This window comes from Enhydra lutris, unplaced genomic scaffold (assembly GCF_002288905.1).
Source record: "Enhydra lutris kenyoni isolate GAN:26980312 unplaced genomic scaffold, ASM228890v2 scaffoldscaffold6, whole genome shotgun sequence".
Classification (NCBI taxonomy): Eukaryota; Metazoa; Chordata; class Mammalia; order Carnivora; family Mustelidae; genus Enhydra; species Enhydra lutris.
Genome location: NW_019154090.1, coordinates 10,414,219 through 10,555,242, shown reverse-complemented (window position 1 = coordinate 10,555,242; position 141,024 = coordinate 10,414,219). Strand labels below are relative to the sequence as shown.

General features: G+C 48.1%; 4 protein-coding genes across 13 annotated transcripts in view; 2 read left to right on the top strand and 2 right to left on the bottom strand.

Annotated features, from left to right (window-relative positions):
• Positions 1–54,015, top strand: part of LOC111141370 (breast carcinoma amplified sequence 4) — a 55,506-nt gene extending 1,491 nt beyond the window's left edge. The window contains exons 2-6 of one of the 3 annotated variants that reach the window (XM_022493861.1): positions 13,390–13,461; positions 23,014–23,115; positions 27,826–27,960; positions 34,548–34,617; positions 53,621–53,711. In XM_022493861.1, coding sequence (XP_022349569.1) covers positions 13,390–13,461; positions 23,014–23,115; positions 27,826–27,960; positions 34,548–34,617; positions 53,621–53,646 — 405 coding nt within the window. In that variant the 3' untranslated portion in view covers positions 53,647–53,711. Of the gene's footprint in view, positions 1–13,389; positions 13,462–23,013; positions 23,116–27,825; positions 27,961–34,547; positions 34,618–48,138; positions 50,696–53,620 lie in introns of those variants that run through there. The other 2 variants (XM_022493860.1, XM_022493859.1) reach the window with 2 other exon arrangements.
• Positions 54,016–64,629: 10,614 nt separating this feature from the next.
• Positions 64,630–95,725, bottom strand: LOC111141921 (activity dependent neuroprotector homeobox). Of its 6 annotated transcripts, XM_022494773.1 has the most exons (7): positions 95,661–95,725; positions 93,452–93,625; positions 92,033–92,104; positions 78,327–78,425; positions 72,926–73,038; positions 71,053–71,145; positions 65,700–68,810 (listed from the first exon to the last, which is right to left on the bottom strand). In XM_022494773.1, exons 5-7 carry the CDS (start codon positions 73,031–73,033, stop codon positions 65,700–65,702), a joined length of 3,312 nt encoding a protein of 1,103 aa, XP_022350481.1. In that variant the 5' UTR covers positions 73,034–73,038; positions 78,327–78,425; positions 92,033–92,104; positions 93,452–93,625; positions 95,661–95,725. The 6 variants fall into 6 exon arrangements, with proteins under 6 accessions (XP_022350479.1, XP_022350481.1, XP_022350480.1 ...); XM_022494772.1 differs by lacking the exon at positions 78,327–78,425; XM_022494774.1 differs by lacking the exon at positions 92,033–92,104.
• Positions 95,726–97,554: 1,829 nt separating this feature from the next.
• Positions 97,555–117,035, bottom strand: LOC111141695 (dolichyl-phosphate mannosyltransferase subunit 1, catalytic). 3 transcript variants are annotated; one of them, XM_022494458.1, is made up of 10 exons: positions 116,870–117,030; positions 113,928–114,027; positions 109,128–109,161; positions 107,508–107,584; positions 107,397–107,422; positions 105,030–105,125; positions 102,496–102,564; positions 100,568–100,682; positions 99,470–99,677; positions 97,555–99,308 (listed from the first exon to the last, which is right to left on the bottom strand). In XM_022494458.1, exons 1-9 carry the CDS (start codon positions 117,028–117,030, stop codon positions 99,573–99,575), a joined length of 783 nt encoding a protein of 260 aa, XP_022350166.1. In that variant the 3' UTR covers positions 97,555–99,308; positions 99,470–99,572. The 3 variants fall into 3 exon arrangements, with proteins under 3 accessions (XP_022350166.1, XP_022350167.1, XP_022350165.1); XM_022494459.1 differs by lacking the exon at positions 102,496–102,564; XM_022494457.1 differs by lacking the exon at positions 97,555–99,308 and having other exon boundaries at positions 99,330–99,677; positions 116,870–117,035.
• A 172-nt stretch (positions 117,036–117,207) lies between these two features.
• On the top strand, positions 117,208–119,658 carry LOC111141597 (molybdenum cofactor synthesis 3). Its single transcript, XM_022494265.1, has one exon. It carries the CDS (start codon positions 117,353–117,355, stop codon positions 118,727–118,729), a length of 1,377 nt encoding a protein of 458 aa, XP_022349973.1. The 5' UTR covers positions 117,208–117,352; the 3' UTR covers positions 118,730–119,658.
• Positions 119,659–141,024: the final 21,366 nt, after the last annotated feature.

The following is a 141,024-nucleotide window of genomic DNA, read 5'->3' as shown; positions in this document are numbered from 1 at the left end:
ACATGTAATCAATGTAAAACAATATTTTTTTAATGTAAAACAATTTTAATGAGATTTTTATTTTTTTTATGTGCTAGGTTTTCAAAATCGGGCTTTTTATTTTATTTATTTATTTTTAAAAGATTTTATTTATTTATTTATTTGACAGCGAGAGATCATAAGTAAGCAGAGAGGCAGGCATAGAGAGAGAGGAGGAAGCAGGCTCCCCACTGAGCAGAGAACCCAATGTGGGGCTCGATCCCAGGACCCTGAGATCATGACCTGAGCTGAAGGCTGAGGCTTTAACCCACTGAGCCACCCAGGCGCCCCTTTTTTTTCGTTTTTAGGAGAGGGGGAGAGAGAGAGAGGTGGGGGGTGGGGAAGGGCAGAGGGCCAGGGAGAGAGAATCTTAAGCAGAATCCTCTCCCAGCCTGGAGCCGGTCCTGGGGTTCGATTTCATGATCCCAAGATCATGACCTGAGGCGAAATCAAGAGTTGGACCCTTAACCAACTGAGCCACCCAGGCGCTTCCAAATCAGGCTTTCCTACTGAACTTACAACATATCTCCATTTGGACCAGCCATATTCTAAGTGTTTAATAGTTATATGAGGCTGGTGGCTTCCGTGTTGGAGAGCGCAGGTGCCATCATTCTTTGGCTTCCTAGTATCCCACAATGAAGTAATAATTACTCCCGTTTCCTGGGCACGTACTATGTGCTAGCTGTGTGCTATGCCCTGTTCCCACCGACCCAGTGGCCAGGAGGTTTTTGGGTGGCTTGTATGGCTGAGAAAACAGAGGCCCTCGCAGAATCAGCACCGCCCACTGGAGGGGCCGTAATTTATGACCTCTGCCCCCAGGGACGGGCTTTTGGGGGTGTCTACAGTTTTTTACTGGTTTAAGGAACGTGAGCGTGTTTCTCGCTCCTTCTCTGCCTTGCTCTCAGCAGAGACATGTCATTGTGCCCAGCGGCTAAACCTCAGCTTCATTTTGTCTCTATTAGGGACGGCCGTCAAGACAAACTGCATGTGTTGACTTCATTTTCTCACTCAGGGCTCTCTTTAACTCAGACGCGGGCTGGCTCACCCTCGTTTGTGAGGGAGGTAATGAAGAGCCCCGCTCCCTGCAGCTCCGTGCGGCAATAAACCCACTTAGAGCGCTGGCTGAAGTTTATTTACCAGAAGCAGCAGAAACCGCGGGAGCAGAGTCACTCATAACCTCTACTTAAAGCTTAATTCATTAGCGGGTCCCCGTGCTGAGGCTGTTTGCAGATGGGTCAGTGAGCTGGAAAAGGGAGATCTGAGTTAGTTGGGAACAGGCCTGGACAGCTGGGCCCTTCTCCTGGGGCCACTTTTGGCTTTTAAATGGGTCCCAGACCAGCCAGCTCCAGTCCTAGGGGTGTCCTGGGGTTCCTAGTGAAGTGGGCCCTGCTGTGTTCAACACCTTGAACCTCTGGTCTGTGCCAGGAGCTGGGGACAGCAGTGAAACACGCAGGGGCCCTGCTCTCAGGACACCATCGGGCCACAGACATGTCATGCACCAAAGCTCTAGATGGGGACAGCGGCCCCGGGAGCAAACACATGGTGGTGTGATAGAGGGTATCTGTGTGAGTCAGCAAGACAGGGGGCGGGCAAAGTCTCTCCAGGGAAGCGGAGACCTGAGTGGTACCCACTGAGGAATGTGCAAGAAAGAAGCAGCCCAGGGACCTGACTTTGTTGGGGTGCAATCAGGGAAGGCTGCCTTGAGGCGGCAGCATTTTAGACTGAGGCCTAAAGTGTGAATGAGAGCTGGCCAGGCTACGAGGAGAAAAATCACCCAGGCAGAGGGAACAAAACCTGCAAAGGCCTTGGGGTGGAAGGAAGCAGGATGCCCTTTGGGATGGGAGAGCAGCCGGTGGAAGGGGCAGCCGTGGGAGATGTGGTCAGCGAGGAGGGCAGAAGCGCGGCTGCAGCGTGGCTGGCTGACATTGATGGGCAGGTGAGTATTTTACTGTTTTTGGTGCCTCTGGGGTATTCTGTTCAACCAGTTTTTTGTGTGTTTTACTTTCTCTCTTTTTCTGGTTTGAACTTCCTCTTTTGTGGGGCAGTTTCAGGCTGGTCTCGAGAAGCTGCTTCAAGATGGCAGAGAGAGAGAGATGTTTGCTTCTTGGGCGCGCTCTGATTTGCAAGGACAGGTCGTTCAGGGTCCTCCCGAATAGCGGAGCGTCGGTACCCACGCACAGGTGAATCCTTGGCCAGGCTCTTTCGGAGTTGTCTTTGGTTCCTCTGCTGAGACACAGGACAGGCTTGTGAGGTTCATGGCCTGGGTGGGAGGACATCAGGCCAGCACTTTCTGAGGCCCAGGGTCTCTGCTTGAGTGAGCAGAGGATGAAGGCGGAGAAAACACTTGGTTCTGTTAACCACATGTGGACTAGAGTGGGGGTTGAAAACTCCTAGCCCCAGTGCTGAGTCCCGCAGTCTGATGTGACTGGATCTGTCAACATAGGGCTTCTTAAATGGAGCACTCTTGTGAAAAACTCCGAGTTTCTGGTTTATTTAAAATATTAGGCAGTCTGTTGTTGTGTTTTGTTTTGTTCTGAAGGAAGCTCTATGCCCAGAATGGGGCTTGAACTCACAACCCCGAGATGAAGAGTCACACGCTCCACCAGCCGAGCCAGCCCGGAGCCTCTCGGTCGGTGGAGCAGGTGACCCTTGATCTCAGGGTCAGGAGTTCAAGCCCCACATGGAGCATAAAGCCTACTTACAAAAATGAAGTAAAATAAAACATTAGCTGTTCTGGTAGGTCTGGGTCCCTGTTTGCCACAGTCCCCACTCCTCCCTGCTGTCTTCCCCATACTGAAGCTTCCCGTAGCATTAGTTACCATTTACCCTTGAGCTTGAACTTTTGATTTTTCTGTCATCACATAGGGAGAAAGTGGAATGACTTTTCCAAACCATGTGTTTGGACTAAACTAGGAAAACCTAAACTAGCCAAAGATGCCCCGGAGTTTCATGAAAAAAAAAAAAAAAATCAAAGAGAGTATGTCCAACCTGCAAACACCATGTGCTTGTGCCCCTCCCCCGGTCATGTGTCCTTGTGACCTGCTGGTCCTCTTTTGGCGTTCAGCTGAGGGATGTTCAGATGCCCCGTCTCAAAGTGCAGTTCCGTGTTCCTTTATTCCTCAGATCTTTATGGTGAGCCCTGTGTGTGCCAGGCTCTGTGCTGGACGGGGGACCAGGGAGAGGCCCGCAAGGCCAAGGGGGTGTCTGGCCTGAAGAACTGGCACTGCGGAGAGGGAGATGAGCGCACTGGTCACGATTGAGCAGAATAACTAAATGGTGCCCAGTGCCGTGAAGGGGACAGCAGAGGGACGATGACGGACATGCAGGGAGGGTTGGAAGGAACCATCTGGCAAAGCTCCAGCAGCACGTGCATGGCCCGAGGGGCAAACATGAGGCACGGGGTGTGGGGGGACCTCGGCAGCCAAGGGCGAGAGTGGGTGGGGTGAGACTAGGGCATAGGGCCATGGGGAGGAATCTGGATTCGATCCTAGGGTGCTGGCCGTGAGCAGGGGTGCACTGGCCATCAGCTGGGGAAAGCCGTGATCAGGTTCCTGGCCTCACGGCTGCAGGTTCTCAAATGTGTTGCAGGGGCTGGAGCGGGAGCAGGAGGACCACAGATGTGGCTGTCTGAGGGGAAGTGGCCTGAGCTGGCCATGTTCCCTGAATCAGAAACTTTAGGATGTGAGGTGCCAAGGTGGGTGCTTGAAGGGGGCAGCCTCTCTCAGAAGGAAGTTCCTGTCTTTCTGCCCCGTGGAAGGAGCCATACCTGGGTCTGAACAACCTCTTCTTATAGGACGTCCCCACTTTGTGGGAGGGTCAGGCTGGCTGACCGTCAGGACCTACTGAGGAGCTTTAAAACAGAGAGGTTCCGAAAGATCGGGAAGGACTTCAGTGCCTGGCAGCCGGGCCAGTTAACAGCAATGCGTCTGCACAGTGGACAGTTGACGGCTGCAGGGGGAGTCAGCTCTGGGTGGCCGTTCATGGTGGCCTGCGGCGCCCAGCTCCAGGGCAGAAAGGCAAGGGGCACGGAGATGTGTGTGGTGTATACAGCAACTTACACGGCAGAAAACCCCACACCTATTTTATGCACGTATAAATAGAAGATAAAGGGGAAGCCGTCTCCAGGGGTGGGGCGGGGCATAGCCAAGGTCAAGAGCACTGATGTAGGGCATGGTACCCAAACTTTGCTGAAGGTTGGAGTCATCTGGGGATTTTCAAAAAAAATCTTTTTGGGGGGGTGCCTGAGTGGCTCAGAGGTTGGGCCTCTGCCTTCAGCTCAGGTCATGATCTTAGGGTCCTAGGATCGAGCCCCGCATCGGGCTCTCTGCTCAGCGGGGAGCCTGCTTCTCCCTCTCTCTGTCTGCCTCTCTGCCTACTGTGATCTCTCTCTCTGTCAAATAAATAAATAAAATCTTAAAAAAAAATCTTTTGGGGCCTGCTGTGTGTACCACCCCCAACACCCCCACCCCAGCCCCGGGTAGTCTGATTTCACTGGTGTGGGTGCCACATGGACACTGGCCTTCTGAAAGCTCTCCATTCTGATGGGGGTGCTGGGAAATCAGTGTGGTTGCTGATCGTGGGGGCCCCCTGTGAACAAGGCCCAGGGCTGGGCTGGTGAACTCTCCCGTGGGGATTCTGATGGCCAGCCTGCCTGTCTCATACAGAGGTTGCGGGGGTTGGATGAGCAAATCTGCAGGAAACACGTAGCGTGGGGCCTGGCCTGTGGTTAGCAGGCTGGGAACATCCGCGGCCATGGTTCATTCCCTCATTCTGCAGGTGTGTCTCGAGCACACCCCTTGCTGGGTGCTGGAAGGGAGAATGCGTGAGACACACTTCTGTCCTTAGGGACAGAGCAGGTGTGGGGGTTGATGCACAGTAATTGTTCGGGACAGTGTCGGGCAGTGGGGATTCCGGCCCTTTTAGGCCCTTCGTTGGTGCTGAAGATACGAGTTTTCACTCACCACAGCCTCATGGAGACCTAGAAACCCGGTGTTCACCGTGCCCTGCGCGCACGAGGCCGGCTGCAGGTTCCAGCTCTCGGTTTGCAAAACCCAGTTGCTAAGCCCACGTCCGCGTGAGCCACCAGTTCGCCTAAAGCGGCCTTGGGTTCTGAATTAATTCCTTGCTGCAAGTGTGATGGAAATGTGGCCTGGGGGTTCTTTTATTTTTTATTTTCTTTTATTTTTTTTAAAAGATTTTTTATGTATGTATTTGACAGAGAGGGACACCGCGAGAGAGGGGACACAAGCAGGGGGAGTGGGAGAGGGGGAAGCAGGCTCTCCACTGAGCAGAGAGATGAATACGTGGCTCAATCCCAGGACCCCGGGATCATGACCTGATCCGAAGGGAGACACTCAATGACTGAGCCACCCAGGCGCTGCCCTGGGGGTTCTTTTAAAGTAAACTGGGGTTGGTTTTGCTCTTAAGGTAAGTTTTGTTTTAGGGGCACCTGGGTGGCTCAATTGGTTAAGCCTCTGCCTTCAGCTCAGATCATGATCCCAGGGTCCTGGGATCGAGCCCTGCGTCGGGCTCCCAGCTCAGTGGAGAGCCTGCTTCTCCCTTTGCCTCCTGCTTCTAGAGCTTGTGCGCGCTCTCTCTCTCACAAATAAATAAATACAATCTTTAAAAAAAAAAAAAGTAAAAAGTTTTGTTTCAGAAAATAAGTATATGCACTTGTCACAAAATTCCAAGGCCCCAGTGGCCGGCCAAGGAGTGGTGAGGAAGCTTCCTCCCACCCAGGTCCCCAACCCCTTGCTGCCCAAGCAGAGGCCACCACTCTTCCTGATCGTGTCCCCTTCCCGCAGGCGTGACAGGTCCTTCCCCATCCCCACCTGTAGCCTTCCATTGGCGGATCCCGCTTCCTCCACTCAGTTTGTCTTGGAGATGTTCCCGATGAGCACATACAGGGCTGCCCGATTAGTTTTCGCTGCTCAGCAGAATTACATCCTCTGGACTGCGGGTCCGACAGCCATTTTTCTCTGCTGATGGACACTTCGGTTACGCGGCCTCTTTACTCCCACAAAGCCTGTTGCAGGAGGAGCTCTGCACACACACCATTGCATTTGTGCAAGTATGTCTGTCAGATAAATACCTAGCAGGGGATTTCCTGGGCCCAAGGCTACCTGTGTTTTAAATTTTGGTTGCTGTTGCCAAATAAACCCTTTTCGAAACCAGGGTGAAGGCAAGCAGAGTGGAGTGGCTCAAACCTCAAAGTCAAGGGTCCCTTGAGGCCTGGATGGGCACTCTTGTTTGCCCCATTTTGGGGCCGGAGAGGAAGGAGTTCCCGTGTCCCCTCTTTGGGAAGTGGGTTTCTCTGAGCATGTCAGGTCCTTCCTGGGTCCGGCTCCCAGGGGCTTTCGACCATCCCTCCGGCCCTTCCGTCCTGCGCACAGAGACGAGGCTGCTGTTTCTGCCTTCTGTCAGGCTGGTGGAAAAGTGAACACCAACGTTAAAAAGACTTGACTTTGCTGTCCTCTGAAGGGACCACCACAGCTGCTTCGGGAGAAGAGGTGACAGTCCTGCTGGCGTGCCCAGGGTGAGGGCAGGCCCCCACGGTCCTCGGGTCGCTTCCTTTCTACCCAGGTCGTGTCCTTGGGAACCCCTGGCCCTGCCTGGATGGAGGAAGCCCCAGGGCAGGGGCAGGCAGCGGGTGTGGCGTCAGAAAAAGCTGAAAAACCCTCCCTGGACCGCGATGTGGCTGTAGGTGGGTGTCCTCTGGCTGGCACCGTGATTTGATTTGAAAAAGGCTAAGTGGTTGCCAAATTCTATAAAGGGGGAGTTTTCTTTCTTTCTTTCTTTTTTTTAAGATTTTATTTATTTATTTGACAGAGACAGAGATCACAAGTAGTCAGAGAAGCAGGCAGAGAGAGAGGGGGAAGCAGGCTCCCTGCTGAGCAGAGAGCCCAATGTGGGGCTCGATCCCAGGACTCTGAGATCATGACCTGAGCTGAAGGCAGAGGCTTTAACCCACTGAGCCACCCAGGTGCCCCAAGGGGGAGTTTTCTCATAAAAAATCCAATGTCTGGCTTCTCTGAAAGTGTTACCCTGTTCCTGGCCTGGCTGGATGGACCTTGTGGTTGCCTAGGAGGATTCTCGAACATGTGTGCGTGTGTGTGTGTGTGTGTGTGTGTGTGTGTGTAAATGGCGTTATTGCAATGTAATATATACACTACACAATGGAAGTGTACAATTTAATGGCTTTTTGTTTATTCACAGAGTTGTGCAACGATCAACCTGAATCAATTTTAGAACATTATCATTACCCCTGGAATTAACCCTGTACCCCTCGCTCCTGCTCCCCAGTCCTCCTCGTTGGACTGCTTTCTGTCTCTATAGATTTGTCTGTTCTGGACAATTTATATATGCTTACGTTTTATTTATTTATTTTTAAAGATTTATTTATTTGAGAGAGAGAGAACGCGCGCGCGCAGTAGCCGGGGGAGGGGCAGAGAGAGAGAGAGAAGCAGACTCCCCACTGAGCACAAAGCCCCATGCAGTGCAGAGCTCAATCCTACAACCCTGAGATCACGACCTGAGCTGAAACCAAGAGTCAGTTGCTCAACCAACTGAGCCACCCAGGTGCCCTATATATCCTTGTGTTTTAAAGACACTGGTCTGTGATCGAGCCCCGCATCGGGCTCTCTGCTCAGCGGGGGGACTGCTTCCCACCCCCACGCCCCCGCTTGCCTCTCTGCCTACTTGTGATTTCTCTCTCTGTCAAATAAATAAATAAAATCTTAAAAAAACAAAAACAAAAACAAAAACAAAAACACGGGCCCGTGGTTCAAAGGCCACATTCAGCCAGCAGACAGGTTTGTTTGGCTGTCATACTGTGTTTTAAGTTGGGGGTTTTGAATTCTCATACCTGGAAAGTTTGCATACATTCCTGGGTTGCTGTCTGCCTTGAACAAAACAAGTTTGGCGCCTCACCCCCTGGTTCATTCTGCTCGGGTCAAGTAGCAGCTGCCCTCTTTAGAGGGGGACGGGCTCTCCTGTGAGCCCCAGTCCCCACCCCTCCCTATTGTCTCTCTACCTGGAAACCAAGTATTAGCTGCCATTCATTATCCTGCATGTGCTGCTGTGTTTCCTAGAGAAAAGCAGAAGGTCTCTTCAAAAAGTGAAAAACTGAAAAGAAGCAGTGTGCAGAAAGCATACTCCCTGTATTCCTTTCCTACCTGGCTTTTGTGTCCGTGGCGTTCGAATGCAGAGACCCTGGTAGGTCCCAGTCACACCTGTCTTTTGTATGGGTTTGGCAACTTGCCAAGAGTAACCCAGAGAAATTACTTCATTGATCCTTCTTGGCTTCCATCTCAAGACGGAGTCTGAGGATTGTTTTCCCCCAACTTTCAAATGGGAAACCAAGGCACACAGATGTCAGAGTGTAGTTAAGCCCACACAGCCCAACACGCAGGGGTGGGACTGGAGAGCGGTCTGGGCTGCTATCCTCAGGCTGTAGCCCTGTTTCTCGCTCCTTCCCTTGCTCATTTTTCTTTCCTTCCCCGCTCCCTCCTTCTCTCCTTTCCTGCAACAGGTGTTCTCTGGGCACAGCATTGGTTTCCAATCGCCGGGTACCAAACTACCCCAAGTCTTTGTGGCTGAAAACAACCACCATATAATGGCACGTGGTTTTGCAGGTCTGTGGGGCTCCCCTGAGCAGTTCTGCTCCCAGATAACGGGAACAGCAGGTGCAAAGGCCCTGGGGTAAGGATGTGGTTGGTGTAGTTGATGGGGAGTGAGCTGTGGGCACAGAGGTTGGAGAACAGATGGAGGGTCCAGATGGTGTAGGGCTGGCAAGGCGTCTCTTTGGTGATTGCTGAGAGAGGTCTTGGACAGGGGAGGACTTTCTTTTTTTCTAATTAAGATACAATTCATGGAACAAAACATTTACCATTTTAAAGTATACAATTCTGTGGTTATGAGTATATTCACTATTTATGCAAACATCACCATGACCTTGTTCCAGTGCATTTCCATCCCCCGAGAAAGGAAGACCATGGCCATTAGCAGTCCATCCCTCGTTCTCCCGCTGCCTGTTAACCTCCAGCCAGCGATCTGCTTTCTGTCTCTGTGCATTTGCCTCTTCTGAACCTTGCCCCTCAAAGGAATCATGTGATGCGTGGCCTTTTGTGTCAGGAGGCTTTTGCTCAGCCTCACGTGGAGAATTACCCATGCTCTAACACGTAGCAGGTCGACATTCCTCTTGATTGCCACGTAATATTTCTTTTCTTTTTTTTCTTAAGATTTTATTTATTTATTTGACAGAGAGCGCGAACACAAGCAGAGGGAGAGGGAGAAGCAGGCTCTCCGCTGAGCAGGGAGCCTGATGCAGGCCTCGATCCCAGGACCCTGGGATCGTGACCCGAGCGGAAGGCAGACGCTTTGCCAAATGAGCAGCTACCCAGATGCCCGCCACATAGTGTTTCCATAGTGTGGACACGGCATACTTTGTTTGTTTGTTCATCACTTGGTGAACCTGAGTTAGTTCCACTTTTCGACTCTCATGGATAACGCACACCGTTCCTGTAAGAACAGTGTGTTTTGGGGCGCCTGGGGGGCTCAGTGGGTTAAGCCTCTGCCTTCAGCTTAGGTCATGATCTCAGGGTCCTGGGATGGAGCCCCGCATTGGGCTCTCTGCTTAGCAGGGAGTCTGCTTCCCCTTCTCTCTTCCTACTTGTGATCTCTGTCAACAAACAAACAAAAACAGCGTGTTTCCCACTCCCTGGGCTCTGTGGCTGGGTCATAGGTTAACTCTGCGTTTCACCTTCCGAAAGAGTGCCGGCCTGGTTTCCGCAGCAGTGGCGCTGGGTCCCAGCCCTCGCCCCCACCCTGCCAGCAGTGCACAAGTGTTCCGGTGGCTCCCGACGCTCGGTGGTGATTGTCATCGTCCAGTTTCGCAGCCGTAGCCACAGCGGTGGCCGGAGATGGTGGGGTGGGAGAGTTCCAGCTGACAAGGGCTGTGATTGTGACGGGGTCTTTCAGAGGAGTAGACGGTCGCAGGGGCCAGCGAGCGAGGACTGTGCCCGGTGCCCGGGGGGCGGCGAGGGGGGCGGACGGAAGCCGTGGGCTTCAGGCTACGTTCCGAAGGCGGCACAGAGAGGATTTGCAAACACTCCGGGTGGGGCGGCCTGAGAAGGACAAGTGCACAGAGGCTGCCCCATCGCCTGAGCAATGGACAATGGAGTTTCCACTTGTTGAGCTGCAGAAGCCCACGGTGGAGGGCCTGCTGGTGGGCTGTTTGGTGCCTGTCACTTGTGGGCAGGGACCAGTCGCATTTCGGTGTCCTGGCATCCCCGGCTGGGAAGCTTGGATTGGCACTTTGGGAGATTGATGTAAGAAAGTAGATGCCGTGATTCATGTGTGTTAGAAATACCCCCACCGTCCCTGCTGGCTGAGCCCCAAATGTCACGCTAGTCGAGCCATTTGCTTTCTTCCCCTCAGAGTGCGACAGTTTATGCCCAGGGAGTTGCATGGGAGGGTGAGGGCATTCATTTTGCTGATGGGCTGGTGAACAAGGCATGTGGACTGCAGCCGGCAGGACTCTCATTTCTGAGGCCACTTAGGGGATTATCTCGAGAGAAAATTGTCCTATGAATGATTTGTGGGCATGGCGGGTTGGCTAATCCCAAGCTCCTTCCTGTTGGTTGGGAATGTCTCCGGCCTGTTCCTCCTCAGCTGGCCAGTCAGAAAATGCCTTCTGGGCTCTCTCCTGCTTTGGGGCCCTGCCCCAGGAGGTGGGGGGAGTGGTGGGGGACAGAGACCGTAGCTGACAGGCAGCCATAAAGGGGACACTTTTGCCAGTCTCCAAAGAGCCTCTGGTAGTGACAGACCTCAGCTCTGCACTCGGAGTGCTCAGGGTCAAATCTGGCTTCAGACTTTATTAGCTGTGTGACCTTGAGTGAGTGACTTAAGCTCTCCGGTCATCTGTTTCCCAGTCCATAAACAGGGGGAAGGTCTAGCCCCTGCTGTACAGAGTTCTTGTGAGAATCAAGGGAAAGAATCCACATACAGCGCTTAGCCGTTGTTTTTTATTGTCTAGTGAGAGAGATACGTAAAGTGGCCACCTAATAGCACCTACCGTGTGCATTATGTGAGGGTAACCTCCTAACAACCCTGCCCGACGGGTGTGGCGGTTGCTGTCACAGGGGAGCCCACCAAAAGGCAGAAGTCAAACCCTTGAATTCAGGTCCCACGGTTGGCCCAAGAGAAGATGGGATTTGAACCCGGGGTGGACTGACCTCCTCTCAGAACACACCCGGGTAGGGTGAGATGTGCTGCCTCTGAGGAAAAAGCTTCGGGCCCCGCTGGGGAAGGAGGAGGCCCATCCAGCTGGGGCGGGGGCGTCCACGTCCCTCTGCTGGTGTTGCCTTCCTCAGCGGGTCTGGGGTCTGGGGCGTCTGCACCTGCACTCTGGAGGGAGCCTCCCCCGCCCGTCTGTGCCCTTCTCCCGTCTCATCCCTCCCTCTGCCAGCAGAAGGAAGCGCCCAACCTTCCTGTCTCCCATGTCTATGGCCTCTTGCCTCCTTCTTCCCTCCTTAGCACAATAAGAGCTTTTTTTCCTATGATTTTACTTTTTGGGGGATGGAGAGAACTTCCTTTTGCCTCTCAGTCCTCCCTCCGCTGTGGTCCCCTTCCCTGTCGAGCCTCCCCCATGCAGGCACAGAAATAGTCCCAGCTGTGAGACGAAGGTGCCAGAGTTTAAAATTGCAACTTGGTACTATTTTTACTCCAGCCGGAAAGATGTTGTGTGTTTTTTTTTTTTTTTTTTTGCACAGCCATTTATTTTGTTGTGGTAGCGACGGCTCCTGCCACAAGCAGCGGGCCCTGGTGGGGCGTCAGCCTCTCTGCCAGGACGAGTGGGCAATGAGGGGAGCCTTCAGGTGTCAGGGTGCTGGGACCAGGCCTGCCCAGAAGTGTCTGGGGTCGCCTTTCTGGAGCAGAAGGGTCTGGCCCAGTGAGCCGAGCAGGTGGCTTACGTTCTCGGCGCACTTTCTTCCCAAAGGCCTCGTCGTTACAGAAACAAAACAAAACCAAAAAACTGGTATTTTAGAAGTCGTGAACATGGTACATACTTGAGGAGGGATAAAAAAGGTTCAGGCTGATTTTTGCACAAGTGATTTGAACGGGGTGTAGACTGGAAGACCCTTCCACAGTCATGTTCAGATTGGCCCATGCTTGGCAGGACATGAACCCGTGCTGCCATTTAAAAATTGGGACATTTGGGGTGCCTGGGTGGCTCAGTCATTAAGCATCTGCCTTCGACTCAGGTCATGATCCCAGGGTCCTGGGGTCGAGCCCCGCATTGGGTTCTCTGCTCAGCAGGGAGCCTTCTTCCCCCCCCAACCCCCCACCCTTCCTGCCTCTGTGCCTACTTGTGATCTCTCTCTCTCTCTGTCAAGTAAATAAATAAAATCTTTTTTAAAAAATGGGACAATTTCCATAACATTAGGATTCCTGGCTTCTCTTGAAAAACACAGCCCCGAGTCTGTGTTTACTGATGGCTGCTGGCTGTTCTAGATTTGGGCAAGCACTTTTCAGATCACTGCAAAGCCCCGGAGGCCTGCTTTACTCCTTGATGTCACTCATGATGTAATTCCCCAGCCCCGGTACCTCAAGGTTTAGACCCTTCGGATAACATAAAGCACTCGAGGCTCCCTTGTCAGACCCTGTTCCCCAATTCCTACTCCCCAGGGCCAAGGACGAGCCATTAACAGGTTGCCAAATAAAGTAGGGGACGCCCAGTTCAATTTGAATTTCAGATTGAATGATCGTTTAGTGGAAGTTCATTTCCTAATTATTAGCAGTTTGGTCTGTATGGTTCCAGGCCTTTCTGGTAAACCACGTGTGTCCTTCGTGCGTTGTTACGAGGATGGGTTTCTATTTCCATCTCTTCTGCATCTTTTGTGAGCTCTCCATAGTATTTGTTAGGGGGCGTTTCTCACAGTGTGTAAGACCTTTGAGGCTGTGGACTCAAGCCCAGTGGGAATCCTGGGCCCCCCACCTGTTACCTGTGTGACCTTGAACAGGCTTCCCTCACCCCTGAGGCTCAGTTTCCTCATCTGAACAATGAGATGATGCAGGTAGCTTTGTCCTGCTTCCTGCTAGTTTTCACTCAGCTCCTTCCTTGTGACATCTGCACGGAGTGGATGGCCGGTGGTGGCTTTAACCAGGCCTCTGTCCAGGGGCGTCAAGATTGCCGCCAGCTTATCACGATTTTAAATGAGGCTAGGAGAGATTTTGAAAAGGGAAGGGAGGTCTGAAGGGAACTGGGCAGATAATCCTAAGATTTAGTTTGCTTTAAAAAAAAAAAAAAGTGAAGGGCGTTTGTCTCCCTGGAAACCACTTGCTAATCTCCAGAATATTGTCTCTTTTCAGGCGAAGGAGGTGGAGGAGACCATCGAGGGGATGCTCCTCAGGCTGGAAGAGTTCTGCAGCCTGACTGACATGGTGAGTGCCTGCCTGAGAGGCGTGGATTTAGGCCCAGGCCAGACTCCAGGCCCTTCCTGGGGTTTTCTGGGGAAGCCATTTTGGTGGTGATTTAGCAACCAGAAGGAATGGGGCAGCAGCCAGCGGTGAGAGGAAAGCCACACACACACTCTCTCACACTCTCTCGCTCTCTCTCAACACCAAGGCTTCCTGAGGCGGCCATCTTGATAACGCCCATCCCCCCCAGATGGCTCTTATTCCACCGAGGAGCCTGGAGTGGGCCACCAGGTGGCACTCTCGGGCACCGATGCAGGGAGCCGTTCAGCGGGGATGCTAAGACTATATTTAACTTTCCTCGGCTCTGCTGGTCCGCCAGGCAAACATGGAGACAGCCAGGAAATGGCTTCAGGCCTGCAGGGCCTAGAGGACCCTCCAGCCCAGGCTGTAGCCCGAGGCAGGGGTGGACATCAGGTTCCTTCCCGAATCCTCTTGCTCTCTTCGCATTTGCCTCCTACTCTGTTCTGTTGGATCAAATCCCCTTGGCTGGTGGAGAAGATGGAAGATGGTGCCTTAGGCCCAGAAGACAAGGTCTCCACTCCAAATTCTGTAAAAATCTCTAGATCCTTGTGTCCCCAGGATGGTAGCCAGCCAGGTGTGGGGCCCTGAGGAGCAATGATAGAATTTTCTAGAAACTTTCAGCACCCTGGGTTGAAGGCTTCTGCCCAATGGCCCAAAGGGCAGAGTTCCATATTGTGGTGAGGCCCTGCCTGTCCCCAGAGCAGAGGAAGCCCGGCTGGACCCAGTGGGGTAGATTTGTGCCCCCGTGAAGCAGGTGTCTGGGGAAGTGTTTGTGAGAGCCCAAGGGTGTAACAGTAACAGCAGCCTCGGACGTACTTGGTGCCGGGCATGATGCGAAGCATTTTTCCGTGTCACCCCATTTCTCCTCGAAGCAGAGTGAGACGATGGGCGCCGTGTCATCCCCATTCATTCAACAGACCTACCTCATGCCGCCCTCTGGGGACACAGCTGTGAACAAGACAGAAACATCCCCAAGAGGACCTGTATGTGTTTCTCTCTTGAGAACCAATTTCCTAGTTTGGGTGTGGGTCCAGGTGGGAGCCTGGTAGTGAGACAGACTTTATTGATTGATTTATTTAGATTTTATTTATTTATTAGGGAGAGAAAGAGAGAGAGCACACGGGCAGGGGGAGAAGCAGGGGGAGAGGGAGAAGCAGACTTCCTGCTGGGCAGGGAGCCTGACCTGGGACTTGATCCCAGGACCCTGAGATCACGACCTGAGCCAAAGGCAGGTCCCACTGACCCAGTGAGTCACCCAGGCGCCCTGAGACAGACTTTAAACAGCCCGGACAGTCCTTCCTTCATCACCAGCCATTGGACACCTTCCCTGACTGGGCTCCTTGGTGAACCTGAGATTAAAGAAAGATTCAGCTCTGTCTCCCATCCCCCCTGCTGCAGGAGTCCCCCGTGTGACCAGGGCTGTCACCTAGAGTTGAGGCACCAGCCTGAAGCTGTGTTCAAGGTACAAAGGGAGACTGCAGAGGTTTTGAAGAGGGAGAAGAGGGTCTAGAAGGAACTGGGCATATGATCCTATGACTTAATTTGCTTTTAAAAAAAAAAGAAGAAGAAGAAGTAGAAGAGCAGAGGCGTTAAATTCTGCCTGGAAAATTGGGAAAGCTTTGTCGAACAGGTGGTGATTAATTTGGGGCTTGAAGAAGGAACAGAAAGAATTCAGCCGCTGGGGAGGGCGAATATCCAGGCAGAGGCACTGACCCGTGGGTATGGTGTGCTGGCACAGTGTGGACCATGGGGACCCACAGGCAGGGGGTGGATCTGGAAGATGGGTGGACTGGTGACCTAGGGACACTTTGTTCTCTAGTTCAGCCATCCTGCCCCTTGAAAGGAGACCCACTCCCTGCCTGAGGGGAGAGCTTGGAGCAGGAGTCAACCTGGATGGGCAGAGGTGCTCGGCCACCCTGCCTTAGAAACTGTCACGGCTTCCTGGTGTGGCAGGGGGGAGCCTGTGTGTGTGTCACCTGGAGGCAAAGGTGTCAGGCAGCGCTGACAAGGCCCACCCCTAACCAGAAGCCTGGAGATACATTTATACAAAGATTTTAAGACTGAGATCACACACGACCCATGGACCCAGTCCCACCTGCAGATATGTTGGATGTTTCTGGAAGGAAAAGAAAAAGGAATTTGCTGCTGACATTTATAGAATGTCATGCAAAAAAATCAGGATTTCTGGCTTCTTTTGGAAGAGCAAAGATCTGGCTCCCTTGGGGTGTGCTTGGTCCCACCTGCCCAGCATCAGCAAGGGTGGCTTAGTGTCCTCCCCACTGTGGACAGCATGTGAGCTCTCCAGCTGGTCACCGTCCACGGTTCCTATGGCGGCTCCCCGACTCCATGGCCACCTGCCAGGTACATCCGTCACGTGCTTGTGCGTTTTATGGCAGAGTATGTTTCTCTGTACTTTGGGCCCTACTGAAAGCCAAAAAATGAAACCAGACCAAGAGGGTCCCGTGTTTCAAGAAAGGGAAGAGAGTGGGTTTCCCATGGGAGGGAAGACCATTTCATGAGTTTATATGTAAACAAGTGTGCCTGCATTAAGAGAACATGTCAGGTATGATGCTTTTTTTGGCCTCTGCCGCAATGCTCAGTGCTGACGCCATTTCGATTATGGAAATCCTCCTGCCCCAACGGGTGAGGCTCAGTTTACCTCGAGTGTCTGTCCACATGGCACAGAGAAAGGCGTCCAGCTCTCAGCCTTGGCTTGGGACCTCCTTCTCTCTTTTGATCCAAGCTAGGAATAAGTGGGGACCTCGGGGGAGCAGGTGATGTCACAACACGGACACTGTCCCCTGGGTCCCTGCGTTGGCCTTTGGAAACACTGATCACATTAGAAATCTGAGAGACGCCAGGCTCCCTGCACAGTCCAGAGAGAAGCAGCTCTGTTTCCGATCAAATCAGGCTCTTAGAAGCAAGAGTCTGGCTTCCTGTCGGACGCATTAGCTCCACGGTCAGCCTGTCCCTGACCACTCTGTGTGGCTGGAATTCATGGCCCTGCGCCTGCCACCTCTTTAGACCTTAGATATAATGCTAGTCACTGCCACTTTGAGCTCTGACTCTTCCTGCTCTGGGGCCTTAGGCGTAGCATGTCCCCTCTTGGTGCCTTTCTTTTCCCTTCTGTAAAATGGACATAATGGTCCATAATGCATCACACTACCCCAAAACTTAGAGGTGTCAATCAACAACCAATGTATTATGCGGGCCAGGGCAGGGCACAGAGGGGACGGTTCATCCAAGCCACATGCCACCTGCTGGGGCAGGGATTTCCAAGGTGGCTCCTTCTCTTGCTTGTGACGTCTGGGCTAGGAATGCTGGGTGGCTGGGGACAGGCTGGTGTCACTTGTCCCCGTGCAGCCTCTCCTCGGGGCTAGCTCGGGCTCCTGCAGCGGGGCATCCCGCCTCCCGCAGCAAGCGTTCCGACAGATGGGAAGTAGAATCTGCCAGTTCTCTGGAGGGCTCGGGATGGAAATTGACACAGTCTCACTTTTGTCCTGTTTTACTGGTCGAAACCGTCAGGTAGCACACCCAGATCCAGGGGAGAGGTCCCAGACCCCTGTGTCCGTGGAAGGAATGGAAAGAATTTGTAGCCCTCTTTAATCTGCAAATCATGTCCTTCTCCTAAGAGTTACGGCGCGGACTCGATGAGGCGGGGATGTGCCCGTTACAACAACAAAGACCGACAGTACCAAGTGTGGGCGAGCGCGGAGCCCAGAGACACCCGCTCACGCGTCGGTGGAAGCGCAAAACGGCCTGGCCCCTTGGGAAACAGTCTGGCAGATTCTTACCAAGTCACACGTGCGCTGACCCTACGTCGGTCCCAGCAGCTGCAGCGCGAGGTGCTTACCCGAGAGATGAAAATGAGAGTCTGCAAAGACCCGCACACGAGTGTTCCGAGCCGCCTTGTTCATGATGCCCCAAACCAGAAACAACCTTTTTTCTTTTTTTTTAAGATTTCATTTATTTATTTGACACAGAGAGATCACAAGTAGGCAGAGAGGCAGGCAGAGAGAGAGGAGGAAGCAGGCTCCCTGCTGAGCAGAGAGCCCAATGTGGGGCTCGATCCCAGGACCCTGAGGTCATGACCTGAGCCAAAGGCAGAGGCTTAACCCACTGAGCCACCCAGGTGACACTGGAAGCAACCTTAATGCAGAAGAGTGAAGTGGCCCGAATGCCGTGGGTGCCTCTCCTGAACGTGAAGCAGGGGAAGGAGTCAGACACGGAACACCTGGTGTCAGAAGCTGGGTCGTGGTTCGCCCCAGGAGGGCGGTCGTGACTGCAACCTCTCCCGTGACGGGACGTCCGACACGTTGGCCGGGGTGGGGCCGGCACAGATGTGGACACACGTACTCGTTCACCCCGCCGTCTGCTTGAGGCCCGGGCCCTTCGCTGGCCGTCATTTCCTATGTTCAGTTAAAAATAACTGCTTAGCCAGGTGCCAGGTCTGTAAGAGGTGACCCACGTGTGGTGGCTCCCAAGGTCACCGTCGTCATCACCAGAGCAGCAGAAGGTCGTGACACCCAGGAGGATGTGTACGGCCTTCAGCTCAGTGCCCTCTGGAGCTTGGGCCCCTTGTCTGGGCCCTCCCTCCCTGGCAGGGAGCTGGCTCTTGCTTTGCTCACGTGGATGGAGAAAATTCCTTGTTGGCCTTGGGCCAGTACTTCCATTTGGCATTGGTGGGAGTTCTTGGGTCAAGTGCACTTGGCTGTCCTTCCTGGAGACCCTGAATCATCCTGGACAGCCGTCTTTGCTCAGTGAGAACCCCCGTGTCCGCTGGCCAGCTCCGGGGAGGTGGGAGAACAGGCTGGAGAAGGGTCGCTGGGTGCTCAGGCCGGTCAGCCTGGCCAGGGGTTCATCCTGGCAGAGGCTCAACCCACATTGGCTCTTCGCTGACCTCTCTTTGCTCAGATGCGTGTGACATGAGTGTGTGAAGTGGGCGTGAGGACAGAAACGTCTTGCTTTCCTTTGACTCCCCTATAAGAAGAGAACACACGGGGTGGCCACAGACACCGGGGAGACTCTAGGGAGTGGTGGGGACGGATAACCAAAGGAGACAGCTGTCACCCAGCTCCAGGTGATTGCTGTCACATGGGACATGGACCCAGGATGGCCAGGTCCTCTGCTTTTGGCGCCTGGTGTGGGTGCACTTTGGTTTTTTCAGACGTGACGTGGGCTGTCTCCACAAGGCCCTGCAGAACATGCGTGTGGACCTCTGATGTCACCGATAGCCTCAGACCAAGCAGGATAGGAACCTGCCATCTCCTGCATGGTAGCCTGTGACCTTGGGCCGGCTCATTTTGTCTTCCTGTCTTTGCTTTGTCCTCAGCCAGGAAAGGTTGAAGATAAAATCGGTTCTGAGTCACAGGACCCGTTCTCAGCATGTGGTGAAGGTTTGTGGAGCGCTGGCGTGGTGCCCCTCCAACCCTTATTTTCACCTTCCAGTTCCCAGCTCACAGGGGAGCCACAAGAAATGTTTGGGGGCCGTTCAGACCCTGAGGATTACTCTCTATTTTCCCCCACACACATGCAGCCTGCCATCCGGGCGGGTGTAGCTGGCTCCCCATTGCCCACGAGTCCCGTGAACAGGTGTCTTCAGAGAGGGGCCTTCTTGGCTGGCCCAGACCCTCTCTTCCCTGGCTTCCTTCAGAGCTGGCGGAGGGGAGGGATGAGCTCCGTGAATCTCCTCTCTGCACCATCCCTTCTCTCCGGTGGGTGGGTCACTAGGACCAGACCTCCTGATTTTCTTTGTTCTCACCCTACTCGTTTCTCTAGAAAGTAGCAGAAAGAAAAGATTTGCGTTTGGTCCACCATGTTCTGACCCTGCCGTGAGTTATCTGCTCTTTGTTGCATCATTGAACCTTGGTGATTTCTCCAGTTTAGCCTTGTTGGGGGGGGCAGGGGGGAAATGGGTATGTCTCTAGAGATTTGGTCTTGGGGGAAGAAAAGGAGCATAGTGAGGACTTCCCCCCAACCAGGGTAAAAAATGCAGGTGCCCGTGGGAGCCAGGCAGGATCTGGACCCGAGTGAAGGGGTTTGGGGGTGAGGCATTAGGGAGGGATGGTGACTGTGTCCCAGAGAGCTCGTGCCCCACCTCTGGGGGGAGCAGCCCCTGCTCAGCCCACCCCTCCGTGCCTGGGAGACGTAGGCCCAGTGTTGCCACGGGGCAGACTTTTAAGACACCTTGTAAAACCGTGCTTAATCACTGGAGCATTTTAAAGCCATGTTTATATGTTTTGTTTTGCAATAGTTTTAGATTTATAGGAAGCGTGCAAGGATGGTACAGAGGGTTCCCACACACCGGCTCCCCCTGCCTCTCCCCGTCCACCCCCCCACCCCGCCCCAGGGCTAGCAACTCGCATGGCCATAGCTCCTTTGCTGGAACTGAGAAACCAGCAGGGGCGTCTTGATTTTCCTTTTGCAGGCTCCCCACAAATGCCCTCTTTCTTGTCCAGGATCCCACATTGCTTTCAGTCGTCCCCTCCACGTGGTCTCCTCCTCCGTGACTTTTCTGTCTTTCCCGGCATCTCATGACCTTGACCATTTTGCGGAGCTCTGGTCAGATATTTCGTAGAAGACCCTTAGCTTGGCTTTGTCTATTATTTTACCAGTGGTTGGACAGGGGTGGCAGGTTTCTGGAGAGAATCCGCTGAGCTAAGGGGCCTTCTTGTGGCATCATGAGGGGCACATGGCCCCCGTGGTCCCCTTCCTGTAGCTTGTGTCCCATCGTTTCTTCCTGACAGACTCGCATGGTTTCATCTTGTCCTTCGGGTTCTAATCCCATATGGCCTTACATTTTCTGTTCTCCTGATAATTCCAGCTTCTGTCATTTGGTCTTTCTGGTTGGCTCCTGTGATCCTTTGTTGACAAGCCCCGTCCTTTATCTTTGCAGACGCTCCCTTACAGAGCGCCTGGCTGGCCCTGGTTGCCTGTGGACCACTGGCGACTCTGGAGCTCAGGGTCATGAGTTTGAGTCTCACTCTGGGTGTAGCCATAACCTAAGGAAAAAAAAGTTTAAAAACAAACAACGATCGGGTGCCTGGGTGGCTCAGTGGGTTAAGCCGCTGCCTTCGGCTCAGGTCATGATCTCAGGGTCCTGGGATCGAGTCCCGCATCGGGCTCTCTGCTTGGCAGGGAGCCTGCTTCCCTCTCTCTCTCTCTCTCTCTCTCTCTCTCTGCCTGCCTCTCCGTCTACTTGTGATCTCTCTGTCAAATAAATAAATAAAAACAAACAAACAAACAAACAACGATCACATACATTCTGGCACTAGAAGATTCTCCAGGGGCTTGTCTTGCCTACCCCAGCTCTAGAATCCGCCATTTCTCCTAAGAACCTCTCTTGACTCTTAAAGTCAGAAATTAAGTCAAATTAAAAAAACTCAGACAATTTGCGAGCCGTACAAGGTGCATGTGTGGGCCCCACCCAGTCAGAGATGGTCTCGTTTAACCTCCAGAGCATTCTTTCAAGAGAAGTACTTGTATGGTCCCCATCTCATAGACTAGGAAACCAAGGCACAGGGAGGTAAGGGCTGAGACAGGCCAGGTGGCATGACGCTGGATGCCTGTCTGTGCCCTTGTGGGGCCAGAGCGTGGGACAGGGGTGTACCCAGGACAGTGACTTGGAGCCAGGTGCCCAGGGAGATGGCAGCTCTGTGAGGTCCCCCCCAGAGGAGGGGAGCCAGGAGGGGAGAGTTTGGTTTTGGACACTCAGGGGATGGGGTCGCTTCTGAGACCCAGGGAATGGGGTGGGGAGCGTCATCCCGCAGGGCGACAGGAGCAGAATTCTAGGAGGACCACAAGAAGCTTCATACATTTAGGCAGGAAAAGGAGGGAAAAAAACAGTTTTCCAATTATTTCTGAAATTTCAGAATTAATTTCTGAAATTCATTTCTGAAATTAAAAAAAAAATGTACTGAGTTATCGCTGTGTTTGTTATTTCCTGCTGGGTAACACACTGTCCCAAAACTCTCGGTCCTCACTACCTGGCAGCGCCGGGTGCTCAGGAGTCCAAGCAGCCGCGCCGGGTGGTCCGTGGGGTCCTGCTCACGCGGGCTCCTGGCAAGGTGTCGGTTCACCCGGGGCAGGACCGCGGGTAGCAGCAACAGCGGTTGCGTGGCCTCCATTCTGCACAGGCAGGTGGCTGGAGGCTGCCCTCTGTCCCCAGCCACGCAGCCTCTCTGCCATGGCAATTGGCTGGCAATGGAGAGGCCAGGTGAGAAAGAAGATGGGGGAGAGAGGGAGCACACATGAGCAAGAGAGAGAGAGAGAAGGCCAGCAAGCTGGAGGGACAATCTTCTGGAACCTTGTCTCCAGAGTGACCTCTCTCCTTTTGGCTGAGTCCTCTCTGTTAGAGGTCAGTCTCCAGGGCTGATTCCTGGTCCAGGGGAGGGGACCCCACAGGAGGCAGTAGTCACTGGGGACCATGTCGGGCGCTGCCTGCACGAGCCGCACCAGGCACTCCTGCCAGTCGTTGGCTCCTCACCGCACGCCAAGGAAGCAAGGACCACCGCGACTGCTTCCCCGTCCAGAGAAGCAAAGCAGGGCTCAGAGGGGTGCGGTGACTTGCCACGGTTGCACAGCTCACGGTGGGTAGACCTGAACTCACACACCCGGCTTAGCCCTGCGTCCAGCTCCTAGCGTCCCCACCGGTGTTCTCCGATGGTCCCCGCCACACCCTGACTCCAGCGCGGCTTTGGAACTTGCCTGAAAACACATTCCCAGCTGACCCCAGACGGGGAGGGGCCCAGGAATCTGCACCGGATGGGTCTCCCTCGGGGGATCCCTGATGCTCCCTGGCATCCCAGAGTGAGCTTCGCCGCCTCCCTGCTCCGAAAGGAGATGCTAACGTGGAGACGGTCTCTCTCTCTCTCTCTCTCTCTCTCTCTCACGCCAAGGGGTTAGGCTTGGTCCTTTGGCTCTTGAAGAAAATCGAGGCCTAGGTGTCCGATTTCGGAGATCAAGGGAAACGTGGCTTTGTAAAGGTCATAGGCATCTTTGGAGCCCTTCCAAGCAGAAGCAACATGAGATGCGGTGTGTGGGGGACGCTCGGCGTGGCGTGGACAGACACGGCACCCTTGGATCCACGAGAGCTGCGCTTTCCATTCGCGTTGTTCACGGACGTCAGTAATCGCGATCGACTTAGTACGGTTAATTTCAGTGCAGTGACAACTCTCAACTTGGGTTCCGAGGAGAGACTCGGCTTCTCTCCATTGGCTCCGGCTGAGTGGTTCAGAAAACGGGGCCCTTCCGTCGGGCACTGGTATCGTCAGGTGTTTGTGGGGGAACCAACTGGTGGTTCAGTAAGTAACAGCTGGGTAGGTCTGGGGCCTGAGAGGCGGTGGGCTTGGCCCCCACCTGGGACTCTGGGCTGTTCCTGGGCCCATCCCCGTGCAGGACGTCGCCAGGTCTCGGTAGACCCCGGCGGGCCGAGCGGCGGGCAGGAGCCTGGGGTACCCGGGCAGGGGGCCTGATGACCTGTCTTGTTTCTTGTAGATCAGGAGTGACACTTCACAGATCTTGGAGGAAAACATCCCGCTCCTTCAGGCCAAAGTGACAGAAATGCGTGGCATCTATGCCAAAGTGAACCAGCTAGAGGTGGGTCCGGGACCATGAGCTTTCTTTGTGAGATCCGTGGGCTCATTCTGGGTCTTTTGTCCTGTCTTCTGAAACGCTGATCTGGCCTCGAGAATGTCAGGCGTTGAGACCCAGTGCAGGGGCTTGGTGGCAAAAGAGGGTCTGCATTTACATGTTATTTTAAAAAATACGACAAATACAAATTTATATAAAGTACCCCACTTAAAAATCAGGGTACTTTAAAAAAAAAAATCTGACTTTTAAGCTGCTTTTGTAAAGTCAAAGCTTGGATAGCACTTAGCCCACATTTCTTTAAATACTTTAAATACTTTAATTTCGAGGTTTATTTCTTGAGGTATAAATACATAAAGTCTACACATCGTAAGTGTATGGCTCAGTGAATTTTACACACATAAACTCCCCTATGAGGATGACCCACATTGAGAAGCAGAACGTTTCCAAGCTGTGGGCTGTGTTTTTGTGGAGCCAATGGCAGCCGCCCCTCAGGTGGGGCCCGTGTCCCGCAGCTGACCGCAGTCCCCACCATGCCCTGTTGCCTCACTGCTGACTGACCTCACCTGCATTCCTTTTTGTGAAAGCCCCAGGCTAAGCCTCAGGGTATCTCCTTTTTCTCCTTGCTGCATTACAAAGTCGGCTCCCTCCCTGTCCCATCTCCCAGAGGATGAGCATAAACTCCAAGAGGGAAGCCACTTTCCTGGTGTCCTCCCACTGATGCCTTGAAGCTGAGACTTTCGTTGGCATCTGCTGGAGCCCAAGCTCTCCATCATCCTGGGCCGCTCCGCCTGGGGTCCTGGATCCTTACACAGGAAAGAACCCGGGAGGCTGGGAGGAGCTTGCCACTTAATCGTGGTCGCCTGGACAGAGGGGATGGGAGCACCCCCCGAGCCATGGAGGAAAGGAACATGGCAGTCCACCCTGGGGTTAGCAGAGAGTTAAACTTCTTGTCAGCAGAGGATGAGGCCGGAATATAATTAAAACTTTGCCCTTGGAATAGCTGATTCATTTGAATTTTATTCCACACATTTGACAGAGGAAAGAAAATGTGAAGATTTGAAGCCCTCCCTGGTTCTCTCCTCCTCAGGCTGGCCCAGTTCTTCCCGTGGCAGTCAGTCCACTAATACTGAGGACCTAGTGTGTGCCACTGAGGGGCTCTCCCAGTGAGACAGACAGGTGCCGTCCTTGGCCCTGCTCCAGCAGGAGAGACCCAACCTCAAAGCACTGCTGTAACAGTAACAGATAACCACAAACCTAAGGGCTTAACACAACACGGATTTGTAGCTTACGATCTTCCTGAGGCTGGAAACCCAAAATGGGTCTTACAGGCTAACACTGGGCTGTCAGCAGGGCCGGTTCCTTTTGGAGGCTCCGGGGAGCCTCCGTGTCCCGGCCTCGTCCACCACCCAGAGGCAGCCTGCTTTCCTCCGCCCACAGCCTCTGCCTCTCCTTCCGCCCCACACGTAGCTCCTTCCAGACTCACTTTTACTCGGCCCCTCCTGGTTCCCTCTGACAAGGACCCTGTGACGACGTGGGGCCTACCCAGACAAGCCAGTATCGCCTCCGCATTTCAGGATCTTTCATCCCTTCCGCGAAGTCCCTCTTGCCCTGTAAGGTGATCCAGTCATAAGTTCAGGGGATGAGGATGTGGACCTCACTGGGGGGACATTCAGGTGCTCAGTGAGGACCACTGCTGTTCTGCTGGTTGTTGGCACCGGCCAAGAGCAGAGGGTCTGGGACGGCTGCTCGCCACTCTGCCCAGTTGGCCACGGACCCCCGGCTGTCTGGGGGGTGGGGCGGGGGTCAGGGCCTTCCAGGGAGCTCAGGACCAGCGCTCAGATCAGTGCCACCTACCAGGAGGGACTTGGGGACCACAGGGTGACCCCTCAGGCAGGCACTGGGGCCTTTCTCAGGTTTAGTATTAAAAACGAGTCCATATAGGGCACCTGCTGCGAATCAGGAACCCCGAGTGCTTTCCTGGGGAGAAGGCACTCTATCGGCCAGCAGCCCCAGGAGCCAAGCCCTGTTATTGGTCCTATTTGGGAGAGGAAGCAGGGGAGGCACAGAGAGGGGAGGTGGTTTGCCCACGGTCACACAGCTGGGAGGTGGTAGAATTAGGGGTAGCAGACATCTCCCGACTGCTCCCCTGTGCCCAGTGTTGGCTCTCCCGGCTGGCCAGTGCCCTGGTCTGAAGCCGGGGCCTTTTGTCAGAAGTATTTACGCCCACCAGCACTTACCAGTATGTTCAGAAACAGGGGGAGTTTCCTCTTTCCTCCCTTCTTCCCTCCTTTCTGATAATGAAAGTCGCACGTATTCATCCTAGAAAAGACGAGGTAGGTGTCCCCCCTACTCCCAAGGTGCAGCCCCCAGACCGATGTCATGAAGGGGTTGCCCTCCTGCTGCCCCTGCCCCGCCTGTGCTGGAGCCTCCCTGAGTCGGGCCTCTCCCTGGCCGGCGGGTCCTTCAGCCTCAGGAACATGCATTCCTCGGTGTCCCCTCACGCTCCCCACCACATTGGCGTCACCACGGGGAGGACAGGGAGGACAGACACCACAGGACTCTGTGCTGGGTTTCACAAGCTGATGCCTCTTGGCTGGGGGGCAGCTCCCAGGCCCCGGGACCCCTTGTCTCCCGTCCCCCCGAGATCTCATGAGGCTCATTGGACCTTTCAGCTGGCCCCACCAGCAGCCTGGGGTGGCAGCTGTGCCACACCGTTTTTTTGCTCGGGACGCCCTCGTTTGCACATGCTCCCCTCCGCGTCCCCACCATCCAGCGGAGCCCCTGCAGGCTGACCGGCCTCCAGGGTTGGCCTCGTAAACAGCATGGACTCCACACCTGACCTTTCAGGACCCACATGCTAGAGGCAGAGGGGTTATGAATCAGCAGACAGGAAGTTTGGAAGGGCTCAAGAGGGCTAAGAAGACAGGGACATTGGGGGTCTCCAGAGTGCCGGGGGCTGTTGTAGATGAGGCAGTGAGGGCAGGCCTCTCTGTGGAGGGGACGGTCAGGCCAGGGCCTGAGAGAGGGGCCGTGTTCACCCCACCAAGGACAGAAAGCAGGGCCCAGCCTGGAGAGAGCATGTGGAAGGGCCCTGTGGCGAGTGGGGCCTGCATTTTCAGGGAACCCAAGGGAGGCCTGTGTGCCTGCTGTGCAGGAGGAGGAGAGGGCAGGGCTGGGGATGGGGGGCTCCTTGTAGGCCTTGGGGGCCATGAGCTTCCTTCTTCTGAAGGGAGGCTCCGTCATAGGGCCCAGCCCTGAGGTGTCCTCCTCCTTCTCCCTGGTGAGAGAAACTCTTCCAGTCTACTGTGGTTTAAGGGAGGCCCACAGAGGTGAGGCTCTTCTGACGCAGCTCTGGAGTTGCTACCTTCGGTGGCCTTAGCCATGTATGCACACAACACACAAACACATCCACACACGTGAATACACGCACACGCAAACACAGGCACACACACGAACACATATACACACACATGAACACACACACACGTGAACACAGACACACACGTGTGCTCAGTGTAGAGAAAGACATGCAGAGAGACCAAAAAAAAGGAGGCAGATGAGTGGGTTGAATTTTTCTGGGCCTGTACAGTATTATTTTTTTTGAATTGTGAATTTATTACTAGCGTGGATTAAAACGGGAGACTTCTCATAAAATCAACATTTTTTTTTCAAAGCGAACCCGGACATTTGTTTTTTTTCTTTTTTCTTTTTTTTTTTTTTAAAGATTTTATTTATTTATTTAACAGACAGATTTCACAAGTAGGCAGAGAGGCAGGCAGAGAGAGAGGGGGAAACAGGTTCCCTGCTGAGCAGAGAGCCTGATGCGGGGCTCGATCCCAGGAACCTGGGATCATGACCGGAGCCGAAGGCAGAGGCCTTAACCACTGAGCCACCCAGGCACCCCAAAACCAGACATTTCTCGAGCTCAGTGTTGCTGATCACCTAACTGCTTAGCAAGGTTGTTATTGTTCATAGTCAGGACGGCAATATCAGCACCGTCTCAGGGATAAGGAAATTGAGGCTTGTAGAAATTAAGTAAATTGCCAGAAGGCATGCAATTAATAAGTGGCGGAACCTGGATTCTAATCCACAAAGTCTGACCCCAGACTTCTCTCCCTCCCTCTCCATCTCTCTCTCTCTTTTTTGCAACTGGAAATTTTGTGTCAGAGGCCCTGCGTGGAGTGGCCCCCGTGGGCCTGGACCCAGCTTTCTGGGCCGTCCTGGCCTCCCCTCCGCCCTCCTTCACCTGCTAGTCTCCTGCCTGCCCCGTGTGGCCTCTGAGTGTGAGATTCTGAAAGCCATCAACTATGAAAGTGAGCATTTTGGAAATTTCTAAAACTCATTTCTAATACAGAAGGCTTTGCGGTCTGGGGAGGTGCCCCGAGTCCCCTCTCGGCCACTTGTTGGCCAGGCAACCCGACCTCTCTGAGCCTCAGTGTCCCTCTGCTATGAAACAGAGGCTGAAACTAGGGTCCCCATGGGGAGAAGGTGAGAGGACATAACAGAGGTGGCCGGGCCTCCTGCGGAGCTGTTACTGCTACATTCAGGGTGTCTGAGGATGTCCCCTGCCGAGCGGGCCCTGGGTGACCTCCTCAGGAGCCCGCAGGCCACCGTGAGGGAGGGCCTGGCCTCTCCACAGGCTGGGACCGTGTGGCTGGGACTGTGCCCCAGTCCGTGGCAACAGGGGCATCTCGGGCTCTCCCTTCTCTCCGCCAGGCCTTCGTCAAGATGGTTGGGCACCACGTCTCCTTCCTGGAGGCCCACGTGCTTCGGGCCGAGCGGGACCATGGGGCCTTCTCGCAGGTTCTGCGGAGATGGCTGGGCTCCGCCGGGCTTCCCTCCTTCGGGAGCGTGAGTATCTCCCCACCGCCTGCCTCCTCCCCGGCCCCAGAGTGGGGAGAGGGGCTCAGGAAGTGAGAGTTCAAAGGGCACATCTCACTTCCACAGACAGGAAACGGGCGTCTGGAAGGCTGGCTGAGGGTGCTCTGACCCAGGGCCCGCGGCGGGTGGTGGTTGGGCAGCTGGAGTGTCTCTGTCCCTCCCTTGAGTAACTCTTCTTGCCCTGAGGTTTGAGCTTCAGTGCTGTGACCACTCGCTTATTCATCCAACCATTGAGCGCCTGCTGTATACTGAGCACTGTGGTCCTTCTGGGATTACTGCAGTGAGCAAGGACAACACCTGCCCTCCTGTCCTGTCTTTATACCCCTAAGGACAGGCTCAGGGTGACATTCAGAACTCAGGATGGGTCCTTCTCCTGAAGACACAAGTTAGCCTCCAGCAGACCAGAGGGGCCGAGGTGGTAGAGGGCTGGGGATGTGGAGGGCTGGGGACATGGGGTGCTGGGGGATGGAGGGCCAGCCTGCTCGTGGCCCTTTGTACCTTGCAGAGGTCTCTTCCCTCCACATCTCTGCTTCCTTGGGATCCTCCCTACAACCCCAAAGAAATTATCGTTTTATCCCTTTTACCAATGGGAAGACTGAGGCCAGACTGATTCTGCAGTGGAGATCTTCAGTGTTTAAGACACACCTGTCTTTGCCACTTGTTATCTGCTGGCCTCCCAGTCCAGGGGACACTGGGCAGTGTCTGGAGATATTTTGGTTGTGAGCTGGATGTGGCGTAGGGGGGGCTGCTGGCATCTACTGGGTAAAAACCAGGGGCGATGGGGCACCTCGGTGGCTGAGTCTGTTAAGTGTCTGCCTTCGGCTCAGGTCATGATCCCAGTGTCTTGGGATCGAGCCCTGCATCAGGCTCCCTGCTCAGCAGGGAGCCTGCTTCTCCCTGTATACACGCTCTCATTCTCTCTCAAATAAGTAAGTAAATCTTTTTTAGAAAAGAAAGAACCCAGGGGTGCCGTTAAACACTCTGCACCATCCAGGAAGACCCCCCATGTCAGAGGCTTCTCTAGCTGTGCACCTGAGTAGTGCCAAGTCTGAGAAACCCCGCCCAAAGCCACCTCCGGTCATTGTCACCATGGTTCCTGTCAGGTCTCTTCCAAGTGCTCCGTCTGCTGGTTTCTGGGGCACCTCTTCTCAGACCAGTCTCTGGAGGAAGGACCTTTATCATCACCCCCTGCTTTACAGATGGGGAGACTGAGGTTCTGGGAGGGGAAGGGACTTGTGGGAGGCCACACAGCCCGGTGTGACAAGGCAGGATTGGACCCTGGTTGACCTGTCTCTGGGGCCTTGCCCTTCACAGCTCAGCCAGCTGCCCTGTCCTGCCCCTCAGCAGGGTCTCTCACTGTTCCTGGGGTCTACCTGGGGGGTCCCCTCTCCGCTCCTCTGACCCTCTGCCTGCCCGCACATCTCCACTTTGTTGACCGTGTTCCAGGCACTGCTCTAGGCATTTCGTGGGTGTGGATTCATTTACCTTTCCCAGCTGTCACATGCACTGGCCGTGACCGTGATTCCGACCGGATAGGAGGTGCAGTGGAAGTCCGGAAGGTTTCAGCAGCTACGCTCTCGCAGCCCACCAACAGCGTTTAGCTGGTGTACTCCGTTCTCTTTGGCCAGGCCATGTTATTTCAATGGTGTGAATTGGGATACCTGATTGGGCTTCCCTGTCTAGTCCCTGCGGGGACCCCATTGCTCCATTTGTCTTACACCTGCCTGAGGCATGTGCTGCTCACTTGCCTGCCTCCGGGTGAGTCACTCGCCCAAGGCCAGTAACAGCCAGACAGTGGCCTCGCCAGAGCTCATGGTCTTGAAACTCCTATTAATCCTTTAGAGCCTAAGTTAACACCACATCCTCTGAGAAGCCCTTGGGGATTGCCCCACCTCCAGACAAAGGCTACCTTCTGTCATCCAACAATGATGAAGTCCGGAGCTGCTTCTCTGTCCCCCTCTCCCTTGAGCTGTGGTGACTGTTCCTTGGTAAACAGGAACCCACCCAGTCACGCAGTGCTCTGCCCACCGATGTTCAGAAGTACATCGGGGGAAAATCAGAGGACTGCCCATGGCCTCCAGCAAGACTTCTAACAGTGGGTTCTGTTGGGCCCTTGGTCTTTGCACTTCCCAGTCTTTTGCTGTGATCTGCTGTTATCCCCATGTGGTTGGCACTAGTGTCCCCATTTAGATGTGGAGACTAAGGCTGAGATAGAGAGTCATATATCTGAACTCAGTGCTGGGGTTGGAACTCAGGCCCGCAGGCCTCTGAAACTGGGGTTCCCCTGCCCACTCCTGCAGCAGGATCCCACGTGGGTATGGCTGGGCATGCTGGGACCTGCGCCCTCTCATGTCTACCAGCCAGCGGGAGGGGGGCCCCCAGGCTTACCTGCGGTGACTTGTTCCAGGAAGTGCATTCCAGCCAGGGGTGGTGAGTCATTCAGCAATCCAGCGGGTTCAGCTTGGCCCCAGGAGGGCTTTGTCTGGGGCAGGTGGTGCCCATTGTTGTGTGCACTTGAGTGTGTGCAGACCCAAGGATGTCCAGGGCTGCACCTGCACTGAGGGTGTGAGCCGGAGGAGCCCTTCTGGCACAGTGGTCGTCACAGCTCGTGTTGGGACCCTGACTCTGCAGGCACCAGATGTCCCCCCCCCCCCCGGGAGGTAGGTCTGTCACTGTCCCTATTTTACGGAGGAGGAAACTGAGGCAGAAAGACTCAAATAGCTTGTCCACCTAGAAAGTCGGGAAGCCAGGATACAGATCCGTGAGTGCAGCCTGGGCTTTAGGCAGGTAACCTGCTCCACTCAGCCCTGCACTCTCGCTATGCCCGGTTCTGGATGTGGGACCGCCGTCTGGGAGATGGGGGCTCTCACAGAGTACGGGGTGGGTTCCCCCGAAGCCAGGATTCCACACTGGGCTCAAGCCGCTTCCTCTCAGTGAGTCCACACAGGCCTTCCTCCCCTGCACAGTGGGAAGCCGCCCCTCACAGCCCCAGATTCCATCTCCTGCCCTCATTCACCCTCTTTAGACTCCCTCCAAGGGTCCCCAAGGGTCCCTGAGGGCCCCGTGGAGTGAAGGATGAGACAGGGGCTCTCGGTCTCCCTTGGCCCTGTGGGAGTGCTGGCAAGGGGTCCCGTCCATCTAAGATGAGCTATAGCACTCCCTAAAATCCCACCAACCATCACTGCCCCCTGTGACCCTTCTGGAGTCAGGGGAGAGGTGGGGACACTCTCATGGGGCCCAGGATGGAGGGCTCTCAGCCTTCACCTCTAGAGCTGGGCAGGGGCCTTTCAGGGTATGTTTTCCCTATTCCTGCTAGTCCATGAGCTGGAGCAGAAGCTCCTCGGAAGGCAGGGGCGGGGGGAGCGCACACAGAGAGAAAACTAGTCCTTGTTTTTATTAACTTGGCCAGCCTGCCCTCCCTCCTTTCTACCCTCCTCCCCTCCCTCCTTCCTCACTTTGCAGATGTAGCTGGGGGCCCAGGGAGGGTGCAGGGTAGCTGGGCCAGGGTCTCCCTGAACCCCAGGAACAGGGCCGGGAAGTGGTCCCTCCACCCCCGAGCCCAGCTCCAGGGACCCAGAACAGGATGCTGGCTGTGGCCTGGGCTGGCCTGAGGACAGCACCTCATCGCCAGCACGCCTGAAACCCAGGCCTTTTACCTCTGACCTGAGCCACCCAAGAAGCAGGCCATCTGTCCTCAGGCTGAGATGAGGGCAGGGCTGGCACCCCAGGCCACCCCCGGCCCAAGAACGTGCGTGGTTCATGGTAGGATTTCACTGCCGACACACGTGTGTGTGCTTATGGGACGATGGTCTAGCTTCATGCTGTGCTGCGTTTCCCATTACACTTTTACACTGATTCTTATAACGTTCCAAGATTTTTACCTTATAGCCTTTGGCTAAGCATGACACTTCTCTCTTGTGGTAGCCAGGCCCCGTCTCCGGTGAATCATAGCTGCGTGTCCATGGGCAGGTCCCTCGGCCTCCGGGAGCCTCAGACCGCTCAGCTGCTGGCTCCCTGACCAGAGCACGACCAGGGACGTTCAGCCTGCCAGGGACCTGGCTTGGTGTTTGATGCAAGGGGACGAGGGCCTCCACCCAGGCAGTGGGAACAGAAGGGAAGAGAAAGACTCCAGAACTCTCCGAAGGATGGTTCTGAGTCTGAGCATCAGTAGACCCGAAAAGCCAGCTATGCCTGGACATGAATGGAGTGACCCAGGACAGAGTGTCCAATTGTTCAGCAGGACGTGGGTATCATGGTGATGGAGACACAGAGCCAGGCCAGTGGCGGCACGCGCTGTCCTCAGCTGGTCAGTGCCCCAGAAGGTGGGGGTGTGGGGTTGCTGCTTTTATCCCCATTGCACAGGCGGGCGAACTAAGGCACAGAGAGGTTCAGTAATTTACCCAAAGTTACACAGCTGGGCATCTGGATATGAACCCACTTTCTTAACTCTGTCCTGCCTTGTCTTGGGAGAGAACTGTGATCTCTTCCCTCAGAGAGCCTGGTCTCATGGGAAAGAATACAGGCGGTGACCAAATCCTAAGAAAATTCAGTATATAGTCATTTCGAAAGGGGGCCCTGGCTTGCTCTGAGGGAGCCAAGGATGGCCTCCGAGGAAGGGCCACGTTCGCTAGGACCCGAATGATGAGGAAGTCTGGGTGAAGTTGGGAGAAAAGGGCCCTGGATGGGGAGGGCACGTGGGGCGGGTGGGGCAACGGCAGGAAGTGCTGTGTGGCTTGGCCGAGGGAACAAAGGGGACAGTTAGGGGCCATGAGATCACAGCTAGGTTAGGCAGTGTCTCAGGCCACATGGAGGTGTTTTATACTATTTTGAGGGCAATAGGGAGCCATGGACGGGTTCATAGCAGGCGAGGGACATGGTAAGACTGTTTCCCTTGGAGAACCACCAGGCTCCTTTCCCCTTAGCTTGGGCTGGCGTCCAGGGTCGGCCGTGTTGTGTTGAGACCTGAACAGTGTCATGTGAGAACCGAGTGGGGCGAGTGGTACCGTCTGAACTCCCAGGTTCAGTTGGTAGGAGCGAGAGTCCTCAGCCTAGAATCATCGCATGCTGTGCCCTGAGCTCGCCAAAGTCCTCGCTTCCCTGGGCATCAGGGACCCTGTCCAGTCGAAAGTAAGAACAGAGGCTCTAGGTGGGGGACCCAGGTCTCCCGGACGAGTGTCTGGTTCCAGGGACCCCACCTGAGCAGACGCTGTCAACCCAGGTCAACGCAGAGGGCCCCTCGCTCCTGGAGATCTTTCTAGATGTGTGCGGGACTGGAAGTGTGAGAAGGAGCTGGAGCCACGGGGGCCTCGGAAGGGCCTCGGAAGGGCCTCGGAAGGGCCTCGGAAGGGCGTGGGAGACAATATCGGGTGTCCCCGGGGCCCAGGTCCTGCACGGCCCCGTGGCCATCCCCGGCATCCTGTGGACCACACCAGGCCTCCCCCTCTGTGCCGGTGCCTGGAGGCTCAGAGCAGCCCCGCTAATTTGTTTTTCGTTGAGCCAAAACATCTTGTTCAGGACGTGTCATTTTGATTCATTTTCTGGTGGATCAGAGTGATGCTTTCCAAGGAAATCTCTTTGGCTAATAGCAAAACCAGTCGGGGCCAAGTCATGACACCCACACAGAACCAGGCTGCCCAGGGATGGGGGGGGGGCTGCAGCCCGGCCTGGCCCCTTCCTCAGCCGACCGATACCCAGGGGCAGCCCAGCTGTGTGTGGGAGCATGTCCACCGCCCTGACAGGGCAAGGAGTAGTGAGTGGGACCCGCAGGGGACTGCAGAGCCCACACCCCACCTAAAGGGGGACGGAGTGTCTGGCTGCTCAACTCTATTCTCCCTGGGATGACCCAGTTTTCCTGTTTTGGAGAGAAAGCTAGACCTCGAAAGTCTTCTAAGAACCTAATTTTTTTAAAAAAAAGATTTTATTTATTTATTTGACAGAGAGAGAGAGATCATGAGGGGGGGGGGGGGAAGCAGGCTCCCTGCTGAGCAGAGAGCCGGATGAGGATGAGGATGTGGGGCTCGATCCCAGGACCCTGAGATCATGACCTGAGCCGAAGGCAGAGGCTTAACCCACTGAGCCACCCAGGAACCCTGAACCTTCTGATGTCTAAAGTCAGTAGCAAATGTTTCTAAATGGTAAGCACAGTGGGGAAAACCTATGGCGCCTGTGTCTAGCATCCTCCCCGGCTCTTGATGTCAGGCTGATGGCTCGTACCTCCTTAGAGGCTTTTGGAGACAGGGAGAGCCAAGAGGCGTCTTCTCGCCTTCTCTGCGCCGGCACCACCAGGCGACCACCAGCCTGCAGTTTCCATGAGCATCTACTACAGCCCCAACTATTAGAGCTCTAGTGAGCACATACACAAAGGGCCTTCTGCGCCCTGAGTCCGCTTCCCACAACCAGCCCAGAGTGAGCTGTTGTTATCCCTGTTCATGGGGAAGGAACCTGAGGTTCAGAGGGGTCTATATGCTCACCCACGGTCACAGAGCATCAGTGGCAAAGCCAGGATTTGATCCAACTTTGACCATGTTCCGTGCATCTGTCCCCTTTCTCTTTCTAAGGCCCTGGACCCCCGCCTCAGTAGCCACGGTGGTGCACGCAAGATCCTTAGATCCGATCGGCCCTACCGAAGTACGCTCTTTGCCCAGCTTGGGGTGTGTGTGTGTGTGTGTGTGTGTGTGTGTGTGTGTGTGTAACTGGAATGAATTGCCAGCATTTAAAAACCACATTTCACAGAAGCATCTGTACTTGTCTTCTGTTGACAAAGCAGAGGTCTGGGCTCCTGAGCAGCATCCCTGCTGAGCCACCATCTGGCCCAAGCCACCCCTGCTGGGTACCTGCCCCAGGGCCTTTGAGTTTCCTACCCCAGTGGAGCACATAGTAGGTGTTCAGTAAATATTAATCAGCAGATGCTCTTCAGGCTTCCGAGGCCCTTGATGGCCTCCCTGCTGATTTCCTGGGAGGCGGTCGGCAGGCTGTGCTGAGCTGGGTTGAGTGTCTGGGCCTGCCTCTCTCCCCTGCAGCTTGGGGCCGCCTCTTGGGTTTTCCTGGAGGTAATGGAGGCTGTGGGCGGAGCAGCCCTGCCTAGGCTGGCCTGTAGGAGTCAGCAGTGCCAGGCTCGGTGTCTCCTCCCCTCCAGCTCGCTTGCTCTGTGCACCCCCAGCTCCCTCCCGACCCAGTCCAGCAGAGTGGGGGGGGGGAGGGAGGGAGGCTCTGGCTGGCCAGGGCGCCTCCCCCTCCCTTTGCCCAATCCCCCTGGAGGGGTGACTCCCGGAAGGAGGCACGGCTTGGCTGGGGCTTTATCTGGCGGTGGAGGCTGAGCCAGACACCAACACAAAGAAGGCAGAGGAGCCTCCAAGGCTCCTTCTCCGGGGCCCTGAGCTGGCCTCTTCTTCTCCTTCTGTCCCGTCATCCCTTGCGGTGGAAATGCAACACGAGCAGATGGCAAATATTAACGCAACAATGGAGGGCTGAGTGGCGCTTGGTCCCCAGCCCCCCTACCCACCAGCCCCCCACGCTCCCCACCACACTGGCCCTCCGTGAGCTACATACTCACACGTTCATGGATCTGCTTGACTCCGGATGTGTGGTGGCATGTGTGCTGGGGAGGGACAGAGGGCTCCCGGCAGGCTGGTTTGCAAACCAGATTTTTTTTTTAAAGCATTACATTCTTGTTGAGGTTTTGAGGATGACTGAGAAGAAAGTTCCTTTCAATGAGAAGGGGTTTCTATCTCATGGGGGTCCCTTCATTGAAGCCCATGTGGGAGCTTTCCAACTTCTCCCTGGGGGGTGGCGTACGGCGGCGCGCCCTCTCCAGCACCGCCACCATCAGCCTCGGTGCCCACCCCCAGCATCTCTGTGACCGCAGCATCCCTGGGGCTGGTAGACACCCTGCCCTTTGCACATGCTGTTCCCCTGCCTCAAATACCCTCCCTGGTGATGCTGATTCATTGCTCAAGGCCAAGTTGAATGTTACCACACCTGGGAAGCTGCCCTTGCCCCCGCCACCCCAGGCAGCATTCCTCTGGGCTCCCTGTTTCCTGTCCATCCCCTGGTGTCCTAGCGGGGTGTCATCTGTGTCTTCCCCTGTCATTCCCCCAGACTGAGAGTTTCTCAAGGGGAGGGACTGTCTTGTCTTTGACTTAGTGGTAAGCAGCCAGAAGGGCCAGTGGGAGCCAGTACCCTACCTGCCCTGGCTGGGTTCCCCCCACGCCCACCTGTCACTCAGGTACTCTTACCGTGTCCGCTGTACGGATGAGGAGACAGACTCGGGAGTTAGAATGCTGGACTTCGTTCCTTTGACTCTAGAGCCCTATGTTCTTCACGCTCCGGGGGTTGAAATTCAGACACTGGGGTCCGGTGGCCCTAAGTGTGGCACTGGGTGCCGGGCAGGGACTGCCGACGGGACAGGCAGGTGCCCTCAACACCAGCCCGGAGCTACTGCTCGGAGGACCCTGAACTTGGCCTTCTTTTAAAAAGGAGAGGTTGGGAATGCAGATTTTTATGTGCAATCAGTTGATTTGGAAAACAAATCTGAGGCTCAGAGAAATCTCAGGGAACCTATTGGCCCCCAGGCCTCCTACAGAGCCTGCCCAGGTGTGGGGTCAATGCCTGTTGGCTGAGGGAGTGGGAGTGTCCCCCTCAAGGTCATCCTTCCTAGATCCCCCTCTCCCTGTTTCTGGTTATAAGGCACTGCCCCCCGCCCCTCCCCAAGTGTAGACCAAACTCCTGTGGTCCTCAGAGGCAGGTAGTTGAAAGCATGGGTTCAGACCAGGGTTCCATAACCTTGAAACTACTGTCATTTGGGGCCAGATCGTTCTCTGCTGCGGGGCTGTCCTGTGGGTCGTATGATTTTAGCAGCGTCCCTGGTCTCTGCCCACCAGATGCCCCCATTTATGACCATCATAAAAGTCCAGAAATTGCAAAAGTCCCTGGAGGCAAAATTGCCCTGGGTTAGGAACCTTCTGCTGGCCCCGATGAAGGACAGTTCTCAGAGCCAGACAGTGGTATGTGGGACTCATCATCGTCCTCTCTTTGCTTTCTTGTGTTTCCTGTAAATACAGAAAACTTCCAAGGTAATTTTTAAAAATATTATCATTATTATTTAACATTATTAATATTAAATAATATTTAATGCTATTTATTTATTAAATAATATATTTATATAATGTAAATATATTTATTATATAAAATTATATCTTATATAAAGTATATAATATAATATAAAATTTATTTATTAAGTAATATATATTTAATAAATATAATAATATTAATATTATTTAATGTTTTTTATTATTTTTAAAAATAAAATTTAAGAAATATTTATTTATTTATTTATTGGAGATAGAGCGAGAGAGAGCACAGATGAACTGGGGGAAGGGCAGAGGCAGAGGGAGAAGCAGACTCCCCGCTGAGCAGGGAGCCCAGTTCCCGGGACCCTGGGATCGTGACCTGAGCCGAAGGCACTTAACTGACTGAGCCACCCCAGCACCCCCTAAAATAGGAGTTTAAAAACATGAAAGCGTGGGTTCTAGAGCCCAACAAGTTGCTCATCAGCTCTGTGGCCTTGGAACAGGGTCTCACTTTTCCCTTCTATGAAATGGGGGAGCAGTGCTCAAACCTCCTGGAATCGGGGTGAGGGTTTCAGCGTGCAGGAATCCCTCTTCACTCAGCAAGCTTTTATCGGGCCCTTGCTCTGGCGGGAGCACTGTTTGGGTGATGAGGCTCATAACTCACTAGGGGAGGAGCCAGGGAGGACCCCCGCAGGACAGGTGCTGTGCTGGGTGCTCCCTACTGAACTTGGGCCTCAGTTCCTGCTTGCTGTAGAGAGGTGGGCGGCCATCCCTGGTGCATTTTATAGAAGAGCAACTAAGGCAGGGAGAGGTAGAGCTGCTCACCCAGAATCAGGCAGAGGTAGAGGGAAGAGAAGCAGCCAGATGCCCCCGGCCCTCCTGCCCTAGAGCACCTTTGGGCTTGCACACTGCCTCCGGGAATGGGGATCCATGTGTGCGGCCCTCAGCTGCCCTGTGAGTTTGTGCTGCTGGGGTCCATTTTGTAGAAACTTCCTTTTGAGCGACTGGTGGTTCCACAGCCCCCTCTTCCCCGGGCCGGACACCCCCACTCATGCCAGGACCGCAGCTCACCTGGCCGAGGTGGCAGTTCAGAGGGGGACAGGCACCAGGGGCATCTGGGGTCCCCCTCTGAGTCCCCACCACTTTGAACACACCGGTGGCCATACTGGCCACACGTGGAGAGGTCAACCCCTCTCAGGCTCAGTGTGCCTCTGGATCCCCATCTCTGAAGCGTTCATCTGCCTGTCTCTGCCTCTTTCCATGTGTCTCTGGGCTTCTCTCTGTCTCCTTGTGTCACACGCACCACACAAAGCTTCACCTCCCCTCCCTCCCTCTCACCTCATCCTCCCCTCAGGGGTCTCACAAGGACCCCTCCCTCCTCAGATGGAAAGAGGGGTGGAGTGGAGGGACCCTAGGGCTGAGTCTGATTCTGCATCCACTGAGTGGGTTGTGCCGTAGACACCACCACCCCCTCAGAGCCCCGACATCCTTGGGGACATAGGTGTACCGGGAGAGGGAGTCCCATGGTGACGCATGCTACAGGGAGCCCTAGTGAGTACAGCTGTGACTTGAGTGCCCACGGATGATGGAATGACGAGACTGGGTCCCCGCCTAGGCTCAAGTTCTCCCCAGAAAGTGAAGCTTCCCGGGCAGGGGCTCTTAGCAGATAGAGCTGAAGAGGGCTGCCTGCCCCCGACCCGTGCATGTGACAGAGAAGGAGCGAGCGGGCAGAAGAGTGGCTGCCACGGAGAGGGAGGACTGGCTTGGCGCTGGGTTGCGCGGTGCCCCCAGGCAAGGCCGGGCTGGCAGAGGGCGGGCAGCCGCCACAGGCCGTCCTGGTTCCGAGGGAACGTGATGTGTGCAGGCCGGCCCTTGGTTAGCGCAGAAACGTGTGTGATGCTCGCAGCTGGGGTTGGGGCTTCTGGAGGAAGTGTGATCCCTCTGATGCCCAGGGAGCCTGGGAAGCTCTTGAACTTGCCTGTGTTCACGGTCAGCTTTCTTCTGGGAAAATAAACCACGTCTCATTAAGCAGTAAATTTGTCCAGTGCCTGTTCCAGCTGATACCATCACACCTTCACCTCCTTGCTGCTAGACCTAAAGTCAAGGCCAAAGTTCCCGTTACTTGGAGAGTCCTAATGATTAACCTAGAACCTCAGTCAGAAGGGGGTAATGCTGGCTTTAGATGTAGTGAGGAGCTGGAGCAGGGAGGGCTGTTTCCAGGCCTGGATGTTGCTGAACGCTGGTAGGGAGGTGCCCCCTGGGGCCTGGGTTGGGGGTCTCAGCACTCACCCTCTCTCCCCCTCCTGTGATTCTTCTCTGGCTTGTACCTGGCTCCAGAGGCCTCAGGCGATTCCCCAGGAGTGGGTTGGGGGGAGTGGCCAGGAGCGACTCAGATAGCATCAGTCATTGGTTTGAGAGAAATGGGAGGCCACGGCCAGGGGCTGCTCTTGGGGCTGGCTGCCAGCGTGTCCGTGCCGGTGTGGCCTCCGGTAACTTGTCAGTGACCAGCAGGCGTTTATTGAGTATCTACTGTGAGCCAGCTGCCGGGATTGATAAATGAGCCCTGCCTTTCAGTGGCCGGGAGAGGCCCCCACGCTTATTAATTTTTGAGGCCCCTTTTTATTAAAAATCAGAGCAATACCAGCATGGGTTCCCACAACTGTGATTTAGTTTAAATGTTCATGTTTTGAAACTGAATGCATTTAATACCAAAAATGCAATGTTATGAAATTGTCCGCTTGGGCTCTTTCTAAGCTACTGACGGTATTTAAAAAGAATATGAATTCTGGGGCCATAGTAATAATGACATTAGTTGGGAACCGTTGGGCACTTACTGCTTTCTGAGCACTTCACGGTTATGTGGGCATAACACCCTGTGAAGGAGACACCATTATTAACCCTGTTACCAGGTGAGAAAACTGAGGCACAGACTGGGTAACTTGGCCAAGATCACACAGCTAGGCAGGGGGACCACTGCTGTCCGAGGGATGTGGGAGTGGGGCAGTTTCCCGTGCTGGATGGAGGGACCGGCTCTCTGCGCTGGTAGGTCCATGGGGGGGCTTTGGAGACCACTTCAGAGCAAATCCAAGGCCCTCTGTGACCCCTGCCCCCCATCCCCGCCTTCACGCACATCCTTGCTCCCCAAGCAGTGAGCCACTTGGGAGGAACTGGGCACATGGTAGACTTGACCCCTCAGTCTTGACCCCTGTATCCCCAGGAGGCCCCAGAAAGTGAGCTCAGCCTCCACCTAAACCCAGTTTCTGGTTTTCTTGAAAGAGTGTTGGGATATGTGCTGGGGGGTGGACACATGGTATTCTCTGTCCCCTGGGTTTTTGCTCTGGAGCTGGCTCTGCCCATCCCCGCTCTGTGCTGAGGCACACACAGGCCTCTCCACTACCTCCCCCACCTCCCCACCCTGCATTCCCCTGTTAGACGTCCTGGGCTGCTCCAGGCCCCCAGCCCCTGGGCCAGACTTAACTCCTTTGATGCCAGATCTCCACGGACCTCCCCTTGGTTCTTCTGTTCATTCACACATTCCTTTCCTCGTTCAGCAAATACTTAGTCACCCACCTGTACGGGCTTTTGGTCTTTCGGATCCTCAGGACCCAAGGAGGACAGAGAATATTCCTGCCCTCCAGCAGCTGACCCCCTAGGGCCCCAGGGGACAGAGAAGATCAAGAAGCAGTAGGTAGGGAGTGGGCCAAGGGTAAGAGGTGGTCAGGGAAGGCCTCCCTGAGAGGGTGACTCGAGCAGGGGTTGCCCTGGAGGAGGTAGGAAAGGGGGTGTGCCGGTGTCTCGGGCAGCTGCAGGAGCAGTGAGATCTGAGAAGGCAGCCCTCGGGAGCCAGAGACAAAGGTGGAGGGCTCAGAGAGATCAGACCTGGGCCCAGGGCTGTGACTCAGCTCTAGAGGGTTCCAGATGGCTGGCCTGTGGGCCAGAGTGGAAGCTGGGAGGTCTGAGCCTCTGGGATGGTCCAGGAGAGATGCGGATGGTCTGGACCAGGGTGGAGCAGGGTGGGGTTGAGGAAACAGGGTCCATTCTTCCTGTGTGTGTGTGTGGTTGGGCGGGGGGCGCGGTGTGTAATTGTAGATTAAATTGTAAATTGTAGATTCACAGGTAGTTAAGAAATAATACAGAGAAATCCTTTATGCACTTGGCCCATTTCTCCCCAGTGGTAACATTTTGCAAAACTGTAGTAAAGTCTTCTGGCCAGGTCTTAACATTGAAACAGTCGGTTCTCTACAGTTGTATCGGTTCTGTACGTTTTTACATTATTATTTGGGTTCCTGTCTCTGCCTCTACGGTCAGGCTGGGGAATATCTCCAACATTACAGGGGTCTCCCGCCGTCCTTTCATGACAACCTTCACCTCTGCTCCGTCCCTGGCAACCACAGATCTGCCCTCCGTTTCTCAAATTTTGTGATTTCAAAAACGTCCTATAAACGGAATCCTGCACCGGGGAACCTTCCAGGACTGGCTTCTCTCACTCAGCATCATTCCCCGGAGATTCGTCCAAGTTGCCGTGTGGTTTGAGAGTCTGTGTGGCTGTGTGTGCTGGTGGAGACCCGGTTGGAGATGCGAGTGTGGGGTTCAGGCCTAGAGGTGTCCCGCTGTGGAGCCGTGGCCTTGACCCCGAGGCTGAATGAGGTCACCCAGAGAGGCAGAGGGGCTCCAGGCTGAGGACTGAGAGTGAACTGATTCAGCCTCGAAATGTACCAGGCACAGGGATGTGGCCAGCCCTGAACAGACAGATGGACAGACCGATAAAGTCCCTCAGGGCTGGGTGGCAGGGGCCGGCGTGAGAGAGGGCGTGTGCTTAGGAACTCTCCCTTACCCCACTTTGTCCCCTCGCCACCAGAATGCTGGGCCCCATGGGCTGGGCTCTTTGGCTCAGAGTTTTATTTATTTATTTATTTATTTTTTAAAAGATGTTATTTATTTATTTGACAGAGATCACAAGTAGGCAGAGAGGCAGGCAGAGAGAGAGGAGGAAGCAGGCTCCCTGCTGAGCAGAGAGCCCCATGCGGGGCGATCCCAGGACTCTGAGATCATGACCCGAGCCGAAGGCAGAGGCTTAACCCACTGAGCCACCCAGGCGCCCCTGGCTCAGAGTTTTAGACCAGAGTTTCCACGAGTCCTGAACCACATGGGAAAACAGCAAAGCGTTGCCTCTAAGCTGAGACGGAGTCCCTTCCACAACGACTGACATCTCACGGCCTCTGTCCTCCGGGAATATTATTTCTTTGACAAAGGGATGGGGCTGCGGGGTGGTTGGTGAGTGTTTGCTCGTGGTCTCTGGAGCAGCGACCTGGCTGGGGTTTGGAGAGACCCTGAACGCACTCCTGTCACCATCTTCTCCCCTCCAGGTCCTTGTCCCCAACCTTCCCCCATCACCCTCTTCCTGGTGTGCCTCCCTCTTCTCCCGGGCCCGTCCTTCCCTTTCCTCTTCCGTCTTACTTCCTTGCGTCCCCCCCCCCCCCCCTTTCCTCACTTTCCCTCCTGCTCTTGCCCTCCATCGATTTCTGCTTTTTCTCAGGCTCCCCTATCTTGTTTCCACACCTTCTCTCTCTCTCAGGTGTGTCTTTGTCCCCCTCTGGCTGTCCCTCTCTTTGTCTGAGCCTCCTTCCCCGTCTCCAGTTACCTCCTGCTCTCCCCATCTCGAACCCTTTTTCTTTCTTTCTCTCACTTTCAAATGTTATTTTCCAGGCCTTAAAAATCATCCCTTGTCACTTTCAGGGGGCCCAGTGGATAAAATGTCTTAATCAGACCAGGAAAGCACAGGGGCTGGGGGAGGGGTGGTGGGACGGTCCAGTGCAAGCTCCTGGAAAAGGGCTTCCTGAGGTGAGTGCTGGGGCCGCGGGAATAGCAACATTGCTGTGGCGGCCGCAGCCCAGGCTGCCTGCTTGGAGGAGGCAGGCCCAGCCGAGGTTTGTAGCCCAGACTAAAACTCTGAGAGCCCCTGGGTCTGAAGGAAGGGTGGCTTGAGAGGAGGGTTGCAAGGCTGCCCGGGTGCGTGGGACAGGGGACAGTGGACAGTCTGGGCGGTGGCAGTAAGGCAGGCTCCTTTGGCTGGCAGGAGGTGGCTGCCCAGTCCTCGGGGAAGAGTCTTTCTCCCCGCTGGGCAGGGGCATGGGGCAGGCATGGAGACGGCTTCCTGACACCTGCTGCTTCGGGTGGATGCCTCCGTTCTTGCCCTAATGGCTTGATTATTTGATGGAGAACAGCTGCCCCCGTTAGGGACCCTGACCCAATGGTTGCTCCTGTCTGTTTGCTTTCTGCTTCCCGGAGCTGTTGGTGCTATTTTCAACATTTGTTTATGGACCCAACCACCTTTGAGGCCGGCCAACAAAACCTCCAAGGAGTCTATTGGTGACCAGCATCAGAGTGAGAGCTGTGCGGCTCCCTCACGACAGTGGCCAGCTGGGGCCTCGGCCAGATGTTGACCGAGGCCGTGGATGCTCGTCGGGAGCTGGGCCACTGCTGGCTGGCATCCAGGCATGACTGGGCCTCCGGTGGGGAGGCGAGAACCTGACAAGGCGGCTGCAGGACTGAGCAGACCCCTGGGAGGGGGCGGCTGGTCTGATGCTCTGGGCTGGGAAGGAAACTTCTTTCCTTGCTCCCTGCCAAGAGTGGGTCAGTCCTGGCTCCGCCCAAATCCAGCCGCCGCTGTCCCCGCCCCCTTCAAATTCACCACTGCTCCTGCTGCCACCCTCTGCCCCCCTCTCCCCAGCCAAGGGTGCTGGCTCCAGGCTCCCCATGGAGCCATCCGTGAGTGACCCTTCTGAGGTGTGAACACCCACCTGGGAGACCAGAGATCCTGGGACTGGCTGCAGGACTTTGTTAAAGCTTTTTCAGAATTTCCAGGCAGGGACAACAGAGCATTCAACAGAGTATGACTGCACGGGCAGGGGGAGGTGGGGGGATGACCCAGCCACGAGGCTGTCCCCGTGTGTCTGTCACCTGCAGACGTCACACCCTGAGTGAGGTCCCGAGCCAGCTGAGTCTCACTTCCCACACCTGCGCAGTGGGATTTAGAGTTTGAGCCTCTGCATGGGGTCGTCGTGAGCCGTGATTTCAAGTCGCAGAAGGTGTAGTGGCTTTTACTGTTCCTGGTGACACTGGGGTCATTATTTAACAGCTCTTCTCTGGGTTGTTGGCTCCGTGTTTTGCAGATGCTGCCATGGACACGCCTTATTTATTTATTTTTAAATGACCTTTCTGTATCGGATGATTTTAGACCTGCAGAAAGCTCGTAAAGACAATACAGAGTTCCCATTGGCCCCTTAATCACTTTCCTTCACTGTCCTCTCACGGCGTGAAGGTGGCGGTGGCGACACCAACACACCGACGGGGGTCCCTTACTGTTCACGAAAATTCTGGCCTGGCTTGGATTTCACCAGAATTTTCGTAGATGACCGTTCTCCGTCCCAGGCTCCCATCCAGACCAGGGCGCTGTGTTGCGTGTGTTTTATCTTTGGCACGACCTGGTGTCTCCAGCAGCGGGGCACAGACCTGGCAGGGCAGGGAGGCCAGCCTCAGGCCACCTGGTGACTCCAGAACAGGGCCCCTTCAGGTGTCCCTCTCTGCCGATGTCACCATTGGTCTCAGGCTTCTGAGCCCTGACTTGGCAAGAGGCCAGCCCTTCCTGCTCCTCTGTCTTGGGTTTGGGGCACATTCTAATTCATTCGCTTCTCGCCGGCTCTGTGGCTCTGAGGACTAGCACGGGTCCCATCCCTGTGGAGCTCAGCACAGTGGGGAGACTGAGGAAAGAGGCAGACAGGATATGCTCCTTCGTGGTGCAGTGGGGGAAGAAAGGTGACCGGTGAAGTTGAGGGTCCCTTAGGATGGTCGGAAGGAAGACACCAAGCATGAGAAGACCCTTTGTCACTCAAGGTGACAGCCTTGAGCGGGGAGTAGCAGGTGTAAGGGTCCAAGTCAGGAAAGACCCCGGGGAAGTCCGGGAAGGGATTTCCAGGCTGGAGGGTTATGAGTGCTGGGAGGGGGCAGACCGAGTTTACGGTCAGCCAGGATCACAAGGTTCTGGGGTGGCAAACACCATCTCTCAGGGCCAGGCCAGTGGCTGAGGTGGGAGCGCGTGTCCCCTTTGAAAGGGTGTGACCAGAGCTCAGTACCAGCTCATCATCACCACTCCGTGCCCCAGAGCTCTGGAGTTTTTAAAAGAGAAGCTGGAGACTCATCTTTTCTAGAGAAGTGGCATTTCATTCAAAAACAGGAGAACACCAATGACCAAACAGAAGCAACAATACGGGTGCAGACACTCCGCCCAGTGGAGGCAAAGCGGGACACTGCTCTGGTCTGGGTTTGGCCAGATGAGCGCCCACCGGTGACCTCACTGGCAGGGCCTGATGGTGACAATGGAGACTCGCATTTTCTTCTAAGCCCTGTACTTACCAGAGGATCAGATCTGTTTCTTAGGACCGTCCCTCGGGCTGCCAGGTGGAGAGTGGGTTAAGGGCAAGGGGAGCATCTTGGAGGTGGCCCCGATGAGGTAACAGCGGTGATGGCGAGAGGGATCCGGGAAGAGTTAGCAGAAGGGATGGAGGACAGGTGGGATGCGGGTGTCCAGCCCAGTTATGTGACAGTGAGTCACATAACCCAGGAGCCTTAGTCTGCTCATCTGTAGATGTGCGGATTCGGGCCTCCGGAACGTGGCAGGTGCTCAGTAACACACACGCAGGGTTGCCTGGTACCCAGCTCAGTGGGTTAAGCCTCTGCCTTCAGCTCAGTTCATGATCTCAGGGTCCTGGGATCAAATCGCACATCGGGCTCCCAGCTTAGCGGGGAACCTGCTTCTCCCTCCCCCTCTCCCCCTCTCTCCCTGCTCATGCTCTCTCTGTCTCTCTCACCCTTTTTCTCAAATAAAATCTTTAAAAATAAATAAAAGAATATTTTAAAAGGCATACATAGAAGTATGTGGCGGTCAGACAATTCTGCTAGTGGCCATGGGATGAGAAGCAAGGCCCAGGGCCCTTGGTGACAATGAAAGCACCAGCCAGCAGGGGAGCCAGGACCCCCCAGAAGAGGGGCCCTGATGGAGGAGGGGCCAGGCTTGCAGCAGCAGAGCCCAGGTCCAGGATGGAGGGATCAGACTCCGGGTTGGGAGCTGGGGCCCCCAGGAAGGTCTAAGTCTGGAAGAGGCCGTGACATGGCCCCGCCCTCCTGGCCGTCCCGTCTTCCCTCCCAGACCGCCTGTGACTTTGCATGTAGCAGCCATATCTTGGCAGGACTTCCAGGGGCTCCTCCTCTGCTAGTTTCCATGTTAACGCTTTTCCTCCAGCTAAAAGCAGAATCCTTGGGGAGCCTCGAACCTTCTAGAGCTGCTGCCCAGGGTCAGCATCGCCTATAGCGAGACGGCACCAGCTTGTCCCTGCTGCTGGGGTCCTTCAGGGCAGGGACTGCCCGCTGTGGGAGCCCCCAGCCCTGTTCCTCTGTCACCAGAGCCTCAGCAGCCTCCCCCTGCCACTGGCTGCTCTGGTCACTGGGCTGGCGGAGGTTGGGGCCGGGGGCCCAGCTGGGTGGGAGCGTTCGGAGGGGAAGGGGCGTGGCGAGGCTGGCCGGTGCAGCCCTTCGGGCAGGATTGGACACACAGGGGCTGCTTACAGAGAAGTGGGAGGAGCTTTGCTCACAGCTGTCAGAGCCTTCTGGAAGACCTGGGGCCCTGAAGCAGACACAGAACATTGCAGGCAGAATTGCCGGGCGTGGCCTGAGGTGCAGAAGGCCTTGGCCAGGATGGAACAGGGAGGCTGGGACTGAGGGGAAGGTCCTGTGGGCCGGCTGTGGCAGGGGCCAGGTCCAAAGCTCAGGAGAGCCCACTGGGAATCCTAGCTCAGCCTTTCACCAGCTGGGTGACCCTGGGCATGTGACCTCCCCTCCCCTCTCCAAGCCTGCTTTGTCCCGCACAAAATAGGCCCCGTCTCAGTGCCTGCCTCCCGGGCTCTGGTGAGCAGTGGGGGAGCCAGGAAGGGCAGCAGCCGCTGGGCTTGGCAGTAGCCCCAGGCTGGCGGTTCCCAGCCCGTGGGGCCCAGGGCAAGGGGCGGGAAGCAAGGCCTTCTCCATCCAGCTCCTCGACAGCCCCGTGTCTGGGCAATGGGACATGCGCCTGGAGCCCCTGCCAGCTCCGATGCCCACGAGGCTCTGCAGGACCTGCAGACGAGCGAGTCCGGCCGGGCGGGGACGGCGGCGAGCCCAGCAGCACATGCCCTGTCTCGAGGGGCCAGCTGCCTGAACCCCACAGGAACACAGACCCAGCGTGGCCCGATCGCTCCTTGCAGGAGAAATAGGAACTCAGTATTTATTTGAAACATCCCAGTTCTTCCATGTTGGCATCTTACTTGTGTTTAAATTTGCATGAGCCAAACCAGTCATGTCTGCGGGCCAGATGCTAACCAAAGGCCACCAGTTCGCGATCTCTGAGTCGGCTGAAAAGTGGGGGGGAGGGGGGTGTCTGGGGCTGCCGATGTCCCTATGGTTGGAAAGCAGGTGATGAAGGGACATGCTGAGCCCTGCACTGAGAGTGCACCCCCAGCCCCACTCAGCCCCGGGGCTTTCTGCGTCCAGGCTCAGGCTGGGGCTGGGTGGCCCCTGGGTTCCAGTCCAGCTCTGCCAGTTCCCACCTGGCTGAGCTTGGGCAAGTACCTCTCTCACCCTCAGTTTCCTCTTCTGCAAAATGGAATTAAGGATACTTGCCTCTCTTTGCTGCTGTGAGAGCAGACGGGCTGTGAACCTTCGGGGCCCATCCTGGGCTGGGTGCTGAGAATGTGCTCGGTACTTGGTCACGGCCGTTGTGGAGAGGCTGGGGTCCAGTCTGTGTGGATAGAGCCGTTTCTTCCATCTGTTGCTCCCCCGCCCCCAGCTATGTTTTTGAAATTTGAGAATTAGGGGCAGGTGTGATAATAACAGAGTTCCTGTACCCCTCACCTGGTTTCCCTCCTTGTTACGATGGTATTTACTGCGGTGCCTTGTCCCAGCCTGGGGACCAGCCCCGATGGATTGCTAATGACTAAACTCCACAGTTTATTCGGATTCTGCTAGTTTTCCCTGATGTCCTTCTCTGTTCCAGGATGGTATCCAAGCTACCAACCGCGTTCTGTTTAGTTCATGCCTCCTTAGCCGCCTCTGGTCTAGGACAGCTTCTCAGACTCCCCTGGATTTGGATGACCTTTACAGCTTTGAGGAATATCAGTTAGGTATTTTATACAGTACCCCTCGATTAGGGCTGATCTGTTGTTTTTCTCATGGTTGGATCGGGGCTACGGGTTTTGGGAGGAAGACCACAGAGGTGAAGTGCCTTCGTCCCACCCAGGGCACAGGCTGCCAACAAGATTGTCACTGATGCTGTTGACCTTGACCACCTGGCTCGGGCAGTGTTCGCCAGGTCCCTCCTGAGCAGTTCCTTTTCCTTTTCATAGTCTGCTATTTGGAAGCCATGCCAAGTGTAGCCCCATCAAGGGGAGGGACAGCTAAGCTCCAGTGAGGTTCAAAGGGCAGAGAAAACCCTACCTTGAAGAGGGCTGGGAGGGTCACAGACACTGCGTGGGGCATGGCAGGTGTAGTGGGGCATGGGAGGTGGGGCATACCTGGGGCATGGCAGGTGTAGTGACTGTAGCCAGGGGAGCCTCTCCCAAGCCCCGAAGAGCTGGGAGTGCCTGGTGACGTAGGGGAGGACTGTGGGCCTCTGGGCACCCGAGCTCCCCTGCACAAGGTCAGCCTGGGGCCTCTGTCCACCAGGGGCTAACCAGGCTCTGGGGCTGACCCCGTGGACCTCAGAAGCCAGGCTACACGTGGTGCTAATGCGTGGCCTGCTGCTTCTGGCAGGGAGGATGCTGGGTGAGGAAGGACAGGCTAGAGCCAGAGTGATGGCCAAGGGCAGCCAACCAAAGAGCACCCAGGCCCAGGACAGTCAGCGCAGTGGGCCTGGCCCGGAATCCTCCGGTGTGGGTCAGGTGACCTGTCACCCAGTGCCCATGGTGTGGGAGATATGGGGAAAGAATTTTGTCCTGACCTCTTTAGGAAGACAGATTCCGTTTGGGGGTAGACCGTGGCTGGTGGTCCCCATCTGGCCTGCCACTGTTCAGGAAAGTCTTCCTGGCGCCCGGCCGAGCTGCCGGTTTGCACATTTCTCTGCGGCTGCTGTGGGGCTTCAAGGGCAGAGTTGAGTCGTTGCGACAGAGACCTGCGGCTTGCAAAGCCTGACATGTTTACCGTCTGGCCCTCCACAGAGCAAGTTTGCAGACCCCGGCCTGAGCAGAAAGCGGACCAGGATTCGGGATGTGCAGTTAGGGCATCCCAAAACAGAGACACGAGGCGGGCCGGGACTTCCAAGGAGGGGGTGGGGATTTCTGGAAACAAGTGGGCAGGTGGCAAGGGCGAGCTAGGACCCTGAGGTGGGCGAGCTTCGCTTTAGGAGACAGTGATCCGCGCAAGACAAGGCGGCAGTCTGGTGTTCATGAGAAATCTCCTGATTGGTTACATGTTTGCAATTATTCACTTTTTAGACATCATGAAGCCCACCAAGCACATCTGTCTGGCGTGTGGGCTGCAGGTTTGAGAACTCGGGTGTCCAGGGTGGGAGAGAGGACGTGTGGATGGATGTGGGTAGATGGGAGAGAGCAGCCCGGCCTAATAAGCCAGTAGGTGAGCTCTGGGCTGGGGGCAGAGGGGACTGTGAGGGGAGAGTCCGAGAGGGGGCGGGGCAGAGTCCGAGACCTGCAGGGTCAGATGGCCCCATCTCCCAACCAGTCCCAGGCCGATGGAACATTCCTGCCAGCAGGCTGGGAGCTGGGGAGCAGTAGGACACTCCTCCTTGCTTCCCTGGCAGCCCCCCTCCCCCGCCCTGGGAATCTGTAGAAGGGGAGGTGGGAGGTGGAGATCTCTGAAGTGCCCTCTGAGAGTCCCAAGGGTTTGGATTTGCTGCTCTGTCTCCCAAGACTTGGGCCCTGTGTGGGGATGGGCAGAGGCTGGGCTTCGAGCTGGACAGGCCTGGTGGACCCCACGCCGTGGTCCCCTGGCTCCTGCCACTTCTGAGACACAGGGAAGACCCCTGTTTGGCAGGCTGCCAGGAGATTCGGGGAGAAAACGGGCGCGGAGGACTGGGTTTCCATGGCACCCTGACGTGCCGTGATTGGGGCCTGGCCTCCAGGATGCGGTCTGTTCCTCCTGACAGCAGCCGGAGCATCTGGCTCCTTTCAGCCTCGCACACCAGCCCTTACCTGCGGGTTCAAGCTGCTGGTTGGCAAGTACTCATTGGCTTTGCTGTGGGTTTATTGCTTTAGGACGCCCTGGGCCAAGTGACAGTGACACAGGTTAACGTGGCCAAAGCAAACAAGAGAAGTCCATGGCTCATGGACAGGAGACAGCCCAGGGTAACTCCCGCCTCAGGAGATAATGGATTCCACTGCTCAGATGATACTGTTAGGACTTTATCTCACTCCGTCCCCAGCTCTGCGTCCCTGTGTTGGCTTCAATCCTATGCAGGCCCTGCATTGTGGTGGCAGAGGTGGCCTTCAGGTTCATGGCCCATTACCCCCCCCCACCCCTGCCTGGAGCCTGGGGGCAGCATCCTTGTCTCAGTAGTGAGAGCCCCAAGACTGATTCCCATTGGCCCAGCTCGGGTCACAGGCTCAGCCCCGGACCAGTCACAGCTTGGGTGGGTCAGGCTTTCCCCGCCCCCACCCCCACCCTCCCCCACCCCCGGGGGCCCCACTTAAGCCATAGGGGGTGAGGAGGGAGGCGGGGGTCCAGCACAGGCCCAGGTGATCTTGCAAGAAGATCAGGAGGTTGATCCCAGGGGGGAGTGCAGGCTGGACGGGCCCCACACCCACTCTCCAAGTGCAGCATCTGTACCCTGGAGGCCCCGTCTGGAGCCCCCTGGCTCATCAGAGGTCGCCCCTGCCTGGCTGACTTCAGGCTCAGTTCTCCAGCCAGCCATGAGTCACAGCCCACATTTCCCCACATGCTCTAAGATGTTGGTGGGGGTTTGGTCCAGGGCCACTAGGAGGCTCTTAGGATGACTTCTCTTTAGTTCTGTTATAATTATATTGATTTTCTCCCTTTTTTGGAAGTCTCTCTCCTTGAGGGAGGAGGCAGAAGCCCCGCCCCTGAGAGGGGTGTTTTATCCATTCAGAGAGACCCCCTTTTGAATGGTGGCACTATTTCAAAAAGAACAGGGAGTCAGGATGAGGCCACACTGGCCCCTCATGGGCCCCCTTCCCTTTCCTGGGACCCGAGGGTTGGGAGAAGGGACCTAGCTTTCAGAATCACAAAATGTTCTTTGACCTCCCTCCGTGTGTCAGGATCAGGGAGCTGGTCTTTGTGCTGTCATTATTCACTTGAAAGTTGCATTTTCTAGATTACTACAATGACCAGTTTTCAGGAGAAATGGGGTGAAGAGATCCTAAGCCCATGGGCTACCCACAGATTACATCCCTGAGGCTGGGCGATCAACGTTGTGGCTCACTTCTCAGTCGTGCCCTGGTCATGGAGCTACTGCAGGCCTTGCATCCCATCCAGTGGTGGCAGGGGCAGCCCAGGAAGGTGCTAGAAAGAGGGGGCAGGTGGGAGGCCTGGGCCTTAAGTGCCTCCAAGTAGGCTGAACCAAGAATGGCTGATACAGGGTTGACGGATGGAATGTTCTGTTGCCCTTCGTGAGGCTGGCCCTTAGCCAAGGAGATTGGCTCATCCTGGTTTTCCAGCTGTGGGATGGCGACACAGGGAGGTACGTGGTCAGACACCTGAGCATGTTCTGTCTTACTTGAAATAGTTTGATGGTTTCCTTCTGTGCAGGGAAGTTCTAGGGCTTTGAGCTCAGACATGAGCATCTGTCCACCCTTGCCCTAAACTTGGCTGCTCCCCTTTAGGCGATCCTGGCCACAGCCTCCTTCCTGCTCCCGTCTCTCCCCACAGTTCTCTTTCTAAAACACCTAATTCCACACCCATACTCCCCATTAGTGACTTCAGTGGCTCCCTGGTCCCTAGGGATGAAGTTCTTAGCACGGCTTCCGAGAGCCCATGTGATCTGGCCCTGGTTTTAGAGCTTCCTCTCCGCACAGTGACCTGGCCCCACTCCAGACTGAGCCGCTGGAGTCCCCAAGTGCCCTTCCCTCCCTGCCACGCACTGTGGCACGCCATCCCTCAGTCTGGAAGCCCCCTGCTTGCTCAAGCCCCCAGAAACCTCCCTGCCCCCTCCCCTGGGGGAGGAGGGCTTCTTCCAGTTTCCACAGGTCTCTGCGCCTCCCCACCATTAGCCCTCGCATGGCCGTGTTGTTCCGTTGGTTCCTTCCCTCCCCGCCAGCGAGCCTGGGATGGCCGGGGCTGCTGTCTTGTGCGCAGATGGGCCCTGGCTGCTGTGGACCCTCAGGACCTTGGGGGTGGAGTGGGCGGACACTTGGAGGTCACGGGTCAGGCACCGCCCCCCCCCCCCCAGCCTTGGTTTCCCTGCCTCCACGATGGGGATGACGGTCAGGGCGTCGCTGGGGGAACAGGTGTGCGGGGAGGCCCAGGATGCTCGCGGCGCGGTGCTGGGCACGTGGAGGTGTTGGGCTTTGGGGGAGCTGATGCTGGCCATGGCCCACCCCAGCCCGGGCACCTGCAGGTGGTCTCAGCTGGAGGGGGCAGGAAGCAGGACAGTCAAGGGAGAGGAGTCGGGGAACAGGGGGAAACGGGGAGGGCCGTGAGAGGGATGCCCAGTGGAGACGCGCAAAAGAACCTCGTCACACCTGCCCATCTCCCAGCAGGGCCGGGTCTCCCTCCTCCAGGGGGGCCGCCATTGTCATGGGGATCAGCTCTGGCTCTGCATGAGAACCGTCTGGGGACTTTGAAATACCCCCATGGCAGGCCATACCCCCGAAAAGTGTCCTCAGATGTGAGGTGGGGCCCCGAGGCGTTTCCTTGCTCTACCAGGGGGGTCACAGCGCAGCCACAATCGAGAAGCCCTGTTTGACGTGGTCCTCTGTGAAGCCGGTTTCTCCCCCAGAAAGGGTCTCAGCAGCCCGAACAAGGGGAGGGCTGCTTGATGGAAAAGCTCTGCCTCCAGCCTTCTCAACAAAGACCCACACCAGATATAAGTGAGCACTTCTTAAAATGGTTTGATTTTTTTTTTTAAAAGTAACACATTGAGATGGCACCAGCTCGAGGCGGCGCAGATGGGGACCTGCTTAGCACCCCCCCAGTTGCTCAGCAGCAGGCCCTGGGCCCAGTTCTGGGGCGCCCTGCAGAGCTCACGTGGGTGTGCACGCACACACACACACACACACGCACGCACACACCTGCCTTCTCGGTCACTATCAGAACGGCACGTCCCCAAGCTGGCAGTGCTCCGCCCTGGACGGGGACCTGCATTGGTGGCCCGACACTGGTGGCCGGATGCCCTGGGCGGGTTGAGGGGGCCTTGGCTCTCCCAGACAGTGCTACCAAATGACTGTGGCCTCCTCGTCACAGGGGCCACACTGCCCGTGGGCTGAGTTCATTCCGATGACTGGAAATCTTGGGTCACAGAGAAAGGGAATTCCAGAGGCTTACGGGGCACCTCGTTTCTGTCGTTCCAGAAGCCACTGGCAGCCCCGGCCTTTGAGTTGCCCGCGCTCTACCGCACGGAGGACTACTTCCCCCCGGCCACCGGCCCTGCTGCACTGCGGACCCCCCACCCCCGGCGCCGGCGTGTGTGAGCCTCTGAAGCCGGGGGCCTGTCTCATGCTGTCCCTTCATGCTGTGATCCCCTCCCCTGCTGCACGTGGAACCACGGGATTCAGAGACCCAGATTCGGAGACCCATCTGGGGCCCGTGTGTCCGGGTCCGAGCAGCCACCGTGGCTCTAGGCCCCTGGTGGCTGCTCGCTGCCACCAGACGCACAGCTTCAGGGTCACCTGCAGTGGCTCATCTGTCTGCGATCCCCGGTGCCCGCTGGCCTGTGAATCATCTCAATAAAGATGTCAAGCGGTCATGTGTGGTCTGGGTGCAAATGTTTTCTCACTGGGAGCTCCTGCCACCGAGGCCAGGAGTCTGCCTTTACGTTCCCAGCGAGAACGGGGAGATCCTTAGGATTTCCAGGGGTCTTCAAAGGTGCGTTGGCCTTAATTTCGTTTCAGGCAGATGAATTTCCTGCTCTTGTCCCGGAATTCCAGATTTCTCACCTTGGGGATGAAGAATTCCGGTTTGTGTGTGTGTGTTTGTTTTTGGAATTCCTCAAAGAGCCAAGAGTATACACACACACATAGCCAAGCTGCAGACCTGCGTTCAAGTTTCAGGGAAATTTCACATAATGAACCGAGAGAGAGAGAGCAATAGAAAAACAAGGAATAAAGCTGGATCATGACAAGTTTAGGACAGTTTTGGTGGCTCCGTAGGTCAAGCATCCAACTCTTGGTTTCAGCTCAGGCCGTGGTCTCATGGGTCTGGGATTGAGCCCCACATCGGGCTTCTTGCTCAGCGGGAGGCCTGCTTGGGATCTCTCTCCCTCTGCCCCTCCCCTTGCTCTCACATTCTGTCTCTCTTTTTCCCTAAAATAAATAAATCTTAAAAAAAAAATGTGGGTGCCTTGTTTCAAAAAAGCCATCATTTTCCTGTAGAGATTATTTTTTTAGTAAAAAACTTGTGTATGTTATTTTTTTAAATGTTTTTTAAGATTACTCATTTATTTGAGAAAGAATGAGAAAGAGAAAGTATGAGGAGAGGGAGGGGCAGAGGGAGAAGCAGGCTCCCCGCTGAGCTGGGAGCCCAATGTGGGTTTTGATCCCAGGACCCTGAGATCATGACCCGAGCCGAAGGCAGACGCTTAACAGACTGAGCCTTCCAGGCGCCCCTTGTATATATTAAGTGACTGAGGTATAGTTTCCTCTAGGCGGAAGGTTCAAGGAATTCTCACAAACCGCACCCCGGTCCACCAGCTGATGTCGGTGATGTACTTTGTGTGATGGGCGGATGGGTGGACGGGGCCCACGTGGTGTGGTCTGTGTGTCTGGCTTCCCTGTGGCTGACACCCTGCCTGTCGCTACGTGTTCATCCCTGTGGCTGTGCTGTACTGATCGGGACTGTTTTTAATGAAGGAAGCCCGGGTGTTTCCTGGGCCCTAGTGCGTCCACTCGAGGAGAGCCGGGATCCGAGGGAAAGTTAATTTTTCAGACAAGCGGTGAGGACACCAGTTTCCGGAAGGCCAAGTATATGTGGCTTGCTGGTGACGCCCAGGCCCTTCTCCTTTCAGGGCCTGAAGCAGGGGCCAGGGAGAGGTAAAAGGGAACGTCATGTGACCAAGCCACAGCATTGTGAGTGTCCTAAAATAGAGACCCACAGGACTGTGGCTTAGAGCTTCTAGGCTCTGAGGTCAGCCTGCCTGGGTGGTACCATCATCTCCTGCTCACCTCAGCTGTGTGGCCCTGGGCTAGTTGCTTACCCTCTCTGAGCCCTGCTCCCTCCTCAGTGGGAATACGGCAAGCAAGGGCACATGCGCCCTGGGCGGTGTTTGTGCGGATGGCATGGGGGGACTGGTGTGAGCACTGGTCTCAGGGATGGCAACAGGCACTACAGTGAACGGTGTTGCTATGGCGATCAGCCTGGCCAGGGAAGGGCCAACTTTTGTGCTGCTGCTCAGTTGATAGGTGGCATCCGGCAGTGTCAACAGCAAGTGACTTAGGGCCCGCCTTTAAATTATGGAGTAAGAACAGGTGGAAGTGTACACTAGCCCTCTCTGTGTTTCACTGTTCTTGGATCCTTTCAGGGACACCCGCTTTCCCCCAGGGCAGCGAGGACAGGAGTGGTTGCACGAGAACATCTGTGGGAAGCTGACTCATGAGCGAGGACTGGTCATTCCAAGTTTGCTGGGAGTCCTGATGCCAAACGGTGACCTTTGAGGGACATTTGGGGACACCTGGGGGGGGAAGGCCAGGACACAGAGCCTGCCAAATGTGACCTTTGAGGGACATTTGGGGACACCTTGGTGGGAAGGGAAGGCGAGGACACGGAGCCTGCCAGCAATTCTGACCCCAGTCCTTTGCTGGTGTTCTGGAGTCACTGTCCTTGTGCTAGGCGAGCTATGTCCTGTCAGGTAGAGGAAAGCCTTGACCACTAGCTCGGGTGCAGCCTAGGAAAAGGTTCTTTTATGGGACGCCAGTAGAAAGGAGAAGGCAAATTTTCAGAAGAACCAGGCTCTTCTTTATTCAACCGCCTCCCTGCTTTGCAGTGGATGTGAACTTCATGTCTGTCAAAGCAAGAGGTTTCAAGAAGGTGGCCCACGCGTTGGCAGAAATGTGTGGTTTACCCTGAACTGTTTAAAAATGTTTTCGTGTTGAGACAACTGGGTAACCATCTGGAAAAAATAAAGCGAGTTCCATACCTCACTCTGTACACCAGGAACATTTCCAAAATTCCAAATGGATTAAGGACGAGTTAGATGTATAAAATGAATTCATGTAAGAAGGCAGAAACATTGGAGAATCATTCAACATCCAGAAGCTTTAAAGATACATTTGATTATATCAAAAAAAGTTAAATCCTCTGAATGGCAAAAACAAACCAAAAACTAAAAAAAAAAAAAAAAAAAAAAAAATCCAAACAAATAAGAAACCCTAAGCAAATTCAAAAGACGAATGACCAAAAAGACAAGTAACAAATTGGGAAAAATCTATGTGCAGCTCATTTTACAAAGGGAAAATCTCCTTAATATATAAACAGCTTCTACAAATAAATAAGAGACAAGGTAGAAAAATGGGAAAGAATATGAACAGGCATCTCACAGAAAAGAAAACGTAAAAGGCATTTTAAAATATGAAAAAATACTCAATCTCTACCAGTAAGTATGAAATAATATTGAAATTCCTCCATTTTCAGTATGTGAGGCCGGCAAACGTGAAACGTCTTGATGACACCGTCAGTGAAATTTTGAAGAAATGAGTGTTCTCATGCATTGCTAGTGAGATACGCTCATGAGGGCCGTGGGCATCACCGATCCAAATGAGAAATGTTTATGCCCTTGGACCTGTTATTCTACCTCTAGGGATTTCGCCTCCTAATAGACACACACGAGAGAAATGATAAACCCAAACAGTGATTGTCCATGTGTTGAAATAACCCAGGACTGGAAGGCACCTAAGTGTCCATCAGTAGAGGGACTGGTTCCGTCCTAGTACGTCCACGTGCACAGATGGATGGAATCCTATGAAGCTGTAAAAATGAGTTAGGAGTTCCTTATGAGCTGGTTTGGAAATGTCACCAACACACGAAAGCCAACGTGCAGAGAAGTTGCACACGATATGCTACCGTCCGCGTGAGAAAGGCGCTGACGTTCCCTTGAAGGGTGCACAGAAATCTGAGAACAGTGAGTCCCTCGTCTTGAGAGAGAAGTAGACTTTTCATGTTTCCATTTTTTTCTTATCCTTTTTGTTATTTTGGTGTTTACCTCTTCAAAAAAATTTAACCAAAATCAGTTGCCAGCAATTAAAAATGAGGACAGTTGACAGAAAGAGCTGGATTTCCCGCATGTCTTTGAAAACTGGAATATAAGGCACTACTAGGCTCACATCGTTGTCAGAATTGATGAACCAAAGCCGAGTCGCTTCAGACGGCCATGCTGTTCCAGGTTTCTCTGGTATCCCAACTGTTCCGCTAATTTATTTGATCTGCCTGGCCCCTGTGGGCATCTGCATTTGAGAGCCTTAGAACCGGAGGCCCTTTGACACGGAGAATTTAATGCAAGGATACGGAGTATGTGAAGAAATGCAGCCGGGGGGAAGTGACAGCTGCCATTGTGACAGCATTATGTGTAGTTAGCCACTGGCCCACCAGCAAGCATCTTGGTGCCCCGATTCTGATTTTCCTGGGGACAAGGGGGTGCGGTCTTACTGCAGAATGTGTGCGTTCCATGGCCCTCCTTTTGGAAGTGACTGAAACTGAGGCAGATGAAGACCTAAGAAAACTAGAGACCAATATCCCTCACGAATACAGATGCAAAAGTTCTCATCAAAATATTGGCAGGGGCGCCTGGGTGGCTCAGTGGGTTAAGCCTCTGCCTTTGGCTCAGGTCATGATCCCAGGGTCCTAGGATCGAGCCCCACATTGGGCTCTCTGCTCAGCGGGGAGCCTGCTTCCTCCTCTCTCTTTCTCTGTGATCTCTGTCAAATAAATAAATTTAAAAAAAATATTGGCAGACTGGACCCAGCAATGTAGAAAATGGATTATACCCCACGACCACGTGGGATCTCTCCCAGGAATGCAAAGTCGGTTTAACATCTGAAGATCAATCAGTGGAACCCGCGGTGTTCATACAGGTCAGTAACCACACGGTCATTTCCACAGGTGCAGAAGAAAGCGTCTGCCAAAGTCGAACATCCATGCAAGATGAAAGTTCTCCTTGGGTTGTAAAGGGGAGTTCCCAGAGAGCAGGGTTAGAGGCTGGGCAGACACCCCAAAAGGCGTCTACTGATAGGATTACCAGCTCTCTGGGGATGATTTGTTGACCTGGGAAGCTGGACGCAGCAGGAGTTTTCCTCCCCATCTTAGAGCAAAATCTCACTTCATCTTTTTTTCCCCCTTCTGCAGAAAGCTTTATTGTTTCTAGTTGGTCCGCAGCTTGAATAAGGGCTGAAGAATTTGCTTAAAGAGCTGCGTGCTGACGGCACCTGGCTGACTCAGTTGGTAAAGCATGCAAGTCCTGGTCTCGGGGTGGTGAGTTCAAGCCCCGTGTTGGGTGTCGATGTGACTTAGCTGCCTGGTGGTGACAGAGAGAGGCTCAGGCAGAAGCTCGGATAGTAGCGGGGCGTGGTGGGGGGTGAGGTTTGCAGAGGGGCCCTCCAAGGCCGCGGGGCTCTGGGAAGCCTCCTAGGTGTGCTTGGCCCGCTTTGTCTCTTGGTCAAGAGCACAACCACCCTTGGCTTTGGAAGAACTCACAGCAGTTCTGCCTCGGCCCCTTTACAGACTTTCCTCTGTGAGGCTTGCGGGCCCCCTGTGGCCTCAGAAGCATCCACGTTCTTCCCAGGGAAGGTCAGCTGGACGCAGTTGAGGCCTGTGGGCGGCGCGGTGTGGCCGTGGGGCGGAGGCTGCGTGGGCCTCTGTGCGGGGACTTAGGGCCCAGGCGCTGCTGGCCGCACGAGGGCCGAGTGTGAGGAGGGCATGGAGGGGAGGACTGAGTGGACCCGGGTCTGGAGTCAGGACAGGCCGCTGGCGGCCCCGCGGTGCCACATCTGACTGACAGTGGCAGGTGGGGCCTCCTCCCCCCGAAGGACTTGCTCGTGGGGTTCGTCCCCACCACTCTACTGGGGAGCCAGGCCCCTGATGGAGGAGAGGGAGCAGAGCTGGACGCGCCCGAGAACGAGGTTTGTGCGTTTCTTCCATCGACTCATCAGTGAAAGAGCTGAGGACTCGGGGCTGGGTGGGGGGCAGGGGCAACAGGGCCCCCAACCCAGGGAGCCCACAGTCTCCTCATTGCCCCCCACCGGGACCCAGGAGGCGCTGGGGCATTTGCTTGCACATGGGAAATGGGTTTCTTCAGGGGCACCTGTCTGGCTCAGTCGGTGGAGAATCTGTTGATCTCAGGGTCATGAGTTCGAGACCCACATTGGGTGTGGTGATAACTTAAAAAGTGGGGGGGGGGTGTCCCGGCTGGCTCAGTTGGTGGAGCATGTGACTCTTGATCTCAGGGTTGTAAGTTTGAACCCCACATTGGGTGTAGAGATAAACTGAAAAAAAAAATCGTTTTCAATTGGTTTCTGCACATAGGTCGTCTCTCTGAGTGTAGAGTTGGGGGTTCTTCGGCTGTCCAGCTGGTGTTTGTTGAATGGGGAGAAACAGAACAAATGGTCTTACATAGGAAGCGCCGGCAGAAAGGGTGTGACTCAGGGGAGGGCTCAGGCTGTAGGCCACGTTCACGTGCGTGTCTTTAAGTGTCTTTAAAACAGGGCTTCCCAGTCTTGGCTGTACGAGGAATCAGCTGGGCCACGGGACCACCCCCCCGGGGGCGGGGGAGGGGCTCGGTAGGACTCCCCTGGGCATTTCAAGCTGCGGGCGCCCAGCACCGCCGCGGTGGCAGAACAGGAGGTTTACTGGCTACCTGCGTTCCAGCAGACACGGCTTCCTCTGTCTTACATTCTCCACGAGCTTGCTCTCCTTTGAAGGGTGTAGGGGCCTCAGCGTCCGCCTCCCACCTTCCTGCATGTGGCGCGGGATTGGGTGTGAGTTGGTTTCTGGTTTGTGTTGAACTGATTCCATCCCAGCTCCAGAGATGGGTGCTGACTGATCTAAGCCAGTCAGGGTCCTCCGAGCTCCCAGGGACTCACCGAGCTAGCTCTGACCTAAGCCCTCCAGCCACAGAGACCAGCTCAGGAATGGTCCGCTTGGCTCAAGGTCAGGACTCTTGTTCAATAGTGAGGGAAGGTGAATAGGAAGCACCGTGTGGACACCAGGGGACCGGCCTAGGATGAGTGATCATGTGGGTGGGTGGAAGGGCAGAGGACCTGAGCCCTTGCCCATACCACTGAGCATAGTTTTTATCTGTGTGTCCCCTTTATCCAGCACAGTCTGAGTTGGAGCTCCTGTTCCCTGGCAGTGACAGTCCCATTCATAAAAAAGGTGTCTGAAGCTGGGTAAGGAGAGTAAGGTCATCACTGATGGGCAAGGACTTCCCTGGGAAGCACTGTGAGCCAGAGCTGCTCCTGGGCTCTTCGGGGCCCCTTGGGATGCACTAGGAGACGTAAGTCACACCAAGACACGCGGCTCCCCCAATTCTTTCAGTCTTGCCTGGGCCAAGGAGGATGTCTCATTTTGGTGTTGGTGTGCCTTGAATCCCTCCGGTTTTCCTTTTTAACAAGCAGAGCCAGACTCAGACTCACAGCCCTCAGCAAGCAGTAACAGGTGGCGAAGTTTTTGTCTAACGTGTTGTATTTATTTTTACGGACGTCTTCATTAATGGCAAACTCTGCTGCTTGTCCTTTCTTGTAGAAAGAGTTTTCCTTTTTAAAAAGGGCCCTTGAGACATACGAAGTACATAAAGCAGTTGTTAGTCAGATGACCAAGACGGCAGTGAGAGTGAGCAGTGTGGGAGATGCTGCGCCGGGAAAAGCATGATGTGTTGGTTTAGAGATGGGGCTTGTGTGTCTGCATTCGTAGCGGGGAAAGGCTTTAAGAGGCTTGTTTGTAGCCCACGTTAAGGCTGCGTGGTGCAGTTGGAGTGCCAGTGGCTGGGGACTCAGATGTCCTGGGTCCGAGTCAGCATTTATCTCTCCTCTGCCAGCTGGGATCTTAGGACAAGTTCATTTCTCAAATCTGGAGCTGATTCCCTTCACAGGACTTTTTTTTTTTTTTTTTTTGGTTGGGGGTAGGGGGTTTTGGGGCACTAGGGCAGGACTATTTTGAGGACTTAAATTATCTTGGAATTTAGTATTTATCCTACTAGTCCCAGGAACACTTCAGGGATGTCGGAAAGTACTTGAATACTTGTGGTGTGTGCTGAGCTCCTAGGAAAGGTATAGTCATGCCCCTAGCCTGGAGGATGGGTCCTTGAAGGACAGGGCTCTGTGTTTGAGCCTCTCTTGGTTCCCTCTTCCCAGGGAACCCCACTTAGCTAGCCTTGCCAGCAGAGGCAGCCACCAGCAAGCCATGTAGGGCCGTGACCACTAATCCCCAGGCTCTCATGTCTGGCCGCTTCACATACACTCAGTACAATGAAGTACCATGTTCTAGTCCAAGTCCCAGCCAGCACAGTTCTTACAACTACATTGGGAAAGACCTTTTATTTCTAGTCTCTTATCAGTTTCCAAAATTGAACAATTGGCTCATTGGGATATTCATTTTGCCTCACTTAGTAATAAAACCTTAATAAAGTTCCAGCAAGATTCATGCAAAAGCTGGCTGAGCTTTAAATGGCCGTACAGCTCTGAGGCCTGATGGTGCTGGGCAGGTGGTGGCGCTTGGCCTCCATCACAGATCCAAGAACCTCGTATTCTGAAAAACACACAGCTACAACAACTCGTTTAAATGGTGAAGATTCTGCCCTTGATTCCATTCATAGGTCATCTGCCCTGGAAATGACTATGGGCCTTCCTTCCTCTGTCCTTCTCTTACTTGCACTTGAAATCATGACTGGAGGATTTCCAGGATATGCAACTTTCTCCTTATATACAAATTTTTTGAACACAACTCCCGGCTAATTTGCAATTCCACTTAGATTTAAGTTCTAGTGAATGTTACAGTTGTTTAAAGTGGAGTACATTGATGGGAAGTAGTAAAGAATTCCAGAACGGTGACCCTTCTCTGGTTCAAATTTGGATCTGTTTTCAAGCTGACCTTCTACTAGTAGTTGATAGAAAATACCTTATTTCCTAACCAGATGCACCATCAAGAATTTATCTGTGTCTTTCTAGAGCACCTCACGGTGGCCAACTGGTAACTGGTGTTTTGGAATGCCGTTTCTGAGAGGTGCGAGCACCCTCTTCTAGTTTGTTTTCTGAGGGGGGACGGGACATTTCGGTGTGACAGGCTTGCAGTTGGTGCTGACCAGGTGCACAATAGGGTAGGTTAGAAATGAGGATCACGATGGGTAGAAGAGACCACTGCCGAAGGAAGGGCAGAGGCTAACCCAATGCTCTGTGAAACCCATGTACTTAATACATCCTAATTCCATCAGTAAAGAGTGTGTTTTCCATTACGCAAATTAAGTGATTCTCAAGCTTTAGTAGCACAGAATCCCTGAGAGAGGATTTTGGGGCCTCCATCCCGAGGGCTTGATGCTGGCCGTCTGGGGTCACGGTAGGGAAAGCACCCCTGTATATAGCAGCACTTACTTGACAAAAGCCAAGTTTAGTGGCTCCCAGTGGTTTCAGTGGGCGCCGCACCTCCGTCACAGGCTTTCAGATCTGCCACTTGCTTTGTTCTCTCCTGAAACCCGTCTGTCTCTACAAACAGGCAGGCATTTGGGTTGGATACATAACTACAGGGCAAAGGGGCAAATCCTTTTCTGCTTAGCTCTTAAGAGAGGGACAAAGTGCTGTTTGATGGAGACCAACGATGGGAGAAGAAAGTGCCTCAATGTGCTGAAAAGCGAGAGAAATCCCGCTGCTCGTTGGTCAGACTCTGGAAGTCAGGGCCATAGGAGAATTGGAAGGACATAAAGGAAAGTCTCCTGGGAAGAACATTTACAGACTTGTTCAGTCTACAGTTTATAGACATTCTCTAATTAGAAGGTGGCAGGTTGCCACAGCTTTTATTTCCAGATTATTCCAAAAGCAAACAGTAGCAACGACATTCTTTTAAATGGTTTTTATTGAGACACTTTTAGGGCTTCTGCAACATGGCTGGTTGGGGATCTTTGTTTCCAGTTCTTAGGTGGCCGAATTCTTCTCCAAATGCCAACAATGCCCATTTCGGCCACCTTAGCGAGGCAGCACACTCATCTGTCTCTGCTCAAACAGGAACGTACACCCCCCTCCGCTATTCTATGCGAGTCTCCTTACAACTCCATGTAGGCCTCCTGAGCCCGGGGTTCCATCCTTCCCACCTAGTAATTTATTAGGCAACCTTATTTCACCCCAAGGGCAAGAGGGCTTCAGTACAGCTGCTATTTACTATCCTTAAGAGAAAAGTATTTCTCAGTGCCAGTTCTCCTGATGTGATCATCTGTGGCATCTTAGTTTGGGGACGTCCTGTCCTTATTGTCATCAAGTGCGTGTCTATGGAATTTATCCTCCTTATAGAACAGACAACTCCAGGCCAGCCCCAAATGCCCTAAAGGTCCTGGTCTATTCTTGCACTTGCTCCTGTAGTTTTTGAGAAGCAGGACGGTACCATTTTAGGAGGTTGGTCAACTTACTTTGGTCTTGTTAATGCTTTTGTTACAGCTGTTTTTTGGAAGGAGTCTTAAAAATTATGGAAGCTAGCCACTTAAGACCTGTTTAGACCAAAGTCCCCGAGAGGTGCTTGCTCAGCTTCTGCCCTCTGTAAGGTTTGGAGCTTTCCATCATTGTAATTACTGAAAATGGTCGCCTAATACTGCCTCCTCATACTCTTCCACTCTTCAGTCCAAGCTGCTCTTGGGAATGATGTAGTAAATATACTAGCTCCTTTGATCTTAACAGCCCTTCAGGTGTGTGATCTCCAAAGCCTTTTTAGTAGCAAGATGGTCTAGAGAATTACAACAGAAGCAGAGAGTAGTTGCCTGTTTAGTACAATTGTTCCCATTGTAAGGTGAAAACTAACATTTACTTCCTTTTAGAAGAAAGAACTGCCAGGGCATTGATACTCTGCTTGCAAATTAATGCCAGTTTGTTAACATCCTTTTATCGAGACATTTACATACATAAGCAGGCTCTGCTCCTTGACAAAAGGGGAACTGAAAAACTCAAGGATGTTTATTTTTGCAGTTAAAAAGGGGAAAGACAAAAGGAAACCAAAAGAAGTTTTAACAGGTGCCTTGAGAGAAAGCATTCTTAACGCCAGTGGCACATCTTGGTCTTCTGTTCAGTTTCCTCAGTGGCCACGGCTTCCGGCCCCGATGAAAGTGAGCCATGGCGTCGGCTGGCACAGGACATAATGGACACATAGGATTGTAATTTGTAATAAAGCAAATATTTACATTAAGCACAATACAGCAATTTATTTAGATGCTTAAAATGAATACAAAGGGAAATAAAGATCACAAAATTATACATACTACAACAGTGTGTCATATATTAGATGGTATAAATGAATACACCAGGGTGGTGTTTAACTAAAGATAAAACTAAATATCCAAAATGCAGCACTCAGTGGTTTGCTGCTTCAACACAACACACTTTCATACAGATCTAAAAGGTGTCAAAATTAGTAGCTGCAAAGTCAATTCTTGCCTGTGATTTTTAGCTTAAAAGATTTCAGAAAACAGATCTGAAATGCCAGTTTTTGTTTCTGTCAGCTGTAATGTCAAGGATATTCAGAACGAGAAAAATTCTATAATACAAGAGAGTCCAGATATATATCTTATGTGGCTGGCCTCTGTTGCGAGATTGTACAAGGTTATGTGCAAAAACTAAGTCTGTCCAAAAGTCCATACTAGCGCAGTTTCAGGCTTTTGCTAGGTAAACTAGATAGAGCGTTTATTACACAGCAAGGGCAACACTAAAAAAAGAAACAAATCTAGATGGGTACACAATAACAATATCATAGGCATCACTTGAATAGGTCTAAAAGACTGTACAAATATACATTTCAACTATTCAGAATGAATACATGAAAAAAAATTGATTTTCCCCAAAGTCTACTATACACATTGGACTGGTAGCTTGAATGTTGGCCCTACACTACCGTGTCAATCAGGGTAACGCTTCCCAAGATCATCCAACCAAACATTTTACAGAGGGAAAGAAATGTTGAGAAGGCAGATAAAATAAACCTCTGCTTTTCCGCATGTGCGTTCGTGAGCCACCAGCTTACGGTCTTTCACATTTATTTACTGTGTCTGTCACAGCAAGTTCTGAAGCCAGATCAGCCAGTCGTGTGTCACAGACATGAAAGGAACCACCGGGATTAGCAGTGGCCTCGTATCCCCACAGCCCGGTGACCCAGCACTCAAAAGGCGGTACCAGTCAGAATACAGCTTCGCAGTCCTACCGGAAGGAGAGCAGGGCAGAGCCCCAGGCGGCAGCCGGTCCCCGGTGCCGGAGAGCCTGGCACTCAGGCCTGCTGGCTGCTCAGTTTCACTCCGGTTAGGCCGCCGTGCATCGGCTCGGCGACCCCATCAGTCATGTTGTCAAACTGCTCCCCGTCCTCACTGTCAATTGTGCTATTCTGCCACTCAATCTGTGGGTTAGATAAGCGCTCGTCATTTTCAGATGCGTTCTTCCACTGTGACTGGTCCTTGGACCAAAACCCTTCAACTTTTCCATAGGAACTATTCTTCCACTTCAACTGCTCTCTGTCGCCTTGCACGGCAGCCTTTTTTTTGGCAGCTGGCTTACTGCTTCTTGCGTCCTCACTCTGGGAAGACTCATCAGACCAGGTTCCCGCTTTCATTTCACTTGTGTTGTCCTCCAAGTCCGACACCTGTTGGGAACCGGGGCCACTCTCGGACGGAGAAGCACCGTCCTTCCACTCCACAGCGTCATCGTGGTCAACGTCACTGTCAGAGGCATCGCGCAGCAGCTTGGCCGGTTCCTCAGTCAAATGAATAGTTTCGTATTTTGAACCATCCTCCTCTTTTTGGTCTAGCTTCTCCTCAGATTCTAAAGCATCCTCAGAAATGACCTTCGGTATGTGCTCCTCCGAGGTATCGTTGGGGATTTTAGGCTCGACTTCAAACACAGGGTCAAAAGGGCTACCACTTCCATTGGATTCTTCCTCCAAATTTTCAAAACTGTCTGAGGAACTGTCCTCTTCCTTCCCAAGGCTGAGCTTTTTGTCAGCAGTTTTACTAGCATTGACTCGGGAATCCTTCTCGTCATGATTCTCAAACAGCCACTCAGCATCAAAATCCATCTCGTGCTTCACTTTGTTTAGTTCTTTCATGTTGAAGCCCAGTAACACACCAGGCTTGTACTTTTCACAGTCTCGGACACACTTCTTCCTCTTGTTACTAAAATGGGAAGCAATGTCACTCTTCCACAACCACAAACTGGCAGCCAGCTTCTCAATTTCTCTCCTGGTGGGATAGGGCTGTTTATTGAAATACTTCGTTAGGAAGCTTTTCCTGGCTTCATAGGAATCATCTTCATGACCCTTGGGGTCTAAAGCTAAAACAACAGGCTCCTCAGGCTTCTCTTCAAAGAAGCTGGGCGAATCACTATCATCGTCTAACTTTCGCTTTTTCAGCAAGGGAAATTCCACTTGCTCGTAAGTGCGCTTGACAGGTGCCAGGCCCGGTGACTGATTAAGCCGAGAGGGTGCATTTGTCTTATCCTGGCCATTCTGGGTCTTTCCAACACCCCTGCAGTGAACTAGATGCAAAGTGATAGTCGAGGCGGTCATGTTGCTGGTGTACACACCAAGGCAATGGATGCATTTGTAGGTGAGCTTTTTTTCCACGGGATGAACCGTCTGAATAACTTGGTGCCTCTCTCGTAGGTGATGGGCAAGTGCATCAGATATGGGTCCTTTTAGGATTGAAAAGCAAAGTGGGCAAAGGGTTTTCCCAACATCTTTTTTATAGGGTACTGCAGCTTGAGGTGAACTTTTAACAGGGATATCTGCCTTCTCCTGAACTTTTGGCTGTGGCTTTGGAGGGACCGGAGGGTTATTCTGGGCATGGTAAGCAACAGATTCAGCTGGGGCATCCCTCAGGTTGTATGTGGTTACAAGGAGATGGATATTAGTGTGACTACCCTGCTGCAATGTCAAATCAAAGCTCAAAGTAGAATCTGTTTTAGGTCCCATCTCTTCATCAATGTGAACCATCCGCATGTGTGCCGCCATCTTTTCCACGTCATTGAAAGTTGAACGGCAATATGGGCAAGACAGACCATGAATTAACATGTGGTTGAGCAGGGTATCTGTGGGCAAATAGCGATTACAGTAGAGGCATTTGCTAGTAAAATTGTGTATTTTCATAATGTAGTTGGCTACTGCTGGGACTTTCTCAGCTTTATGTTCTTTTTCGAAGTGCACACTATAAACATTTTCAGGAAAAAGCTCATTACAGATTGTACATATTTTCCACTTCTGAGTTGAGGAAGTATTGGCTGGGGGAGGGCCCGTGGCAGCTGCAGTAGGTTTGGAACTGGACTGACCTAATACTCTGGATGCCTGTGACTGGGAGAGGGAGGGAGACTTTAACTGGCCTGATGAGAGAGAAGAGGCATTAGCAGACTGCAGGGAGTATCTTGCTGGTGCCTGGGACCTCTGCTCTGACCCAAGCCCGTAAGATCTTCCATTTCCACTTGGAAGTAGCTGCTTCACAGACTGAGACTGCTGAGGGATGGAGACTGGTGCGTTGCCACCTAGACCTAGTCTCATTGACTGACCAACGCCATAGCCCTGGCCTACAGATTTGACTCCGTAGTTATTCTGCTGTAGGTGAACATTGGACATCATGTTGACCCCTGTAGAATTTAAGTTAGGCTTTGGTATTGAGAGTCGATTTACCATCTGCTGTGATGGCAAAGACCGGACATTTCCAGAAGCAAGGGAACCTATTCTTGATTGGAGTCCCATGCCCTTCTTCTCTTGAGGTTTGGGAGCAATTAGCATCAAGGGCTTAGATCGGGGAACCACCACATTTGTGTGCCCAATCATGGCAGTGACCTGATAGCCTATGCGTTCATGGTCTTCGATGACGTGTTGTACCAAAGCTTCGTAGGACTTTGGCATGAAAAGGCATCTCTTGCAGTGAATACTACTCTCTTCCCGGGCATTTGAACCTAAAGGGACTGCACCGTTGAGTGACTTCTCACCTGCCTTTGCTATGTAAGGCGCCGCCACATGCTGAAAATGTTCCCTGTAAATGTGCTTCCTAACGATTTCATACAGAGGATCTCGGTAAGTGCACTTCTTACAGTAATAAACAGCTTGTTCTACACTGTCAGCCTGCTTAGGTTTAAGGCCGTCATTTTTGCTTTTATCTTTGAAAGTGCTGAGGCTGCTACTTGGTGCGCTGGCGTTTGGAGCATGAAATATTTTAATGTGTGTTTCCAAAGTCTTTTTGTCTGCATTGAAGGTACAATAAGGGCAATTAAGGAGAATCCTATTTTCAAAGTCTTCACTATGGACATTCCGGAAATGACTTTTGTAGGCAGAGAAGAATTTTGAAGAAAATGGACAAGCACTGCAGCAAAAAGGTTTTGTCCGGTAGTCCTAAAGAAAAGACAAAACCTGGAATCAGAATGCCACTTCAGAAAAGATAGTAACAGGTTCTAGATTTTCTCCCCCAGATGTTCTCTATTTTTAAAATAGAGATATAATGCTATTTTTAGACCTGAAACTCAAATGCATCGATATAATTTTTTTTTCCTTTTGCAAAATTAAATTGTTAAATACAAATCCAAACGAGAAAACTGTTTTAAACCAAATAATTTTATTTGGGTCTCAGAGTATTAAAAAAACCCCTCAATTCCAAGCTTCCCCTCAATGTTTAGAAAAGATCAAAGTCATATTTGCTAATTGGTTTTAGAGAAGCCAAAGACAAATGGCTTCAAAGATAAACATTTTACAGTTAGAAATGAAAAAATAAACACTGTGAAATCACCCTCACTCTTGCAAAAGGTTCCAGATTTACTATTCGGTGAAAGTCAGGGCCCAGAGTGCTATAGCGCCATTAGGCAGTAGGACATAAAGATACACCTTTCACCCCTCCCATCATGGAAAATCTTCAAAAATCTCAAAACATTTCTTCCCTCTGATCGAAGTGCAGTGTAGTATTTAGATTTCATCACTGATCAAAAAGCTACTGATTTGAAGGGCTGGCTTTCTTCTACAAGCCATGGTCTCTCTTCTCAAGCAAGAGCAGCTTCAAAAGAACTAATGAAGTGCTAGCCACTTTGATTCAAATTAAGAAGTTAAATAAAAATTTCCCATAGAGGGACGCCTGGGTGGCTCAGTGGGTTAAGCCACTGCCTTCGGCTCAGGTCATGATCCCAGGGTCCTGGGATCGAGTCCCGCATCGGGCTCCTTGCTCAGCAGGGAGCCTGCCTCTCTCTCCGCCTCTGCCTGCTTGTGTGCTCTCTCTCTCTCTTTCTGACAAATAAATAAATAAAATCTTAAAAAAAAAAAAATTTCCCATAGACTATGAGGAGTGCATGATGTTAAAAATCCAATGAAGTACTGCAGAATATACTGGTATCAAAGAGCAACTTCCAGAATTATGCTCATTAGCATTTGTGCAGTTTGTCCTTTGAAGACCAGTGAAACACAAGCAGGGCAAGAGATTATCTTTTCTCCCTAGAAGCCTACTTTGTTTCAGATACTGGTTTGACACAAAATAAAATACTCTGCTTCTCCTTAAAGCTCCATCCCCTATTCAGTGTTAGAATGTGAAGCTCTGGGATTTGTTAAACCGAATTAAGTGACATGTCCCACTGGAAGGCTTTTACATTTGAAGACTTCGGGGTGCATACATTTTTTTCCTGGGGTATGGATAAGAAAAAACCAGGTAACTATACTATCAAATTTCTGAGGCAGTAAAAGTACTTCCACAATTTAAAATCTTTGCCCAAGTATAAGAGATCAATAATTAAAGAACTAGGGGTGCCTGGGTGGCTCAGTGGGTTAAGCCTCTGCCTTCGGCTCAGGTCATGATCTCAGGGTCCTGGGATGGGGCCCCACATCGGGCTCTCTGCTCAGCGGAGAGCCTGCTTCTCCCCCACGCCCCGGCCTGCCTCTCTGCCTACTTGTGATCTCTGTCGGTCAAATAAATAAATAAAATCTTAAAAAAAATAATTACAGAACTACAGTCACTACTGAAATAGTTAATGATAAAGTCTGCAGTTACCATCACTTCTCCCTGTGGAACAGAAACCACTACCTATACCACCTTCTCTGTTACATCTTTACCTCCTGATACTTGCTGGCATCACTGGTGCCTTGGACTACCTAAGAGTGTTCTTAATTCCAATTTGAAAAATTTAAGTGACACCTTTCTGTCACTACTGTCCTATAAAGCCACCCATCCCCTTCCCCGTGTGCTGGCTTAGCAACCCCAGAGGTTGGATGATACCAACACAGAAAAAACCACCTTCTCCAGAAATAACATGAACTGCGACAGACACAAAAAAATGACAGATGGCCTAGATGAACAGAATATTGGAGGGTACATTTCGGAAACAGAAATAGAAGAGCAAAAGTACTGCTGATATACAGTACACCTTAGAATGTTTAAGTAACAAAATTTCCCATTATTACACTTTAAAGTTTTAGTCCAATGACAAAAAAGATTCTTCCTAGTTCTCGCTGCCACTTAGGAAAATTGAAATAATCAACTTTGACATTTTCCACACAAGGTTACTGCCCACAAAACAATGCATCACTATGAGAGGCCTAGAGCTGAAAAGGGAGTACAGCAAGGAGGTTGCCATTTGGGGAAGTCCCCTATGCTACTTACCTGATTTTTTGTAAGTGAAGGGTCCCACAGTCCTACATCCTCCCATGTAGTGTTTTTCAAATAAAAGTCATTAGGTTCAAACTGTTTAAAATCCTAGAAAAACAGTGAAAGAAGTTTACAAAAACATAGTGATATCAACTCTAGCCCAACCTTACTTATAAATCCCATCTGTTAGCTAGAACTGGGAAGACACACAGAAAAACCAATCCCACCAAGAACTAAACTAGGAATGATAAGGCTCAGGAAATAAAGGCATACGGAAGTTGTATTCAACATTTCCTAACAATCGAACATTCCCCAAATGGTCAGCTAGGTTTCCAAGGAAACCACTGGAAGTTCTAATAAAGTAAAAACTTCAGCCACGTAGTAATACCAAAGCTCCTTTCATGAGAGTATTGTTAACTCCTCAGTTGTAGCATTAGAATGGAGTGTAAGCTAGCAATGTTTGCTTACAGCACCATGGATGTGATATTCTGTTTCTGAGGGGGACAAAGGGTGGAAATGGATGGGGAAGAAAACTCAGGATCTCTAAACCCACAAAAGGAAGAAAGCTATCCGAAGAAAAGCAAGCAGTACTACGTTAAATTTATACTCTTACGTAAAAATTTAATGGCCCGTTTCCCCCCAGGCCAGGAAGATACAAAGTCTCAGGAGAAAATTCCCCTTGACTCCTAAAAGGTTCACAGTTCAGTGTGGGAAAATCAAGCACATATAAATTCCACAGTATGTAATCGGTGTAATAATGGCAGGAACACATCAAATGCAGGATAGAAAAGGCACCTGAACATTGGAATTATTTAGTCTTATGCAGATTATTCCACTGAATGCAAAGTGGAATGAGATGGACTGTTTTATCGGGCAGATCTGCCTGAATTTGAGGGGATGGAGAGGCAGTGAACTTCCACACTGGGGATAACGTAACTAGAGAAGCCCACTTTTGAGAAGCTTCAGTCTTCATGAAAATACCCCCCCCCCAGTATTATTCATGGGAGTCAGGAAAAGAAAATCTGTTGCATGAAGGAAATTACTTTTTAACTTTCAATTCCATCCAAACAGTTCCTGAATGCCTATTATGTACCCAGCACTGTGCTAGGTGCTGGTTATACACGGAGGGACAAGGTAGTTACGGTTCCTGGCCAGATGGAACTTAAAGGCTAGTGGGGAAAACAGCTTTAAATATTTCAATCAGAGGCTCTGACCAACTAAACCGCAAGACCTAGAGTAATGAGATCTGGAAAAGGAGGAGACCAGTACACTGGCTATCCCACAGGGCTGCTACAAAGCTCAGAAAAAAGGTCAGAAAAACAGTTTGCAAAAGTCCAAACTGTTATACAAGGGGGAAGATAATAGTGTATGATGGGTCAGAAGGGCCAACAAATGCTCGTCCTAAGGAAAGAGACAACAAGCACCCAAACCACGTGCCTCACCAATCAGAAGGTCAACCAGAACACTCAGGCATATCAGAACGAGAACAGGCTCTGGAGCCTGCAGACAGACCTGACCATACGCTTAGCTGGGAGGTGGACCTAAATCTTTACTGGTTCTTCACTGTAAACTGGAGATAAGAATTCCTACATCCCCCCCAGGGGCTGTCCTAAGAATGTGAAATTAGAGACAATTTTAAAGCACCTAAAATGTCTGACATGTTACACCCTTACCAGTAGAACTGCTTTTGCTTCATGATGCAAAGATGAAAAAGCCCATTTTAGGGAGAAGGGAGCGAGTTAAGTCAATTGAGAAGGCTCGGGTGAAGCTAATGCTGCAGTTACAATTCAGAATCATGACTAAGAATTAACCAATCCCGGCTGCTGACACAAAGTAATGGATCAGAAGCTGAGTCATGTTAAAATTTAAAAAATGGCATGCTACTTACTTCTATGTGTTCTTTACAGTATTCCAACCCAATGTCACTAAGTATTTTTTTCACAGTTTTCCGGGCTTTTCTTAAACTGCCAAGATTGTTGACAGGAAGTTGGAACATAGTTTCTATTGGAAAAAAAAATTTAAGTCAAGTCAAAACACGTACAACTTGTAATATTTCCTACTTCCACTGATGGTAGGACCACAAACCCTGGCCCGCTGACAAAGAAGGAGAGTAGATACCCTTATCTAGTATGTTCTGATTACTTATAAAGCAGACAGGCAAAGTAAGTGCTCTCTGATCTTTTCTATTTTTAACAGGGTGCTTTATGTTATATATCAAACTGTGGGTCTAATCTGGCACAATTCTAATTAAGTTCATCACCAAACTGGTTTTTTTAAAGTTGAGAATTAGGTTAATAATACCAACCGATTATCTTAAAATTGAGTGTTAGTGCTTTTCTCCTTGTGATGTTGAGCCTCTGAAAATAGAAAAATGTTCACCATTTCAGCATCATTATCACAAAATTTTGAGTGCCAGGGAAAAGAAGTTTTTGTTTTCTGGGAACTGTCCTGCACATTGCTAAGAAATATGCTTTAGTGTTTCCAAATACTACCCAAACTAAAGACACTACTGGTTGTGTACCTAGCCCCCCAGCCAGCAGGACCCCTGGACAAAGGCACTCAGCATCAGGGCAGATGATGACTGTGTTACAGACTTTAGGGGATCCTCTTGAAAAATGAAAAGCTTACATGTACGTGTGAAGGAACTGAAAAATTCTTTAAACGACCTAATACATTAAAAGCACAAATTTAGGTCCACTTCCCCCAAGTTCCTTAAAAAACAAAAGTTAAAATAAAATTAGTATTTGTATGGCTTCTACATGACCATAAATGTTTCTTATAAAATACGGTAAGAATTTATCATCAATGTAATAATCCAAATAAATTTTGTAGAATATTAAATAGTTCCAAAAACCAAAACCAGTGGCAAACCCAAAAGCCAAAGCAATAGGAATTAAAGTTTAATACACACAAATCTGGTTTTCTGATTAATAAAGGCTGTTACTCTATAATACCACTACCATTTGTAAGTACAACCATAATCAACTAATCCAAATGCAATACAGTATCATGTTACCTCATTTATTACTCTAATCCAAAAATCAATATTAACTATGAAATATGGAAAAGAGTAAAGCCTACCAAAACAAACAACTCCTAAAAATTCTGAATTTGGATGTGTCATCAGAACTGAGAAGTTTCAAAATATTCTACATGAAGTACAAAGTATAACTGAGGCCAAAAAAGAAATGCATTTCACTAAAAAACACTGCTTACTCTTCCCATCCTCAGCAGCTAAGAAGCATGACTATGTGTCTGTCCTTCACACTCTCTGCCATCCAACAATCTGCATATTACTTAAGAGTGGACTCAGAAGTCACTTTGGTTACAAATTAATGTGCATTCAAAGACAGATCCATTATTCCTTGTGGAAATTTTATTGCTAAATTGTTTTAAACCATCTTTTTGAAAGTATTAGATCAATTGCTGCTTAATGAAACTTCTCACAACCAGGTCACTGAGAGAGAACCACCCGACAGCAACGTTTCAGAAATACAGCAAATGTTACAGGCTAGTTCTGAAGAGCCCAGGCACCAAAACAGATGCCCACCAACGCCCAAGTTTGAGAAGAGACATCTTGTTTCTCTATTCATTTCATAAACTCTCTGTGGGCCCAAATCCAGCAGTTCTTTTGGAACTTCCCAAGTCAGTCCTGCTTCACTTAAGAGGAGAGATGAGCCCAGAAGGCAGCCACTGGTTTTCCCCGCCTTCTGGTTATATGCAGCTGAAAATCTCAGCAGAAACAAATACACAATGATTGGGAAATGTCGCCACCACTGAAGACACCAGTCTATACAGAAAGCACCCAGGGAGTTAAACTGCAGCCAAGGATAAAGGAAAACTCATTCTCCTACGGGCAATACATCAGGCTTTCTCAGTGCCCACCACCCACGGCTAACCAAGTTGTCTTAAGCACCTCCCTGCATGGTAGGCACCCAGTTTATACACCTACAGTTCTGGAAATGTCAGTATGTTCATAAAGGAGCTTCATTACAAGAAACTTGGAATTTATAAAATGTGGTGTTTCAGCCATGGAGTAAATCTCAAGTCTACTTAGGCTGAATTAAACAGGCATATAAATACTGAACACTGCTTACCAGAAAATGTTGTACAAAATTTTTTTTTAAAAATCATTAGCAACTAGGAGGAATCTAAATTAAAGTTTACACTGAAAGATGTAGAATTAAATTCTTGGCATTGTTAATGGATCTGGGGACTTCTCTTTGCCCTCTCCCCAGATAGAGGTACCCTCTATGTATTTGCTTATGGAGGTCACTTAAGATTTTGTCCATCTGGGGCTAGAATTACTCATTCGTTCATGTGTGTTAGCATCATCAAAAGCATTTACAAAGACTCCTGTTTTTTAAGTAAAACTTCATAGAACAGGTACACAGTGTTAGAATATAAGCAAAGAAGGGTCCCTCCTGCTCTTATCCTTCTGCCATGGAGCTCCCCTTGTGTAAGGGGCCACTGTTCTATCAAGCTTTTCTGCAACAAGCCAGAATTCAACTCTGTGAGTGTCAGCATTATTATGGGTGACAAGATAAAGAACTCAAGGGCCCTACAGGTTGTTTTCCCCAGCCTCTTGCTTGCTGTTAAGAAAGAACTTCGGGGCACCTGGGTGGCTCAGTGGGTTAAGCCTCTGCCTTCAGCTCAGGTCATGATTCCAGAGTCCTGGAATGGAGCCCTGAATCAGGTTCTCTGCTCAGCGGGGAGCCTGCTTTCCCCTCTCTCTCAGCCTGCCTCTCTGCCTACTTGTGATCTGTGTGTGTGTGTGTGTGTGTGTGTGTGTGTGTGTGTGTGTGTCTCTCAGTCAAATAAATAAATAAATAATCTTAAAAAAGAAAGAACTTCAAGGGGTCCCTGTGATCAAGGCCTGCATCAGGATCCCTGCTGAGAATGGACGGAGTCTGCCTCTCCTTCTCCTGTTCCTCCTTCCCCACTCCTTGTTCTGTCAAATAAGTTTTCTTTTCTTTAAAGAAACAACTTCAAATCAACAGCTGGCTTCAGGGTTCATCAATGTTATCTATTTGATTCATACTTAAGAACTTTTACAAGAATTACTCCTGGCCCTCAAAAGTAATTCAAAAGAATTACTTTTGGCCCTCAAAAGTTCTCTGATTTAGGAATGTGTACAAGGGGCCCATATCATAAGTGACTGAGGGGCAGGAACTGAGTAAATAGGAAATCAACTGTTTGAGATTAAGGGCTGATCCATTTCTGAATAGAAAGAGGGCTAAAAACAAAATATTTAGAATAATTACTCTTAAGTAGGAAGAGCCTTTAATGTCAAAAATTGCCAGAAGATGGGCTTTCTCTCCAGATTTGTCCCCAGGTGGCTAGTCCTTTCTCTTAAGCCTCCTTGTTTGTCAGAATGGTCATTTTCACCAGGTCAGCACCATTATCCCAATACCAAGGGGAGCTCCTCCAGTCAAACCAAAAACCTTTCAGCTCACGGCAAAAAAGGGGAAAATATCCAATTTAATAGACTGGAACCACTGTTCTCCTGTTTATTAGTCATTTTTGAAGAACCTATATTTTGTCACTGTGCTGGGAACAGAGAATTGAACAGGACACAGTTCTTCCCTTCCACAATCCATCATGTCTAAGGGCCAGGAACTAGAGCACACAGCAGGCACCTGGCCACTGGAGTAAAGAAGATGGCTTCTGCCTGCCAAACTGCTTCTCGGAGCCACCTCCTCCATCAGCAGAGTGTGTCTGACTCAGGTCCACCGATTGGAGTGTTCTACCTCTGCCGACACTGAGACTGGTAGAACTGGATGTGTGCCCCAAACACGGCTGATAGTGATGCTGAAAAGGACTCAGGACCTGCTACTACATGGAGAAAGCAGAGGGAGGGAAAGACTCCCATTGGACAATACTTAAAGTCCTCAGTCCAGCTGTGCCTGACAGCCCCTTCCAAAGACTCTTCCTAAACAAGAGCCAAGTACATGACCACTTTTGCTTAAGCCTTGGTTCATGTTCCCTGCAACCAAAAGTCTTTGTAGACCCACTGGACAGTAGCACACAGAAGAGGAAGTGAACAAGAGAAAAGATGAAGAACTTTATGTCAAGTAATTACACTCATTTATTAGGTCTAGGAGAAAGAGTAAATTTGTTAGGAAGACAGCGTTCTTCTGAAAGATGCTTTGGCCCCTGGTTTCATTAATCAAAAACAAAAACACTGAATGGTCAAATACCTCCACCATTTTTTTTTAGAGACAGGGAGATCGGTGTGGGCGGAGAGCCAGAGGAAGAGAGAGAATCCTAAGCAGGTTCATGCACAGTGCAGAGGCCGACACGGAGCTTGATCCCACAACGCCAAGATCATGACCCAAGCCGAAATCAAGAGCTGGATGCTTAACTGACTAAACCACTCAGATGCCCCTCCCCCCAATATTTTAGAATATTAGAAAGGGAGCGCCTGGGTGGCTTAGTCAGTTAAGCGTCCGACTCTTAATTTTGGCTCGGGTCGTGAGATGGCCCTGCATCAGGCTCTGCACTTGGCACGGAAACTGCTCAAGATTCTCAACCTCACCCTCTGCCCCTCCCCCACTCTCAAAAATAAAAATAAAAAGGAACCATTGAAAGATTTGAGGGAAAGCTCAATGACTTACTAATAACAGAGTCAACATTTGCAAGTATTTTATTAACAACTTAAAATGAGTCGTGTTTGGGTAAGCATATGCCATCTGATGAGTGAGACTTAAAAATATCAATTTTTAAGAATGATTTAAATTCATTGCGGAATGATTCAGCCACATCCCTTCCTATTGATCTTTGTGAATTTTACCCACACCTACTGATTGGGTCCAAAACATTGAAGTTTTACTAATAATCCTGGCCAAACTTCTACTCATGTGCTTTCTTAGAAAGCAAGAGTTAGATGGCAGAAATGAAAAATCTGAGATCTGTACCCCTAGGCTAGAGATGAATTGAATACATACATAGAAGACTGATCAAACACAGGTTTCTTTCCCTTCCAAATACCAAAACTAAAAACACTCCTTTACTCCACATACCAAGAGAGAAATGAGGCAGACTGAGCCTGTCTCATGAGGAAGGATCTATAGGATGAACCTGTACAGGTCAAGAATAACAACATCTCAATGACGGAACATCACTTAAGCAAAGAAGTCATCATCTGAGAAACATAATTATAATCATTTATGAAACAACAGCTCTGCCAAAAGGCTTGGATCAAATCAGGTGTTGTAGTGACATTCTTCTGGGTCAGGAAGACAGAGAGGGGATCCCGACAGCAGATGGTTCTAGTTTAGCCCACTCACCGCAAGGTTTGCAAGACCTGATGTACGAAGAGTCAATGAGGCCTGTCTATGTACATGGTAAGGTTCCTTGCAAAGGGATCGAGGATGACATCACTTAGTCTGTTTTTTGGAGTGGGGAAAAAGCAGAAAAACATCTGTAAGTGTGCCCACAGAAAGTTAAGTAACAAAAACAAAAACAAAAATACCCCATAAACTTTAAACCTTTGACCAGGCACAGTTACTCAAACAAGCCACGAGAAAAAAAAAAAAAGCCCCCAGATCGAACTTTTCCAGATTATCTTTTAAGCTCCTGCAAGTGTGGATGTTAACGTGACATTTTCTAGGATATAATTCTTCATATTTTTATCTGCCTTCTTAGGTTTCCCAAGTTCTTCATAAGAACATATGGTATTAATTTAACATACCAGAAAATACAGAAGTAAATATGATAGCATGCCCTAATTTCCAACACCTGCAACTTTCTTGTATCTGTGAACCAAAATCTGCAGAGTGACAGCTAATGCTTCAGTTGTATCAGTTGACACAAATTTATAATTTTCTTAAGAAAACATTTCTAACACTGCAGCTGACAGCTAGACAGGAAGGTTACTTCTTCCTGGTAACACCTAAACACAAGCTGCGTGGTCTCAACAAATGGTTTTCCACAAGCTCCCACCCCCCCCTTTAAAGAGGAAACCCTTGTTTCTGAACAAATCTTAGCTGACTTATTAAAAAAAAAAAAAAAAGAGAAAAAGCCAAGGGGCTCAGAGGCTGAACTGGCAGGAAGAAGGAGGAAAACTTTTCAGTTACTAAGTATCTCCTTGAAATAGTTACTTGTCTAAATTAAGCTTCTAATGAAAATTTATGCCAAGGTGAGCTGTCTGAAATGTAGAATGAGGACCTAGTGGACAATCAACCAAAGCAGAAGTTTGATGGCTACAGAAGAATTCTCAAAGTTTACTGAAAATCTCCCCTGAGTAAAATTACAGTCTGATCAGAGTATGGCTGTCAGAAGCCCACAGTAAGCCTACGGATTAGAATACAGTTTATACTTTGGTGGTGTCCTTTAAACATTTCTACATAAAGCTGTAAAGAAAAACACACAGCTGAGAAAATCTTTTAGTGGGGGTGGGGGGGTGGGATCAAAGGCTGGAAATAAGTCCAATACTAGTGAAGAAAAACAGCAGTTGTATTTTCTATGTTAATAAAAACTAGGAAGACATTTTAACTACTACAATATAGACAGTTTCATTTTTGGTAACATCATCAATCCAAATTAACACAAAGGAAATTCAGATCCTTGATATTCAATCAAGAAAACAAAGTATTCTAATGTCACACAGATGCAAGTATGTATATAAAGATCTTATAACCTGTGCTGGGATTTAAGGATCAGATATATTTGAAGTTTCTTTAAACCACTAACTAAAAAGTACTGTTTTGTTAAGACGCACAGACATTTTAAGAAGACTGTCATAAATCTTCATGCTACCCAAGATGGTATCCTTTTTTTTAAAAACGGATTTTGTGATGTCTCTGTGGAAACATTTAGGACCCATTAAAATAAAAACTAGGCAGAAAGAAAACATCATTTCCTTATTTATGTGCTCACTTTTCCTCCTACCACCCCTTCAGCAACATACTTAATACCTGTCAATATCACTGAGTAAAACTGTGGTCATTGTAAAACACTGTTTCTTTTTATAATCAGTAAGTGCTTACTTTCCTGACAATTCTGGGATCAGAAATAGTGAAGAGAGATACCTTATTTGTTTTCTAAGGGTGTCACTAGGTCCTACATTTAAACTAAGCCAGTTGTAAATAGGTTTATATGTTTGTATTTTGAAAAAATAAAACCCATAAAGCCTTTTTAGAACAACCCTCCGATGAGTGAGCATGTTGAGAGCCCAGAGCCTACATCTGGTCTGGAAGAAACCATCCTTCTCCTTCTTTACACAACAACAACCAACATAGTCCTAAACAGAAACAACTAATCTTTCAATTTCCTATAAGCTCGGGAAAAAGATGTTGCAGATGCCAGAGGCTTCACAGAAAGGCAGATCTAACGGTCTCCTCTCTTTCTCAATCCAAAATACGACAGAACAAGTAACTGACAACCCAGGGCAGAATGCCCTTCTGGATTAGCAGTCAAACTGTGCGGCGTGACAGTGGCGAGAAAATCAAGTTTAGACTCCTTTCTCCTTAAGTAACGGAAAATGTGCAGTAGTGTTGAGACTAAAAAGGGGGGGTTATTTGTAAAGCCCAGGAGGATTAGGAAAACTACTTGCAAATGAAGACATACTTGTACCAAAAGCCAACTCTGAATAATGAACACCAATTATTTTGCATAGGTTATTGTATTAGAACACTGTTAATAAAGACAAGAAGCCGACAAAAAATGTAACCAACTTCTGTTTTCTTCTATACTCATCTACTAACTGCACTGACTTTTACTATTCTCTAATAAAAAAATTGCAGTGGAGTTAATTGTGTCAAATACAAAACTGCCTCCAGAAAAAAAAAGACACTTTGATTTTGAAGTTTTTACCAAAGCAATGATTAAATTCCGCAGTTTTTATACTTTTTTTTTTTGGGTGGGGGGGGGGAAGCAGACTTGTTACTTATGAAAGGCAAAATGAATACATTTCCCTAAATATAGCATCTGGTACAGCAATGCTTGGTCATAGGAATACTTCTGGCCACAGTCTATAAACAATGTGTGAATCCCTTCCACAAGTAGCCCCGCTTTAATCTAAGACACTCTCTCTGTCTGATCACAAGTGAGTGGAGCACAAATCCCGCCAGGCAGTTTGTTCCACATTGGACATCTCTGTTCACAAGCCCACAGTTCTCAGTTCAGTCTACAGAAATCGAATTCCCTAGCCACAGAACAGCCTTTCACATTATTAAGACCCTTCTTCCTTCCCTCCTCCCAAGTCAAGCATGCTCAGTTCTTTTCACCATTACTTCTGTTATCACAGGAGCCAATCACTAGTGGATGGGCTCCAGTCTGTCAACCTCTCTGGTGCCCTGAATAAACTTATTCCAGATGTGACACAATCAGAAGTCAAGTGGGACAACACTTCTCTAGCTCTAGATATTTTCTTAGAAATTTTATTATTTTTATTATTAGAGAGAAAGAGAGGGTGTGAGTGGGGGAAGGGAGAGAGAGAATTCCAAGCAGATGCTGCGTCTGGTGGAGGGCCCAATGTGGGGCTTGATCCCACGACCCTGAGATCATGAACCAAGCCAAAAATAAAGAGTTGGGTGCTTAACTGACTGAGGCACCCAGACAGATGCCCCTAATATATTACTATTTTTTAAAAAGTAATTTCTGTGCCCAACATGGGGCTTGAACTCATGACCCAGAGATCATGAGTCACATGCTCTACCTGAGATATGATTTTTAAATTAATGTTCCCAAAAGGTGCACTGTGCTGGTGGCAGTCACTTTACACACATTACAACAATCAACCAAGATCTTTTATTTTTTTAAAATACGTGTTGTGCTTCTCAGTATTAGGTAGTTCAGTTGGTAGGAACCAAAACTTTCTGTACTGAATCCAAGTCTGGTTAAAGGGAAGTTAACTATCAAGTTTTTAATTATCTTCTCAGTTAAAGGGGCACGAACATTCTGATTCCAAAATGTAGCACTGTGAAGCACTGAAAGAACCGAAGGGTTGCCTCATCTATACTCTTCTCATTTTACAGATTAGCAACTGTGAAGCAACTGGCCTAAGGTGATCCGCTTGTCCGTGACAGACCTGGGTCTCAAGGTTATCTCCAGATCTAGGATGCGGAGCTCCTCCCCCTACCCTTTTAGAGGAAGCTCTTATCTCAGACATTAAAGGTAAACAAAAGCATGTTAAATACAGACACTGAAAGTGCCAGAACTTCATACTCTAAGCTGAAACAACCTCAAACAAGTTCAACCAAACTAGCTCAAGTGATGAAACAGATTAAGAATACGCACACATCTCAGGTCAGATGGTCCCGTCAGATCCAGAGAAGAACTGAAACAAGAACCTAGCTCTGAGACCACTTGCCTGAAAGTGCTCTTAACCATCACCATGGATGCCAAGAGTCAACAGACAGTCACATCAGGAAGATAATCCCAACTGTATTAATACCCTGCAAAATGAAAACCACAACATTGGTATCCCGCAATAAAACAACAGCATTTCAAAAACAGATGTATCCTATGTCTCTCTTTTATCACCTTCCCATTATCAATACTCAAAACATGCTATTCCAAAAATTGCTTGGGAAAGCAGAGCCTTTAATGATCATTCTTTTTCTGGACAGTAGGGTTGAGCAGGAGGGCAGTCTGCTTTCAACTACCTTTTAGGCTCCTTTTTGCAAATAAAGTTCCGTTTGTTTGTATTACAAAAGCAACTGGGAAATAAAAACATACATACACACCAAAACCTGTACATGAGAGTGCCTGGGGGGCTCACAGTCAGTCAAGCGTCTGACTCTTGATTTTGGCTCGTGTTGTGATCTCATGCGTGGTGAGACAGAAGCCTGCACCGGCTCCGCCCTCAGCTTGGGCGTCTGCTTGAGATTCTCTGCCTCTGCCCTTTTGCCCCCAGGCTCACTCACTCTCAAGTAAATAAAATCCTAAAAAACCAAAACCACCAAAAAACCCCCACAAAAAAACCCAAAACCAGAAGCCTGTACAGGAATGGACTCACAGTAGTCATTAACACCCAAGAAGGACAAAGAACCCCAATCTCCATAAATAAAATGTGGTATATTCATACAGTGAAATATGATTCAGCCATAAAAAATGAAGTATTGCTATATGCTAGAACATCGATGAACCCTGAAAAATTATACTCAGTGAAAGAAGTCAGTCACAAAAGCCCGCTTATTGTATGATTCCATTTACATAAAAGGTGCAGAACAGGCAAATCTACAAAGTAAAGGGTAAAGTTGCCAAAGGCTAGAGGAGCCGGGGGACAGCAGACGGCAACTGCTCATGGGAACCGGGTTCTTTGTGGGATGATGATACTGCAGAAAAACGGACTGTGGTGTTAGCTGCACTACTCTGAATACACTAAGAAACATTAAATTGTATACTTTAAAAGGGTGAATTGTATGGTGTATGAAGCACATCTCAGTAAAGCTGTTACAAAAGAAAAAAGCAATTGGGCCTAATAGAACAAATACGGAAAAGGGAAGGAACGCAAATAAGTATATGTAAGGAGTTAACTCGGGGCATACTTATCCTTCCAGCTTTTTATGCACATCTAATTTTTCTTTTAAAGGGAAATGAATCTTTTGTATCTCAGCATTTAGTTATGCAGCAAGAAAACTAATGCTGCCGGAAAAGTTTTTAATTTTTAAGAACTGTGCTTTCCTTCCAATAGGTAGATGCTAGCCACAAACAGCTATTCATCATGTAGAATAAGGCTAGTCTGAAGTGAAAGGAGATATGCTTTAAATTAATTTATTTTTATTGTGGTAAAACATACATAAAATTTGCCATCTCCAGAATTTTTTTTTTAAGTTTTTTTTAAAAATTTATTTGACAGACAGATCACAAGTAGGCAGAGAGGCAGGCAGAGAGAGACAGGAGGAGGAGGCAGGCTCCCTGCTGAGCAGAGAGCCCGATGCGGGACTCGATCCCAGGACCCTGAGATCATGACCTGAGCCGAAGGCAGAGGCTTTAACCACTGAGCCACCCAGGCGCCCTGCCATCTCCAGAATTTTTAAGCACACAGTTAGTTCAGTGATACTTAGTCGTAATATCACGCCACCATCACCACCACTACCCGTCTCCAGAACTCTTTTCATGCTGCAAAACTGAAGCTCTGTACATTAAACAGTAACTCCCTCTCTTCACTGGGCAACCACAATTCTACTGTCTCCTTGACTCTGACTACTCTAAGTACTTCATGTAAGTTGAGCCACAAAGTACTTGTCTTTTTGTGCCTCGCTTACTTTACTTAGCATCATATCCCTCCAGGTTTATCCATGTTGGGGCCTGTGTCAAAATTCCCTATCTTTTAAAGGCTGAATAACATTCCATGCTATATGTACACACATCTGGCAGGTGATGGGAGGGACACTTGGACTGGTTCCATCTTTTAGCTATTGTGAATACTGCTGTGAACATGGGTGTACAAATATCTCTTCACACGGTAATTTTATGGTTCCATAGTGGTTCTTCATTTACATTCCCATCAACAGTGCACAATGCCTCCTATTTCTCCACATGGTGTGTTGGTAAGGACCAACACCCGTTAAATGTTTTTTTAGAATAGCCATCTTAACGTGTATGAGATAGTATTTCACTGTAAGTGTGATGTGCATTTCTCTAATGATTAATGGATACCGAGTATCTTTTCATTTGTTTATTGGCTACTTCTATGTCTTCTTTGGAGAAAAATCTATTCAAGTCCTCTGCCCATCTGTGGCATGCTTTCACATGTAAAACATACTTGGGATTTCCAAGGCTTAGTATGAAAAAATGCACAATACCTCATAAATACCTTTTCAAAAATACTGACATGTTGAAGTTATACTTTGGATGTACCAGGTTAAAGATATGTTAAAATTAATTTCATCTTTAAATTAAGTGCTCGGGATCTCTGCTCAGCAGGGAGCCTGCTTCCCCCTCTCTCTGCCTGCCTCTCTGCCCGCTTGTGACCTCTCTCTCAAATACATAAATAAAATCTTAAAAAAAAATAAGTGTTAACATTAAATGAAAGTAAATGTTAAAATGTGGCTAGTGGAAACACGGATGAACCTTGAAGACATGCTAACTGAGATAAGCTGATCGCAAAAGGACAAATACTTTTTGTGCTTCTACTCATACGAGATACTGAAAGTGAAATTCAGACAGAAGAAGGTGGTTGCCAAGGGCTGGGTAGAGAGGAGAATGGAGACTTGGGTGTTTAATGGGTATAGGATTCAGTTTTGTAAGATGAAAAAAGTTCTGGAGATAAACAGTAGTAAAGGCTGCATGACAATGTGAGTGTACTTAATGACAAAGAACTTTACACTTAGAAGTCATTAAAATGGTAAATTTTAGGGTGTATTTTACAATTAAAAATATTTTTTTTCAATGTGGCTACTGGAAAATTTAAGGCAACAGTACTGAATATGGAACCAAATAAGGTTTGCTCGTAGTTTTACCAGCAGGATGGAGTGGGTTCAAAATGAGAGGCATTTATCGTTGATGACTCTGCCAAATCTATGAACATTAAGCATCTGTTAAGACTTTTTTTTTGAACAGGAAAGATCTTCTAGAGCAAGACCTGGATGTAATACAGGAACTTTGAAGGACTTTATAATTTCCAGACCATTCTGGACAATATTAAATGAAAGACTCTATGGTAACATTATTAATGGTCCCCAAACTGTTGGATATTTAAAAAAAAAAAAATCTTAGAATTCACTTTCCTGGCAGATCTGCTCTATTCCAAGAGGCCAGGAACAGAGGAATGTATCATTTCTGTCAATGTCAAAGGCTCCAGTTCACTCGGCCTTAACTAAAAGAGTTAATCCAGTTGAGGTTACTTTAATAAGTTCAACTGTTTTTTAATTTTTTAAAAGATTTTATTTATTTATTTGACAGACAGAGATCACAAGTAGGCAGAGAGGCAGGCAGAGAGAGAGAGAGGGAAGCAGGCTCCCCGCTGAGCAGAGAGCCCGATGTGGGGCTCCATCCCAGGACCCTGAGATCATGACCTGAGCCAAAGGCAGAGGCTTTAATCTACTGAGCCACCCAGGCACCCCAGTTCAACTGTTTTTTTAGTTTTGCAGAAGGTAAATGATTCTGGAGAATGTAGTGGTACAGAAAAGATTTTCAAAGAATTTCCATGTATTAAATTTTTAAATAAACCTTAAGTTTCTTCCAAACAGTTTAAGGACAAAACTGTACAAGGGGAAAGATCCTAGGAAAAATAAATTAGGAAACCTTTTCAAAGGTAATGATGAAAACTTAATTTTAGCAAGTTTCGTTTTCTTTCATGTGGTGTGGCTCATTAATATCAAACTAAGAATCTAATGGGAAATAAGCAGCCCCATTCAACACGTTACCAATCTGCAAAATTATAATTACACTGTGACTTAAAATTTGTTTTATTTTAAATGCTTATCACAAGTGATTTCAGATTTATCAGAGTATGACCTGAAATTATGATTGATACAGTGTGGTAAAGAGGTATTTATGTCTGTAAATTATAACCACTATGAATCATTTTCCAGTAGAGATTGATTTTTCTAATCTCAAATGATGTAATTACAAACTCTTAAATATTCAGTAAGACAAGGGTGCTATCTCACTATCCAAAGCAAAGAAGGGTCTATTAAAAAGACCCCGCTTAGCTTTTTTGTGTTTTTTCCCCTCTTGCTAGATACTAGATATCCAGCATCTACAGCAGTGGCTGACACATAGCAGGCACTTAATAAATGTAGACTAAACACCAGCCCCTGCCTAGAAAGGACTTACAGAGATGACACCCCATAAACAACCACAGGAAAAGCAGCAAAGTGTCAGATGTGTCATAAAGTAAATGCTCTGAGGTTTTATAAGAGGGAGAATTCATTCTCAGTAGGGGAATGCAGGAGAAGGTGGAAGTAGATGCTAAGCGGGGCCACTAGTTTAGTTGAGAATCTGCATTCACTGCCAACAAAACAAAACAAAACAAATCAAGAAAACTTGCTGGCACAGTTCCAGAAGTGGGACAGCAAGGAGTTCTAGAAACTATGTATAGAGTCCAGAATGGCTGCTATGCCAAACTTCTGAGTAATAAGCAATGACAGGGTTGGAAAGGCAGGTTGGGGATAGGACAGAAGTCTTGAGTGTGAAGCTAGAGCCTGCAGCTGTATCTGGTAGGCACTGAGGAGGTGCTGCAGACAATGAAGCAGAGAAAGGATACAATTCTATGGGCACTTTAAGAGAATTAAATCCAGCCGTTTACAAAAGGCCTAGGAGAAGTCCATGCAGAGTGCAGTATCAGACCTAGGCAACTATCAATCACCAGAAGGAGTTGACACCCACCTCAGATCCACACAATCTGAAAGGTCTGCACAGAGCCTTAGGTGTAAGACAGTAAGATACTGAAATGACGGCAAAAGGAAGATGAAGTTCAAAGGCGAAGCCTACAGCCTACATCAACATTTCTGTTTGCCAGTAAAACTATACTGTTTTCATGAATAAAAATTTAGCTGACCTGTTAGCCACATGTAAAATTTTTACCTCACAACTTCAAATTTCTGTTAACAAGTAGGGTGACACAACACACTAAAAGCTTTCCTCTGCTCAGAAGAAAGACAGTACAATGTAGTAATTAAGAACACAGTTGCAGAGCTGGGCAGATCTGTGTCCTTACTTAATCCTCACTGCCACTTACTAGCTTTGTGAACCTAAAAAAGTTACTCAACCTCTGGAGGTCTCCTTCCTTATGGTATCTGCAGAAGGACACTATTCCACTGTTCAATTCCAATGTCAGAAGGATTAAATGAGATGCTGCCAGTTAACACTTAAAGCAGTTAACATTATTTTAAACATCAGATACTAGTCACTTTGAAAATTAAGCTCACACTGTTATAATCTTTTAAAAAATATGGACTATTAATCCTGATAATCAGATGTGGTTGCTATTTATCTGTTCCAAGACACATTACAATGTGCATTCACACACATAATATTTGCATTTGTGAGTTAGCATATTCTTAACCTTATAAACTCTGTGGCACTTAAAATGCGAATGCAATTTAACATCTGCAAGTACCCACAATAAACCTAGTGACTTACAGTCACACAGAAACATAAAGGTATGAGCTAGATTTTGCATAAAAAAATATGTGGGTTACTTCTCTTCTAACGACTTTTCAGACTAAAAGACTAGTGCCTACAACCAGAAACTATTACGTTGCTGTTTATCCTGTTACTTGGGAGAATTTAGATTTTAGATGAGAATCCTAGCTGTGACCACCAGAATTTACAGAACACTAATGGAACCAAAGGCTTTCAGGGTGTTTTGAGAATGTGCTGAAACGATGACAGAACACATGCACGGAAGGAAAGACGATGCTGGAGAGACGAGATGAAAGCCGAGGAACTGAAGGTGTGCTCCCTAACCCTTTATTGATTTTACATACCGAAGTTCACAAAGAATTTTACTTGAAAGAGAGAAAGATGCCTCACAGCTTACCAAAAAAAAAAAAAAAAAAAAAAGAAGAGAGAGAGAGAGAGACAGTATTTCTAACAACTTCATCTAGCTTTAGGGAGTATGAGATGGGGAGCATTTCCCAATTTACTCCATTTTAAACAAGCATTCCAGCAAGGCAGAGACACACCGCAGGGGATGACTGCGACCCTCTGCCACCTACATACCCCACAGCTGAGCACTGTTGCTGCCAACACAGGTGGACAACCTGGCTTAAGAGAAACGTGAAAATGGGAAATCAATTCACAAGTAGGCCCAAGAAGACATCCAGACATATCCATTTTAATCATTGCAGTAGCATGTCACTGGTCTGGTCATCTAAAAGGTGTAGGACACAAAGTAGTGGAATTTTCAATTCCTTAATAAGAAAATTTCCATGCTCTATCACAACTACTTGGAAATAATTTTCCTGGAGTAAAGGAAAGGAACTTTTCTCATTCATGAATAACAGAATTATTTACCTAAATCACCTCAAGTTTTTCTGAGCAATTTCCTAGGAGTCAAGGCCTAATAGGCAAAGCTTTCTCTGTAGCAGAACCATTATTTGTGTAGCAGGCTTTGCCACTTGGTGGCTCGACTCTTATGGTTTCTGCAGAGTAGTTTTTCTTGGTGTTGTTTTTAAGCCTACCTGATTTTGGACCAGGACTTTGAGCCGACTGCATAGGACACTCCCAGTTCTAGTTCACTCCTTTCACAAGAGCAAGAACTGCAACTGTTGACTTACATTTACAACCCCCACCCCCAATTTAAAACTTCAATGAATTCTTCCATATTTCTGCTAGACAGAAGTCTCTTCAGATATAACAGATCTGAAGAGAAACCACTCATACAGGTTCTCAAATGTTGCCAGTCTCCACCAGAAAAAGCTGCACGTTTCAATGCAAGTACAGGTTTCACTAACTCTTAAATGGAGACCAGAGGGTTCAGAAAATGGAAAGGCAGAAGGGCAAAAGCCAACAATTATCTGTCTAAACAAAAATGACTGTCCAGAGGAAAGAAAGAACAAGACTGCCCTAAACCAAAACATTCGAAAAGCAACAGGACCATAAACAAACTTTCTTTTTTTTTAGATCCTTGTACAGGCAACTTCAAACCAGACATGTGCTGCTTCAACTGACCACCCCTAACACAATTTTGCTGGTACTCTCTTGTTTGGGGTTTGGTCAGCCTCTGACTGTCAAGCGAACGCAGGATCCTTGGGTCTTCACTGACACAGAAGCACGAAACAGCATTATCGTTACGAAGCATTCATGGGAGCCCTCATTATTAGCCAAAGAGCACATGCAAACCCTACAAAAGCCTGTGTTCAAGCACAGGCCTGGCATGGACACCCTTTGTGTCTCACTTCAACACCGCGTGCTGAAGTGCCTTGACTTGTGAAACAAGGACGATCTTGAGAAAATTCAGAATGGTTTATAAAGTGCTTGCCAAATAAAATGGGCATCATTAATATTACCCTAAAGGCCAGCAAACAGGCCTTTACCCTCACAGCTCACCGTTCTTAAAGGCATCAAGGGATAGTCAAACAATGCATGAGCCTCCTACAGATTATGTGCATGTTTTGGAGTTAAACGTTAAATCTTAAACTGCAGTACATGTTCAGGGCAGTCTTCCTTAGTAAACTCTATCAAAAGCACTTAGGCTTTCCTCTTAATTTTCACACCTTTATTTCTGGAACATTGCTGCAATTCTGGAAATGTTATTATTTCTCAAGCTGTGGTCTTAGAACTAAGCTAGGGATCAATAAAAGCAAGGAAGCTTGAGCGTGCATTTCCAAAGAACTACAACCAGAGGACAAGTGAATGCAAACATGGAGATAAGAGAACCCAGAACTGAAATAGTGAAAAGAACTCTGCATTTTACACTGATTAGAAAATGTGTGCCCTCAATCAAAACAGTTCCTGTATATAGTTGGCTCACATTTTATGTGTGACTTCCTAATATAGACAAAACATCACGTTATAATCAAGTTGATATATATATCCCAATCTGAGAAGCCTGATCATATATGAGGAGAGCCTTCTTCCAGTGGAACAGAATATGGATTCTCATTTAAGATGACTCCTTAACTGCAAGATAGCAAAGGTAGGTCACAACCAAAACACAGGTCTAAGGAGTACTAAGACACAGAAAGACTGAGGGAGCACAATCATCCTTCCCCTCACTTTGTAATTAACAGGATCAGGCAAACAAACAATATAAAAATCATGAAGTCACGATGGAACGGTGGCCACTCACGCTGGGCAAAACAAGGATGGCTTCTTTATAAAGTATCTCAATGATTAAGGCAGCAAGTGCCAATGAGTAAACAAAAAACAGCTTCTACATTCAAAGTATCAATTCAGTTAGTGTGGGGCTTTGGTTCTCACCAGTTTCAAATGTCAAGTATCCAAACTAACAACATAAAATGTAGAACTGACAGTGATACACATCAGCAAAATATGGCGTTTGTTCTAGACTTAACACCACAAGCTCACTAGAAGTGTGCACGATGCTAATAACATGTCAAGCTCTGTGAGTCTAACTATAATTAAATTATTTACTTAGGGTAACAACATTTGACTTAATGTTCATGCCTTTTAGACAAATAAATGGAAGTTAAACTCCCATGGGAAATATTTTATCTTCTGGAAGACATAAAGTAAAAGTAAAAAAGTAAAAGCCCTTTTGGAAGTTTAGGATGAACATGTAGATTATTACACAGCAGTATCGGGCATCTTGGTGTAAACTACAAATTAGTTTCTAATCTCACAAAATTTTCCATTTTTTGGCTACTTTGACAACATTTTGTAAGTTATCTAAGATTTTAATAGATTATTTAAAGAAAAACTGCAATATCTAATTCCGACATTTTTTCTGTAGTTAAATGTACTGTTTCCCAACCACATCTCTGATGGTGGGACTTTGTATTTAGTTACAGTTACTTCCAACTCTAAAAAAGTGAGTTGTTATTTTATGTGTATATATGTACACATCAACTGATGGAGTCAACCTGCCGAAGTCTATTACAACTTATGCAATTTTGTTATTTATATATAGTTCCCAAAAGACAAAAATACTACTGATACTGAGATTTTTCTTTTCTCTCTAGCCAAGTATTGATCCCTACTTGCTCCTTTGTAACTCATCAGCTCTATCTTCCTCATTAATTTCCACAATTAAACATGTAGTCAGCATGTGTACATCACCTTAAATGTATCAACCAACAGACTGCTGAATACTTAAAATTTTCAATACCAGAAATTATGTTTAGTAGTATTTTTCAAATTTTGTGAAGTTACAAGGAAAGCAACAATTTAACACATTGTGCACTTTATTTAATTCTACTTTTAATAATCAAATTGAAGTAATAAACTTGTTCATATATGTTAGAACAAAAAACAGAAGTCATTTTTACTTGGTAAAAGCCAATTTAAGCTGATTATCTGGTAGCAACTACATGTTCATGAAAAGGCCTATTCTGATCAAAGAATCTTTAAGGTTTTTAAAAGCTTAGCAACTCTTGAGATTGGGTCATCAAAATAACAATAATTGAGAACTTACTTGACACTTAATCTGTTCAACATGGTGACGTTTTATTTTTAATATAAATAGTATTAGAACTTTTCCTGCACTCTGGTTTAAGGAAAAAAAAGAGAAATTTAAGCAAAACAAATTCACAGTGGGTATGTTTACAACAATGACCTCCAGGACAGGCAGGGCCAGATGTCTTTAGAGATTCAGAGCCCAGTCTCCTATATTTTCTATACAGAGACATTAAGAACCAAAATCAAAGATTTAATTAATTCAATGTCTAGTAGCCTCTGATAAAGTAATTTTAGGAAATTTTCAACAGTGGCCAAGATAAAGAAGGAATTTCTACTTAAAGTTCAATTAAACAGAATACCCATCCCCAACCCTCTGGTTAGTAGAGGCTTTTTACCCTTCTTTTAATGAACTCTCACAGTTTACCTAAATTTCAGCTTTCAAGCCCAACTGTTTCACTATTCATTCATTCACTCACTTTGATGCCCAAACCAGGAAACCTTGAAACTGCAAAATACATGCTAAGAGTTCATAGCAAGTTTTCCTGTAGGGGGAAAATGGCTATTACCACTAAGGATATCAGTTAACACTGTATCTTATGTATAATTTGCCAAATCAAACAGAAGGACCTTCACAAATTTCATTCATCTCAAACGCACCTCTTATAAGTTGTTTCCAAATTACTCATTTAAAAACTCATATAACTATATATCAAAGACCAAGTACAGGTCAAAAAGTTATTTCCATTTAACATATACTAAACAATATTTAAATATTATAAATATTACCAATTAGATTTAAAATCTGATTCTTGCATTTACTAAAAAATTTCAAAACCAATATAGTTAAGTCTCCATCAGAATACCTGAACCAAGCTGCCTCCTTTTCACTCACCAAAATGTTACTTAGTAGCAAATGTTCCAGGAAAATTCTCCCTTAAGCACCAACTGGTTAACTATGTATCAAAGAATACACCCATTCAATTCCCCATAAATTTACCTTGGTGTATCTATATAAAATAGTTGCAACAAAGTCTTACAAGTTCCCCAAGTATCAACAACCACTATCAATCATTGGTAGCAAGTACATGTTCATGGAAAGGCCTGTTCTGATCAGAGAATCAGTAAGATTTACAGAAGCTTAGCAACTCTTGAGATTGGGTCATCTAGATAACAATAATTGAGAACTTAACATACTTTATACACAAGAGTGCAGAATGTAAATGATTAAAACAGTATTAGCAACTTAAATTTTCTCTTAAGCCATAAGTCTTTTCTCTGTTCAGAACCCATGACTGCAACCAGCTCTAACCGGTTCCTTGAGGAATGTGGCTAGGCTGAAATTTTGGAAGTGTTGGCTTTGGTGGTGACCAAGGAGGAAGAAGTCTCTGGCTTCCCTGTTGCTGCAGTTCCCACCCTCCAAAATGAATATACCCACCGGTGTGAATTGACAATGTGGTCCAAAGAGCAAGGCAGGAACGGAGTCCAGATCCTCAAAATGGTAGTACAGGGCATAACCACTAGGCCACCTATCAGTTCAGTACAAAAAGTACAACCCTGTGCATCATGGTGCAAAAGCTGGGGCCTAGGTTTCGCATTGTGCATCTCACACCTATGGAAATAACAAGAGGAGTAAAATCTACAGAAATCAACACACCCTAAGAAGGTGGGTGCTCACAGAAGACCAGTGTCAATGCTTTTGCAAAGGTGGTTGGCTACTAAGAAAATGAATGGCAATTCCAAGTCCAAAGTTGGAAGACAACAAAACTTTGCAATCAACTCTGTTGAGTTTGACCATGAAGAACTCAACGTGGGTTTAATGTTTACCAACAAGGCTTTGCAAATCATGACACCCACCTACATGCTTATGAAAATTACTACCCCACTAAAATCTAGCATCTTTCAAGGATGGTTTTTAACTCGCAAAGAGTTGGAAAGATGTGGGCCATGAAGAAAGGAGGTAATCAGCAATACCCCCAAACCCGTAACTCTCAGGTTTTAAACTTTCCCCTTTACCATCTGACCTTGGAAAGACATGGTGACACATTCAAAGCTTAAGGTGGAAGAATTCCAGAATTCCAAAGAATAGGAAATCTGTGTACCAATGATGTGCCAAGAACAAATGTGGATTGTCTGAGGGTCAACAGTTTTGAAAAAGTAAAAAGAGAACTTCTAAAACGCAGGGTGGATTCTTTAAAAGAAATAAAATCACCGCTCTTGACTCACTTAATCCTTCGCCATGTTGCTGTCAGCTCACCAACTAAGAGTGCGAGAGTGTGTGTCTTGCTGGGTCCATTTTCCCATGGTCTGTAGAAGGCGCTGTGAAGCACATCCTGTTCTAGCTCTGGGGCCCTTCCCCCCTCTGCAGCCTTACCCAGTGCAGGGAATGCGCCCCCTACTGACTCCAACACTCATCGCCTTTAGCCGACTTGGCTGCGGTGCATTTTGGGTGGGGGCTGGTATTTTCTTGATGGCCATAAACCAGAAGCAACAATGCAGATTTATAAAGAAACAGTATCAAGCTACCCAGGAGTTCCCCCCTCTCCCCTTTGAAGGTTCAAGACACTGGCACGAGAAGCATCAGGGATAGGAATTGGGTGTGTGGATGGACAGCATTAAAATGGCAAACACAGGAAACAGTTTGGTTCTTTTTCCCTCCTAAGCCTTTGTCTGAGAAATGGGGTTATGGCAAGAACTGCTCAGAGGAATTGGTGAACGCAAGAACATCAAGAAGACTCAGTGTGGGTACATGTGTGGCTAAAAAGGATATTAGACCTTAGCGCCTGATCTTGGGCAGAAGAGGAAGAGAAGCAATCGCGCCTTTTCCAGCAGACAGGCATCCAGGTTGGGGGGGGAGGGGAGGGGAGGGCAGGCAGGCAGCCCAGAGGAAAGAGAGGTGAATAAAAGGGTGCTCAAAGAACTCCTCCCCATTCATTGCATTAAAAAAGAAAATCTTTTCGCAGCTTTCTGGATTTCCATTTTTTACCATCTTACTGCAAAGTTGGGGCTCAGAATGTTCGTAAGAGGTCGTGCTGACCAGGCAGCTGCGACTGAGAAAAAGGGGTGATGGTGGACTCCGTGCTTAGGACAGGAGGGTAGCTGGCATGTTGGGGAGGAAGGGTTGCACGGCGGAGGCAAAGACTTTCCACTCCGTGCCATGCATGCTCCCCGCCCCCCAATCTGTCCCCCCCTCCCCCAGCTAAGGGTGGGTAGACCTGGCAGAAGGCTCTCGTCCCAGGCACTGGGGGTGTGCGTGGGGGGCTCGTTTGGCGGGGGGGGGGGGGGGGGGGGGGAGCGGGAGGAAGGGATTAGTTCCAGGGATGGGAGCAGCTCTGTTCTTGCTGGGGGCGGGGTGGAGGGAGATGCCATCAGCGGCACAGGCTCCGGGGGCCAGGCTGGCTGCTGGCCTCGGCGGGCTCACGGGGCGGGGAAGGGAGGTCGGGCTGCAGGAGGAGGCGCCTGGACCCCGGAGCAGAGCCCGGGTAGCGGTCCGCGCCGGGGCGGGCGTTCCGTCAGCACCAGAGTATGCAAAGGAGCGTGTGCGGCTGGAGGGCTGGCAGTGGGAACAACAATGCACCCGCGGGGCCGGTTCGGCGGGAGCGGGGCCGGGGCCGCGGGGTCGGCGCGCGGCGGCTGCCGGGGCTTACCTTGACTCGGCCTCGAGGCGCGCGCGGGGCCGGCGTGCTCGGGGGCCGGGCGGCGGCGGCGGCGGCGGCGGGCGGATGGCGGCGGCACGACGGTGGCGGTGGCGGGCGAGGGCGCGCCCGGGGCCTCGTCGCGCTCTGGCTCGGCGGGCTCCGGCTCGCGCCGCGGCCGCGGCTGCTGCCGGGGGGCGCGGCGGGCGCAGCAGAGCGGCGGGCGGCGGTGGCGGCGCGAGCGGCTCCCTCCAGTCCCCGCGCGGGCGGCGGCGGCAGCGTCGTCGAGCGGTGCAGACAAAGGAGGGGCGGAGGGAGGAGACGGAGGGTGTGGGAGAGGCGGCTTCACCGGTGCGGGCAGGCGGGCGGCGGCGGCGGCCGCGCTCCTTTCGCTCCTCAGCAGCGGGGACCGAGAGAGGGAGCTGTGTCTGAGGAGACGCCAAAATCCCCCTTAGCGCTGCCCGCGGGAGGGGGAGGGGGCACAAGATGGCGGCGGCCGGGGGGGCGGGAGTTCAGCTCATGGATCCCGGCGGGCGGCGGAGGGGAGACCGGGCCGGTGGAGGCGGCAGCGGCAACGGGCGGGGGAGGGGGCTGATCCCGCGTCTCCCCTCAGCAGACAATACAAGCGCCTCGGAGCGAGTCCCCGAACCTGCCCTAGCCAAAATGGCGGCCGAGAAAGAGCGGAAGTGACGTAAATACCTCATTAGCATAAGAGGACTCATTGTCCAGCTAAGTAGGGGGGGTAGTGGGGGACAGTACCCCTTCCCCCCATGTCCCCCAGGGACAACTCTCTCACTGCCACCTGTGCTCGCACCTAACTTTTTTGGGGGGAGGGTGGTCCCAGCACCCCCACCTAAGGGAAATTATATAATCCCCACAGAGGGGGGAGCTCTCGCGAGAACCAAGAGGATTTTTGCCATTGACCCACTAGGAGGCGCCGCGGATAATGGCCGCAGTGCGCTTCCAGGGCCCGTGTGCACGGCGGGCGCCTTCCTCTGGCCGCAGCGCCGGCGGCGGAGGCACCAGCAGCGGGCCGCAGCACGCCCTGCACTCAGTCAGGTGGCCGTGCTGGGGATCCCTGCGCGGGCCCAGCTGGGCCTGGACTACATCTGGCGGGAGGGGGCGTGCGGGCAGCCCAGCGGCTCCACGTGCTGGGAGGCCTGCGCGCTCACCCGCCGGGCAGCAGCGGGAAGGACAGGGACACCTGGCCGGTTGTGCGCGATGCCTCCTGCCTTATATGAGGTGTGAGGGCCTCGTGCTTCACACACCGACTGGAGATAAGCCACGAGCTCATGGAGCCCTGGTTCCTTCCCGGTGGGGCAGGTTACTTAGTGCACAGGGGCTGACAGTCTTCCAGGTTGGTGATGGGCTCTTCTCTTTGGCCTGAAGAAAACAAATGGGAACCCTAGCGTGTGGGGCCACCGGACTCGTGAAGCCGAAAGATGAGAAATGATGTTGCTGATGGGCCTCCACAAGATGCTCAAAAACTACACTTCAACTGTGGTCCCAGGGGCACTTCTAGTGGTACCACAATCTGGACAGCACAAGCTAGCACATGGACAGTCTGTGCAAACTTAGGTCAATCCCAACCAACACATTACCTCGTTTCTGAATCCACCTTTTGGAGTAGAGTGCATCTGAGAGTATGTCATTAGCTAAACATACTGAAGAGTCATGAACACCATCAGGAAGGATTAACCAAGCCTGTTTTCCTAAAGTGTGTGCTCTGTGAATAACTGATCTTTGGCTGTTTCTCTAAATTTCAAGTTAAAATAGTTTCAAATCATACTTAACATCCCCAAAGATTCGGATGTAATTGAAAGTAGTACTAGTTGTGGTTACACATAGCTCAGTGAAGACTTCAGTTAGCAGGTTAAACAAGCCATTTCATCCAACACAGAATTTCATTAATTTCTGAAAGCCAAATCAGTATTTCAAGGGGAAACAAGAACTGGAGAAGTTAAAAAAAAGGGGGGGGGGTGGTGGTGGCACCAAAGCATTTGATTTAGAGAAACAAAGATGAAGAATCTAATTACATGTTACAGAAGACAGGCAAAAGCAACTATGAAATAAGCAAAATTTATCACAAGTTCAGTTGTCCTTAGATATACTTAGATTTCATAGAGTGGTAATACAAATAAATACAAAGGGAAAACATCTGGATTTCATCCTTGACCTAATTTAAAAATTAAAGAGAGATGCTAGGTTCACATATAAATGTTTTAAGATTTTTAGTGCTTAAATTATTAGATTTACTAAAAAAATACCATCTAAATAGTTCAGATTCTTTTCTAAATAACTGCTACATGATGAATGTCTTGCTGTTCAAATGTTTTCTCTACTATAAATTCCAGTAGTGACAGTGTTGTGACTGGAATTAAGAATCAAAAAGATTAAAAAGGCAAAAGATAGCTATCTACTCTCCTGGGGTTTGAGAAGGCAATACTTATAGTGAGTTCTCTGAGGTACTTACTTAATCTCTGCTCCACATACTCCACAATAAAAACTTTGGGTTTAGATGAAGTAGAAGAGAATCTAAACACTCAACAACAAAAAAAGGGTATTATATTTCTATTACGTTAGGTAATTCTACATCAAACAGTGATGAATTTTTCTAGTTACTATTAATGATGAAAGAAGTCATTTCCCCCAGGAAGGTGGGTCCCTGGTGTGCTGGCTGGCTACACAGCTCTGTAAAAGGGAAACAGAATAGTAGAGGTCCTTATTGGAATGTGTCCTATGGATTCAACTATGGGAGCAGGTAATGTTCAAAATGACACCAAAGGTTTTATAGTCTGGTATTAATTTCTGGTAGGATCTGTTAGAAATGCAAGGGAAAAAGCAGATTTTAAATTTCTTTAGCATCCAAATTAAGCCAGGAAAATTTAATTAAGAATACTGTTCAATAAATATGCTTATTAAATAACTTAGAGGGGTCTCTTCCTTTTACTTGCAAAGGACAATCAACTTAAACTTAAGCTTATTTGCTCAAAATATGCCTTCCCCCAAATTTAAAAGGTACTACCAGCTCCATAAGCTATGCTACAGTCAGAAATTTATTTTATTTATTTATTTTTTTGAAACACTTAGGTTAGAGAAGGTAGGTAAACAGAACATTTGTGCTGGCTTTCATGAACAGCTTAAACTTAAGGAGCATTTTAACCAGCGGAACACTTACAGCTTAGCAAGAGGTTTAAAAATTACTATAGCAACTAAGTCTCGAAGTCATCAAAATACTGATGCCTTAATGTCATCAGTATTTTTTTCTTACTGATAGAAGTTATTGCTCAGGATAGAAAAAATAGTAGCTATGCAATCAAGAGATGTCAAGTTTCTAATTCACAGTATGTGAAACAGACTTGCTGTGACAGATGAAATGCTTCATCAATTCAAGAGCTACAAACAGCCCAACTCTAAATTCATGACCTAAACATATTTTATCTAGTTTAAGAAATCTGAGATACATTTTTGAAGAAGGGGCAGAGGTGTCTACTTATTCATTAATACAGAAATAGCCATATATATTTCATGAATAAATTAACATTCTTCTTGCTTCTGACATCTATTACAAAGAGCTATGAGTCCAGTTCTTTATATACTTCAAAATCTTCCCCTATGTACAAAATTCTGCACATACTCTAATGAAAGCAGCAATATTTTCTGAAAAACAAAAAACAAAAAAAACCCCATGTACATTTATTTACAAGTCTTAATATAGCAAAATCAAAATGAAAATTGAGAACACTGCTCATTTTCTAATTTCATTTGACATACAAAATGGAGTTTCCTCAGAAAAAAGATTTGTATGAAATTTACCTTACCTTATGATTTATGCTCTAAGAGTACATTTTATAAAAATCAGCAACCAGGCTTCTTTTATGTTTAAATGAAATCAACATGATAAGTATAGTGAGTAACTTTCTTTTATGTAGTAGCAAAGAGGGTCAATAATCCTTTCAAGAAAGAGACTATTTCATTTCCTCCCAACTTGGATTCACCATAAACACGATCCACAAATGATATTGGAACCTGGTTAAAAAAACACAAGTTAAGTCAGTCTTCAAAAATATTAAAAAGGAAGTTAGCAAGCATACACCAATACAGTACAAACAAGCTCTGTCTTATGATAGCCCTTCAAGTAAGTTCAGAAGTTATGCGTTATATATAGTTGTTGTTATAGCAACTGTACGTCCAAATCTTTGAACATTTCGTTACCTATAAAAAGGTCAAATGAACCAAATCTAAAACCATTTGAAAAGTAATGGTCCTGAATATTAAGCTGCTGACCTGTTTCAACCAGAATTTCAAGAAAAAAATTTATACTCCAAAGTAAAAGCCTTTCACTCAATTTTTTCAGTAGTCCATTCAATTTATCTGTTACTATGTTTTAGTGTTAAATTAAAAATCTTGACACTTCCATGGAGACATGGCATTCTAATTATTTTCTTGCTATGAGGAGGAACACCAGTGTTAAAGGAGGAGAGCCTTTCCTAAGAGCTCAACAGCCTGCTGTATGTATTACTGACCGCCTTCCACCCCATTAACTCCTGTCCTCTTCATGGAAAATGGCAAACAGATTCATCATTAGAGTGGTTCTTGGCTATGGAAAGAGGAAAAGGAGCAAACACACTCATCCCACAGTGCTGAGTGGTCAGAAGAAAGGGCAAGATGCAGAACCTACCAGTAACTTTTAATTCTTTAAAAGGGAATGATGCCTTCTATTAATGTTTTAAATCCTGGTAGGGTCAACGTAGTTAATTCGAAAGTGAATTTTTACCCTTTAGTGCATGGACATTCCAAACAACTAGAAGCCTCCCACATTTATTTAGTAGTTGTGCAAGTTAAACTTTTTATTATAGTCTAAACCTATTGTTTCCTTACAAGGGATACGGCATTCTATTTACCAGCAGTTTGCCTACCTCGCCAATAGTATAATTCAACTGTCTTGCCCGAACAATCATCTCCATCTGGAACACATAGCCTTTAGAAACACATTTTTCTATTAATTTCTGTAGAACTTCTTTTCGGTATAACCTGTGAGAAAGTAAAATACATATGAACACCTAGATAAATACACTTGCTACATGTACCCTTTATGAAAGTCCACTGGTATTTATAAAACCTACAACTTTTCACTAGCTGTTTGTATGCAGAAAAACTGTCACAGCTTACGATTAGGATACACTTGTCCTGAACCGGAATGGTCATGCAATCTTTGGTAAATAATTTAGAATAATTTTGAAAATGAATTCTTAGTATCTTTTAGGGAATTATTTCCTTACCATACTACCACAAATTATAAAAATAGGATAAAGCGAGTCATCTGAAGTAGAACCACCATTTTAAGCTTTTAAATTTTCTTAAAATTAAAGTTGAATGAAGAGAAACCATTCCAAATATTCCAACAATAGAGTTGACAGACGATGATTAATCAATATAAAGTAGATGACAAGAGCAAACCCAGTAATTAACAAGTGTTTCCTCATAAATGTCTGAGCAGCTTCTATTTCCCAAGATGTACTAAATAAATTCCCTGAGATAAACACAGTCCCTTTAGGGGACTTAACGGGGAGCTCCTGAAGAAAGTGACTGGGTTCATCCACAGGACTTCCCAGCTCCTGTCTCTTACTTTGGGAATCCGATGTGCTCCATGTTTGGCCTGTGCATCTGCCCACTGCAGGTCTCTAACTGTGACCTCAATTGGTGGTAGCTGTATCCTACCACGATGGCCTCAATCCTGCAATGCCTAGATTCCTGTCTTAACTTTGTGTGTCAATTCTGACAAAGGACCAAAGAATTAACATTATTTAATGGAAAAAAGCAAATGCCAAGTAATACATGGTCATACAAAACAGTTCATCTTCTATAGCAAGACTAAAATTAAAAATATCACCCGCCAAAACCAACAAAAATTACCCTTCCCCCAACCTGGAAGAAGGCTTTGTTCTAATTAAATAATATTTTTTTTAATTAAAAATACAGAGAGCAAGGTAACTGCAAACACCCTAACCATTAATTATTTTAAGTTTTTCTGTGGACAGAGCAACAATATTCATATGAATTGCAGAAAGTTGCTGGAAGAAGTTCTGTTCTTTGGAGCCTGTGATCACCAATGATAGATAGCAATGTTCTGAATAAGAAGTGGATTAAGCAGCCACCTTGGCTCCCTAAAGCCCCCACTAGGGGCTGAGCACCAATGTGAATATTAACAAGCACACTAACCTAAGCCCTACCTTTGATGCCCCTTAGAAAGTACATTTCCCTTAAGAAGATGCTCAGGACTTGGGGCGCCTGGGTGGCTCAGTGGGTTAAGCCTCTGCCTTCCCGGCTCAGGTCATGATCCCAGGGTCCTGGGATCAAGCCCCGCATTGGGCTCTCTTATCAGTGGGGAGCCTGCTTCCCCCCCACCACTCTGCCTGCCTCTCCGCATACTTGTGAGCTCTGTCAAATAAATAAATAAAATCTTAAAAAAAAAAAAAAAATGCTCAGGCCTCATTAGCAATTTCTTAAAGATTTTACTTATTTATCAGAGAGAGAGCACAAGCAGGCAGAGTGGCAGCCAGAAGCAGAGGGAAAAGCAGGTTCCCCACTGAGCAAGGAGCCTGAGGTAGACTCAATCCCAGGACCCCAGGATCATGACCTGAGCCTAAGGTAGTGGCTTAATCGACTGAACCACACAGGCGTTCCTCATTAGCAACTTTTAAGGAATTTAAGTCTATCTTTGTATGTTCTGGAACAAAAATGTAGTAGAAATTAAAAGCATTTCTTAAAAATAAGTCATTGTATACTAAAAAATTCAGATAAGAAGTTAATAACAGAAAATATAAAATTACAGTTTTTACTGTACCTGAAACTTCCTGTTAAATCCGATGCTCCTGGTCTGAGCAAAATCTGAGTTATAAAATTGGCCCCGCGGCTGTTTAAATAAAACAATTAGATTTTCTTTATATATTTTCTAAACAACAGAAACACAACCAGGGTCAGAGTGCTAAAACCGTTACACTAATTCCATAAATGCAACACTGTTTTACAAACACGTCAATTTTATAGAAATTTTAGTTAGTAAAGGATCTGATATTCTCATTTTTGAGGAAATGGGGACTTTTATTCTCTGAATGTGACAGTTAGCGAGGACCTATAAAACAATCATTCTTCTAAACTTTAGGTAAGAAAGATAATGGATTTTTCATTCAATTTGCATATTTGCTACCAGTCCTCATTTAGAATTATGACCATCTCTCAGAAAGCAAAAGGAATCAGGGATTTGGAGTTTCCTTTTCAGATCCTAATAAGCACAAGGGATCATGGGTTTCAATCAGGCAACAGGTCAGTCTGCATAATAATGGCACTTTTTTTTAAAAGAAGGTATGCAAGTAGGCAAGAGTTTTGGTTTTTGGCAATCTCTGGAAATTGAACAAAATGTTCATTTTGAAACTGTTTCTTTCTACTTGGGCCGCTGTAACTAAATACCACAGACTGCGTGGCTTAAATGATTTATTTCTCCCAGTTCTGAAGGCTGAGAAGTCCAAGATCAAGGTGCAGCAGACGTGGTTCCTGGTGAGAACCCCCTTCTTGGTGTAGAGGGCTGCCTTCCTGCTGTGTGCTCTCACAGAACAGGGCAACGAAAGCCAAGCCCTCCGGTCTCTTCTGGAAAGGGCACTAATTCCACCATGAGTGCCCCATGGTCACTAAATTTAATTACCTCCCAAAGGCCCCACCTCCAAATACCAACAATTTGAGGGTAAAGTATTTTAACAAATAAATTTTAGCAGAGACATCCTGGCCCTAACAATGATAAGGTATGTGCTTCAAACAAAACTAAGTATCAGTTTCAAGCTATTACTAATACCAATGATTAACATTTCAAAAAGATCTGAAGTGCCCTTGGAAAAAAGTGACTTTTGTATTACAGCTATTTTAGTGAGCTCCGATTGAGGAAAAAAAAAGTTTTCTGAGGCAGTCTGGAAAGAACAGTTTTTCTCCGAAGCCAAGGTAACTACCAAGGCCCTCCCTAGGAAAGATTATTTTTACACAGATAACATGGTTAGGGCTATAGCTGGGATAATAGCTTACAAAAACATTTTCCCTTTCAAATTGCTTCCAATAACAAAATTCTAGGACATAGTTTACCTCTCAAAATGGGTTTAATCAAAGGAAAGTGAGCGTATATGTATGTATATATGTGTATGTATACATACACATTTGTACCTCAAATCAGTGAATGTATCTCTAAATTGGGGTTTTTAAACTAAAATGCAGTAAGAGTCAGATGGGCTTGGATTAAAATTCGAGTTCATACAAATGAGTCCATGGGCGAGTGATTATCTTTCTCAGGAGTATATATTTCAGTCAATGCAGACATTAACAACTAATGACAAACACACCTCAATACAACTTGGGACTCCTTAATTTTAAAGTGGGTGCTGTGATGACCAAATTCAGAGGCCCTGAGAGATTACTCAGTCGTTGTTCTCAACACTGGCTGCACAACAGAATTCTCTGGAGAGCCTGTGAAAAATACCGATGGTTCTGCACCACCCCTGGAGATCCATTTGCACGGTCTACAGTGTGTGTGCGCACACGAGAAAGGGAAAATGACAGGGAAGAGTAGTGTACGATTTTCTCTCTACGTGATTCCAATATTCGGCAGGATTAAAAACCACTGTTTATCCAACCCCTTTCATTTCACCGAACATTGAGGCTCTTACAGGTCTTAAATGACTTTCCCAAGGTTCCACAGTTAAGAGGCAGAACTGTGATTAACTTAACAAAATCTTCAATAGGAATGAAAAGGTTCATAAAAAACACTAATATCAGTAAATATTTAGTAAATATTAGTAAAGGCATACCTTTACATCTGTATGCTGACATATATTAAGCAGGAAGCTACATAGATCCCTTATAGATTTTATCTTCTCAACCACCACAAAAAGGTGATAGAGATTAAATAAGGTCAGAAATTCATTGTGAGTCTTCCAATCAAGAAGCGGATTCTCCCTCCCTATCCTTGATTATGGACCCTCTCTCTTTTGTGTGTGTGTGTGTGTGTGTGTGTGTGTACACAAGACTACTCAGTCCCCAAATACAGATGAATAGTTCACTTAAAGCTGAAGGTACAGAATCAATTTTGCTGAATTAGACCATTTCTAACAAAGGTTCAAAGGCCTATGCTGATTTTTCCTTAGTGACAAATATTCAAAATAAAATACTTTAATCATAGGAAAATTTGGACACAAGGAGCTATCTGGGAGTATATACTGGAAGTTAACAATCCGATCCCAGAAATGCCAAGGCAGCATGGTGAGTAATTCAAATACCTGTCATAACCACACTCCCAGTAGGTACAATAAAGACTAGAGAAACTGCAGCACATGTCTATACCTGATTATTTTTCTTTTCAAATCCCAGCCATATACACCTCCATTTCCTTTGTAGCGAGTTCCAGAGACAATGTCAAAATTACCCTCCTTCTGCTTCCTGAAGAAAAAAAAAAATTAGCTGTCAATTAGAAAAAGCTATTGAGCTTTCAATATTTATTTTCACGAGCTACACAAAATAAACTTTTAAGATTTGCATAGGAAAAACAATGCCAAGAAAACAGATGAACTATACCACCGAAAAATCTTTCAATGTAAGATTTTCAGACCTGGTATTTTTCCTTTATTAATTTCTAAAACTAAAAAATAGTAGTACTTGCTGATGGTACCATGTGAAACCATCCTAAAATGTAATCCCCCTCCATTCTGTTCTTGGCCCTATTAATAAGTAAACAGTGCTACAACAGCCTGGTAACCCTCCAGACCTTTCTCTTTGCAGAAAAATATAGACAAAGCCCCAGGGATTTCGGTTGCTTTAACAAAATTAGAAACCAAAAAAGTATACTCTGCAACTTGCCTTTTGTCAGTTAATGATATACATAATGGAATCATGGACATCCCTGGAGGTCAACAGAGAATTTCCCCATTTTTTTCTAATAGCTGCAAAAATTTCCCATGGAACACTGGACCCGTATACTTGTATGGTTGTTTTCATGGTGGGTCTCCCAACCCCCAACACCACAACCACAATGAACAGTATGACAACGTTCTTATAAACTTACATCCTGGTGCTTATACAACCCAAGTGGAACATAAGAGAATTGCTAAAACAAAGCTTACAAGTATTTTGAACAGGTATCACCAGAAATTACTTTCCAAGAAGGTTGTAGCAACTCACACTTCTCCAGCAATATTTGGGTGTGTCCACTTCCCGCCATCTTATCCACGCTAGATGTGTTGCTCTTTAAGTTTGTAATCATGACAAAATAATGAGTAATAAAATACTGCCACAATTATTTCACTTTGTGTTTCCCTGCCAACATCCCAGGGCGTCTTCCCTCGGGCTTCACAGCCATTGGTCTTTCTTCTACATAGGGCTTGTTTCTAGCTTTCGCCATTTTTTATTCCCCTGGTTCCATTTCCTTCTCAGGTCAAAGGGGCTCTTGGGAATTAGATATATAAGCAGAAAGATATCTCTGAGGCGATCTTACGCAGAGATCAAAGGATGAGAATAGCTAGCTATTAAGGAGCAGGGAAAGAGCATTTTAGGCAAAGAACACAGTGCTCCGTGTGACACAGAAATGGAAGGAGCATGCCTGCCGCAGAGGGGGTGGAGAGGAGGGGCACAAGACGAGCTCAGAAAGGGACGCAAGGGCCAGATCACGTAGCTGTTTGAGGGGCAAGGAAAAGTTTCTTTTTAAAGTTTCTCTTTAATGACAACTCACTGAAGTAATCAAAAGAGGAGAGTAACATTATCTAATTCTGTTTTAGTATATTTAGCTTACACTGAAAATAGTTTCCAAATTCTTATTCTGAGAGGTTTCATGTTGTCTTGGATTCCTTTTTTTTTTTTTTTAAGGTTTTATTTATTTGAGAGAGAGAGAGCAAGAAAGAGTAAGCATCAGCAAGGGGAGGGGCAGAGGGAGAGGGAGAAGCAGACTCCATGCTGAGCAAGGAGCCCGATGTGGGACTCGATCCCAGGACACTGGGATTATGACCTGAGCCGAAGGCACACACTTAACAACTGAGCCATCAGGTGCCCTTAGATTTTCTAAGAATACAACCATATTGCCTGCAAATAAATACCACTTTGTATCCTTAATATTCATACTAAATTCTTGTTCTTACATCACTTAAAATATCCACATATAATGACAGCTGGCATGCCTGCCTCAATGCGTTTATTAATGATTCAACATTTCACCATTTAGTAAGATGTCTGTCTTAGGACTGGATTGTCTTTATCAAATTTAAATGGTTTCTTTTTATTTCTGTTTTCAAGTTTTATTAGAAGTGGCTAGTACAGTTTATCAAATACCTTTAAGCACCTACAGACTTAATCATGCTGCTTTCTTTGCTAACATAATAAATTATGTGGATGATTTCCTGAGGATGAACCATTCTGGCATTCTTGGAATAAACCCTACTTGTTCATGGTGTTTTACCCTTATGATGTAGGGCTTAATTCCATTAACATGGAAGTCACCTTCCATCTTTTCCTGTGGTCTGGGAGAATTTAGAGTCCCTAAAATACATAATTTAGCCATGAATCTATAGCCATGAGGCTCAGATTTGTATGTTGGTTTCATTTCTGGCAGCAAACTTAACATAGCGTGTGCATTTTTAATTAGTAAAAAATGAAAATAAGTCAAATATTAAAGTAAGATAAATGATTTGAATCACAATTCTTTCAAATATTAAAAATACCTACCTAATGAATTCAGGAATAAATTTTGGCTGAAATTTAGAAAAAATAAACATTAAGTCAGTATAATAGGCTTAGACTACCACGAATAGCCAAAGAAAGAAAGATACCACTTACATGGTGTGAGAGATCAGCATCCATAATGATGATGTAGTTTCCTGTGGCATGTTTCATTCCATGAATATATGCAGTTCCTGAAAATGAAAATATATCCACTAAAGAAAACCATCAGAAATGCTTACATATACATGTGAAATTAAGCACCTGGAAAGCATACATCAGTTCCTTAAAGGTGATACTAACCTATAATTAAATCCTATTTATTCTCAGTCAAAAACATCTCTCCATTCCATTCTTTCATCTGCCACTTCACCTTAGTCCCAGGCACCACATTCTGAAGCTCAGCTCTCTACCTAAAAGTGTTTCCCTGCTTCTGCTCTTCCCATCACTCCTGGCCCATTTCCACAAAAGCTATCCTGAGTGTAGTCTCCACTGTAAGCTTAGTATACTAGAGGGATCTGGTATTTGGGGTCAAAGACACAGCCAGCAATTACTTAGCTCCCTTCATGCCTAAAAGTCCCCCAGGGACCTGACAGGTAAGGGTAAGTGGTGATTTGGGGAGTCCCACATTCCCTAGTTCCAAACCCCCACAGTATCTTATTAGCAATGGTGAACTCGTCTAACTTCTTTTGCTAAAGAGTGAGGATCACAGCTTTTTGGATTTCCACGGACTCGTCAGGAGTTCCTGATTGCTTTCATGGCAGTTTCCATGATTTCAATCTCAAAGAACCTCTGGGTTCAGATACTCAGAACACTAGATGATGCCAGAGAAATGGTCTTCAAGACAGCAGCAAATATTCAAATTTTTAAGAACTGTGCTTCCTCCATGCTCTCCCAATTTTTCAGTAAAATTATACTACTTCTTAATCTAAGCAACTGTAACCAGCCCAGAAATAAAGGTACTAAGATACTCATTTCAGAATGATTAAGTTCATCTAAGATTTTAAAAGCTAGAAAAGTTTTCTTTTTTAAAATTAAAGAGTAACTTTTTACTACTTATAAAGAAATGTTCAAAGATTTATAGCTAACACAGCATGCTGGTCCAAAACATTTGCCCTCAGATCCCTTCTCTGGCCCTGCTCTACCCTGTTCTACATTGCATGGAACTATAGTTCCCACGTACTCTCCTCAACTGGCGGTCAGATAGCTTCGGGAGGCAGGAGGGATAGTTTCCAGGAGAGAGAAAAGGAAAACTATGTGTCCCCCCTCCTACTCTGCCTCCCAGCACTGACTGGGTATCCTCCATGGCTCTAGCTCCTGCCACGTATCCCCTACTTCATCCTTCCAGCCCCTTCTAAATAGCCTGGGTTCCCGGGCTCCAAAACACAATCTCCTCCTACTGTTGCTCCATTCTAGGGGTGGTAGCAACCTCTGGCCATTACCAGTTTGAGTGGCCTCACTGTTGCATTCCATTTGGCCTCTTAGCATTCCTTCACCTGTGTAACCAGATTCTTAGTATTAAATTCCCTACACTGAAAGGCTGACAGTGGTTTCTGTTTTCCCAAGTGGACCCTGACTGATACGTGCAACTCAAGTTAAACCATATACACATCATTAAGATCATTAAAAACCATCAGAGGTCACTGTATTTCGGCCTTCGTCCAAATTCGGAAAATACACACTGGGTAAGCTTACCAAGGCGAGAAGCAAGTATGAGGGTCAAAAGGTTCTACTTACCCAGGCCCAACTTTTTCTCCCGTGGTCTTAGAAGCTGCAAGAATAAGAAACAGCATTTTAACACAAATACTAAAAATAATCTAATAAAAATTTTAATAAATGTCTACTTCTTTTAACAAAAATATAGCTGCATTTATTAGACCTTAAAGCAGAGTATGTTTAACATTTTTTGCCACGGTAAAAAAGTGTTTGCTAACAAATCAAATAGCTTAGTAAGTTGGAAAAACAATATTCTTTTAACCCAACTCTGCAGGTCAAATTTTAAGCATTTTTTTTTCCTGGTGCTATTCACCAGAAAACAGTAAGTAAACAATGTTATATCTATTACTTTATCATTTTGAACAATAGCTGTTGATTCCTTCTCCTAAGAAAACCGAGGATTTAACTCACTTATCCTATACCTTTGTGTATTTGATAGCCTTATCTGTTTTCTCAATCCCTTTTGTGATTTTATTATTTATTTACATTCTTGATCCACCCCCCCCACCCCCGGCTTTTTATTTTTTTCAGTCACAAAAATAATACAGGCTTACTGTTACAAGTCAGACAATATATGGTCATACATTAGTTAAGGGATTCAGGTTAGTTGCAGGTATGTGCCGTTACAAATATTGCTACAATAAAGATACTTGTACATATATCCTTTTGTATATATGGGCCTGTCATTTCTGTAATTAGCATCCCAAAAGTTGAATCGCAGTGGCTGAAAAGGTATGCATGCTTCTTTCTCTGGATTCCTTGTCTGATTTTAAATGCTGATATCACTCCGTGAACTTATCCTGACTTTATGCTTGGAAGACCTCATTACATTCTCTACTGGCCCAATGACATGATTTTAGGGTTACAAGCCTAACAATAAAATTTTTTTTTCTCTTCTTACTTTTAGTCGATCATTTAGCCTTTCTACCCTTTTTTTTCCTTCATATATAAAACTTGACTTCAGGTTTAGCTTTTTTTCTTTCGTATGGAGATTTTTGAAAAAAGTAGAATGCCAAGATTTTGACTCTAAGTTTCTGAGGTATGGGGCTCATATGGACTCGACTCACTACCAAGCCTATCTACACCCCTTCCACATTTTCCAGTGTAAATCTCTTGAAGTTTAATTTTCAGTTTAATTCAACCAGGATAGACTACCTCTTTTTTTTTTTTTTTTTTTAAACTTCATGTGAACTGCTGTAGGTCTTGGGGAGGAACAAAGATAAAATGCATTCCTGCTCAATGAACTTTTATATAGAAGAAAACTAGACATTTAATCAATCATGTATACTAATTATAATTCACTGGACAAAAACAAACAAGATATATCAGGTTTTATTTTTGTCACTAATGATTACTGACAAAATACTGACCTGGTATCTGCTCTAAAAAAACAAATCCTTTAAACTTCACCTTAGTTTTTCTATAATCCTATGTTTCAGTTGGAAAAATCTTCTTTTCTAAAGTTTTTATAAAATATAAACCATGCTGCATGATAGAGTACTATGGAACAGTTAAAAGAATGAGATAATTTAGCAATAAAAGATCTCTTGGCTACAATTAAACAGAATGATACACGGAGATTGCATTTATGATGAAAAACAAAGAATGCCACATTGCCTAGTTTGACACATAGACACATACACAGGCATGCACAAAGGTCTGAAGCAAGCCACACCAAGCTGCCAGACTGGGGTGTCCCCTGGAAAAGGAACTTGGAGGGGGACCACAAAGGCAACGTCAGTTTTATCAGCAACTTTTTCACTGAAATGCAAGGCTCATGTTTTTTTCCATTTTATTTTTTTAATTTTTGGCCATTTATAGTTGTGAATTATGTTTTTTTATAAGATTTTATTTATTTGAGAAAGAGCAAGAGAAAATACAAGTGGCGGGGGGGGGGGGGGGGAGAGAAGCAGATCCCCTCTGAGTGGAGAGCCCAATGTGAGATCTATCCCAGGACCCTGAGGCTATGACCCAAGCTGAAAGCAGATGCTTAACCAACTGAGCCACCCAGGAGTCCTGAGAATTATGTTTTCGTACATTTGATTAGGGTACTGATTTTTTTTTTTTTTTTAAGATTCTATTTATTAGAGAGAGAGAAAGAACGTACAAGCAGGGGGAGCAACAGAGGGAGAGGGAAAAGCAGGCTCCCTACTGAGCAGGGAGCGAGAGGCAGGGCTCAACCCCAGGTCCCCGGGGTCATAACTGAGCTGAAGGCAGACGCTTAAACAACTGAGCCACCCAGGTGCCCCAGGGTACTGATCTTTTTGTTAGATGTAATATTTTGGTACTTAGGGATAAACGATATTCTTAAAGTAGTCAAATCTTTCAATCCTACAGTTATATTAGATGTTTTTAAAGTAATGAACATGCATTACATTTTATTAAAAGAACAATCTGTAAAAAGACTAACCTATGAAATAACATAGGTGACTTAAACTAATCTCTAGTTGGGAGGCTGAAACAGACGGCATACATCAAACGTAACAGAAGCACTCAAAATGGAAAGGCTGAAGCCCCATCTCCCATCCCTCTACCCTATAAGCATGGTTAACAGCTCAGGATACGTGCCTCCAATTGTTCTTCAGCCCCACCTCCGCTGTTTGTTAGCTGTGTAACCTTGGAAAGTGCCTTAAACTCTCGTTTCCTCACAGTTTAAAGAAAAAAACTTCATTTTTTGAAACATTCATTTCAGCCACTTTGAAAGACTAGCAAACAAAGCATCTGTGAATATTTCCAGATATTGTAAAATAACTTCAGTAATAATTTGTCTCCATCTTCTATCCCAACAAACCACACACATCACTTCAAAGCAAGTAAGTGCTATCCAAGGCATGGCCTGATATTGTCAGGGTTGGGGAGATGGGTAATTTTCTATTTTAAATGATTTAAAGGTCATAAACTAATGAAGGAACAGGGAACTTCCCAGGTAATACAGGAAAATCATAACAGTGAATATAATTTTTTTCTCATTATTTTGAATTTTATTGGGTCACGTAGTTTTAGAATTTGAAAAGGTCAATTTAATAGACATATTCTAATATCAATCAATTATATCTCAAGGTTGAATCAAGTTCTATGACAAAGGTGTTCAAAATATTGTCAGGTTGATATTCCCAGATTCAATAACAACACATAACTCAGAGTAGTCTATACAGTAACAAATGGGATTCAGTGCCTTGGCTCACCTCTGTAAGAAAAACTGAGGAGCTGCTGGCCAAAAAAAATGAACCTGACATCATCAGAAGTCACTGCTAGAAGGTTGGAAATCTGTCAATTTTTAATCTCCTCCTGTGTATCACAAGATATTTAGAGAACTGGAGGTGTGACAGACATGTGAGTTGTCCATGTGTGATATGGAAAGAATTACTAGCACAGAAAAGATTCACCATGTGTGTAAGAATAACACATGTCCCTTAAACTCTTCTATTGACCACCATCTCCTCCAACTGAATAGAAATTATTTCATTATCAGGATTAATGAAGAATGTGTGTACCCGGTGACAGTTTTTTTTTTTTTTTCTTAATGCTTAATTACCTTTTCTTAAAATGCAAATATCAATAAAGGTTCTCCAAGAGACTTTTTTAATGTCTATATTGATAGTTCTCTTTGGGAGGAGAGGACAATTTTGCCCACAAGGGCTCATTTGATGATACCAAGAGACATTTTTGGTTGTCACTCTGGGGAGAAGGGCTGCAAATGGCATCTAGTGGGCAAGAGTCCAGGGATGATGCTAAATGTCCTCTAACATACAGGACACTGCCCCCGCCCCTGCACCAACCAACCCCATCCCCCCACCGTGAAGAATTACTAGGTCCCAAATGTTAATGGTGCCAAGACTGAGAAACTCTTGTCTATACATATTAAAAAATACCCTATGCCTAGAATGTGTTTTCTAATTAAATCTGGACTTAACTGCATGTTTTTGGCCCAAGATTTATCTAAGTTGAGCTCACAAGTATTTTCAAACATTTACAAAATAAACCATTATAAAAATAAACCAGTGATCAAAAATAAAAATTATAAAGCCATTATAAAATGAATTCTACATCTAAGTTACTCCAGTAGAAAAACAACACCCTTCAAAGTACAGTGGGAAAATCTAAAATGTAAGACTCCAAATGTCAATCTCCTCCCAGAAGACCGCTTTACAGGTTAAACAAAAGATGCTAAGTGCTCTGAAAAATAAAAAGATGCCAAAATTTCCATGAAAACAATCGCCCACCCAACTATAAGCTTTTATACTTGCAAAAAAGGAAGCCGAAAGATCAAAACATACATTACTAATTGCAATCTAGTTCCATAATATTCCTTGTCAATTCAGGAACATGCTTTAATTTTGCCCTTCAAGAGAACTTATCTGCAGGGTAAGTTGTAAAAACAGAGTTTATCCAAAGGCCAACTATTAACTTAACAATTACTTTTCTTTTTTTAAGATCTTATTTATTTGAGAGAGAGAGAGAGAGAGAGTGCAGAAGCAGGGGGAGCCGCAGGCAGAGGGAGAGGGAGAAGCAGGCTTCCCATTGAGCAAGGAGGCCGATGCAGGGCTCGATCCCAGGACCCTGGGATCATGACCTGAGCCAAAGGCTTAACCAACTGAACCCAGGAACCCCTTGCTGTATGTACAATTACTACTGATCCAACGTATCAAAGGCATGTATAACCTCAAGCACAGTGAAAATGCATCTGAATCTCAAGTGTGTAAGATGCTTTTTATCATTTCAGTTTCTAGAAAAATTGATTGAATTTAAGCACTGTCATTTCTCATTCTTTTCCCTAAACAAACACAAGTGATATGACAGAAAAATGTTCGCATGACTTACAATCTTGTCTGACCCATAGATCTTCTCCAACTGTTCGGCAATGTCCCTTGTTCCATCTGGGCTTCCATCATCTATGATTATAATTTCGTAATTGATTCCACTAAAATAAAAAACAAAATTAAAGTTTGTATTGTTTGGAGACAGTATTCTCAAAATAAAAAAAATTTTTTTAATTACTAATTTCTCACCAGTACAAGTGGAAATTTATTGTCACATTAATCACTAAAGGAAACTTCAATTACCAAATGAAATAAATGTCATTTAGTACTTCACCTCCAAACTCAGCATGTTGCCGAAAAATGCTGTAATAAAGTCCTGAGATGTTAAAATAAATTCTCATAGAGAAAACATACTCTTCAATTTATTTTATTTTATTTTTTTTTTAAAGATTTTATTTAGTTATTTGACAGACAGAGATCACAAGTAGGCAGAGAGGCAGGCAGAGAGAGAGAGGAAGGGAAGCAGGCTCTCCGCTGAGCAGAGAGCCCGATGCGGGGCTCGATCCCAGGACCCTGAGACCATGACCTGAGCCGAAGGCAGAGACTTAACCCACTGAGCCACCCAGGCGCCCCATACTCTTCAATTTAAAACAATCACAGCAATTCTATATTCTATATGATAGGATATTACGAAATTTTACTTACCAACTTTGGAAATGGAATTGTAGGACCTTAATATCAAACCTTGGTTACAAAAAATATTTCAAAAGTACATTTAAAAGATATCTCAGGTTGACTGAGTTGCTGAGTGAATATTCTTTTAAATTTAATTCCAATAGATATAAATGACATAAGAAACAAATATGAGTTCATTCCATCTCTCTTTAAAATTCCACTCTCTTTAAAATGGCAAAATAATCTCTTACACCACTATTTCAAACAGTTGTACCCATTTCTTCACACTATTAAATACATAAAGCACGGATAATTACATAAGATTTCAATGTGCTTCAAAGTGAACATCTTTCTATCGGCTCTCCATTAATTTCATGTTACTGCTCTAGTGTAAAAATAAGCCAACACAATACTTGGTTGTACATGTTATCACTATGTTTTCCCCCACCTCATTTTAGATTTTTTTTTTTTTTATAATTTTTTGGGGAAACTTAATTGGAAAGTAAAGGAAAGCACAGCAAAATTCCCCTACAACACTGTTTCCTCTTTGCCTAAACTAAACACATATAAGGAAAAAAACATTCCATTGTAAAAGGCTTAAAAGAGTCAGCCCCGGCATACTAGGAAGAAAGCTAAACTCAGCCTATCTATTAAGAGGAAACACTAGACTTCAGCTTCCCACAGTGCTTTAATTTTGGCAATTGCTTTACAAGCCAAAATATGTAAGATGTTGATTCTAGCTGATATGCTGAGAAAGATATACTTCAAAAACAAATGAAGTTACTCATTAGCAAATTATACTTTCTCTCACTTCAATGTGCCCAGAACACCTGAGGGTAAGGTAGTTTAAAGGAATCCAGCTAAGGTTCCTTTAATTCGACTATGCCTGAAAAGAAAATCGTTGTTCCCTTCTTGAAGCTTCCCTCGGATTAAAGCAAAAAAAATATCTAAGACTCAGAAGACAAACTAAACAAGATCGACCATATGACAATTTCTCTCATGTGGAAAGTGCTTACAGAAACCAAAATAAGATAACTAAACAAAAGAGGAAAAAGAAATTTTTTAAAAAATGTGAGGAGCCACACACATGATGATATTCAAAGAATTATAGTCAAAACAGCAATGTTTTTCACCAATTAGTATTTCCAAAAATGTAAGTTTAATAAAGCCCGGGTTGGCTTGTTGGTGGGGAAACAAGCACTCACGGGATAATCTCAGTCCTAAGGTGGTACCATATATATCTATATCTATATCTATATCTATATATAGATATAGATATAGATATATATATCCCGCCATCCCCTAGCATTTTGGTAATAACTGTCAATTTTAAGCACATCTGTTGACCCAGCAATTTCATCCTAAAGACTTTATCCCCAGTACACTAGTAAAAGTACGAGCGTGTCTGTTGCAACATTCTTCCAAAGGAGCATTCACTATGTGTCCAGCACTCTTCTAAATCGTGGAAAACATGGGGTGAACAGAGTCTCTGTTTTCATCTGTAAAGCAAAAGTCAAAAAAGAAAAACGAAAAAAGCTCCAGAAATAATCTGCGTTCACGGGGATGACACGGCTCGTTAAATTGTAAGAGTCATATGGAATATTATCGAATTAAAAAAGATAATTTTCCAAGTTGGTATATGTTGATCTGGAAAGATCTTCAGAGATCTATACATGATCCCATTGGTATAACCCTAAAACAAGTAACTTCGTACTGACACCAAGATATCCCGAAATCTTAAAAAAAAATATTGTGTAACACTTCCAAACGCAAACTCGAAAAGCCCTACTTTCTAACAATCACATCAAACATCCACTAGTGACCAACGAAGTTGCCCGGCCCAGCAGCAGCTCTCTAACCCACAGAGATCAAACCTCATGCTTACATAAGCACTCAGCACGGGGGCGGGAGTGAGCGTGCTCATTGAGACTCCCGGCTCCTGCCGCATCCTGACCATCTAGAAGTAGGAGTGAGGTCAAGCTTTCAACCTCGGTCCAAGTGAGAGAGGGACCAACCCTACTTAAAAAACAAAACAAAACAAAACAAAAAAACAGCCGGGGGCGGGGGGTAAGGGGGGGAAGAGGTGGTGGGGGTGTACAATTAAGAGAATGTCTCACAAAATCCAAGGGCAGGAATGAAAACACAAGACACCGAGAGAATCCCAGAAGTATCCGCTTCTGCTTTCTTCAAGGGTGGCCCTCTCCCCAAGTCTTCCCTCAAGAGCCCAAGAAAGGCGGCGCAGGGCCGCCTCGCGCAGCCAACTGCCGACACCCAGGCCGGCTAAGCCAGCTCATCTCATTCCTCAGTGAGGGCGGCCGGACACGTTACCTCTCGGAGAAGCTTTTCACCAGCAGCCATACGATGAGCGGTAGGTTCTCGCGCTCGTTGTAGGTGGGCAAAAGCACGGAATACTTGTCCTGTCCCCGGGCGCGCCCCTCCGACTCCCGCCGAGACCTACGAGGACTACCGCCCGCTTCCTCGGAGGCCATGGCGGAACTGCGCGAGACGCCGGAAACGGAATGACGTCAACGCGCCTCGAGAAGGGGACGGGTCGGACCGTACCAAATTCGGGAAGGGGGGGACAGGCCCTGTGGTTGGGTTCTGGTTCTCTTAAGGCTATCTTCGTGGTGCCTAGAAATATCCAGGAACTATGACTCCTTAAAGTTGAATATGAGGGTTTCTCCAGGAAGTACATGTCTACTTATCACTTTTACCCATGCTCCGTAAAAATTTTTTAGTTTCTTCCAGTCGCTAGGGGACGCTAAGCCGGAAAAGGAAACGCCTTTTAAGACAACTTCCGAGAGTGGCGCCATGGGTTCCAGGCAGGAGGTGCTCGCCTTGCGGGCTGAAGTTGCCCGGCGTGAGGAAGAGCTAAGTTCTCTGAAGCAGAGGCTGGCGGCGGCTCTTTTGGCGGAGCAGGAGCCAGAGCGGCTGGTTCCGGTGTCGCCCCTGCCGCCGAAGGCCGCCCTGTCTCGAGATGAGATTTTGCGTTATAGCCGGCAGCTAGTGCTGCCTGAGCTGGGCGTGCACGGACAGCTGCGCTTGGCCACCGCGTCCGTGCTAATCGTGGGCTGCGGTGGGCTCGGCTGCCCGCTGGCGCAGTACCTGGCGGCGGCCGGCGTGGGCCGCCTTGGCCTTGTGGACTACGACGTAGTGGAAGTGAGCAATTTGGCCCGCCAGGTGCTGCATGGCGAGGCGTTGGCCGGGCAAGCCAAGGTCTTCTCGGCCGCCGCCTCGCTGCGTCGCCTCAATTCTGCGGTGGAGTGCGTGCCCTACGCTCAGGCGCTTACGGCAGCCACCGCGCTGGACTTAATCCGCCGCTATGACGTGGTGGCCGACTGCTCTGACAACGTGCCCACTCGCTACCTGGTTAATGACGCGTGTGTGCTAGCCGGCCGACCTCTCGTGTCGGCCAGCGCCCTGCGCTTTGAGGGCCAAATCACAGTGTACCACTATGACGGCGGGCCTTGCTATCGCTGCATATTCCCCCAACCACCTCCAGCGGAGACGGTGACCAACTGCGCGGATGGCGGGGTGCTCGGTGTCGTAACCGGGGTCCTGGGCTGTTTGCAGGCGTTGGAAGTGTTGAAGATCGTAGCAGGTCTGGGTCCGTCTTACTGTCGCAGCTTGTTGATCTTTGATGCCCTCAGAGGACAGTTTCGTTGTATTCGGCTTCGGAGCCGCAGGCCTGATTGTGCAGCTTGCGGCGAGCGGCCGACTGTGACAGACCTGCAGGACTACGAAGCCTTCTGTGGCTCCTCAGCCACTGAGAAGTGCCGCGCTCTGCACTTGCTGAGCCCAGAGGAGCGAGTTTCGGTCACCGACTATAAGCGTCTTCTGGATTCAGGCTCCCCCCACCTGTTGCTGGACGTCAGGCCTCAAGTGGAGGTGGACATCTGTCGTTTGCCTCATGCCTTACACATCCCTTTGAAACATTTGGAACGGAGGAATGCAGAGAGCTTAGAACTCCTAGGAGAAGCAATCCGGGAAGGGAAGCAGGGCGCACAGGAAGGGGCGGCTTTCCCAGTTTATGTGATTTGCAAACTGGGCAATGACTCCCAGAAAGCCGTGAAGGTCCTGCAGTCCTTGACGGCGGTTCAGGAGTTAGAATCTTCAACCTTTCAGGATGTTGTGGGGGGCCTCATGGCCTGGGCTGCCAAAATCGATGGAACATTTCCGCAGTACTGAGGTGGATGGGAGATCCTGACCTGAGGCAGATGTGGACTGCCATGTTACCCAAAAGATACATTTATTTGCGGTTTTTCTAGGAATGTGTGGGAGAGACTGGGATTGTCCAAAAACTGACATTGGACCCCTTTTTGTAAGGGGCTTTTTTGTTATAATGCATTGGATGCTCTTCTTCTTAATGGGTTGTAATACTGTTTCTGAGAACTGTCTTGTGTTTCCAGCACTTGGAAGATGCCTTGAACATGTGAATTACAGTGTTACGTGACAGGATTCTGTGTTTTGACTGATCATTTCTCTGTTCTGCTTTTTTCCCACCTCCCCCAATCAAAAAATACTTTAAATTGTCTATTTTAATGCTTGGAAAGCTGTAGTAAACTTAGTCTCCCTGAATTGATCACAGATGATATACTTGAGGTCAGTATATTGTTTGCCAAGACATTGTTTGGGTCTTCAATTTCAAATGATAGAATATGTTCCACAGAAATGTTTAAAATGTAAATTATTTTAATTATCTGGGAAAGGGTCATTCTATTAAATATTTGAATTAATATCAAAGTGAGATATTTAGTAAGATAAAGGAAACCACCTTTGTAGTCTGTCAGTTTCTCTTATAAATTGCTGATTTAAAAAATTCTTAGTTTTGTACACACTGTGTACCGTGGTTTGGCTTGCTTTGGAATCTTCAAGCCCAGGTCCCAAACTTCTGCCCTCTCCTGCCCTTTATTCCTTACCCAATCTGTTACTTTTTTTTTCTTGCTTTACTGGCCAAGTACACCAAATATAGTACTGAATTAAAGTGGCATAGTGAGCATTGTTATTTCCTTCACAATCTCAGGTGAAAAACTGACTATTTGACCAATATGACTTGTTGTTGCTTTACTGTAGCTATTGCCTTTTATCAGATTAAAGAAAATTTCCTTCCTTTTATAGTTTGCTAAGTTTTCGTTGAATTCATCAAATGCTTTTTTTTTGCGTTATTATGTGCTGCTTTTTTCTCTTTGGTTAATGCAGTGGATTACATTGATTCTCTTCGGTGGCAACACACACACACGCACACACACACACACACACACACACACTATTTCCCCTCTCAGTAACTTCAAGTGTACAATATGGTATTGTCAACCACATGCACATGGTGTACAGCAGATTCCAGAATCCCTTGTCCTGCATGGCTGAAACTTGACACCCACCAAACCACTCCCCATTTCTCCCCTTCAGCTTGCCTCTTCTATTTTGATTTAATCTATTTTACTCCCATATTTTTTAATAGTACAAAATGTAGGTGTTTTTATGTTTATTGATTAGACAACGTTTTCATGAAATGGCAGGTTTGCATAACTTTTATACAAAATGAAAAGCAAAGATTTGGTCGATATCCGTGGCAAGTTGAAGAAGGCCTGCTGTGTCAAGAGGGCCTCTGCTCTCCAGCTGATTGTTGCGTCCAGGTCTATAATCCTCAGAAATCACAGATGTAAATGTGAAATCTTTGTATCTTTGGCTACAATTTTTTTTAAGTTCAGCAGCTTGTGGACTATACAAAACCCTTGCAGGTCAGATTTCCTCGGTTTGTAACCTCTGATAGAGACTCCTTTTTTTTTTTTTAATCATAAAATGGTGGTATTATTTAACAATCAAATTCAAAATTAGGATAGTCCTTAACCTTTTAACTGTGAAACACTGTAACCCATGTTTTGAATGGGCACGCTCAACCTTTGTTTTAAAGACGGAGCACGTTTGTGACTGTTTTTCCCAAGGAGTTGTGGAAATAAATGATCAAGACCAGTGAGTAAAGATGGCTGGCCTGTGTCTTACTGTCACTTCCAGGACAAAAACTGCGCTGGATTCATACCAAGAAATAAAGTGGACAGATAAGGGAACTATTTCCTATTCTAAGGACTGGTACCCTAAAGTTGAACAGTTTTGGTAGTTCCTGCAAACTTGGTTCTCAATAGGACAGGCAACAGAAGACAACTCTGGCTGCTTAAGTGGGAAAGGGGCTTGTTAAAGTGAGATGAGGTGCTTCCAAGAATTTTGGGGACAGCCTTAAAACTATAATTCCAGGAGTGATTCCCCAAACCACGCACAGAACTGACCTCACAATACTTTCTATGCTATGCTGCCCCACCTAGCCCTTGAGGAAACTGCTAGCATAGCCTCACTGTTCTCCCAGGAAGCCCAGCATGTCAGTCACGGCTCAGGGGACAGAAAACAATCGCTTTACATCGATTGCTCTTCTGGATCAGTCTTCTGAGGTGTGTCTGGTAGGGAGAGCCTAGTCTCAGTGCCTCCATCCTCACTACAAGAGCAGCTGTGAATTCGAGTCTTGCCGTCTACAGTCGGGAGACAGAACCCAATCTGGCTTTTTCTCAAACTCGTGAAAGATTTTTTTCAAAAGTTGGTCTGTTAATATGACTGGTATCTGTTATAGGATCCAGATTCTTTCATTCTTTGGAACTTTGTTTTCTCTGGGGATTGTGACCAGTTTTTCTACATTCAGATGGGATTTTTAACTCGATATTTTTTCCTTTTTATTTTGCAAACATCAAGTGTACCAGTTACTATTCTAAACTCGGATAAAGATGAAGAAGAGATTTTCTTTTTCAGACTTTACATGTAAATGAGAGGAGACAAATCAACAAATCAGTGTTAAGTGTCATAAAAAAAAAATGAAACCGATGTATTGGGGTGGAGATCTATTTTGGATAGATTCATTAGAGGAAAGCACCTTGCAGAGGGGTTGATGTGAAACCCAGACCCTAATAGGTGATAAGGAGCCAGCTCAATTTGGGAGAACCTCCCTGACTGGGAGGAAAACAAGTGGAAAGACCCTGAGGCAAATAAACTTACAAGTTTATAAGTTTGAGAAACTGAAGAGGCAAGTGGGTTGTGGACAGTTGAGGCAAGTGGAGCAAGGTGAGGTTTATGAAGATTGGGAACACATCAAGAATAGGTTGTAGACCAGAAGTTTGGTTTTTATTCCAAGTAAAATAATAGCTAACATTTACTGGGTACTTACTATGTGATTAGGAACTTGAACCCAGATGGTCTGGCTGGAGAGCCCGTGTTCTAAGCAATACGCTATACTGACTCCCAGCGGGAACTTTGTACTTGTTTTACACGGTTTCACTTTTTGAAAAACAATCCATGCCCTAAGCATCAGGTTGGAAAGAGCTCGGATTTCAGACGCAGAAGAAATGTACTCCGACTCACTTGGCTTGCAGGCTTCTCTCTAGGGAAGGAAACCCAGATTGAAATCCCTGGGAGCCCTCTGACACCTATGTGTTACCTAGGTAATGTCCAGTTAATAATGAGTCACTTTGGTCAAGGAAATTGAGAAATAAGGTCTCAACGTGAGCCACAGCTGGTAAATAGAAGGGTTACCAAGGAAGGGGTCAAAAAAGGGCAGGAAGTCTCCTGAGACTGTTCCCGTGGGAGAGGAGCAATTTTTTTTTTTCCAAGGGTGTTTATTTTTAATTAGCTGCTCCCTCTCACGGCAGCAGAGGGGCCCCTCAGAGCCCGAATTCAGGTATGCAGCCCAGTTTGCTCTACCCAGGAGAAAATTTTTTTTTGCTTTTATACGTTGTGTCTTAGGATTCCATATGTAACATGAGGTAGCCTTATCTGGGTTAAGAATAAAATCTCATCGTTTGAAATCATGCACCCTCCTTCAGATTCAGGATAATCCTGGAGTCAGTTTGGAATATTAGGAAAGCAACGTTGCAGGGGTGGTTAAGTGTTTTGCAAACAAAATGGGTTAATTCATGCTTTCCATGTACTATAACCTCTGAGGCACTCAGGATGTGAGAGAAAAGCTAATGAAACCAGCCCAGAATTGGGGTGATAAACAGGATATCATTTACTATGAAGTTCTAAGTAGTGATACTGATTCTGGCTTTTAATCATTGCAGAAAATCTGCGTGTAAGTGGACCCGCACAGTTCTAACCCATGTTGCTCGATGGTCTGCTGTACACATAGACTGTGTCTTCCTTCCCACTCCTAACTACTCTCAGTTCCTTCCCCCAGAGACCATCTCTGTAAGCAGTCTTGGTGTGTTCCTACACACACCTTTTTGTGCCTATACTTTTTAAATACAAAGGGTAGTTACACTGTTTCTATGTTTTTTTTTTAAATTTTATTTATTTATTTGAGAGACAGAGACAGTGAGAGAGAGCATGAGCAGGGAGCAGAGGGAGAAGCAGGCTCCCTTCTGAGCAGGGAGCCCAACACGGGCCTGGATCCCAGGATCCTGAGATCATGATCTGAGTTGAAGGCAGACACTTAATGGACTAAGCCACCTAGGCCCCCCTGTATACTTTGTATTTTTGTTTGTTTTTTCTTTAGAGAGAGAGTGAGCACACCCGGGGAGGGAAGAGGCAGAAGGAGAGGGAGAGAGAGAATCTCAAGCAGGCTCCATGTCCAGCACAGAGCCCAATGCAGGGCTCAATCTCACAACACGAGATCATGACCTGAGCCAAAATCAAGAATCAGATGCTCAACCAACTGAGCAACCCAGGGGCCCCTGTACTTCGTTTTTTAAAAAAGTATTTATATATTGGCCACTTCGTTCTCTTCTGACATAGACCAGCCTCAGGCTGTTGATCCAACATTTAGAACACCATCATATACGTGCCCTGGAATTTCTTTAACCAGTTCCCCCACTGAAGGACATTCAGGATTTTTTTTTTAAAGATTTTGATTATTTGACAGAGTTCACAAGTAGGCAGAGAGAGACAGAGAGAGAGAGAGAGAGAGAGAGAGAGAGAGAGTGGGAAGCAGGCTCCCTGCTGAGCAGAGAGCCTGATGTGGGGCTCGATCCCAGGACCCTGAGATCACGACCCGAGCCGAAAGCAGAGGCTTAACCCACTGAGCCACCCAGGCACCCTATTTCAGGATATTTATAGTCTTTCTGCTATTAGTAATAGTGCTTCCAAGAATATCTTGATATTTGTATCTTTGTACAAATACATTGAACAAATAATCAAGAGCTTACTATGTACTTCAGAATCTGTGAATGTGACCTGGTATATGGAAATGGAGTCTTGCCAGATGGCATTAACTTAAGGATCCTGGGATGAAATTATGCCAAATAGATGTTGGGCCCTAAGTCCTATGACTGGTGTCCTTAGAAGAGCAAAGGGAGGGAGATGTCAGACACAGAGGCACACGGAGGGGCGGTCCCTGTGGAGGCGGAGGCAGAGATTGGCATCATCCCGCCACAGGACAAAGAACACTGAGTCTCTGGCAGCCACCAGAAGCTGGGACACAGGCCTGGAAGAGGTACTCCGTCAGAGCCTCCGGTGGGAACCCACCCTACCCACACCTTGCAATGCATTTTGGGCCTCCAGAGCTACAAGGATAAAATCCGTTTTTAAAACCACTGAAATTGGGCACCCGGGTGGCTCAGTTGGTTAAGCGACTGCCTTCTGCTCAGGTCATGATCCCAGAGTCTCTGGATCAAGTCCAGCATCGGGATCCCGGATCAGCAGGGAGCCTGCTTCTCCCTCTCCTCCCTGCTCCTGCCGTCTCTCACTATCTCTGTCTCTCTCACTCTCTCCAATAAATAAATGAACAGGGCGCCTGGGTGGCTCAGTGGGTTAAGCCGCTGCCCTCGGCTCAGGTCATGATCTCAGGGTCCTGGGATCGAGCCCCGCATCGGGCTCTCTGCTCAGCAAGGAGCCTGCTTCCTCCTCTCTCTCTGCCTGCCTCTCTGCCTGCTTGTGATCTCTGTCAAATAAATAAATAAAATCTTTTAATAAATAAATAAATGAACAGATCTTCAAAAACCCACTAAATTCATGATAACTGGTTACATCCATCCTAGGAAACTGATGGAAACTCCATCCAAGTTGTTTCATTGCTGAGTGGGCTCCACCACACCCATGGTACAGTGGCTCATTTAATCATGGGGTTATTTCCAGTCTGGGGACGGTAAGGCAGAAAGCTGCTATGAACATAAATAGATTTATTTTTTTAAATAAATTTTGCTTTCATTTTTCAAGATAAAGCCCCGGTCAAATTTCTTCCCCTCCACTATTGACTCCAGAATGTGGGTCTCCCTTTTAAGCAGACTTGCTATCAACAGCCCTTTTCTGGTGCTAGCCATGCTTGCCCAGCCAGGGCCTGCTGTCTTTAGCTCATCTGACTCTAAGAATTGCAACCTGGGGGCCCCAGATTTTTGGATGGAGGGGAGGGCACAAGCTAAACTGGCCAGAATTAATGCGAAGTGAAAGCCTGCTTTGGACGGGCAAAGTTTAGAAATTCAGCACCAGGACTCTAGCCTCTGTCCTGTCTTCTTCCATCGGGGCTTGACTGCTCAGTCGGCTGACATGACATATGGAGGGCCACGTGAAAGACCTACAGACCACACAGGGTACACTTGCTGCTCGACACGCATGAGGAGTTTGGAAGAATGTTCCGGCAGCCTTGGGAGGGAAGGCTATTGAATAGAGCAACTTAAGCGGGTTGGCTGAGGTTATATTTCCCTTCTGTTACTCAGCCAGGAGAGGCGGCCCGGCCTCCATTCAGTTTCTGTCTTGCTCCTTGTCTTCTTTTTAAAAAAAAAATTTTTTTTTTAGCACTTTCTCTGTGTCAGCACTGGGGTAACAGCAATAAATAAGGTAGACATACTTTTCACTCCCAAAGTTCATTTTGTGGTGGGAGAGAAGCATTAAAAAAAAAAACAAAACAGAAACCCCCCCCAAAACAAACAAACAAACAAAACCGTAGGCACATAGCTTGAACCAGCCACATAATTTATGGGGCCCCTTATTCAAACACTGCTGAGACTTTCCCGACAGAGACAGCAGAGCCTCAGACTGTGGGTAGGACTGCGTGACCGCACCTGCGGCTGGCCTGGAGCACAATTATCGTGTACGGGCTCTTTGGTGACGTCACAGCTGGGGATTGGCAGCCAGGGAATAGAGGTCACAGGTGCTTCTAAACATCCCATCCTGCTCAGGACAGACTCACAGCAAAGATTTATCTGACCCCAAATTTTGGTCGTGTCAAGGTTGAGAAATCCTGCTTCAGTCAATAGCAGTTTTAATATGTGCCAGAAAAACAAAAACAAAACAGAACCCCAAACTCAGAGGGTTCTATGAAAACGTATAGCCTGGAGACCTGCTGTAATCTGGGGAAGGCTTCTTGGGGGAAAGACCCTTTAAATTGAGACACAAAGAATGGGTTTGAGTTAGCCAAGCTCGAGAGGAGAGGAGATGGCAGCAGCTGAGGTTGTAAGGGTGTGTGTGTGTGTGTGTGAATTCCTAACATCATTTTCATCCCTACAGAGGTTCAAATCCAAACAAGAACGAGACACGGGGTTTAGGTAGACAAAGGTGACACTTCCACCTTTATAACTCAAAAAGCTTCTTGGGAACCGTGCTAAGGTGTGACCACACTTGCTAATCTGCTGTTCTGGCCATGCCCTTATTATCTTGCCAACAGCATCCTCCCCTCCAAGGGACAAATCTGCTCTGCTGTCACCAGAGCACCCCCCCCCACCACCGCACCAATCTCAGAAGGAGGAGACAGGAAGGGGCCAAGGCGTATATGCCCAGTATTCTGCCCCCCTGCCCCTCTGCCTCTCACCAGCTGGGTCAGTCCTTCCCCCTCCCCGGCACCAAGGGCGTGAGAGGGTAAGTGAAGGTCAAGGGAAGGCAGACAGGAGCTCCGAGCTCAGTGTTCTCCACCGTGGTGGAGTACAATAACCTGGAGACCCTTGAAAAGCCCTGTTGCTGGGGCAGCATTCGAGCCCAGTGAAGCCAGAATTTAAGGGGGTCAGGCATTGATTTTTTTTTAATGCTCCCCCTCCCAGGGTTGTCAGAAAAACTATAGGATGCCCAGTTAACTTTCAGATAAGCAACACATACATTTTTTTTAAAGGTTGTATTTATTTATTTGACACAGAGAGAGCACATAAGCCAGGAGAGCATCAGAGGGAGAAGGACAAGCAGGCTCCCGACATGGGGCTCCATCCTAGGACTCCGGGATCATGACCTGAGCTGAGGGCAGATGCTTCGCTGACTGAGCCACCCAGGTACCCCAACACACAACATTTTTTTACTTCAGGTATACCCCAAAGATTGCATGGGACAGACTTAGAATACAAATGCATTTGTTGTTCATTGAAATGCAAAGTTAAGTAGGTGTCTTGTATTTTTATTTGCTAAATCTGGCAACCCTGTGATCCCAGAGGTTTCCACCTGTAGCCAAGTTTGAGCCCACTGAACCAAGGAAGCAGGAAGCATGGGAAATCATTGTCCTCCTACATTTTCCTGCTTTTGGTCCTGTTGACCCATTAAACATAACTGTCAAGTCTGTGGGCAACCAGGGTTGGGCTGTCCGCATGGGAGGGATAATAGTTTCTCTGACCAGTCCTGCCTTCTTGAACCCCAATATCAGCTAGTGCTCTTAGAGGATCCTCCTGGATTGGCTGGCTCAGCAGTGGGCTGGGAAAATCATGGTCTTTAAAACCACACAAAGCCTACTCAGTAGTCCTCACCGAAAATAAATTCCCTGCTTATTTTCCTATCTCAAATTATGTCCAGCCTTGTTATCCAATGTAGTTCATTGAGGGTTCAGTAATGAGATTATATACACTCCCAGAATACAAGCCAACAATATGTTCCCCCACATTTGAAGATAAAGTCTTTATTATATTCCCTGGGATGAATGAATGTCCAAAGAGTCCTTGTAACTCAAAGTGCAAATAAATTGAAGTCCAAAGGAATTAAGGGCTGAGCTCCAATCCACTTGCCTTATAAGTTGTAAGACCAAAGCAATTATGCTCCAAATTCATTTTCCCTAGTTTCTTCCTTGGCTCAGTCTCAGCCACGGGGGGGTCTCATTACTATGGCAGGTAGAGCGGTGGGGGGGGTGTGCTTCAGGAGCCGCGGTCTGGGCTGTTTCCTCCTGAACAGGTGTAGTTCCCGAAGGATCTCAGAGGTCGAAATAGTCTCCCGGGGCCCTTGTTTCAAGGTCTGCAAGAGGGAAAGTGAAACCAGCAAATGGCAGCACCAGCCCCGTGCCCGCAACATTTTCTGAGGAAGCCAGTTCCCACCCTGAGCACCTCTTCAAGCAAAATAACTGTGCCACAGCCCACCTGTTGGCATCACCCAGGCCCACATTATTATTGCTAATGGCAAGGACAAAAAACACCAGCTTCCTCAGGATGCAATGCAGGCAGGCTGAATTTCCACACACCCACAGCTAGTAAACATAAACCCAGTTGGAAAGAGAATCAGAAAGCTTGTTCTGTAAAGGGCCAGAAAGTCAACATTTTTGGCTTTGCAAGATATGTGGTCTCCCTTGCAACGGCTCAGCTTGGCCATTGCAGTGTGAATGAAAGTAGCTACAGACAGTATTTAGCCAAAGGGTAAGAGTGTGTTGCAATAAAACTTTATTTACAAAACTAGGTGATGGGCTGTAACCCACCAATCCCTTAATTGGGAGGAATCTCCCACCAAGAAGTTACTCTTGGCACTAGCCATTTATCATATCTGGGGGAAGATCCCTTAGCTCATGTGATTCCTTCCTCTGAGAATAGCCCTTAAAATGTTTCTTTTTTTTTTTTTTTTCCGACTTTTAAGATGTGAGGATCTTATTTGAGGTATTTTCCTTCCTACTTAGGATAACCATTTACAGCAAATAATGATCTGGTTCAGGTCACTGTGTCCAGCACAGGCCTAAGTGCCTTATACTTATTTACTTATCTGATTTTCATGAGAACTCATTAGGCAGATTCTGTTATTACTCCAATTTTGCTGGGAAGGAAACTACAATGCAGAGCAGTTAGATAACTGGGTCCAAGACTACGCAACTAGAAGGTAACGTTAAAGACAGGATTTGAATCCACACAGTCTGAGCTAGTCTAAAGCCGCTTTATGTCTGTTTCCTTTTTGAGCCTTGTGTTTCCAGAACGCTTATGGGAAGCAGGAATGGGTTTTTAGTGAGAGCCTATGTCAAGGTCTGGCTTTTCGTCCACGAGAGAATGTTCTATTCTTTTTTTTTTTTTTTTTTTTTCCTGCAGGGGTGGGCTACATTTGCCTGACAGGGCTTTTTAATTTGGGGGAGAGTGCCCTGGTGCCTTTGGCAGTTAGGGCTGCCCATGAATCCCTTCTCAGAATATCCAGTTGTCTTCCCTTGTAAGTCTCTGTATGGCTTACAGTGAAACACAGTTAAGTTTTTATAGAAACAAACTTGTGAGGTGGGAATATTTGTGCTTCTTATGTTTTTGTGTTACTCATGCATTGAATAACGACCCGATGGCAAGGCCAACCACCCTACCTCTGAGCCGAAGCAGTATTTTGAAATATTTGCAACAACTGTAATGCATTATAAAAATATCCATGATTTCTATTGGTCTGTTTGTACTGCTAATCTGCTGGTCCTGAAACATAGCGTGTTGGTTAATGGTTAATGAGAATAAAGATTGTTCTTTTCTTCCTGTTCCAAGTTCAGACACTCCTTAGGTGCTTCTAGAAATCTGTGGACCTAGTCTAAGAACTCCTGCTCCCAGTTTGCATTTCTCCTGCTGGTCTCATCCTATAGGAAAGGATCATTTAGAGTTTTAATGGTTTAACTCAGGGATCAGCAAACATTTTTGGTAAAGTATCAGACAGTAAGCGTTTTTGGCTTTGCAGGCCAAACGACCTTTGTCCCAACTAAGCCCCTCTGCAGCTATAACATCAGAGCAACCAGAAACAGGGCGCGGGGGTGGCTCAGTTGTTAAGTGTCTGCCTTTGGCTCAGGCTTTGGTCCCAGGGTCCTGGGATCAAGCCCTGGCTTGGGCCCTCTGCTTGGTGGGGAGCCTTCTTTTCCCTCTTCCTCTGCCTGCTGCTCTGCCTGCTTGTGCTCTTTCTCTCTGTCAAATGAATAAACAAAAAAATCTTAAAAAAAAAAAAAAAAGCAGCCAGAAACAGTATGTAAATGAATGCGTGTAGCTGGGTTTAAATAAAACTTTATCAATGGACCCTGGGATCTGAACTTCATATAATTTTATGTGACATGAAATATTATTTTCCTTTTGATTTTTATTTTCAACCATTAAAAAAAAATGTAAAACCCATTGTGGGTTGCAGGCCAGATAAGAACTGGATTTGGGGGACACCTGGGTGGCTCAGTTGGTTGAGCAGCTGCCTTCGGCTCAGGTCATGATCCCAACGTCCTGGGATCGAGTCCCACATCGGGCTCCTTGCTCAGCGGGGAGCCTGCTTCTCTCTCCGCCTCTGCCTACAACTCTGTCTGCCTGTGCTCATGCTCTCTCTCTCTCTAACAAATAAATAAATAAAATCTTTAAAAAAAAAAAAAAAAAAAAAGAACTGGATTTGGCCTGCGGGTCACGGTTGGCCAACCCCTCCTTTAACTTGTCTCTCAAGGCTGGTCCTTTTCCCTTTCTGTCGCAAGGAAAGTGAGCACTGTGGGTTAAACCCATGGGTTGGTTTTCTCTGCTTTCCCTCTGCTTTCTGGCCCTGCCATTTGTTTTTCTTCCATATTCTTCCACTGGGGTTTCTTCATTCTTTGTGGAATTTCTCAGAGGGAGACTTATGAAGTTAATTCTAGGTCTGCCAAGAGCATCCACAGTTAAACAGATCTTATCCCCTTTTCTTCCTTGACTTGGTCTGTTTTCCCTGGGAGACATTCTCCTTTCAGACCAACTTCTGTACCAGCCTTAGCTTGGTCTCTGATTCCTCTTTAACTTGTCTCATCCTAGCTGAAGTCATCCCCCTTTTTTTTTTCTTTTTAAGATTTTTTCATTTATTGGTGGGGAAGGGCAGAGGGAGAGGGAGAGAAAGAACCTCCGGAAAACTCCCCACTGAGCAAAAGGCCCAATTGGGAGCTCGATCCCATGACCCCGAGATCACAGCCTGAGCCGAAATTAACAGCCGGACAACTAACTGACTGCGCCATCCAGGAGATTGAATAAGATTTTCAAGCCTGGGGACGCCTGGGTGGCTCAGTTGGTTAGGCCGCTGCCTTCAGCTCGGGTCGTGATCCCAGCGTCCCGCATCGGGCTCCTTGCTCGGTGGGGAGCCTGCTTCTCTCTCTGCGTCTGCCTCTGCCTGCAGCTCTGCCTGCTTGTGTTCTCCCGCTGGCTCTCCCTCTCTCTCTCTCTCTCTCTCTCTCTCTCTCTGACAAATAAATAAATAAATAAAATCTTTAAAAAAAAAAAAGATTTTCAAGCCTGTTTTTCCTTTGGACACAGGCAAGTCCTGTGTCCTCACCTAAATCCCTGTTACCTTGAAACTCACCCAATAATAATTTTGATTGTTTTACTAGAATATTTTCTTTTCGAATCTGAACCACTTGGTCTAGCTGTTCCTCCCTTCAAGGAGTGAATCCCTCCTCATTCTTAATTTGGAGTCTCTCTCTTTGCAGCTTTAAAGGTTTCCCATATCTTACCTCCATATCCGATGGCTGCTCTAGGCTGTCCAGATCGGGTCTTACTACCTCTGGTAGGCTTCTTTGGTTCCTAGTAGCCATGAGGGCTTTTCCTCTCTTCAGATAACCCTGTAGGATATGGTAGACCTGACTGTAGTCTCTTTCCCTTTAAGATCATGGGGGGCACCTGGGTAGCTTAGTCAGTTAAGCATCTGACTCTTGATTTCGGGTCAAGTCATGAGACTGAGCCTTGTGTTGGGGTCCACGCTAAGCGTGGAGCCTGCTTAGGATTCTCTCGCTCCCTCTCCTTCTGCCCCTCCTCCCAACTCACTCTCTCTCTCTCTAAAAAAAAGAAAAAGTTGGCCCTTCATTTCCCATTTGCTTCTTCATTTTGGTCCGTCTATCTTCTTAGATGTTGACATTTATCTCTAGGGAAATATCTTATTTCATCCTTGGCTTAGTGAGCTATATACCCTCTTATTTACTTTTTTGATGGAACACTTCAATCACAAGAGAGGACAGAATAGTAAAATGAAGCCCCATGCTCCCCTCCCCCAGCAAGCTAGCTCACGAGCAACCCACCTTTTCTTGCCTTTCGTAGCTCAAAGGGAACCCAAACACGCTTGTTTCTATGGTTTTCTATTGCCACATAACAAATCACCATGGACTTGGCAGCTTCAGACAACACACACTTAGGATCTCCTAGTTTCCCCAGGTTGGGAGTCTGGGTCGGGGTCACCTGACTGTTCCAGTCAGGATCTCACCAGCCTGAAGTCAAGATCTTGGTCAGGATGCTCATGTGGGGCTTGAAGTGCTCTTTGAAGGTCACTGGTTCTTGGGGCAAAATTCATTTCTTTGAAGCTGTGGGACTGAGGCCCTTGTTTTCTTTCTGCTGGACATTCCCAGCCATGTGGCTCCCACAGACCCTTCACGACATGGCTATTGGCTTGATGCCAGGCCAGCGGGAGCACCTTTCTCTAACTTACTCTGTCTCTGACCTCCACATAAAGGTTAAAGAGCTCGTCTGATTAGGTCGGGCCCAATCAAGGTAACCTCCCTTTTAGTGGTAACTTCAGCTGGTTAGGAAGCATGTTTATAATTGCAACAATCTCTTTGGCCTCTAAGGTGACATATGGTGGGAGCTATAATCCTCATATCACAGATCTCACCCATACTCACGTGCATGAGAGATTGGGGATCGTCTTTGAATTCTGCCAACCAAACCATTTCATCCATATTTTAAAAAATAAGGACTTAAAAAGAAGCAATAACCACAATACCATTATTGTATCTTAAAAATAATAATTCTAATTATGACTGCATATTAATTGGATAATAATATCATTGGATATCCAATAAATATTCAAATTTCCAATTGTCTCATAAATATTAACATTAAAAAAAGTTGAATGAAGATTTAAATAATGTTCACATATTCCAACTGGTTGCTATATGTCTTCAGGATCTTTTAATCTATAGACTTCTTTTTTCTTTTAAAAAGATTTTATTTATTTATTTGACAGAGAGAGAGAGATCACAAGTAGGCAGAGAGATAGGCAGAGAGAGAGGGGGGAAGCAGGCTCCCTGCTGAGCAGAGATCCCGGATGTGGAGCTCGATCCCAGGAACCTGAGATCATGACCTCAGCCAAAGGCAGAGGCTTAACTCACTGAGCCACCTGGGCACCCGATCTACCTTTTCTTCCGCACCCCCCCCTGCCCCCGACAGTATGTTTGTTGAACACACTGGCTGGTGTGTCCTGTAGAGTTTCCCACAGTCTGGGTTTTGCTAATTATATCCCCATAGCATAGTTTAAAATGTTCCTCTATCCTCCTTGTACATTAGTATTCTGATCTAGTGGCTGAATCAGATTTAGGACTAATTTTTTTGGGCAAATCATCTTCATAGGTGGTAGTGCATTCCTCCAGCAGGAGGCCAGGAACGCCTGTCTATGATGTCAGCCGCCCTTCATGGCCCACGAGGATATGTTCATTGGGAGTTGCAAAGTGGTGAGTGACCTGTGTTGGTTTTCGTTTTTCCACCATTTCTGCCCTGATCGTAGGAAAGAAGCTCGTAGGTTTTGAACCATCTCCATTCCTCCTCCATTCCCTGATCAGATTTGACTTGGGGAAGCAGAGTCCCAGGAGGGCCCCCAATTTTGTGACTACTTCCCTCAAAAATAGTAATAAAACTGGGGGGCAGCCAATGAAGCAGAACCAACGTAGGCCTGGCAGGAATTATTTAAAGCCAGACTCTCTGTGATGTGGCTGAGAATTCCAGCTTGTGGACAGAGCTGCAAGCCACAATGAAATCAGCAACCATCGTCATCAAAATTCTGCCTCTTGGGATGCCTGGGTGGCTCAGTTGGTTAAGCAGCTGCCTTCGGCTCAGGTCATGATCCCAGCGTCCTGGGATCGAGTCCCACATCGGGCTCCTTGCTCATCGGGGAGCCTGCTTCTCCCTCTGCCTCTGCCTACCATTCTGTCTGCCTGTGCTTGCTCTCTCTCCCTCTCTCTCTGACAAATAAATAAATAAAATCTTTTATAAAAAAAAAAATTCTGCCTCTTAGAGGTGAAGCTTTACTGGAACCAAAAGATGTTCACTTATAATCTCATCACAGCCTGGACCCAGACCGGATCAGAACCAAGAATCAACCATGTGTCCTCCATAACCAAATTTCAAGGACTATCCTGGCCAGTGGTGGATTCACCGGGAAACTAACAAAGCGTAAGCTTTGGACCCCTCTTCGAGGTCCTGGATGGGATCCTACTAATTTCGTATTTAGAATTTCATAATATTTTTCTTCACAAGGATCCCCAAATTATATGAGCATTAGGTTTCACAGGCCTGGATCCATCCTGTTTCTACTCTTCAACTCACTCCCTCCAGTGCCTCAGTTCCAGCCAGGCCTTGACCGTGGGGCCCTACAAATCCGTGACCCTACAGCCTTCTCACTGCACCCTGACCCATCATTTCACTGACCCCTAACCGGTTTTAGATTCCATTGTCCATCACTACGATCCCTTTCTAGCATACTCCACACCCTTGCCCCTCCTGCTGTTACCTAACGCTGTTGGCGAAACCCCGGAGCTAACTAATCCAGACTCTGGTCTACGCCCGCACATGCCCAGCTCAGCACAGCTGGAGAAGACACCGCCATGCCTACTGGCATCATTGTTCAGCCAAGTGGGGTCTGGCCGCCCACTGGGGAAAGTCCTCTTGAGAACTGAGCGGAAGAGCAAAGCAAACACAAGAGATCATCGTCTCAACCACCTTCCCAATTGCTCTAACTCGAACCTCAGGACTGACTCTCACTGGGCATTTAATGGTGACCAGCAGGGACGCGATGCCCTGACTGGCCAGGTCTGGTGACCTACGCTCCCCTGGAGCTGGGCTGGGGGTGGGGAAGCTCCTTCTAATTCGAGTGAGGGGAGGTGGCTCTTCCAATGCGGGTTTTATTATGACTCAGGGATGGGGAGACCAGCAGATCAGGAGATGGCAGCTGACGGTTTTTGTGCCCACAGCTCCCAAGCGGAGGGGGTGTATCATGGGGGAGCCACATGGGGGAGCCCCAAGGGGGAGCCCTGGGGTTGGGCGGGGTAAAGGGGTAGGGGAACATGAACAGGTGCCTTTCTTGTGGTTTCTGGAAGAAGGAACAGGGAGACAGCGTAAGCAGCTTTAGAACTGGCTAGTTTTTTTTTTTTTTTAAGATTTTATTTATTTACTTGACAGACAGAGATCACAAGTAGGCAGAGAGGCGGCAGAGAGGCAGAGAGGCGGCAGAGAGAGAGGTGGAAGCAGTCTCTCTGCTGAGCAGAGAGCCTGATGCAGGGCTCCATCCCAGGACCCTGGGATCATGACCTGAGCCGAAGGCAGAGGCTTTAACCTGCTGAGCCACCCAGGGGCCCCTGGACTGGCTAGTTTGAATCATTTCAGTGGGCTCTGGGGCAGGGGGACTGTCCCTAGTTGCTCGGTGCCTGGGGTTTACGGCAGGTGGATAGTGGCCTGGAGGATGAGAGCAGACGGAGGCGAAGGTTGGGGGTGTGTCTCTGGATTGGTGCGTCTGCATAGGAGAAGGGCCCTCTAGGCCAGAGTTGTTTAGTATCTCTAGGAATCGGTTAACTTTGGGAAGACAACCCCTTCAGGGCCAGCAAGATGCCAGCAGGTGAAAGCATAAAAAAATACATAATGAAAAGACATAACCAATAGAGTTCTCCGAATAAAAATCCAGTTTCTGTGGGCAGAAGTAGCAACAGATGCTGGGCAGGCAGAAACAAAGGAAACATGATACAGAAATGCAGTTCCAGCCGCTTCTGGCCCCAAATTAGAGCCCTGCTTTCCTTGTCAGTTTCTATCCTTGGGCTCCCAGAAGGGCCGTCTTTCCCTCTGTCGGGACTGGCTGTACCCACAGGCCCCCCGGTTAGCCCTCCTTGGGTCTGACAAAGCGTGCAGGTCTTCTCCAGGCTTCTCTGCCTCGGGCAGGTCTTCTCCAGGCTTCTCTGCCTCGGGCAGGTCTTCTCCAGGCTTCTCTGCCTCGGGTCCCATGGCCCACGGGGTGCACCTGCCACTGCTATCCATTCAGGACCTCAGCCGGGATAAGCTGACAGTTGACAGTGGCTGAAGTTCTCACCTCTCCTGGCACTAGAACCTCTTGCTTTATTTAAACTGTCCAGGAACTGAGCCTGCTGTCGCTAGGAGCGGGGGTGGGGGGTGATCTGAACAATTTCAGCTGTTTGTCTTCAGGCGTTAACTGGCGCGTTAGTCACCCGAGAGGCACACGCGTTGGGCCAAGTGAGAGACGCGCACTGGGGCAGCTGCCACTTGGACGGCTTCTGTGGAAAGAAGACTGTCAGGTTTTGAAACACGTGGTGTGTTCAGGGGCCTTGCCCCTTTTGTTCCTGTCCCTTTCCTTACTGAGATCCTTCCCCAGGGAGCTGAGCGTTCATCAGAGGCTGCGGATTGGAAGGCGTGTCCTTTGTGGGTTGTGGTTGTCACGTCTGGATCAAGGCCCCGAGCCTGGGAGAGAGAGCTCAGCGCATCACCCTCCTCCAGCAGGAGGCTTTTGCGCTCAGCCTTCATCCTTCCCTCGGCTTTAGCAGCCCCTTTTGCTCTTCAGCGGATGCCCGCAGCAGAATCTTCACGTTCACATTGAACAGTTTTCTCTGCCACATGGTGCACTGATTTTTGGGTTCTTGTGAGGGATTGGTGTGTGATCGTCCTGAGCTTTCTGGACCCAAAGAGGCTTGGTTTGGTACACGGATCTCCCAGACTGGCGCCTCCTTCAGCAGTCCCGGCTTTGAAAGTGGCAGTCCCACCCTTCTGGGTGCTGAGGTCGTAAACCTGGGCATCCTCCTTGCCCCCTGTCTTTCTCTTTTTCCCACATCCCATCTGTCATCAGATCCTGTTGGCTCTTCTTTCAAAATACAGCCAGAATCTGCCAATTTCTCACTGCCTCCACTGGCTGGGGGACTATCACATCCCTGCTATCCCTGCCATCCCCTCGCCTCCTTACTCACAGCAGCCAGAGGGAATCTGTCAGCACCCAGGTGTTGTCCTGTCACACCTGTGCTCTAAAGCAGGTCCAAGGAGGCCCTGGCTCCCATCTCACTAGAGCAAAACCCAAATTTCCCAGAGGACTGCCATCTGCTCTCCCCATGTCTCCTGCTCACTCAGCCCCTGTCATACCGCCTCACTGTTGTGCCTCAACACGCCAGATGTGCCCCAGGGCCTTTGCACAGGCTATGCCTGCTTTGCCCATGTGTCGGTTTTCAGGGAGGTCCTCTCTAATTAGCTAATTTAAATAATTTAAAATTAAAAATGCAATTTCAAGGGCGCCTGGGTGGCTCAGAGGGTTAAGCCTCTGGCTTCAGCTCAGGTCATGGTCTCAGGGTCCTGGGATCGAGCCCTGCATCAGGCTCTCTGCTCAGCAGGGAACCTGTTTCTCCCTCTCTCTGCCCATCTCTCTGCCTGCTTATGATCTCTCTCTCTGTGTCAAATAAAATAAAATCTTTTAAAAAATGCAATTTCGAATTACACCTCCTCTTGGCCTTTCCTGCTTTGTTTTTCTCCATGGCATGTCATCCTCTGTGATACCATATGCTTCCCTTGTTTATTTGTTTACCATCTGTCTCTAGAGTATCAGCACTTACAAGGTGAGGACTTGTGTCCGTGTTGTTCCCTGCTGTATCCCAGTGCCTAGAACACAGTAGGTGCTCAGTAAATATTTGTCAAGTGATTGATCAAATCACCCTGGCAACAACCTTAGGGTCTGAATAAGGCCTTGGAAGTGTTGATGACCCTTAAAAAAGTTTTGAGGATGCAGAGGGCTCGCCTTCTGTCCACGGCTCCTGGAGGCAGTTCTCTAGACTGTGTGGTGGCTGAGGGAATGAGCAATCCATTACTCTTGCCTGTGAGTGAAAAGTTCCATTGATACTGTGTCTACATATTCTTTGAAAATGTCAGTGGGGATGAATCACGGGCTGGAGGAGTGTATGGAGCTGGCCAGGGAGCTGGCTTTGATGACTTCCCCCATGGGATGTCACCAGACTCATGCTCCCACTCGCCACCAAAAGGGAAAGGCAATTTCACTGGAGATGCCTGACCCAACTCTGGTGGTCTGACAGCCATGCCAGACCCGGGCAGCATGGCTTAAGTCAAAGGCGTGACCTTGGGGGACACTTCTAACTATGTGACAAGTCACTCTACTTCTCTGAGTTTTCTTAAGTGTGAAGAGGGCATAATGTTCATTCCTGAAACCAGTATATATTGAACACGAAGTAGGAGCTGGAGAGGGTGAGTGAGCAAGTCAGGTAGGCACCTGTTTCCTCAGAGCTCACAACTGGTGAGAAAAATAGGTGACAAACAGGGAAGGAATAAAAGATAATAATGGCCCTGTTGAGAATGTCAGGAAGGGATTAGAACAGGACAGTGGCATAGAGAGCTGGGGGTGAACTGGGTTGGGTGCCAGTGTTACTGGGACCTTTGGGAGGGGATGACACCTGTACACAGGGACTGAGTGGTGTGACAATCTGGGAGGAGGTCCTAACAAGGGCACCGGCTCGGAGGTGGGAAGAAGCTCCCTATGTTGGCAGGCAGAGGCCAGTGTGCCACTGTGGGGAGAGAGAAGAGGAGGGGCGGGATAAGGTCAGGGTCGGAGGGTGTGGGGACTGGAGAGCCTGTGAGAAATTTACATCTTGTGAACCTACCAAGGAAATGTCACAATATATGAAAAGCACAAGGACAGGAAAGATGAATCCTTCCTTCTGAAGTGTCTTTGTTAGAGGGTTCCAGATCCCTGCTGGAGTGGAGAGGACCCCTTGGGCTTCCTTAAGCCTGCAGACATTCCCTGGAGAAAATCACTGTCCATGGCAGTGCCCCACTGGGAAACCAGAGAGGGATCCCTGGTTAGGAACAGGGTGCCTGGCTGAGTCTGGGTCACCTTCTGCCCTGGGCCACACTGAGCCCTTAATGACCATTGAACAACAGCAGCATGGGGGGCAGGTTCGCGAAAAGCTACTTCACCACTGTGGGGTCACGTTTCTTGGGGCTGGCAGTCCAGAACATCACCTCTTCTGTCTTTCGGATTTCTTCTTTTGAACCAGAGGATCAGCCAGATAGCTGCTGCTTCAGCACCAGGAGGGGGCGCTAGATCACTTTAAAAAAAGCATCATGATGGAATTTATTTTTCAATTTTTATTTAATAAAAAAATTTTAAAAGATTTTATTTATTTATTATTTGACACAGTGAGAGAGGGAACACAAGCATGGGGGTGGGAGAGGAAGAATCAGGCTTCCCGCTGAGCAGAGAGCTCAATGTAGGACTCGATCCCAGGACCCTGGGATCACAACTTGAGTCAAAGGCAGAGCTTAATGACTGAGCCGCCCAGGCTCCCCAGGCTTTAGTCTCATTTTTATTTTATTTGTTTATTTTTTAAAGATTTTATTTATTCATTTGTCAGAGAGAGAGATTGAGAGAGAGAGAGACACAGCATAAGTGGGGAGAATGGCAGAGGGAGAGGGAGAAAAGCAGGCTCTCCATTGAGTAGGGAGCCCCTCACGGGGCTCAATCCCAGGATTCCAGGACCATGACCTGAGCCAAAGGCAGACGGTTAACCTACTGAGCCACCCAGGTGCCCCAACTAGTCCATTTTGATGAAGGAATCTTCATCCTTTCATAATTCCCTCTAGCAGTCCAGTGAAACCTATAGACATCCTCTCAGGAAAAAAAAAAAAAAAAGAAAAATTTTATGTGCATAAAGAAAAGTACACAGGAGTATAAGAGAAGCTGATTACAGTGTATAGAAGTTCTCTCCATGGGCACTCTGGGAGTCTGGACCCTGAGATAAGGACCCCCACCTGGTTCCCAGTTCTGGCAGCATTGAACATCCTTATGCTTATTTCTCTAGGACAACTCTCTAGACATGGGATGGCTGGGGCAAAGATCTCAATTTTCTACTGAAAGAAAGGACTGCTTTTATATTAAAAAAGGGTATCATAGGGGCGCCTGGGTGGCTCAGTGGGTTAAAGTCTCTGCCTTCGGCTCAGGTCATGATCCCAGGGTCCTCGGATCAAGCCCCACATTGGGCTCTCTGCTCCGCGGGAAGCCTGCTTCCTCCTCTCTCTCTGCCTGCCTCTCTGCCTACTTGTGATCTCTGTCTGTCAAATAAATAAATAAAATCTTAAAAAAAAAAGGGTATCATAAAAATAATACTAGTCCTAAAGGGCGGTAGTGAGGGCAAATTAGACTAAAATATAAGGATGTTTATGTTCTGTTGGGGTCAGCAGGTAATGGACAGGTAGAAAACAAATGATAAGTAATTTTAGCTATGAAGTAAATCAATCCTGGTGAGGTGGTAAGGGGGACTGACTGGGTGGGCAGCTGGGTGGTAGCTTCATACAAAAAAGAGGTCCGTGTAATCCTACAGAGTGGGTGCTCCTGGATTTTGAGGACTGAAGACAGAAATAGCTGGGCATGTGAGGTTCTGGGAAGAGATGGTATTCCTCTTGTGCTTATGTTATCCAAGTTTTGGGATTGATGTCTAATCCGAGGTCGAAACCATGAAACTATTCTGAAGAGAGCCCACTGAGTGCCTCCAGGTAACAGAGAACTCATGTAATAAACAGCTGGAATCATTTCTCCCTGTGGCTATGGAAGGGTCTAGAAGAACATGAGGGATCAAGGGGAACCATGGAGAGAACTTCTCCTAGAAGCATAGATGTTTTAGGTTTCTTACCTTCTTTATGGAGTTCTACAAACCTGGGTACTTACAACCAAGGTCAGTGGGGAAAATTCAGTCTTGACCGGGTCTTGAAGGCTGTAATTCTCTGGAAGACCTGTAGGTGAGGCTGAAGGATAAGGAACAGACAAAACTTTGCAGCCTCTGGACCCTTGTAGCTCAGATTGAGCTAAATCCAGCGCAAAAACACAGCATATGAACGGCAGCTTCTGCTACATTAGTATGTCTGAGAACGTATGAGCGCCCCAGGAGGGAAATTAAAGGACATTTATGTTGCACCTGTTATGCGTCCAGCTACTTCAAGGTTATTTGCATGCAAGCCTCTCCCTCTTCCTTCCCACTACTATAAAAACCAGGGGTGGTGCAGGGAATGGAGATGAGTGGATAAGGCATGGGGTGGGGGTGGGGGGACAGTGAACAACACATACCCTTTTGTAATGTTTTCATTTCTCCATTTTGGGTAGGCATCATAAGCACAGAGAAAGCTTTTTCTATTATAAGAAACATTATGGGCTTCAGAGAACCAAGAGGCACTCTGGCTGGAGGTTGGACAGTGACTGATCTGCCTGCTGCTGCTGGGGGCTCTGAGCCAAAGGACAGCACATGTCTGTCTAAAGGGGATGGCTGTTACTCAGCTGCACCTGGGTGCCAGCTTGGCCAGAATATAGGTCTGGTGCTT

Bases quoted from the DNA above. Each gene is read 5' to 3' on its own strand.
- LOC111141695 (XM_022494457.1), bottom strand. From the start codon at position 117,030: ATGGCCTCCGAGGAAGCGGGCGGTAGTCCTCGTAGGTCTCGGCGGGAG. The intron at 114,028-116,869 runs GTAACGTGTCCG...TTTTTATTTTAG, and splicing joins GTGAAAAGCTTCTCCGAGAG to TGGAATCAATTACGAAATTA. The intron at 107,423-107,507 runs GTAAGTGGTATC...TCTAAATTTCAG, and splicing joins ATGCTGATCTCTCACACCAT to CCAAAATTTATTCCTGAATT.
- LOC111141597 (XM_022494265.1), top strand. From the start codon at position 117,353: ATGGGTTCCAGGCAGGAGGTGCTCGCCTTGCGGGCTGAAGTTGCCCGG.
- LOC111141921 (XM_022494771.1), bottom strand. From the start codon at position 73,033: ATGTTCCAACTTCCTGTCAACAATCTTGGCAGTTTAAGAAAAGCCCGG. The intron at 71,146-72,925 runs GTAAGTAGCATG...CTGTTTTTCTAG, and splicing joins ACTGTAAAGAACACATAGAA to GATTTTAAACAGTTTGAACC. The intron at 68,811-71,052 runs GTAAGTAGCATA...TCTTTTCTTTAG, and splicing joins CTTCACTTACAAAAAATCAG to GACTACCGGACAAAACCTTT.